The sequence below is a fragment of the Echeneis naucrates genome, chromosome 14 (assembly GCF_900963305.1).
Source record: "Echeneis naucrates chromosome 14, fEcheNa1.1, whole genome shotgun sequence".
In the NCBI taxonomy this organism is placed as follows: domain Eukaryota; kingdom Metazoa; phylum Chordata; class Actinopteri; order Carangiformes; family Echeneidae; genus Echeneis; species Echeneis naucrates.
In genome coordinates, this window is record NC_042524.1 from 10,320,962 (window position 1) to 10,439,271 (window position 118,310).

At 40.6% G+C, this 118,310-nt stretch overlaps 9 protein-coding genes and 1 non-coding gene across 16 annotated transcripts; 3 read left to right on the top strand and 7 right to left on the bottom strand.

The window, feature by feature from the left end:
- Positions 1 to 994: 994 nt before the first annotated feature.
- On the bottom strand, positions 995 to 16,231 carry mybbp1a (MYB binding protein (P160) 1a). Of its 2 annotated transcripts, none has more exons than XM_029519154.1 (27): positions 16,014 to 16,231; positions 15,240 to 15,335; positions 14,634 to 14,717; positions 14,471 to 14,545; positions 13,997 to 14,104; positions 13,697 to 13,887; positions 13,292 to 13,459; positions 12,990 to 13,107; positions 12,614 to 12,903; positions 12,370 to 12,480; positions 12,157 to 12,282; positions 11,399 to 11,605; positions 11,020 to 11,128; positions 10,791 to 10,884; positions 10,492 to 10,652; positions 9,218 to 9,334; positions 8,909 to 9,070; positions 8,493 to 8,666; positions 8,248 to 8,405; positions 7,734 to 7,868; positions 7,585 to 7,644; positions 6,635 to 6,761; positions 6,472 to 6,540; positions 5,776 to 5,889; positions 4,230 to 4,331; positions 4,008 to 4,132; positions 995 to 2,311 (listed from the first exon to the last, which is right to left on the bottom strand). In XM_029519154.1, the coding sequence occupies exons 1-27, from the start codon at positions 16,188 to 16,190 to the stop codon at positions 1,972 to 1,974; spliced, it is 3,798 nt and encodes a 1,265-aa protein (XP_029375014.1). In that variant the 5' UTR covers positions 16,191 to 16,231; the 3' UTR covers positions 995 to 1,971. The 2 variants fall into 2 exon arrangements, with proteins under 2 accessions (XP_029375014.1, XP_029375013.1); XM_029519153.1 differs by having other exon boundaries at positions 997 to 2,311; positions 6,635 to 6,766; positions 7,560 to 7,644; positions 8,909 to 9,073.
- A 773-nt stretch (positions 16,232 to 17,004) lies between these two features.
- On the bottom strand, positions 17,005 to 21,107 carry tbl2 (transducin beta like 2). 3 transcript variants are annotated; one of them, XM_029519479.1, is made up of 8 exons: positions 20,955 to 21,107; positions 20,622 to 20,852; positions 19,830 to 19,954; positions 19,353 to 19,537; positions 19,062 to 19,213; positions 18,463 to 18,589; positions 17,758 to 17,910; positions 17,005 to 17,639 (listed from the first exon to the last, which is right to left on the bottom strand). In XM_029519479.1, exons 2-8 carry the CDS (start codon positions 20,746 to 20,748, stop codon positions 17,180 to 17,182), a joined length of 1,329 nt encoding a protein of 442 aa, XP_029375339.1. In that variant the 5' UTR covers positions 20,749 to 20,852; positions 20,955 to 21,107; the 3' UTR covers positions 17,005 to 17,179. The 3 variants fall into 3 exon arrangements, with proteins under 3 accessions (XP_029375339.1, XP_029375340.1, XP_029375341.1); XM_029519480.1 differs by having other exon boundaries at positions 20,622 to 21,107; XM_029519481.1 differs by lacking the exons at positions 19,830 to 19,954; positions 20,622 to 20,852; positions 20,955 to 21,107 and having other exon boundaries at positions 19,376 to 19,533.
- A 302-nt stretch (positions 21,108 to 21,409) lies between these two features.
- Positions 21,410 to 29,431, bottom strand: LOC115054423 (ribosomal protein S6 kinase-related protein-like). The gene is made up of 13 exons (XM_029519664.1): positions 28,993 to 29,431; positions 27,539 to 27,829; positions 27,370 to 27,453; positions 26,965 to 27,033; positions 26,374 to 26,443; positions 25,464 to 25,571; positions 24,772 to 24,812; positions 24,101 to 24,128; positions 23,767 to 23,856; positions 23,517 to 23,605; positions 23,093 to 23,203; positions 22,853 to 22,966; positions 21,410 to 22,744 (listed from the first exon to the last, which is right to left on the bottom strand). Exons 1-13 carry the CDS (start codon positions 29,020 to 29,022, stop codon positions 22,508 to 22,510), a joined length of 1,362 nt encoding a protein of 453 aa, XP_029375524.1. The 5' UTR covers positions 29,023 to 29,431; the 3' UTR covers positions 21,410 to 22,507.
- Positions 29,432 to 29,592: 161 nt separating this feature from the next.
- cct8 (chaperonin containing TCP1, subunit 8 (theta)) lies at positions 29,593 to 35,961 on the bottom strand. 2 transcript variants are annotated; one of them, XM_029519660.1, is made up of 16 exons: positions 35,902 to 35,961; positions 35,321 to 35,411; positions 35,112 to 35,191; positions 34,858 to 35,007; positions 34,524 to 34,704; positions 34,335 to 34,396; positions 34,117 to 34,254; positions 33,686 to 33,864; positions 33,119 to 33,185; positions 32,939 to 33,026; positions 32,714 to 32,829; positions 32,454 to 32,525; positions 32,138 to 32,302; positions 31,538 to 31,657; positions 30,678 to 30,813; positions 29,593 to 29,883 (listed from the first exon to the last, which is right to left on the bottom strand). In XM_029519660.1, exons 1-15 carry the CDS (start codon positions 35,959 to 35,961, stop codon positions 30,706 to 30,708), a joined length of 1,677 nt encoding a protein of 558 aa, XP_029375520.1. In that variant the 3' UTR covers positions 29,593 to 29,883; positions 30,678 to 30,705. The 2 variants fall into 2 exon arrangements, with proteins under 2 accessions (XP_029375520.1, XP_029375521.1); XM_029519661.1 differs by lacking the exon at positions 30,678 to 30,813.
- An 870-nt stretch (positions 35,962 to 36,831) lies between these two features.
- pimreg (PICALM interacting mitotic regulator) lies at positions 36,832 to 41,207 on the bottom strand. 3 transcript variants are annotated; one of them, XM_029519958.1, is made up of 6 exons: positions 41,071 to 41,207; positions 39,899 to 40,228; positions 39,389 to 39,693; positions 39,164 to 39,262; positions 38,495 to 38,533; positions 37,672 to 37,781 (listed from the first exon to the last, which is right to left on the bottom strand). In XM_029519958.1, the coding sequence occupies exons 2-5, from the start codon at positions 40,205 to 40,207 to the stop codon at positions 38,503 to 38,505; spliced, it is 744 nt and encodes a 247-aa protein (XP_029375818.1). In that variant the 5' UTR covers positions 40,208 to 40,228; positions 41,071 to 41,207; the 3' UTR covers positions 37,672 to 37,781; positions 38,495 to 38,502. The 3 variants fall into 3 exon arrangements, with proteins under 3 accessions (XP_029375817.1, XP_029375816.1, XP_029375818.1); XM_029519957.1 differs by lacking the exon at positions 38,495 to 38,533 and having other exon boundaries at positions 36,832 to 37,781; positions 39,164 to 39,259; XM_029519956.1 differs by lacking the exon at positions 38,495 to 38,533 and having other exon boundaries at positions 36,832 to 37,781.
- A 2,038-nt stretch (positions 41,208 to 43,245) lies between these two features.
- Positions 43,246 to 44,719, bottom strand: tmigd1 (transmembrane and immunoglobulin domain containing 1). Its single transcript, XM_029519796.1, has 5 exons — positions 44,662 to 44,719; positions 44,234 to 44,518; positions 43,581 to 43,868; positions 43,342 to 43,445; positions 43,246 to 43,257 (listed from the first exon to the last, which is right to left on the bottom strand). The coding sequence occupies exons 1-5, from the start codon at positions 44,717 to 44,719 to the stop codon at positions 43,246 to 43,248; spliced, it is 747 nt and encodes a 248-aa protein (XP_029375656.1).
- Positions 44,720 to 49,538: 4,819 nt separating this feature from the next.
- slc47a1 (solute carrier family 47 member 1) lies at positions 49,539 to 58,405 on the top strand. The gene is made up of 17 exons (XM_029519797.1): positions 49,539 to 49,751; positions 50,111 to 50,212; positions 51,824 to 51,892; positions 51,988 to 52,136; positions 52,549 to 52,591; positions 53,022 to 53,066; positions 53,736 to 53,833; positions 54,385 to 54,482; positions 54,640 to 54,753; positions 55,069 to 55,136; positions 55,518 to 55,626; positions 55,834 to 55,909; positions 55,991 to 56,060; positions 56,193 to 56,325; positions 57,387 to 57,481; positions 57,824 to 57,928; positions 58,049 to 58,405. The coding sequence occupies exons 1-17, from the start codon at positions 49,539 to 49,541 to the stop codon at positions 58,403 to 58,405; spliced, it is 1,944 nt and encodes a 647-aa protein (XP_029375657.1).
- Positions 58,406 to 60,776: 2,371 nt separating this feature from the next.
- On the bottom strand, positions 60,777 to 69,831 carry slc47a2.1 (solute carrier family 47 member 2, tandem duplicate 1). The gene is made up of 17 exons (XM_029519798.1): positions 69,742 to 69,831; positions 68,039 to 68,228; positions 66,913 to 67,014; positions 66,221 to 66,289; positions 65,946 to 66,094; positions 65,747 to 65,789; positions 65,561 to 65,605; positions 65,311 to 65,408; positions 65,017 to 65,114; positions 62,617 to 62,798; positions 62,315 to 62,423; positions 62,015 to 62,090; positions 61,721 to 61,790; positions 61,486 to 61,618; positions 61,291 to 61,385; positions 61,102 to 61,165; positions 60,777 to 61,015 (listed from the first exon to the last, which is right to left on the bottom strand). The coding sequence occupies exons 1-17, from the start codon at positions 69,747 to 69,749 to the stop codon at positions 60,777 to 60,779; spliced, it is 1,770 nt and encodes a 589-aa protein (XP_029375658.1). The 5' UTR covers positions 69,750 to 69,831.
- A 20,916-nt stretch (positions 69,832 to 90,747) lies between these two features.
- trnah-gug (transfer RNA histidin (anticodon GUG)) lies at positions 90,748 to 90,819 on the top strand. Its single transcript has one exon. It is a non-coding gene; the product is annotated as a tRNA-His (tRNA).
- A 9,437-nt stretch (positions 90,820 to 100,256) lies between these two features.
- si:dkey-175g6.2 (neurosecretory protein VGF) lies at positions 100,257 to 103,266 on the top strand. Its single transcript, XM_029520129.1, has 2 exons — positions 100,257 to 100,292; positions 101,219 to 103,266. Exon 2 carries the CDS (start codon positions 101,248 to 101,250, stop codon positions 103,264 to 103,266), a length of 2,019 nt encoding a protein of 672 aa, XP_029375989.1. The 5' UTR covers positions 100,257 to 100,292; positions 101,219 to 101,247.
- The last annotated feature ends 15,044 nt before the right edge of the window (positions 103,267 to 118,310 follow it).

Here is a 118,310-nt window from a genome sequence, read left to right on the forward strand (position 1 = left end):
ATTTGCCTTCTCCAAGGAGATTCTTAATTTTCAGGAATAGTTATGGGTCACAAAAGACATTTGCCATCAGCCCTCCAGGTCTTTGACACAAAGTTTAAAGGCAATCAACATTCAAACTTTGCCCCTTGGGACGGTGGAGACACAACACTGTCATATAATCACCTTAAAAAGTTGCCAAGGTTAACTTGTTCACTAACTGATGCTTATTCGCACATCCAGCATTCATTTACTCATGTTTGTGGAAACCTAATGAAGGCAAGCCCTTTGTTAACTTTATATTTCAAAATATTCAATATACACATTTGTAGCATTTGTTAACATCCAAATATTATACGAGTAGTTTTCAGATGCATGTTACGGATATTATCTGGAGGAGAGAGGAATTTTAAACAGTCTATGATTAAAGACTGAAACTCTGATCTTAGGAGAAACACACCACTACACTGGAATGTCCTCTTACCTGTCATGTAGAAAATCACTGCACGTCCTCTGAACTCTCATTATTTTTGTTTTTTTCCAGCACAGACTCAACACAAACAATATAATGTTGTCTTGGATTGAAAACGGCTCCTGTAAATACTCACCTCTGAAGGTTCCTGCAGTGAAGACGCGCTTAAAGATGAGATTACTGATAGATGGCTCTGCTGCCTTGGCTGGCGCTCCCATTGATTTATGGCTGCATGGCTTCATGTCCTGTATAGTAATCCATTTGTGGGACACTGCATCATTTTTCTGACAGTTGAATTACAAGTATGCTCACCTTAGTTTACAGCAAAAAACCTTGCAACATGCAATCCTGTGCGTAAGGCATGCCATACTCCCTTTTGAATAAAAACGTTCTGCCCACTCATTCATACAAAATAGAAAGGGGAAATCTGACATATACACCCGCATTTTAAAAGGCATATTTTGGCAAGTGACAAGGTAAATTTTGGCTTATTCAGACTACAAAAATTGCCTGCAGGCAAAAAACAAGAAAACAACAAACCCACACTAAACGAAATGTGCATTAATCTGCAGCTGATAACAGTTAGACAGATATTCCCTTGGCTCTGTAGAGTTTTTTTTCCCAACTACTGATTGGGAGCTTTTCACAGAATTAAATTCACATCGTACTTGACACGTTGAACAACTTACAGATGTACTTGTATTTTTAGACAATTCACAGTGCAGCACAAAAGTCTTAGATACGGCAGATGTAATATTCTGATTGTTATTAAAAATCATTCTGCTGCAGAGAATGCCTGCAGACAGAGTTAGCCATAAAGAATCATCTTCAGTGAAAAACAGAGCGTGTAACAGATGGTCTGAGCCCCACAGGTTCCTCATCTTGACATCATAGACTCTGTCTGGACTTGCATGAAGAGACACCACTGAGAAAATAAGGAAAGTGTAAGTTTTCCAAAACTATTGGAACAACCTCCCAAGTACGTGGAAAAACTGTACAATGTACTGAGGAGAGCTGGTGTTTAAATGTCACAATAAGTATGGACACATCAAACTTAGTTAACTTTGTATTTTTTCCACTGAACTTTGTATAGTTCATGGATCAACTTTACTTTTAGGTTCCATAACCATTTCACAGTACTGTATAATCTCTGATTTCCAATTTCAATTCCATCAGATGTCAAAAAAAAAAAAAAAAATCAAATTATTTTTTTCATGTCGCTAATGTAATGTAATTCCGCATAGCAAAATGGATTGTGTTATGAAGTGGACTCGGGGTTGTGATGATCTTTTGTGAGAAGAAATTAAATTATTATTGAAGACATATTTTTTTAATCAATAGTCACACATTAGAAAAATAATGTGCCTTAATTAAACAATTCACTTCAACGATCTTGTGATGAAACACACCAACGTGCAGCCAAGTCAACTGCACACACTAGAAAAATGAACTGACGAAAACTCAACATTTTCAAGGAGAAATTAAGAAAAACCTCTGTGTCCATTAAAATAGCAGTGTCCACTTTACATTTGCCCTCCTCCCTCTTTTTTCTGTTTGGGCTTCTTCTTCTTCCTCTTCATTGGCTTGCCCTCAGACTGCGTCTTGCTCTTCTTGGGTGGGTTGGGCTGAGAAGCCGGCCCACCGTTGGCTGGTCGTTTCTGTTTTGTTTTCTTGTCATGCTTCTTTTTGACTTGTCCTTTGTCGGCTCCTGGTTTCTCTGCGGGGGCAGCTGCTGCTGGCTCTAAAACAGGCTTCATGCGCATTTTACGCTTTTTGGTGTCTGGTAGAAAACCTTTCTTCTTCTTGAAAAGTGGCTGTTGTTCAGGTTCCTTGTCAGACTTTGTCTTTTCAGCTTTGGATTTCCTGTGAACATGAAAATATTCAAGGTCAGCAAACTTTAAGGTACAAAAAAGAAGTTAAAAAAGAAAAGGAAAGAAAGATCTTGTCTTGAGGCAAAGTCCAGGATGAACTCATCAATCAGGGGCATCACCTTGTGTCAATTCATACATCAATACTGAAAAGTTATCCATTAACTAATAAAGATAGTCAGGTGTCAATTAAAAGCCTTTTAATTGTACTGAATAGTTTTAACAGAACACAATTATCTGCTGAACTGAATGGTGATTTTAAATGGAGAAAGGAAGACAAATATTTATACTACATCAAACCATCCAAACCCGAATCATGAAAGACGATGAACTTCAGTTTGCTGTGTTGAAAAGAATATAATATCTCTGAGTTTCTTCCACTCAGCGATGGAAGGGGCTGCTTGTCTTTGTTGGTGGGATGTCAGATCTTGTTCAGCTCCCACAGGTTTTAAATCTCTCCCCCGCTCTGTCACAGACTGAGGAAGCAGTTACCTTTTAGCTTTACCCAAATGATGCTACTTTGAACCCTCAGTTAAATGGCCTTATTCATCATATTTCTGTAGAAATTAGTTGCCTAACACTAAACACACAAAGAATGAAAAAAGAAATAAAGAACAACAACAATGATAAATAACACAAATACAAAAGCCACAACTGATAACAGCTTGAAATTTTTAGGCCAGCCTAATTTTGGAAATGCATAAAAAAAAACCCCTTCCTCACTTCACTTCAATGCTGCTACTAAACTGCTTTAGTAGGAAAATAATGCTGTAAAAGAAGGACCGAGCCAATTTTGTTGTCTGATGGCGCTTCAACACAGGGCTGTGCACTGGCCAATCAAATACGTGCAAGCAAATGTACCAGTTGGTTGCATGTTATTGGGCACAGCCGGGAGCATTGTGCTACTTCTACTGTTTACCTCACAAACATTTCACTGGAGGTGATCAAATGGAGCAGGGACTTCAGAGCAGGCATACACTGACTCTCCTGCAACCTGAAACACTCAATTATGCTGAACTTTAAGCCTTCATAAAATATAAACAGGTGCATAATACAGAAAATAAGCCCCTGCACAGCTGTCATGAAGGATTAAATTAGCAACAGAGACATTAAGAGAGAGATGATATTTTCAGGCTGTAAATATGTTTACTTCTGCTGTAATGTTGTACCTTTTTACATAAGTGTATTTGGATTAACTCCCTTTTAGAGCTGCTTGGAATACAGTGGCGTTTTATCATTACCTGTAGCCTGGTGCTACAAAACGAAGAAACATCTGGCGTGCTTACTTGCTCTTAAACAGCTGCTTTACTATCAGCTGTCTGCAGTAATCTAATTTCTCCAGTATCACATAAAGGAGAATCTCTGCTTCCAGGAAACTTGATTTCCCCAACTAGATTTTTCAAAGAGGATGCTGACTTCTTGGCCACGTATGCACATAACGAGATTTCTCATTGGCTTTTTATATGTGAGCATGTGCAGGACAAAAGACTGTCGGAAAAGCATTACAGCAGCTGGATGAAACCAAGATCAATATCTCTGCATCTCTGGAGATGCATCCTTGCATTCAAGCTGATTTAATTCAGTCTGACTACAGCTGTGCCCTCTCCCTGCACCACCAGTGCAAACGCAACATAAAGGACATGAGCGCAGACTGTTTCTTATTTATTGTTTTTGTGACCACTTTAACTCACATGACTCCAAAGTGTTTCATCACAGCCCAGTAGGTGTCCTCCAGCTTGCCGGTCTTCTTGAAGCTGATTACGCTGGTCAAGGCCAGCAGGATGTTTTGAAGTGGCTCCAGGTCCACAGACAGCTTCTACACAGCGGAGAGGAGAGGAACCAGGGACAGAGATTGAAAATCTAGACTGAATCCACAACAAAAGCTCCTTTTCATAGTATCTCATCCGACCAACCTGCTGGTGAACATGCTTGACCAGGAACTGGCAGAGCTCCAGCACTTTCAGCACCTTCTCTTTCACCACCTTACTCTCAGTTTGTCTGATCTGCTGAAGGCTCTGAGGGGAAAAAAAAAAAAAAAGACAGCATTGTTAGACTTTCTCCTTCTGTCCTTGTATCCTTGTTGTTCTCCACATTATCATTACTATTATAAGGCCATCTATGGAAAAAATAAATAAATAAATAAATAAAAAGAAGTCTGGCTTCAAAGGTGTTTAGTATTATTGCCCATCTAGGAACTGCTCATGTCCATTAATCTCTGTGTATTATAGAATTGTCATATTTCTATTTAGGCCTGTTTGTAATGTGTGTTAATTGAATTTCCTGTAAGCGTGTTTGTGTCCTGAGCTGGACTTAAAGGTTACGATTACACGGTCAGCGTAATTACAATGCTAAACAGCTCTTTAATGTGACAGCTGTGGTTGGCCATTTCTGATGAGGGCTGACCCAATTCTGGTGAGCAAATGTTTCCAAAAATGAACTTGATAAAGCTTTTCTAAAGACATTTTTCTACTGCTGGTGCTGATTTAACACAAACTGCAGTGTAGTTAGAAACAGCTATTAGGATGTTTTTAGTATGTATTAAAGTATGGTATTGTTATCAGTTATAATTGATCCCATAAAGATATATTTTATAATATTACAACTGATTTACTGTGTTTACACTGATGGGTTTCAGTATAACAGAAGTTATACTGAATGATTAATGCACTCACAAACACACAGTCTTACAAGTTACATAATGGATCTCATAGTGAAGTCAAGCAGCAGTAATTTTGAATTATTCTATGTGCAAAACTGTCTTCATTAAACGTTTAACAAAACTGAAGGAGAGCAGCTCAGAGATGAGGACTGACATTACACTTGACAAACATTTAGCTATGGTGCACAAAAACACAAAACAAAAACCAAACAAAAAAAAAAACACTATGGAGGAGGAAACATGTTTGGTGCCTGGGAGGAGAAAGACAAGGAGCAGAGTAAAGAAGTGGTTTGGTGAAAAATTGCAGAAGCATGTAATTATGCTTGCCTTTACCCTCAGACGTCTCAAGGACGCACAGAGGACAGGGAGTGCAGTATTGGCTTCAATTATCATCTATCACAGCTCCATGCAATCTCATTAACTTTGAGAACAATATAATTAAAATCTGCGCAACCCTAAAGGATGTTGGTGTATAGAGGCCTCCACTCGTGGTGAAAAATGTTCATGTCGTTACAGCCTCGTGCATTACATCCATCTTACACGTGGAAATATGGCTATTAATTAGTTTCATCACAAAATTCACAGACATATCGGGGAACTGGACAGGACTGGCATTGGGCCAGTGTTTCCACTACAGCTGGACTGTGAAACCCCTCGTTCAATAAAAGTGTGCCCTAAGCTGTTTAGCATTCCATCTATAAGCCGCTGTAAAATTCACGAATGCGTGAAAGAAATCCGGGCTCACGCTGGGTGTGAACCCTGTGATGAGTCCCTCGACTGTGATACAGAGCTGTGCTCACCTCTGCCAGCTGACATGTGATCTTCACACAGAGCTCTGTCCGCCGAGCGCCGTTAAGCAGCTGCTGAACCTCCCGGCTCTGCATCGCCCGCAACACCAACACACAGGCTTGGCCCTAAACACACACACACACAACACAGCAATGTTTATCAACAGGAAGTCTGACATGCCAAGGAAATAAACAGCAAAAGAAGAATTTTCTTAAAATACAGAGGCATTGGAATCGGTAGAGGAGATTCGGGGAAAAATTTTGGCAAAGTTGATTCTACCACCACCAAAAAAAAAAAAAAAAAAAAAAAGGTTGTCAAAATATGTTTTTAAAAATCAAAAGTCTGGTAATGTTCTGCAATTTTTGTTTTGTCAGTGAATTGTTGGGTCTGTAAAAACATCCCGACAAATACCTTCAAAAAGCAGGTTTATAGACGTGATTCAGTGATCCAACACGAACAAAAACAACATGGTTTTATTTGAGATGTAACTCTGGAGAACTGTGTTGTAATGTTTCATTTAATCTTGTGTGCCTTTGACATTAAAAGGTCTGTCTAAAATAATAACCATAAATCTTCATTGCTGGTGGCTTCTCTGCCAAACCTGCCGTACATTCACAGACAATCAATAAATTGTGTTTTACTTTGACCACGGTTTTCCTGAAGTTGTTTACCAGCCTGACCTTCAGTAGAAGAGTCAAAACCTTTACCTGCTGATGTTCTCTGACCCCGGATGTGATGTGCTGCACAGTTGTATCCAGCAGATTCACACACAAAACCTGAAAAATAACATACAAGCTGTATTAGCGATCTTCTATCTGCGTGTTCTGAACTAACTTTTGTTTTCTGACTGAGACGCATCTCTGTACTCACAGGGAATCTGCAAAACAAGTCTGTGAACATCTGTGCAGTCAAAGGGCTCTTCCTCCTGCTCATGAAGGAGGTCAGAGCTTCTCTGAAGATGGTGGAGACTCGATCCACATCCACATTCCCCATGAACCTCAACTGCACACAAACACCATAAAAGATCAGACAATCCATTATCAGGGATCAGACAAATGGAGGCATCAGCATAAAAGACAGCTTAATCAGAACTTCCTAAAGAAGAACAGAAGACATTTTGACTAAAGATAATGAGGAAAGCAGATGGGCAAAAAAAAGAAAAAAAAAAAAGAAATGAATAATGCTTAAATTCAATTGTACTGAGTTGGAACAGTTGGTGTAAATGTAACAAAGTGTCATAAAAATAAACTTAGTTGTAATTTAATGTTGCTTTTCCTATGGTGATGAATCAAAATGTCATCAGGGATGGATACAAAAACATTAGTTTTCCATTGACTTCCATTGAATCTGGGTGAAAAAAAAAGCAACCTGTCACACTGAGTACATTTCCCTTTGTTTTACTGAACTAAAAATATCTGAAGACAGATCCACACACCAGACTCTTTATGAGCTTTCTCTCATTTGGAGAATTTATATGAACAGAAATAAAAAGCCTCCAATTAACAATCATTTTGAGCGAAAAGTGAGAAATTTGGAAACAGGGAATTAGAAAAAGCATAAAGATGTTCAGTTTACTATTCAACACAATGATGAAAAAAGGCACATATATAATGAGCCGGAAAAAATGTAATATTCAAAACACCTTTCTGCTATCAAGTCAAAGATTAATAAACTAATCATTCCACCTCCAGTATATACACAAAAAAAAGGAAAATAAGAAATCTGTGTGAGAAAGTCTTCTGATTGTGATGGTGGGTGGAAACAAAGATGATGAATCAGTTTGGGATAAACCTACGTCACTGGCTGTCTTTTCGGCAGACTGCTCCTCTTTGGTCTCAGTGGGAGCTCCTCGCAGCACCTTCACCACATACAGAGACGCACTGCAAAGAACGTACTACATAAGAAAAACACCCACAGCACAATTTATCGACTGTTCACAACAGCTCAGTCTTGAAACAATAAGTTGTACCTGAAGTAATAGAGACAAACTGAAGAGTCGGACAGCTTCTGAGTTTTGGTCATCAGTTTGTCCAGCAGGCCATGAAGCTCCTCCTGTCTGTCCCCAACAGTCTTGCAGTAAACCTTAGACCGACACAGCTGGTTCCTGAGAAACACAATAAGCAAACAAGAAACACTCTGTCACTAAAAGTAAAAATCTGGAAATAGCGAAAATCAAACCTAAAGACTAAGATGCTCTAATTGGTTTCTAAACGTGACAACAAAATATACAGCAAATTCATTTTAGGTTTTATTTGTTTGCAAAGACAAGTGGGGACCGGACTCTGCAGGTATCACATAGGACATGGACACAGGATGTGTTCAGGTTTTCATTTTGGCAAGCGGCAGCTAAGAATAACTACAGTTGTTCCCAACCACCGCAGCGGAAAGAGAAGTTGAACTGAGGTTTATTAAATGGCCAGGTGTGTGTTATTGCTTGATGAACACGTTTTGAATCACCTCAGTCTGCAGCTGAAGTGCGTTACCTGAAAATGTCTGCAGCTCGGCGAAGGAAATCCTGCTCCTGCTGGTTGCTCTCGGAGCTCATTCCTCTGTCAATGATTCCGAGCAGCGGCTCTACCAAACCCAACACAAGAGGACTGCCAGCCTGTCGGGCCACGAAGACCTCGATGAGGTCCAACACCTACAGCAGCCCAACATACAGGCCGAGGGTCAGATATTTATTCATTTTGAGAGTGTTTGTGTGTTCCTTACAAGAGCACAGACTGACCTTGATCTTAAAGTCTCGCACCAGATTCTTCTCTTTCTGTAGTTTGGTCTTCTCGTCCTTCTTGGCCTGGGTCTTTTTCTTCTGCTCTGAGAACAGCGCTGCCAAACTCTTATCCAGCTCCATCATGGCATCATCATCCAGATCTTCATCACTGCTGCCATCCTGCTCAGTGGCCTGAACGTGCAAAAGAACACGTGGCTGTAACCAGGATGTCTAACACAATATTTGAGTGCATTTCTGCTGTAGACCAGGTTGTGGCCAGTCCACTGTTGTCTCCTCTACAAAAGCAACAAGGACATAACTAAGAGGACCAGCTCGATTGAGATTTCTTTGAGCTTACGATTCACTGTACTGCCCCCATGTGGCCAGAAATATCGGTGACTGAAGATTTTAAGACGTCACAGCTGAACACTCACCAGAGCATTCTGCTGCTGCAACACCTTCATCAGCTCCAAACGAAAATTTTGGTCCACCTCTCCTTCCATCTCCTCTGCTGCCTCCTCTTCCTCATCATCATCTTCCTCCATCGCTTCATCATTTTCATCCTTGTCAGAGTCATCCTCTTCGTCTGATGTGTCCTCCTGGCAGAGTCATGATCAAATGTGTTAGGACCTAACATCAGGTGTTACTTTTAAAACACTAAGGGAGTCTAATCTGGAAAAATCTAACTTACAATGTGACACAAAATCTGATGAAAAAAAGTTGTGACTAAGACGAGAACTGACCTCCATTTCCTCATCATCATCATCCTCTTCCTTTGATTTCTTCTTGTGGGCTGTGTTGGAGTTATCGTCAGTGACGAACAAGGCACTGTCTTCATCATTATTGTCTGAGTCCAGAACCTACAGAGGCCAAAAAACAAAACACACCATTGTTGCAGTTACTCACAGAGCAGCCATAGCAATCCACATGACTTTCAATAGGATCCCTTAAGGTCATTGTAAATAACAACCAAAATTTAGCAGTAACACTTATAGCAGTTGCTAAGAATAAAATATTTTTATTTAGTAAAACAACTGTTACTTTAAAGAAAAAAAATAAAATAAAATCAAAAAACAAGGGAGTTTCTAATGCCAGTCTAGTCAGCAGGATAACAGCCTTTTTATACAGAGGCCCTGGGCCTGACATGCACCACACTCTGCACACATGAAGCCATTACTGAGTACAACTGTTGCTCGACATGTCAGACAACTTCAGCTCTGTGTTGCTCTGCACTTGCCCCAGTTCAGATGTCAACAAAGGCACAAAAGGCTCCACTATAAATAAAGATTTTAACCATATAAATGCCAAAGCCTTGATATGTTTTTCCTCTGTGCCATAGAGCTCCACTTTTGCCCAGAATGACACCTTCCTGGAGCTCATTTTGAGTTAGTCCCACAGACACTGTCCTGCTACTGTAGATTAAACATTTGAGTAGAAAACGTGTATTAGAATCCAACAAATTCTCAGTCATCTCTGAGAACTGAAGAAACCTCTTGGATGAAAGGAAATACAACCAGGTCCAGTTGCCCGAGATTACACTTTACGCATGTACCCCTCTCTGAGTACACTTGCCGTCCCGTTCCCAGTGGCATGTTGACAATTTATGCAGATTTGTAGAGTGGTAGTCACAGAGATTGAATCTAGTTTCTGTATACACAAAGTCAACAAATCATAGCCAATTAAAATATATCAGTTATTGGTTATAACTTTTATCAGATGACTAAAACTCCATACTCATATCACACCAACTTAACCATTTCTCTGACAGAGAGACGGCCTCCTTTGTCTGAGTAAAGTCACAGGACGTGACTGACCTGTCCTGACCTGTCCTGACCTGACCTGAAAACTGAAGCCGGTGGACTTTATGGCTGGTCAAGAATCTCGCGCCTCTTTGGCCAACTGATTTAAGTTAATCGCACCTACCTGTAAAAACAGCTTTTTAAACATCATTGAGAAAATGGGAAAATTAGCTATTCTTGTCCAAATGATGATGAATGACCTTGTACAGGTTACTTACGTCTAAGATGGTATTGAGGGCTGTTGCAGTAACGTGGGGGCAGATGGATGAGAAGACGGTTTTGCAGACCTGCCTGATGTGTCGGCTTGGCTGTGACAGCAGGGACAACAAAATGTCCACCATCACCTCCACCCAGTCAGGTTCCTCCCCCAGATCTGTGGCTGGATCAGGGAAAACTCAGCTTAAAACAACACTAATGCAAATCTCTCTCCACTTAGCTGCATTGGAACAAGTTGTAAGTACAAATAACATATTGTTTAACAACTTATCTATTGTGTGAACAGCATTTGAAGCCTCACCTTCTTTCTTTTTCTTCTTCTTGGATTTCTTCTCCTCGGCCTTGTCCATACAGCTCTGCAGGTCTTTCATTAAGTCCAGCAGCTCCTCAGGTGCCTTTAGAGGAAATATAATTATGTGTATTCTGAGTCAAGAGGACTGAAAATGAAAACATAAAATTGAAGAACAAGCAAGCTGCAATGATCCAAACAGGTGAAGAGTACTCCTGCATCATCGCATTTAAATGTTCACCTTGAAAAGGTGCATGCCAACCAAAAGGAAGAGCTGCTGGAACGCGCCACTTTCTGCTGATTGGCCTTTCTTTGATTTCTTCTTCAGGTTTGCCACTGACTCCAGCATGCTGGTAGAGCAAATGTAGGAAGAAATATCAAGCAAATCCCTTCTTTGCTTGGTTGCAAACATTTAATCAATTGGCAGATTATAGACATCAAATTGAGCTACATTAATGAAGTTGCTGTGGTGAGATGAGATTAATTGAATTGTCTTCAGTGGGGAAATTTGTCTTGTCAGGAACGATGCCTAAAAGAACTGAGGTGCATCATGCTATCTTGATTCTGCCCTGCTGTGGGATCAGAGAACATGTCACTCTGAGGAGATTTTCTTGTCCTACCTGTCCCAGGCCTGTCTCTGCTCAGGGCTGAAGGGCTGGCTGCTGTGGATGCTTTTTGGCTGGTTAAGTAGAACTTGGGCATACTGGACCAGATGGTAGATCCACATGGTGCCATCCGCTGTCACACCCAGTGTCCGCTTTTGGTTGGCCACCGCGCCCTCGGCTGAGTGCTCAGCAAGGGGCAGGTGGTGCATGGACATGAGGAGTCTGGATGGTGAAGACAGAGGAATTAATAGAGGATGAACAGATTGAGCAACCTTGTAGTCCGTGGACAAAAGAGCGCTCTGCTCTGACTGTGACGTCACATTTAGCTGACTTAGCTTTTTCCAAAGATATGAAAAGTCACTGGAACACTTTCTTTGTGCTGTGAACACAAACAGCCCAAACACAGGATTTTTTAAACTAGATTAAGTTTCTGTTATTTTATCTTAAATTGAAAAGATTTCAAAATGACTGCACTGTTCAGGAAAGTGATACCACTGGACGATAGCAGGCATTTTCCCCGACCAATCAGCCTAAAACTGATGAATTGGGTGACAAATGTGACAGTTTCATCCTTGTTACAGGATGACAATCCTGCAACAACATGAAGAAGATGTTGTGCCAATGAAAAATGTTCTCTCTGTCTCCAGACTGCTATGGGAGAGTCTCAGTTTTCTTAATCAATACAATCTTTTTCTGATGGTTGCCTTCATCTCAGAGATTTATTTTCTTAAATTTTAAGAGAAAATTTTCTAAAGGAAATTATTGTGTCTCACCCAAAGAAAGAACTGACAAGCACTCCTCTGGTTCTGTCATCCAGTGGGAAAGAAAGTTTTCCCTCCGTCTCTGTGATGTTGGCTGAGGCCTTCTTGGCACTGAAGAAAGCGTGGAAAAAGACAAACCTGGAAAAGAGACAACGCAATGTCAAAGATGGCTTCAACTCCATCAAACACAAAGACCTTTGTATTACTATTGTAAGTAAGTCTCACCTGGCCAGATCCATGATGAGGTCCTCCTGCTTTTTTACATGGTGGTTGTCAACAATTGATGTGAGCCGAGCAACAATCCACTTCCTTAGGCGGAATATGGAGTTCTCCCTCCTGAGGAAGGAAAACCGGTCATTACAAGCTGCTACTATGCCTGTGACTTCCTGTTCAGGGTCTCCAGAGTAGGCAGGTAAAGAGCTGAGCCTCTGAGACAGATAAACATTTTACAGCAGACACAGGCACTCACTGCTTCTGTTCCCCTTGGTTGTCTTTCTGCTTGCGAGTGCTGAAGTCCAGCAGCTTGTCCAGCTGAGGCTGCAGGAACATGTTCTTCAGCCAGTCCACGTAGCTCTGCAGGACATCGGGCTGGAGGTGTTGCACTACTCTCCACACCGACGGCACCACGGGGTAACCCTGATTGGTCAGCGACGAGAAGCCCACCATCACTGCTAGCTGTCTGTCTGAGTCCTGACACCCTTGCAAGAAGTCCGACACGTAGACTTCCATCTCTGGAGCCAGTTTGAAGCGGTCTGGTTTCTGTGGGAAACCAGATAACTGAACTAAAAGTGTAAAAAAAAAATTGAAAAGCTACTGCTTATACTCCAGCAGACTGTCCCACTGACCTGAGCAGACACCACATGTTCACCATAGTGCATCATCACCTCTCCAGACAACACCTCCTTCAGCTGGGCTACAGACAGGTGAGGCAGGGAACTTCCCAGCAGACGGAAGCTCATGTAACTGGAAACAAAGAGGACAACACCAATGAAACATGTTAGTGTTATTAACTGGAACTAGACCTGGACAAAAAGAAAAACTATGAAAGACTGGATGGAAAATAGCAGAAATTTCAGCTCTGAATATAAAATGTCTGAACTCCTTGTCATTTCAGCCTTTGAACAGCTGTTTTTCTGTGAAGACTCACTGAGTTGGTCCAGGCGGCTCCTTCAACATGCCCTCAACGATGGCTTTTTTCCAGAAGAGCTGAAAGCTGTCTTCCTTCAGCGAGAGCTTCAGGAGGTCCAGGGCCACTGCAGGGAGGATGCGCTCCTTCTTCACTGAGCGGGCCGCAGTCTTTAACACATCTATCAACCTGCCACACAACAGCAAACATTGCATAGTTCTTAGACACAGCAGCCGTCCATTTCAGGTACTAATGAGCAGATGTAAAAAGGGAAACTAGTGGGTACTTCTTATATAATATTCACCAAAATACTATAAAGAATGAGGAAAACTCAAATTGAGGGATATAAATATAGAAAACTAATGTCTGTGCTAACGTCTATGTGACAGAACAGAAGCCAAAGGAGGCCAATCGCAGTGCTCTTACTTTGGGATGTTGTCATTGTTGATGATGGTCGACGAGCCCAGCAGCTTCTTGAGTTTCTTGGGTTTGAGAGTTTGTGGGAATCGCTGCAGTGCTACTAGCAACAGCTGCAGCTGCTCAGGAGTACTGAAGGCTGACGCCAGGTCAGTTTGCAGAGCGCCCAGCAGCACCTCTTCAAACACGTCCGCTGAGATCTGACAGCATATACAAACACATATGTAATTACACATGGCATGTAGGAAAAAAAGAGATGGATGCACGTGTGATGATTAAAGCCACATGGGTCTTGCATTATGGAATCACCTCATTGAGAATGTCCGTCATGGTTTTAGTCGGCAGGTCCTTCAGGTGTTGTCTGTGCTGGCTGAGGTTCTGGAGGACTTGCACACATCCCAACACCACCTGAGGTTCCTACAGACACACAAGAAAGAGGTAAGACACCACAACACACACCAACCATAAATGTATGAGAAGGGTGTATACTGACCATTTACTTCCCCTATTACATGATGGAATATCATCTTTTGATTGCATATCCTGGCAATCAGTATTATGTATTATTCAGACCCGTGTTTTCCTGACAGTGACAATGTCTTCTATTAAGTCTATTAAATGAATATTTACTAGGCATACCTGCCAACCACGCCAGGAAAATTAGGACACAAGGTCTCCACAAGAGAGTGTATATGGGTTCAAACACACTCACCCTCCCTTCTCCGGCAAAGACAAAGAGTTCAAACTTTTCTTTAAAAATGATGAATGAAGCTGACTACTCACTTTAGAGAGGCGGCTGGATTGATGAAGGGCGAGGACGCCAAACAAGTTTCCAAACATAGCATTTCTGACAAGTTTCTGAAAAACACAAGAAGATTTTTAGAGCCCTAATTTTTATTCCTGAGGCCATTTCTCTGCTGACAGAGGAAAAACACCAAACCCTCACCTTTTTCACTGTCTGCAAATTGTGCTTCTCTTTGATTCTGTCCAATATGCTCTGCAGAGAAATGTCCTCAAAGGCACTCAACACCTGAAACACAAAAGCATGTTAGGGTAAGACAACAGTTTTAATTATTTCCTGCTTGGTTCAAGTATCTTATAGTAGACACTGCCAAAAGTGATCACTGGTGGTTTGCTGGGCTTCCCCATGGCCAAAGCTCCAACCTAATTAGTTTCACAAACACTGGTCACCTCAGAAAACTTTTTTAAATGCCATATTTAATCTAAATTAAATCTAAATACATGTGACATACGCTGTAACATGTACTAAAAGCAACTTAGTGAAATTTGAAAATGCATGACCATGCATCACCAACTTATTAAAAACAAAAAACCCTTTTCTGGCTCCAAAAATGAGAGCACCACCATCTAACATGATTTTAAAGACATTTGACAGTTATTAGAAATCCAATAATAAAACATCAGTTTTATTTGAAAGTCCCCTCAAAACTTATTTCAGGCTTTCTTTAGTCTGGCCTACATTTAGGATCTCTCAACGTGCCATGTCATTATGGAACGAAAGGGTGAGCTAGTTATCGCTGTCTCCTCTCACCTGTCCCAGTGCCAGGCTGAATCCAGGTCTTGCAGCCTCTCGTGTGTGTGCCAGACCATCGACCAGCCTTTTAAAGGTGTATTCCAACTCATCCTCCTGTAACACACAGACAGAATCATGCCATGACTCACAGCAAGTTTATCATAATGTTAGAGACTGAACACATTTGGTTGAATAGAATTTTGAAGAGCCAACAGTCTTCATGGTTCACATGATTAATTCCTTCTAATAAGGTTGGATAATCGCCAATGTCCCCCAAAACCCAAAGCTGTCTCTATTTAGTGCTGGATAATAAGATCAAATAACTCTCCATATATCTATCTTACTATATATCTGACAGTTTTTATTCCCTGAAGCACAGCATCATTGTGTTTCCTCTGTTAAAACCAGTTTTCTGTCATGGACAACTAGGAAAACATTAAATATTCACTCTCATGTGCCTGATGGAACAACTGTACTTTACATTTATGACAGCTGCATTTACTTGTTACTTTACATAAAAAAAAATGATAGAGAGCATCTGAACCAGCCCGTATATCCAAGTTCCCTAAAGAAAATAATTCAATAACAAACTTACACAAGGCTGACTCACTGTGAATACTAAGAGCTCTTCTGACGAACTTCTACTGAAGGAAACGTTTCAGAGCAGTGATTGTACCTGTAGTCTATAATTTAAAGAAGTTTAGTATTTAAATCTGCATCTCCAGCTCCTGTCCCAGAGCCGGACATGTGCAGCTGGACCATGCTGAGGTTACACTCAGTCGTCCGCCTCACCTTGTTGCTGGTTTTCAGGTACTGGATCAGGTTTTCCACAGCCTTCAGCCGGACCTCCTGCTCGGGTTTGGCAATGTCCCAGAAGAAGTCCAGGAAGATCCGGTTCTGCTGCAGGACGCCAGCGGGCCGAACCGGCTCTGAGGATTTGGCCGACAGTTCCACCATCTCTACAGACATCTCCTCCGAGCTGCGCCGCTAACTGTGCGGCTAACTGTGCATGCTGCTGCGGCAGGAAAACGTGTCTCCCTGCGCACATACTGCTTCCGGTTCAACACCTCAGCCCCGCCCCCTTTCTCCAAATACAACAAAAACTTTATTGAGAAAAACAAGTAACTGTTAAGTAACCCTTATGATAGTATATTTCATTACCAAATGTTAAGAGAGCAAAACTACAATAACTTAAATTCACCAAAAAAAAATCACAAGCAGCCATTTTTTATAATTAAATAATATTTTGGAATAATCCAAAATTGAGTTGTCAAAGTTTTCTGGCTTCAGCTTCTAAACTGAATATATTCTGATTCCAATAGACTTCCATGGTAGCAAACTGAATGTCTTGGAGATGTTACATTGGCTTTACTTTGTGCAATTTAAGAGTAAAGCTACAAAGAAGCATCTTTCCTGACTGCCATGTTTTAAAGTGCTTGAAAAAAAAAAAAAAAAAAAAAAAAAATCAAACTGAATTTTTGTGAAATATCCGCTCTATTCGCATTTAAGACATGAAAAAAGTATTTCAAGAATAATTTTGATCACTACTTTTTCCCCACCCAGAAAAAGGTTAAAAGAACACAAATTCAAATTACAAAATTATATTTGAGATTTTAACTGCTGAGCACATATCATCTCCTAATTGACAAAAAAATTCCTCTAGCATGCGTGTAAATATACAAATATACACGATTATACATAAAACGTTTAAAGTGAGACTTTTGAGTGGATGGGGGCTTACACTTGCAGAAGGAACATATACCACAAAAAAGTAAGTAAGATAAACACCAGAAGTCAAAAATTTTATTTTTCCATAAAAAGATAGATTTATTAAAACCGCATGCCAATTCATTAACTCCCAACCAGATCATTTAGTGTGTGGGGGAGAGTTGAGGTTACAAAGAAAGAGCAGTCAGTCTGACATTTTCACAATTCAGGTGGGGTTTCTTAGAGATCCTTCAATTAGCAGGAGCAGCCAGCACAGTGTCCAGGGCACTCTGAGCTTCCTTTATCTGCTGCTGTAATCTCTGCTTCATGGCTTCATTCTGGGCTTTCTTCAGCATGTCCTGCATGTCTTTGATCGCTGCCCTGTAGCCTGGGGCATTGTGAAACACTCGGATGGCCTTGTTGCCACTGCACACCAAGAAGCGCCCAGTATTATCAAACCTAAGGTCAGTGATTTCCTCGTTGTGGACGCCATGCATTTCTTCTTCCAGCTCACCGCTGGCAGCATTGTACATAGCTATGTTAGAGCCCTCACTGATGGCCACCACCCGGCCGTCTGGAGACATGGCCACCAGGCTACCTTCAGAAGACGCACATGGGACAGTCCTCAGGAGGTAGGGATCCTGCTGCTTTTTGTACTCTACATTCGTGTTCCACAGCTTCCATGTGCCGTCCTTGGATACTGTGGCCATTCTGATCAAACGACAGCAAAGTAAAGAAGTTTAGACTGCAATTTTAATGCTGTCAGCTTGAGCCACTTCTGTGGCTGTGTACTGAAATCAGAAAAAAAAAAAAAAAAAATCTTAGTTACCTGTGAGAGTCATTGGAAAAGGCAAATGCATGAACTCCTGCAGAGTGGCCCTTCAGGTCAAACGCTCTTGTCACCTCTTTAAACTCTCCTCCCTTCCCGAAGCAAACCTCCCACACTTTCACATCAGGAGTGAAGCCACATGATGCCACAAACCTGAGCAAAGACAAAGAGTCCACACATTCATCTCTTTGTGTTGTAGTAACATTTTACCTTGAAATACTATTTGCTACAACATACTGTCTCATAAAACTGTGCAGCAGGTGTTCAGACCATCATGTTGGGACTGATGAACCTGGGCTCAATTTCTTCCATAACACAGATTGAAAGATTTGTAAAAACTTTGCCTCCTGAGTTTACAACCTGATGTTCAATATTTTAGTAATTATGGAAGTTTTCAAACTTATGGATCAAGTTCTCAAACCAGCTTCAAATCCTTCCTGCAGTTTATCAGCCCTAACCCAAAACAATGTAAACACACTAAACTCAAATAATCCTATTTCAACAGACATTTTAACAACTAGTATGAAATTTCCCCCTCATTCCATTTTTTGAGCACTAAACAGACAACTCATTTTGACAGGAGTATTCTGATTCACAGACAAGAAAACATAAAAATGTGAAGCTCATTATCTAGGTACTGTAAATCTGAGACAGACAATCTTTCAAATGGAAGGTGTGCAGTAAAGCGGAGGGGGTGGGACTGACCTGCCACATGGAGAGATAGCAGCATAAGAATTGGTCATCTGGTTAGTGTTGATAGAGGCCAGTACCTCTCCTTTCAAGTCCCAGATGTGGATGCTGGTGTCAGTGGAGGCACTCATGATGAACTTGCCTGCAGAGAGGAAGCTGAATTAGGACTACATGTAGACTGCTGACAAAGCAGAAGACCAGAAAAATCTAATATCAGCTAAATTAATTTCCAAAGCACAAACTGATTTAAAGACATTTTCTCATTTAGCAGTAATTTTGCTCATATGAAATATCAAGATCTTGCTACTCATTGCTGAATGTTCACATACAAGAACAAAAGCTACAAGAACTGTACAGACAAAAAAAATTGGGCTTCCTCATTGCAACAGCCAGGTGATAGGAAAAAAAAAATATTATGTCGCAATGCATCCACATTCTTAATGACTCCATATTAGAAAAAAAAAAAAGTTGGTTTCTATAGTGAACACTGAATATTTGTAATATTTTATATATTTGCTGTGAGTTAATGTGTACTGTATGTTCTTTAACACACAGTCCAAAATATTGTACATTTTTGCCAATACCATATTACTAAAATGAGGTTGATCCTGTACCTGTCTCTGCAATTCCAATGTTAAGGATGGGGGCCTTGTGTTTCTGTGGGAAGTCCTCAGCAGCAGCTTTGAAGGTTGAACTGCCATCATCCTTCTTGGTCATTTTAAAGACACGGATGGAATCTCCATTGGCCAACCAGGTGATAAACGCCCTGAAGTGAAAAGATGACAGTCAGGATAGAAAATGATTACATTCTCACAAACCTGTATCTAAACGTTACCTCCAGAAGAGATCAAGTGTGTTTGAAAGACGAAGGCAGAGCTTCGGCTGTGAGTTAATGAGTTAAAGACCTGGAGTCCGGGCTGAAGCGCACCAGTGTGGCATGATCCAGTTCCACATTGGCTCTCATATACTTGTGCTCCCGATCCAGGAAGTCTTTGGTGCTCCAGATCCGAATAGTACGGTCATCAGCGCAGGATGCCAGGTACTTCCCATTACTGCTGAAATCAAGGCACGTGATATTCCCACTATGGCCCTGTGACAAATACATACACGCTCAGAGAATAGCCTGTGAGACAAAACTTAAAGTAAAACATGATTTGTTCTTTTCTAAGATCCAAATCTTGAAATTTAGTTCACAACTACACCCAGTATTTTAATATATTTTTTACATTTACTTTTGATAGATGAAAGTGGAATAAATAGAAATTAGACCTTTCTGGATTTCTGAGATATTGACAGCTATGTCTCCCGACAAATAACAGCTCCATTGGCACTGAGAGGCCATTTCAGTATGTTTTACAGTGACAGTGTTTTTTCCAGTTTACCTTCAGTGAGGATGCCAGCAGCTGATGGCTGAAATTGTTCTGTGAAGCTTTATCCCTCCGGCCACGCTGCTTCTCCTGCTTCTGTTTCTGTTTCTTGGATGCGCCCTTGACGACAGGGCCCTCGGCTGAGAGACAAACAGAGAGATTGCAAAGATTGCGTTTTCATTCATGGTACTAAAATCATTCAATAATGAGATATGCTTTTTTTTTTTTTTTTTTTTTTAGCCCAGAGGAGTGATGTTTCACAAAAAAAACTAATGGCATTTTCTGTTGCTCTGCCAAACTACTGCTCATTTGTTATTTTACTGTTAAAGAAAGATAGCACAAGATGCCCTTTAAAAACTTGAACTAACTTCCTTCAAATTATCAAATTTATACCAAATATTGTATATATACTCATTATTTTCCTCCTTTTGCCGTATTTGACGTTCCCCTTCTTGTTCCTTGATGTCTTTGTATTTATTCATTTGCAGTTTTTACTAAATATATAAATTAGAGTCAATGACTGGACATAAGTCGGTCTGTTTCGTCAGTGTGGCTTCACTTGATTGGTCGGTGACAGCCGATCAAAAGTTGCTTCAGTTTATCATTAATCCGTTTGTGTGACCGATAAAGAAATAGCACAGACATAGATACAGATACAGGTACAGCACCACCATCTGTCCACCCTTCCTGAGAATGACTGCAGCCAAAGAAACGCGCCTGACAGTCGGACAGAGATGGTGAACAAGTCGGTGACTCACCGCCTCAGGAACTAGCTACAGTTAGGCTAACTGGTCAGACGGCTATTACCGACAAGCTCCGCCGCATGCTGCGTTTCATCCTTTATCTCCTCCTTCCGTCTGCCCACCGCCAATGCGACCAGAAGAACCAGTGCGCCCAGGATCACAGTCAGGACGGCCAGAGCAGATACGTCCATATCTAGATGTTTCTGCCACGTCCGTCGCTCCGCTAGCAGTCTCTACTCCGCACTGGCGCTCACCCCTCAGTAAGGACGGTCGCGATTGGCTGTCCTTAAAGTCGCTAGAAGTTGACGTCATCAAGTAAATTGCACAATTCATTCACATATTTATGCAGGTGTATTTGCATTAAAGTGTATAGCTTTATATAATAATCATAATGTACCGCAGAAGGAGATGAAAAGAAGAGGGACAATGACTGCAGCTGCTGTTCATTCAGAACAGTTAGTAAGAATGATTCGTGCTTTCAGGTCTCCAAGTCACCAACTAGACCTGAAAATATCTGTAGTTTTGTCGTTAGTCGCTTAAAAAATTCTTCGGTGGATCGAAAACTCGCTAAACAAAGCGATAGAAACCCCCAAGCTGGAAAGTGCTAGTGACCAACCGATTTCCTGGTAATGTGCTGTCACATCCTCTAAGGTACTTTTCAAAGTAAAAGCCCAGTTCCCACCTCCACACATTCAAAACATCATTCAGTGGTCGTTCAGTGAACGCAGCAATAAAAAGTTAAGTAATAAGGATTTTCAGCATAACGTTGTCTGATATGTTCAAATCTACCATTATGCCTGCCTTCCCTTTGCCTCACACCTCACACACTGAAATGCAGACAAAATAAGCAGATCACTGTAAAGTAAGAATTTAATAATCCACCCGTGCTACATGGTAATTACAAAAATACATCGTAAGATAACATAGAACATCAAATAGCATCCAAAATATTTGTATACATTTTTTAAGGATGAATTTATAAATAAACATTTCTGTGAAGGAAAAAAAAAGCAAGCTCAGACGTGAGGCATTCTGGGTATACATCAGGGCATATTTTACAAAATCAGAATCTGAAGTGCTTGAAGGTCTGATTACTGGCTGGGGTAGTCTTGGGCAAAGAAAAAAAAAACTTACAACAACCTTGTATCTATCATCATCATCATGTATCAAAATGTTAACTGGAGACAAACAACACTGTTCATTAAAACCAGTTTCAGCTCAGATCTCTGCAGAAATCTAGGAATCTAAATCGAGGCTGAGATAGAGAAAACGGCTCCCCTGAGTTACAGACTTTAAATAATAAAGTAAACATTGAATGTGTACACATTTGGATTTGATGTTGTGATGCTTGAAAGATTTTTACATTGCAACAGAGTTTAGGCAATAAAATTAAACTTTAGGAAAGATAATGACGTAGCATGACTAAAGGATGGCTAATAATCCTCTGTTGAGTGAGTTTCTTCTGTCCACGTAAACTGTTCGAAACAAACTCAACTTGTTGAACGATTTTGGTTGAATGTGTACTTAAGTTCACAAAATGAAGGAAAAAAAGGAATGTGGTGCACTGTCTTCAACCATGCATTATGTACTAGCAGGGAAACCCTGACCAGTCACTACAGAACTGAAGTAGATGGACAATAGTGCAGCCTTTCTTGCACAGCAGCTGAACAAATACGTTTGGGTTGAAAAGGTGCTCATTGGAGAAAGGCAAACAAATAGAAACATGAAAAAAAGGTGGACACTGGTGGAGTGCTGATATTTGTAGTCAACTCAAAGTTTCACTTCTAAACTACATAACTAAGAAAATCCTGATGAGCTATTTTGGCCTTCGCTCCATAAGACATTTTACAAGGCGCACCACAACTGTGTGTAACGGTGAATAAGTGTGCATAAGTACATAAATGTAGGCCTTTACCTTTAGTGTGTTTGCATACTGTAAACTCAAATCCATCACACAAACACCTCTCTGTGTGGAACTTTCTCATACGCAGGCTGCAGTGGGAGTGCCGGGCCCGGTAGTGGTGCAGCTGTGTGACTTTCTGTGTCGGCATCTAACTGTGTGTCTGGTGTGGCTGGAGGGCTGAGCAGTGAGTCATAGTCGAAGCCTTTAAGAGGCTGCAGAGACAAAGTGAGTCCTCGTCGAGCTTTGGCAGCTCGGTCCGGTCTCTCTCTCAGTTCAAGGATTACCTGGTGGGTGATGCAAGGAAAACCTCTTAACTTTGATTGCACATTGAATGTTTCTTCGACAATCTCACTCATGTGTGAACTGACTACATCCAGACATTAGTCAGTTACCTCCAGAGGCTGACGCTGCAGCAGAATGAGGTCAAAAGTTGTTCCATGAAAGAAGGTTTGGCGTTTGAAACGGTCAAGGGTCCTCAGGCGGCGGGAGGGAGTCTTGCACAAAAGCTGAACAGACAAACAGATATAAGTTATAATGTGACATCAGAAAAGCCAAATCTAGATCCTGGCGTATGTAGTCAAATGGTAACAAGTGCAGATTTGAGTATTTTGGAGCAAACTGAATACAATTACCTCAGTTATTAGCAAGGCAAATGGGGGGCTGAAATGAAGGGGCATTTCATAGGGAAAACCCCTCACTTTCCTCAGCATGCTGCAGTGGTCTTGTTCTGGAGGCACAGGGAACTGAGAAGAGTTTGAGCGACATTAAAAAGAGTGATTTAGGGTGTTCATTTGACAGAAGGTCCACTTTAACATGGCAAAATATAACGATAACAAATTTAGATGACTGTCTATAATGATGTTGTGTTTTCTCAGAACTGATTCATACAGTGTAATATCCAGAAACATGTAAAATTACCTTTTAAACCAAGCAGCTGATGCATTTTACACAGTTAATATGTTACAGCTAAATTCAAGCTCAGCTATGTCCCTGGAAGAGTAATGCCATCATCTTAGCATGCAAGACAGACTCAGCCTACAGGCAACAACAGCTCACCTTCCCTGTGACCAATGAGAAAAGCAGAATTCCCAGTGACCACCAATCAGCTGCATGGTTATAGGGTCCGCCACTCAGCACCTCTGGTGCTGCAGAGCAGAGAGTACATTCACATTGCTGCATTTATTATATATTTGTACATTCATAAATTCACGTTTGAGAGTAATATATTAAAAATGCACGAAGTGTTATTTTATGAATGTGTCTCTGGCAGGAATTAACTACAGAGGTGGATTCATTGTCTTCTTACCCATATACTGGATAGTTCCACAAATAGTAAATGCTCGCCCTCCTCTCTCCAGGCGTCGGGACAAACCGAAGTCAGCTAGGCGGAGGTGACCTAGAACAGACCTCAACATCAATATGAACATCTGACACAAGGCTCTAAATTCAGATTCTTCTTATTGAGCCAATTATTGCTGTTGTGAAATATCTATTCCTGTCATTATCTTATTTCCTTAGTATACCATTTCAAGTGTACAATTTGATGCAGGATGGTGCCAACAGACTGTTGCCAAACATTGAAGGTTCAGTGCTTATTGCCACTAGAGGAGCTTTGCTGCTGTCATCTGGTTTTTACTCACCATTGTCTGTAAGCAGGATATTCTCCATCTACACAGACGTGCCGAAAACAGAAAATTAGACATCCATCCACATTCACCACTAAATGAACACCATTAACTCTTTAAAAAAAAAAAAATGAATCTCCTTGGCAGTTTCTTATTCTCCTTGGAACTGAATGGAATGATATTGTAACAGTGCAAATGTGAAAAGTTATAATGAATCAACTGTAGCATGTTCAACCAACTATAACTAAATGCAACTTTAACCACAACAACTGCAAATGGCTGATCAGTAAAACATGTTATGCCTTTTACTTTAATTGTAGTGATGCAGTTCAATAGCGATGGAATTGTGAAGAAATGTTTTAATCAGATTAAAACAGAAATTCCATTTATTTCTTGCTCTAACTGGATCTGAATTTATTTGAAATTTTACACATAAACGTGTTACCTGAAGCTAGAAGTGTGTATGTGAAATCTAATGTCAGTGATGTTTTGTTCTCGGTTTTGTGTCATGCTAATGTTTTTGTTTTTTATCTCATGCCCGACTTGTTTGACATGACCAAGAGAAAAACTGATAAGCAAGAACCAATGCTATCTATCTTTTTATATAGAAATACATTTATTTGCTTTATTTGTTCACTGTATCTGAATAACGGAATAAATACTTTGTTATTTTGGTTGTAAACTACCTTCACATCTCTATGGATGATTCCAAAATCATGCAGAAAGCCTGTGAAAAGACAGAAAAAAAATGCTTTGACTCAATCACTTACAAAAACTGTGGTTGCTGTGGATAATCCTCTCAGGAATAGCTATGAACATTTCATGCAGACAAGTCTGATCACTTTTTTTGTTGGAGGATAAAACTGAGGTATATAAATCAGTAGCAAGAGAAAGTATGTGAACCACATGGTTTTCTGCATTACATACAATTTGATCTTTCTCTAAATCTCAAGTGTAAATAAAAACAGTGTACTTAAGTAATTCTGATCATGTGTGACCTATTGAACACACTTATTTAACATTCACAGTGGGAAAAGTAGGAGAAACCTTTGAATTTACGCAGTTGTTGAATTTCCTTTGGCAGCGAGAACCTCAAAGAAGCACCTCCAGTAGCTGATGATTGCACTTGTATCCAGCACTTACTGTACCAGATTGTGATGGTGCTCTTTTGAAAACTGCAAGGATGCAGCCATGTTATTTTTGATGGTTTGATAATTCTGAGTCATCTTTGCTTGATGCCGACTTTTCGGTTTATAGACAGTTTATAGACAGTTTGTGTGACTCTGGACTAATGAAGATTTAAAAAGCTTCACTTATTATTTCCAGTGTACATAAGCAGATTGAAGTATTTCTCCTGTTTTCTTTGGAGAGTACTCACCAAGCGCACATCCCAACTCGGCGGCAAACACTCGTACTGTGTCCTCTGTGAAGTGACCAATCATCTGCCAGTATGTGTAGAGGTCTCCCGTGCTGCAGTAGTCGCACACTGAAGGAGTAGAGGCAGCATTAAAGCATGTCTGTGGCGTGATGTGCGGAATAGAGGGGTAGAGAAAGGATGTGGAACACACAATGATGACAAAAATAGGAAAAAGGAGTGTAGTCTGGAAGTGAGGGTGAGGTAAAACAAAAATAAAAATTAAGATAAAAATGGACTCAGAGGTACAAAAGTCTATAGATCATTGTGTCTGGAATATCCATTGTCTAACTGGACATAATAATGTTTTTGTTTGCTGTTACACATGAGTAGAAAGGGAAATGTTCAGCAATGGTTATGCTCCAAAGCTATATTTAAGACTGCAAAGATGTGATTCAGTGGTGAGCAGCATTGTCCTGTTAGATGTGACACGTGTATTCTTGTTGAGCTGCAGCGACGTTCAGCATCTGTTCCCTGGGCTAATGTGCGTTCTGTTCACAAGGGGTGGGGAGGCAAACAAAGTGGGTCACAGTTTCTGAGTCATTGAGTGATCTGGAAAAAAAGGGTAAATGCTCTGAGAAGGAAAAAGGGTCAAAGCAACTACAGGATGCACAGGCAGTGGAAGTTTGGGGTTGCAGATTTGTGGGAGTTTGCAAAAGTTTGTGTTTCAAGGCGCTTAGCAAACCAAACACAGAGAATAAAAAGACCTGTCAATGTGCTCGTTCGTATTTTGGTCACTGTGTTAGATGTTGGGTTGAGGATTTCGGGGAGATCCTGGACAAAACTAGCAGTGTTGAGGTGAAAACGAGTGGAGCGGGGGGATTTGGATAGTGGATCTGGGTTGGACTGAGTCACTGGTCTTTGTCTGACTCACTAATGTAGAGGTGGCGCTGTGTCTGCCAGCAGTCCTGGAGGTCATGGACAAATGGGTGGTGAACCTGACGCTGCAGGCAAAGGTCAAAGGTCAACCTGGAAAATCTCACTTGTGGCCATCGATTACAAAGAAATACATAATTTCTTCTTCATTGAGTACAACTTTCTGAGATCTGACACCTAAGTATTACTCAGAAATATATAATAATGAATGATCTGAATAATGACATATTTTATACTCCGTCTCAACTATTTTTATACCATCTATATTGAGTTATATAGGAGATCAGACGTTTATGTACATTTCTCCTTATACAATTGTGACTACTCTGAATAACAATAATGATAATGATAAATTACTTTTAACCACATTACAGTCTTGATTAAAAAATATCTCAAGTCTCTTATGAATGGTTGTATATTATGTCTTTTTACATTTGACACTAATACATTTTACTTATTGATGAATGAATATATTGACGAACTTGGGTGTTAATACTATTTGTGAAATGAAATCAACAAGTCAAGACTTGTGTCGGAAACATCGGAAACATAGTATTCCATGATTCCTACATCTGTTCTTGGTATTTACCTGGACTATTACTTCTTCTTTTGACTGCTCCAACACCCCAAGTCTCAGAATCTCAGATTTAGGTATAACCTGTTGACAAACAAAAACACTGACATAAAATAACACTACACAAGACTCACACAGGACTGACATAATGTGCACAAAAATATTTATAAATTCAAAATTATTACAACAAGCGGTGCATGCTAGAGGCTTTAATGACTGCATGTAAAATGGATAGTCTTGATTTAAAGTAATTTTATAACAATTAAAAAGATGTTTCTGTTTCACTTTGAGAAAATCATAGTCAGCACAATGTCATAACAAAATAATTGAAGTACTGAATTTACACATGCCATTTTCATGAATTAATACAGTTGCTATCTATTTATAGCTTTGATAACTGAAGACACACAGAAGACTCACTTTGACAGCATAAGTTTTCTGTTTGGCTTTGTCCTTCACTTTCAGAATGGGTCCAAATGAACCTTTGGCGATGTAACCTAACACCTGGTGGATTGAAAAACACAATAAATTACTTATATATCCAGCCCCATCAATCTTAACACATTATTGGTGTCTATTTGAACCCTACCTGAAAGTGTTCATGCCTAGGCACAGTTCTGTGGGGGAATTCAGGAAGGAACATGGTAATAAACCCTGGGAGGCTCCATTCTGCTCTCAGTTTGCCTGGCCCAACTCCTGCCAACCTCAGGACGTGTTCTGGGATGTCAGGGGTCTTGCCTCGGAGCATACGACGCTGGCCCAAGCGCAGGCCAGGTGGGGCCAGGCGACAGAGGCCTGCTGGGATTGACAGGCCCATGCTTGAGAGGAAGCCACGCCATCCAGAGGGCAAGTGCTCATTCTCCTGCCCTTCGTTGGGCCTCTGTATAGGGGGAATAAGAAAGCAAAACACATGACAGTTTGGTAAATACTGCTGCAGGTGTAGTAAGAAAAATGCACCTAATAAAAGTGTGGACTATTTTTTTTTTTTTAAGAATACTTTCAAGATCTTACTGGGTCAACTCTTGGATTTTCAGTCTAAGAATATGAATTTTTCCACGGTCTATTGGGTTTCTATTCTAAAATAGAAATAAAATAGCGTGAGTGTGAGAAAGTTTTAAATAAATCTATGCACAATTTATCCAGGGAAATTCTCCTAGGCATTGCTTTATGAAATTCTAAACAGTTAGACTGCAGGGGTAAGAAATAAAATTAAACTAAACACCACATTATGCTACCATAAACCTAAGTCAGCAAAACGATCAGACTCATTGACACATATGTAAAGCAGCTATTATATCTATTAGTGATACACACTGACTGGCGTATTTTCTTTTTTGAGGGTCTTGTTTAAATTAAAATTCAGAAAAGTCTGCTGTTGGCATTGTAACCTGTATTATTTTTGTGATAATATGCAAAATCTTAAATACTTTGAGCAAACCCATTCAAAAAGCATCAGTGGTGCTCAGTGACCAACAGATTGGCTGGATTTAACTGCTACTGTTCTCATTTTTGATTCAAGAATAGAAAATAAAAAAAAATGCATGGCAGTACACAAGCCCTGTTCACCCTGAGGCCTCAGGTCTGATGCTCTGTGGAGCAGGATGTGTGCAGTCAGCCATGCAGGATGCAGTTAGCAGAATGAGAGGACACATATACTCATCTATAGTCATCCAGCAGAATGAAGTTACATCAGGGAGACATGCTCTGACAGCTGACAGGACCACCGGTGTCAGGATCTACCTCATTTCAATCACCTTTGGATTATCACACATCAACACCGGAAGCGCGGCGACTTTATCTTCAAAATAACAGCGTTAAAAGTAAAATATACATATATAGCCGATATATTTCAGGGAAAAGCTGACGTTATGTTAACGACAAGGATGCATCGATGACTGCGCAGCTCATTTTCCATTTTACAGCAATAATTGAAGGAAAAAAACAAAACAAAACACAATTTTAAAACAGACGCCCCGGATTTCCATCGTCGCCATGGAAACAAGGAACCCCCCCCCCACCCCCGACGTGCGTCGGCCCGCTCACCTTCCTGCTCTTGCTGCCGTCGGCCCCCATTAGGCGGACAGGACACCGACAGCTGCACCGGGCTCCTCATCCACGGCACGGAGGTATCAAGCACCGTGTACCAACGAGCTAGCATCCGCTTTAAGCGATAGCTATGGCGACATAAAAACAGGTTAATCCCGGCGGTGGGCAGCGTCAGAGCAAATCCGCCCACATCTGCGCCGTCCAATGAGACTGCACCCCCCCGTCTGTGCACCAGAGCTGCAGACTGCAAAGAAGCTTTGTTTTTTTATTATCATTATTCCATCTTATATCAGTTTTTTTTTTTTGTTTTTTTTTAGAGAAACAAAAAAGTGCAGGCTTCAATAAAACATCAATATGCCACATGTTGTATAATGATGTAATGACACATCTTCAATAGACCTCTCAGCTCCCTGCTTCTAAAAATAAAACAATGCATGCATAATTTCTGCTGCCCAACATGTCAAGACCCGGCAGCATGGCTGTGGGACCCAGCAGCTGAATCAATGGACTTTCAGCTGGAGAAAAGTGACATGGAATTGATAATACTGAGGAATAAACAAGTAACCATTTAAAGTAAATCAATACAAGATGAGATGCGACAGCGCAAGTGCCTTTTATTTGGGACTTAGAACATAAAAAGCAAACAATGCTATCCAAACATTTTACTTTCACATATTTTGTTTACCACTGTATGAATGGTAATTTCTACAAAAGAAACCAAACTGTTGAGCTTTAAATAAAGGATAAGAAAAGGGCTTTGTATGTTCATGTAGGGGTGTTCGGGTTTATAGGAGCATCATTTGGACAGCATCACATTCAATCATCCTCGTCGAAGTCCTTCTTGCCCTGGGGAGGTTTAGGTCCCCCTGCTGGTTTTGCCATGATGATCTGCAAGGGGAAAACACAGCAGTCATTTAATCCTTGTCTGCTAAGCACTGAAATCCAAGCAGTGGGCTGTGAGCTCTGAGGCGGGCCACAACGTTATAAACTCTGACTATGAAGAAAATTTGTTAGACAGTACTTGGCATCAGAGAGATAGAAAACTAAAAATACAGTGGTAACTGTATAATTGTCGCAGTTTTAGGAGAATTGTTGACTTTTTGGGCTCTTGTTCTTAAAATAATGGCCACATCACAGTTGAATAGATGCAACCAACTGGTGCCCACAATCAGCTATGCCTTGCTGTCATCCATCCACTATTAAATTGTGCAATATTAGATATGCCATGAATGGGCATAATATGGATGTTGCAAGAGAAAAGTGTGACAAAAACTACGAACAAGCAATGAATGCTTTAAAAACAAATACAAAGGACAGGTGAAAAGGTTTTCTCCTGAAGAAATCACACACCTACCTGGTCATACATTTTAAATTTATGCGACATGCAATCTGAAAATGTCTGCAAAGAAGAGTTCGTGCAGCATGCAAGCACAGCAAACTACCCTTTCGGTGCAGGTTTAGTCTGCTGTCAGTGGCACACCTGGCGTTATCAAAAATACCAGTGAAATGGCCGAATCAGCAATACATTTCTCTGCATCAAGGTCTGTATCACACCCAGCACTAATGTATCAGTGTTAGCAGTGACAGGCAAGGGAACACACATCACTCAATGGCCCGTGAGTGATGGAGCACATCAGTGTGAGTTTTACGTTAAAAACACACACGCACATTCCAGGACCTACTGATGGTGGTTGTGTGTATGTATGCCTTCTAATGATGAGTGTCAAAATGATCAGGCTCTTCATCCCAACCGTCCTTGTCCCAATGGCCTCTCTGCTTGGGAGCCTTGGGTCCCCCTGCAGCCTTAGCCATGATGATCTGGATCGTATACATGTACACATACACTGACTTTATATCTGGAAATACTCACTCATGAACATGGATCCTGCTGAATAAAAAGTCATTCCGTTGTGTTTACGTCTATTATTTTCTTTTTTATCACTTTGATGTAAACCCTTTTTGTCCCTGCTAGGTCCCATAGGAATGATAACTCAGTTGTTAACGTGACCTGACAGTATATGGTCAGGCTGTTTTCAGGGTTTGATCCTGATCCTCTGAGTTTAACAGGTTAACTGTGCAGCATATGTTACCATGGTGATCTACCCTGGTTAAAGGTGATAATTAAACTGAATTAAACCCAAAGACAGCTATTGGACAGAATTGTTCTTTAAAAGTTACAAAAATTTATGTTGAATATAAAGAAAGGGCACCTGTTGAAACCAATGTGTTGCACCTGACACTCATCTGTACTGCAGAAGATGATAAATTAAAACCCTAATGATATTAGATTCAAAAAAGTAACAAAATGTAGTGCACCGTCATGACTGTCAGCAGGTTGAGGCAATAGTTTATATCTTTCTGTTTGTTAAGTATAAAAGTAAAAGTAATTTCCAATGTTGTCAAAACACCATTAATGACTAAGTCTGACTTTGCACTTTGTGACAAGTTTCTTTCTTTCGGTCTTAAGATATTAACACAAAGCAGCATATAGGTTTTTACTTTGTGGCTCCCTTTGTTTTGTTATGAGTATTTGTGTACACACCTGGTCAACTCTAAGTACTGTGATAGCAGCATTGGTGGCCAGTTTGATGCCCCAGTGTTTGACCATGTAAGGCTCCAGAATACCAGCTTCCATCATATCTTTGACTGCAGGGCCGTCTCCCTAAAGACAACATCACATCCACGCCATTAGTTATCATAGCCAAACACATACGAGTTTAACACATTCAAAAACAAATACAATGGTTTGCTCTGCATTCAGAAAATAGCCAGAAACATTGTACTGTGATTTTCTACAGATGGGTAATATTAACAGATAAATGTTTGACAGGGTTTTTAAAATTGTAATGTGATCAAATCTGATATGAAGACACATTTAGTAAATAATTGATGTCAGAAACAACTTGAAGAACTAACAAATATATTGTTTCAAAAAGGAAAATTATGACAAATTTGATAAGTAAAATTAATAACAGACTGTTTACATAGGAAAAATAAGTATGACAGCCACATGAACCAATGCTGGATCTGAACCAGATGACGATCAAACAATCAGAGGGACTAATAAGTGCTGAATTCTAAACATAATTTTTAAATAAACCATAATCAAGTCATACAGGTATTCTTCAGTTCACATACACACCTCAATGTCAAAGCCGAAGTTTTTCTTTCCTTCATGATGTGCAGAGTAGAGTTTAGAGATGAGCTCACTCCCCTTAACACCAGAGTTCTCAGCCAGTGCTCGTGGCAATGCCTCAAAAGCTTCAGCAAACTTTTTAATGGCGTACTGCTCCAGACCAGGGCAGGACTGCAGAGAAGGTGAGGGGGGATAACAAGTTATTCTTCTGCAATTTATCAGCCAGTAATCTAATTAAGACAAAAGGGGCAAAGAGAACAGGGCAGGAGAGGCATTGGTCTGAAGCTGCTCTGTTTTAGCCCACATATTTAAATCCACATACCTCTCCATATGATGTGATCTGTTTGGCAAGCTCAATCTCAGTGGCTCCTGCTCCAGGTACCAGACGCTTGTCCTGGGGACAGTTAATGGTAAAAATTATTTGAATTCCAACCCCTATCTTTGTCATTGTTATTCTTCTTCATTATGAGTACCACTGACTTTACTATCAACAGCTCTTGTTAACTAGAAAATGATTAGAACATTTGAAAGATGTACGGTCAGTAGCAGCCGTGGTCGATTGTGTGGGAGTGACTGACTTACCCGGACCAGAACCTTGAAGGTGTTGACACCATCATCTACAGCCCTCTCAATATCATCCAACAGGTTGTCAGTGGAGCCTCTGATCACCACCGTTGAGATGGCACTGTCTTCTTTCTCTGTTTGAAACATCCAAGATCCAACAAAATGTCAAGCTTAGAACTCGTGGCAAAAAATCCAATCAGGTTAAAACAGAAGACTAAAAAAACCTGAGCACAAGTAATTTACCATGTTTGAAGACCACCACCTGGGTGTCTCCCACTTCTGTCAGGTACACGCTGTCACAGTGACCCATCTCCTCAGGAGTTGGAGCCGTCTAAGAAAACACAAGTGAGTTATTGTAAGTGATGTAATGCTCTGCATCATTGTGGTTAAAACGTGAACTGAATAACACATAACTGGACTCACCATCCTGGGCAGTGCTACAGCTCCTACAGTTTTACATAACCTCCTGAGGTCCCACTTGGAGTTAAGCCTGTCAGGGAAAAAGGAGGATTACTTCGCTGTGATAAAACACACTATACCATTACGACTTTTATACCACTAACATAACAAACCTATGCCATCAATGTGACCTTTGTCAGTGATTATAAAATTACAGATTGATAGAAAGAACAAACAAAACCAAACAAAAAAATATGTGGACAAAGAAATGAATCACTACTCAGTTGTAAAAGATTAAACAAATATCTACTAGACAAATTAAGAAATTATATATTTTTGCTGCATTAGGCCAAAAAAAAAAAAAAACCTTACGTATTTTGAATACTGAAATTTCTCTTTCATCCAATATCAATTGATCTTTTGACATAGATCTCCTGTTCTAAACTGAAGTCTGTGACAGGGTTGAGACTAATGTTCAAGCCACTTTCCAATAACACTGCCAATAGCTCTGGCATCCCTCTGCTGCCCATTTAGTTGTATCACCTGGTAATTTATACTGCCTGGGATTACCAGACGTCTTGTAGGTCTTACCTCACGACCATGAGGTTGTACTTGTTGGCGTAGTGTAGTGCCATGTCGGCCACTTTCCCCCCAGTTACCACGACATTGGCACCAGCCTCCTTGATGGCTTTCACCTGAGCCTCCATCAAATTCTCCTCTCCCTTACTGAAGTCCATGAGCTCTTGTGCACTATTTATCAGCACTGTACCCTGTGAGACAGAGAAGAACCCTGTCAGTGGCATCAGCTTCAGCTTCACAAAAGCAAAAAAACAAACAAACAAAAAAAAACAAAACACTACTTTTTGGGGAGGTTAGGCACATGAAACTTTTGCATGTATTTTAAAATGACCAAAATGGCCAGAATACTACAGAATAGTAGAGCTATTTCATTACTGTTTGGCTTGTGTTGGTGAGACTTTTCAGGAGAACTCGAGATACTTAATTGTTTCATTATTTATTACCTTGGTCTCTGTCACCGTGCAGTCAAAGGGGCAGGAGAAGACTGCAACCTTTGCATCCTTCACAGATGTGATATCTCCCTCAGCCTCCTTCTTAAAAACCATGCCATGTAGCATGGAGGATGCCAACACACCACAACCCTGAAAACACCACAGACATTATCTTAGATGCCAACAACAAATGAAAAAAGAAATGCGTAAAATGGGATAAAGCTACTTACCAGAATCTTGCATACTCTGACGTTATCAACATTGAAATTGCCAGAGTCTGGAAAGATGGACACTGCAGCACAAAACAGCAGAGAAGATATCGTAGAAGAAATACATAGTTAATATTGTCACTGTGACTGTGAATTATCTGAGAGTTGACAGCTCCAGTCTTGTTTTGGTAGTCTGCATGGCTGACTCACCACAAGCCTGTGCGATCAGGCTGGCAAGGAAGTCTTCACTGCCATACTGTTTACTCATGACAGATGTACGGATCAGAGATGTGGCCTCTTTAACATCATGGAGGTTCTTGGCTGAGGAACAAACACATTCTGGGAGGATCTCTAGAGTTTTCCGACATGCCATCTCATAGCCATCAATCACCTGTGCGATAGATACATTTACATTTTAGCAGAATGTCATCATCTCTGAAGTCATGAAGGAGTTCTGAAATTTACAGGAAATATTTCTGACCTTGCCGTTATATCATTACAATGTCTACACAACATAAAGCATGTGGTGAACTTCATTGGCTACCTCTGACACAGACAGGCCCATTCTGAGCAGCTCTTCAGCCAGCTCCAGCAGCGCCCCAGCAAACACCAGGACGAAGTTTGTGCCATCTCCAACCTCCTGCTCTTGCATGTGGGACGCCATCACAATCATTTTGGCTGCTGGATGCTGCACCTGTTCCATAATAAAGATTCAAGAAGGAAAACATTTAAATAAACCTAACTCGTAAATGATTTCCATATGCAATATGCTGGAGAAAAAAACTTGTTTCTCCTCACCTCAAGCTCTCTGAGAATTGTTGCAGCATCATTGGTGACAAACAGCTTCTCCAAGTGGTTGATGACCATTTTGTTCATACCTAAAGGATGACGATGCAGAACAGCAATGTAACTAAGCCATAATAGTGTTTCAGTCTTTGTTTGGAGAAAGCAGGGCACAGAGAAACTTAATACAAACATTTATGTTATGACTGGAGGAGGGTGCTCACCGTTTGGCCCATAGGCAGTGCGTGTGGTCTGAGACAGCTCCTTACAGGCTCTGATGTTACGGAAGACTGCCTCTTCCAGCCCTGAATAATGCTGCACAGACAAAAAACAAAACCATCAGCATCATGTCTCAGCACAAGTCACAGAAGCAGCTATTGGTGCGGTGATAAATGAACACAGAATGGGTGTGTCAGGGAGTCCGTGTGGACAAAAGCATGTGCAAACGACACATTTAGGCTTCCACACGAAACAAGTCGAGTGGAAGCCTAAAGTGACCCAAAACAGGAAGCACCGGAGTCCTCAGACAGTTATCTAAGTGCTTTCTGTGTGTGACTGCCATCTGACACCGCTTTACTTAAACAACATATTGAAATGTTAAAAGAGCCAGGGGCCGAGGCAGAAGCCGTCCTCGGTCCGGGCTAACAGCCTCGGGTCCAGCGGCATGGCTTCTTTCTAGAAGTCTCCCCACATGAGCCGGATGAACGTGCTAACTCAGAGGCTAACGCTAGCTACTAGCATGCTAGCTCAGAATAAATCCACCGGAAGGGACGCGACGGCGGTATAACCCTGATTTGACTCTCACCTTGGCGCCATCTTTCAACATTTGGGCAAAGCCCGGAGCTTTGGGGACGTGGAGAGCCATTTTCTAACGTTTAGCAGCCCGGCGATCCTGGAGAGGGTAGCCGCGGCGTGGGTTCAGCTCTGGGTACAAAGCCGGAGAGACCGAGGCGGGGCGACTTCAGCAAGGCGTGGAGCCAGTGACGGGTACCGACAAGGGACAAGCGGAAAGACCTGCGTTTCACCTGCAGGCTGCAGTGTTGTCCAACATGACAGCAGTTATTCTTCCAAAGGTGTCCAAAGGCCTGATCGACAAAGTATGTACCGAGATCATCTTCGCTTTATTTCAGCTTCAAACGTCAACAAATCCTTTTAATTGATGACGAACTCCTAATTTAAAAGGATTAGATCGAAACCTGCACAAATACTGACCAATCTGATAGTTGGAACAATCTTCAATTATGAGGTCAATAGAAGAACCGTATTAGCAACCAAATAACAGCGAGCTGTACCTAATGTGTCCAGTGACTGAAATTGAATTTTATAGCGAAAGACAGTTTACCCTTTCAAATAACATGTTTTTCAGTTCCTGAGGTAATTCAGTTAAGGTTTCTTAATTTTTGGTAAAGGGATCATTCACTTTAAGGACACTTATCTTCAGTCTGAATTCAACAATTTGAAATAAGGTCTACTGTTTGTTTTCCTTTCCAATGAGCTGGAACACTTTTATATATTGGAGGTCAACATGTGAATTTACCACTTATCGAGATTGTCCAGGTGTGACTGGGGCATTAATGGAAATACAAGAATTATGCCAGTTTCATAATTTTAAGACAATGCAGAGATTTTAGTGAGAATGACACAAGCAACTGTGTCACAAACAGCCCAGATTAAATCTGTTGCAACAACAAAACACAGACTTTTGGGGAGGTGAAGCTTATACATTTTATTGCGGGGTTTTTCCTTCACATTTTGACACAACAGCTCACTTAAGCAGAAGATGAGGGATATGACTTTTCAGCACAATCACAGTTGTCCTCAGGTAATGAACCATTACATCTTCCAAAACATTATCCAATGATTTATGTGTACAGTATTGATGCATGAATTATCCACAGGTCATCAAAAGTGCCAACTTCGGCCACCAGGAAAGTGTTCCCATCAAATCCCAACCAAATTTCTATATATAAAAAGTCCCCTTTCACAGAAAATACACTTTAGAACATGGTTCATTCAAATAACATTTTAAAAAGGCATAACAAGTATTAGTAACATTATTTCATACATGTAAAGTGAAGGAAAATGCATTTCCTCCATCATGAAATTTAGTGTTAGTTCTGCAGATACAATTTTGGTGTCATGCAGCAAATGCTTTAAAAATTAGATTTCAGAAACTAGCAAAAGATTCCAAAGATAGTGAACACAAATAAAAATATTAGTATTTTGAAAATGTAACTAGGACATTTGGTTGTAGCAGCTATGACAAGTAATACGCAACAAAGAAATCCCTTTGGTTACTACAATGAGGATATTTTGCCCACAATTAGCTAACCTGAGAGTAAACAAGAGAATTATATAATATATACACACACATTTCTGCTAAAATCCCATAGCAAAGATAGAAAAACAAGTTGTCAGGTAACAGTCTCCCAGTATGACAATACTACATGTATAAACCTTAATAATGATAAATATGAAATGTAGATAAAAAGGTCCTGTATTTTACACAGACACGTGCATATTGATCAGAGGGGTTTACGAATAGTGCTCACAGTCGTGTGGGCCCAACCTCCAAGTCTGTTTGAGAGGTGCATGGCTCTACGTGTGAGGTTTGAGCGACTGAGTTTACCATTGGGGTCCAACTTCCTCATCACTGGTCCTCCAGAACGTCCACCTACAGTGGTTCTACAAAGAAAACACCAGTTAGCACAGAGAAATTTACAGAGACCTATGGAGGCCTGGTGCTTGCAGGTTTTCAAGATGCTTTAATACCAATGACAAATGGAAAACGGGATCCATCAACAGTTGTCCTTCGTCCTGTTAATTATATAAATTATTGTATCCTGTTGTGTCCATCTCCTCTCTTTTTCTTTGGCTGCTGTGAAAAATTTCTGATTTCTTTGTGTTTTAAATGTTGCTTTACAAATTTGCTATCAAAATTCCATAATAAAATAAAAGCAAATGCTAACACAGGAGGACAATGATTCATCGAGAAAAAAAAAAGAAATAAGATTTCTGATACGATGTAACTTTTAGTATTACCAGTTCTATATATGGTCAGGATTTTGGATTACATAATTCCTATATTTTGGGATATCCCAAGACTTGCAGACATGCTGGTGAGGAGCAATAATTATTTCACAACTTATCAGGAAATAGAGAACAAGTAGGAAGCAGGAAGAAAGAAATATGAGTTTGATAAGAGAAGAGAATCTTTTGCTTGGACATGGGTTATTCATCAGCTTTTCACTGCAACAGGACTAAAAACCATGCACTGAAATACAGAAAGCAGTCTGACTCTGCCATGCACATTCATGTCACATTAGTCACAAACAGACCCTATACTCTCACAACTTAGCTTTGTTTAGAGGCGAATTTGTTTTCATGCTCGAATTTACCTTTTTCTCTACTCCGTGATAAGGGAATAGCTGAACTGCCTGCGGTAAGAGGAAAACCAAAATTGAGCTATGTGTACAAGGAAGGCATTTGGCTGCACGTAATTCACACTCAAAGGGCCCCTGCCCATGAGCTTTTCTGCTTTTCAGCGCATCGTCCTGGATAGTTAAAAATTTTGAAAGTCATCACAGGAAGTGATGCAAACATACTCCAGGCTCTTTCAAACACATTTTTGTCATTTCATCTGGTTACAGTTCCCAGACCCACACCCTCTCATCCTCTCCTCCCCTCCCCTCACTCCCTCCTTTTCCAAATACCAGAAGCACAGACCCAGTTTCAAACTGAAGCGGGAAGAATGTGGGTGGGGGGAGGGGAAAGAGGTCTGGGGATCAACAAGCTGCTCTGTGACAGAGCAGAGGGAGGCTGTGTCACTCAGTCTCCTCTATGTAGAGTGAGTATGAAAAATGGGGGGACGACAACAACAAAAATAAACAAGTGGCTTATCGAGAAATCCACAACAATTAACACATATGGAAACAGCCAAACAGGATTTAAACTGTCTTTACCTAAAGTGTATTACTAACAACTACAAAAAAAATGTAAAGAACAGATATTTTATTTGACCACATTCATGTCATGAATGCACTGAACTCAGAATTAAATTGCTTTACCTGTCGTCTCTGCCAATTATGTCATCAAAGGCCTTGGACAAATGTTTGAACCTCCTGAGTCCACTGGAAACACACTCCAAATCTCTGTCAAACTTCCTGCTATAGTAAAGATAAACACTTAGAGCCAAGAAACAGGACAGCAACAAAAACAAAAGCAACAAAAGAATAAAAGATCTGGCTCACACCATCACCAGTATAATGTATGAACAATAAAAGACTCACAACCTCTGTTTCTGTGTGTTGGGCGAGGCAAATGGACTTCGTAATGCAGCCATGCGGACCAGCTGTCTCCTGCCTCTTTCTGCTTTCACTCCCCGAACACCAGCTTCAGGAGTCCTTCTCCCTCTAGAACCAGGAGTACGGCCTGGTGTGGCTTTTGATCTAGGGGTGCGTCTTGGCGTTACAGCTTGGCCAGGTGTACGTCTTGGGGTGGGAAAACTTGATGAGCCAGCTTTTTCCCCATCAGATGCTCTTCCTGGGGTTGCCACCAAACATTCCTCATGGGCAAACTCTCTGCTCCTTTGCAGCCTCTGGATGAAAAAGAAAGGGACACACAGAAAGAAAACGGGATAATGAGGCGAGTTGATGGCAGATTGCTGTTACTGGTGTTGGTCCATATTTATAGAAGAAAAAGAATATTGATTTCCAGGGATGGGATGTTCATGCACAAAAAAAAAAAAAAGCTCTTCAATGTGGACCTCCACAGCATGAAACCAATTATACCTATTCACCTACCTGACACACTTCACTGATGGAGTTCCGAGCCCTGCGAGTAAGTTTGCGGACCGTGTTGGGTTTTGGTTGCTCCTTCATAGTTTCCCGGGTTGGGTTCTCGGGTAGGGAGTTGGTTTGGACAGAACGTAGTGGGAGCCGCTTGCGCAAAGACATTCGCAGGGAGTTAAGTGAAGATGAAGAGCGAAGCTTCCGGAAATGGTCTGGGGCCTCTGGGGAGCTATCTGCCCCATCAGACTCATCCAGGACTGTATGTGCCCGCCATACTCCAACCACAGCTTTGCCAACTCCATCCATTACTGAAGACGCCATGCTGACTGACCTGAAATGACCCTGAAAATAGCAAACCAGCAGACTATGTGTTACAATAATAAGAAAACATATGCTGTGTTACACACAGCTTTTCGTTAAACAAAGGTGTGTGTGTGTGTGTATATATATATATGGAATAATAAATGGATCTCTCAGTTTAACAAATGGTAGCTAGAGAAGTTACAGGAATCCAATTTTTCAAATCAAGTATCCAGAAGTACTGCATTTTAAAGAAGATAGCTCATATGTGAGTAACTGCCGTTAATGGCAACTGTAAATAATTACAATATACAGTTGCATACAAAGCGTTTGTGATAATGAAATAATTACTAAGCCCCCAAAAAGCAAAGCAGAAAACAGAAAAAAGCTGTTTATCTAAGCTCATGTCACAGAGGTAAAAAGTGCAAAACATTTGAATGAAGTAAGTAATGAAACAGATCAAATGAAATAGTGTGGAAGTAGTAAGGCAGCAGTATCCGGTCATTTAGTTAGAAACAAAACAGTTGTTGATTAGTTTATCTCAATAATTGACAATAGTCTTCTTGCTGATGAAATAAAATGAAACTAAAGGAGTAAGCGATCCTGGCCACAGTAAACTGCATTAGTGAAAGTGAGAGCCTATTGTTTGGTCTGATTCCTTTCACTGCCCTGCCCTTTTTTAAAACTTGACCAAAACACTGCCAGAGGGCCGATGGTCACCGTGCAGGCCAAATATAGGATTGAGAAAAATAATAATAATAATGATGATGATGATGATGATAATAAGAGCGAAAGATTCTTCTGTCCTCATGAATAAAAAGGACCGTGATTATCGGCCATAAACAAAGAGCAGCCCGCAGAGGAAAAAAACGCAGTTAGCTTACCTGTATGAGCGCTAACGCGGGAACAAAACGGCTGATTTCAATCTGCCTTGAATAAAAGCTGCAAAACTACACAAAAACTAGTTATCCAGCCGTCTGTGGAGACGATGTGGATGTGTCTCTGTCTCTGTGACCGCTGCCTCGTTTCTTTCTCTGTTTAAATTTGGCGGTGGACCCTTGAGTGCACGCGCACCCTCAGACGTCAGCACGCCACGCACAGCGGCCTCTGACGTAATACGTTGCGTACGTTCTGTCACGTCACCACCAAGCGCTGAAATCACGGATGAAACACAGACATTAGAGTCTCTGGCTGAAGCAAGTTCAGATTTGAAAATGAGACATCGAAGGAAAACTAGTATGAATTTAGTGTCTGTGATGAGTCATGAATCAGGCAGAAACACTTTCTGTAAAATTGATATCAGTTGCTCATGAAATGGCATCAAATCCCTTCCAATGTGAGTAGTTGTATATGCATGTGTATGTGTATTTTAATACAAAAAACATCTCTTTGCAGATTAATCCCCCAGAGTAATTATACCATTTACGTCTGTTTTTTAAGCTCAGTTCAATACACAACTTTGATAAAAACAAGCGAGCACAACACAGTATTATAAGTTACAGCTTTCCAGATTTATTCCAATGCATCCACTCCAGCAATAAATCTTTTTGTGAGGTTTATAATATGCAATTTTATTGATTTGGCCCGACATAGATGTTAAAACAACATGAAAAGCATTGATTCCGCTTACGACATTTCTCTGCAAATACCATAATAAGATCAATAAACCGGAATCTGCCCTGTTATACAGCCTGTTGACTCTAAAAGAACGTGGACAACAGGCCACTGAATATTGATGATCATCTGTTCTTTGCCACACTCAGTGAATCTTGTCTTTTTTTTTTTTTTTTTTTTTTTCATTCTGCACCTCAGCACACATAAAAATGAATTTACCCGAGAAAAGAGATTATTTGTGTCCAGCAGGTGTCACTGTAGAATTGCATGGGAAATGCTTGCGTGACTCAATGCTTTGAAATGTTTGCCATGTCCATCTGTTTTGTTGAAATCAGGTACGGGTTCATAACAAACCTCTGTTACTTTGTATTTTATGGTTAGATCAATTGGACATTTTCTTTATGAATGTTGGACACACAAATGCCAAACACACAGAGATAAATTGTGAGTTGTGAAAGATCCAGAATGGAGCAGCTTCTTCTACAGTAAAAGATATGACTCAGAGAGTTATCTTGAATTTATATGATACATTTTATCACTGCTTGGCACAGATATCAAGCCTGTGAATTCTTGTCAAATATGCTGTTGTCCCTTTTCGATATTGTGCTGTTTTATGTGAACCTGTTAAGTGTTCCTTTATTGGTAAGAGCACAAAAGTTTAGACCTTGAACCTAGCCCTTGCCCTTGGACCTGTCTTTTTGTCTCATTAAGAGTAAATGTATAACATATTTTTAACAAGCCTTGATTGTACCGTTGAGTCAAAGTTCAGCACAAATGTGAAAATCTGAAACCAGGCTTTCCATTCTCAGTCAGTCCTTAAAGGACACTTATTAGACACAAGTTTACTCTGTTGAGGTACTGTTTGACAGATTTGTCTGAAACAGTCACCCAATTTTACATCAAGATGGCTAAGAGCATCAACATTGATTTCGTAAGGCTCTTATTCTTGTCAAAGAGTTGTTGGTTTTCTTTTGGTTTATTACACACGCTTATACCAACTAACTCTATATCTGTTAGTCTTCTGGTTAGAGACACAACATATATCAACAATGAGCAACATACTTGTGCTATACATTTATCATACCTTAGAAAATTGCTGCGCTCAATGTCTGTCAATCTGCAAATGTTATCGTAATGTAAACTTAAAATCCAACAGTTTAGGGAGCATCTCAAGGTCTAATTGCAAGCTTAGCAGATCCCAGTAATCAATTTTCAAATGATCAACAGCTGCTACAGTAGACAACATATAACATTTCATCATATTTTAAAGAACATGCCAGGAAGATTCTCACAATTCAAGAAATGTTCAACCTTTCTTTTAAAAATATTAAATATAGCGTAATATTATAAACTGAGCTACATAGATGCCCATCGCAGAGTCGCAGTAAAGAGAAGTGAAGTCTTCAGTCCTCAGTGGGTGACGCAGAGAAAATCTTTCTCAAAGTTTACTTGCAGCACTGTCAAAAGAGATGCGCAGTATGAGTGGGTTAAGTTTGTAATGAGTCGGTCCCTGAGCCCTATCTATGTGCTTTATATGTTACCTTTGCAATTTTTTTCCATCGTGAAACCACAGCGAGAATTGCAGTCAGGCACACCACCACTACCCCTGCTATGATGGGAAACAGTGGAAACTTCATCGTCTTTTCTACAGGAGAGGAAGAAGGTGATCAGCCCATGTTTTCTTCCATATCACTGAGAGACTCATAGCTTCAAAAGCTGATAAGTAACACATGAAGAAATACAACATTGAAATGTGGCTCCAGCGGTTGTATGAACTGACCTGTTACTGTGACTTGGAAGACCTTGCTTATTGTTCCGTGGAGAGGAAAGTGAGCTGTGCACTCATATGTGCCTTCATGCAGGCTCCTCTCAACAGTGTTGGCCGTCAGTTGGCTCGTAAAGCCATCGCTGCTCATTGTGAAGCCACTTGCTGATAGATCCACTGCGCTTCCATTTAGTGTCCACAATATAGATGAGACTTGTGGATTGGCCCAGATATCGCAACTCAGGACCAACATTGATTCGATCTCCACTTCAACCTGCTCTGCCTCAGAGAGCTGCGGGTGATCTGAGAAGGAAAGTCACAAATATTAATGCTGCAGAGGTTTTCAAACAAATATGAATGTTTTTGTTATTGTTTTATTAAATTTACAGCTTGATACACTAATTTCATGGAAAGAATAGATGAAATTGCATGTCAATCTGGTAATATCTGTAACCATGCTAATGGCAAGCTCTAAATGATGTCAGTGTCACTTTGTAGGCTTGTGTTCGTTGGTACAGAGTGAAATTTCTAATTTTATCATTCATGCCAAGCTGCCAGACAGACCAGCATTGCCATTCACTTCATCGCTCAGATGTCAGTGAATCTAAAACCTATACAATAGTTTCTGGAATTTTCTTTATTTCCAATATTTATTTGAATGGACTTACATGTGACATTCAGGGTGACTGAGGCGCTAACTGTGGCGTTTCTGCTCAGGTGGCAGGTGAAAACGGCCTCGTTATCTTCGTGGATGATGGGTGAGATACAGACACTGCTGCGCCCCTTCCTGTTTTCTTCATTTAGTCTGACCACAGCGCCGTTCCTCAGCCACACCAGCTCTTCCTCAGCCTCAGAATCGCCATCAGGCGTGCAAAGTAGAGACACAGTCTTCTCCAGCTCTGTGGTTATAACACCGTCAGTGCTGACATCTTGCTCGGACTGGATCTGGACACCTTGAGATAGTTAAAACATTTGTGGATCACTAAGTGAAGCAGTAACCGGACAAAAGTTGGACCAAAAAATATCCTGTTGTAGTAATTTAATGGAATATCAGATAAACTTTACGTGAACTAAAATGCAAATCTAACATGCTTACATAGTGTCCGGGTGGCACAGTAGAGGAGCAAAAGTAAAAGAGAAGGTCTGAACATCATCCTCGTGCTACTCTTGCTTTGGTGAAGCTTAAAGGAAGGGAAAGGTCATCAGTATGATCATACAGTGTGCATATAAAATTACCATTTCACGTCAATTCACAAAATTCTGCATTTTCAAAATAAAGATGTTGCAGTAAACGAAATTGACTTGAAGAAGTTTCCTTAGTTTTTTTTTTTTTTTAACTGCCTTATGAAGTCAATAAGGCCAAAGTATTTACAATATCTAAGAAAAATAGAAAACACAAAACGGTAATATTCCTCAATTAAAAAAAAAAAAAAGAAGTAATGTATAACAATAAATGAGCCAAAATAAATGATTTAAATTACAATACATGAGGTGCAAAAGTGCTTTCACTGAGTGTAACATTGGATTCTGAGCATAGCCTTATTACATCTAACTAGTCTTTTATCATGAAATTGCGACGTGTGAGCAGAAGAAGACCCGACATTTCATATTTTAAGAACAGAGCAGAGACAAGTTACATCCTGAATGCACTCTAATTTTGTGAATCTCTACCAAGTGAAATGTCCGTGAGATCACACTTAAGATCTGAGTGGTATGATAATATGAGATATTGAAGAGTGTGATAAGATATTAAATTAAAAATAATTGCTTACAGATATGAACAGAAGGTGTTGAAGGAACTTGGAGAAACTGGCCAATTTTATTTCACAGGAAAATTTGTACAAAATGGCAAACTATGTGAGAATAATATAAAAATATTTTTGCAGGTTGCAGTTAGCGACAGCTACCAGTCCCCAAGAAAAAATAACCCTGAACATATACATAAAGTAAGATGTACCTATCCAATTCATACAATTTCCAACAGAGGCACCTACCTGGCAATGGTTATTTCCTCCCTTTTATTGTTTTCTGCTTGTTTTCCCTCTGATGTTCCCTCTCTGTGAATATGAGAATGTGAAGGATGGGTTAGTCTTCAGTAGCTCTTTTATGAGGATTCTCATGCAGATGAAGACACTTATATCACTTCCCTGTCGTGTTTCTAAATGGCTTTATCATCATTACACTTCTCCCTTCCTGCTCTTCCCACCCTTTCCTCTCTCACATTTTTATTGATATGTGCTTGTAATGTGTAAACACAAAATATTTTTTTATTGGCTGGAGTCATTACAGTGACACTGAAAAGTCTTGGGTGTGGAAGCAAGGATTCAAATATATTCCTTCCATATGCTTTTATTGGCTAAAGCCAAATTACTTTGAATAGTGCAGTTACTCGTTAAGATAACTGATAGGAAACTCATAAAATTTGAAAAAAATTAAAGCAGATATGGAGCCATTTCTTCCTTGTAAAGAAGATCCGAACATTAAGTTGATCGATTGATCTTTGCAATTTATTTAAAAATTATTATTTTTAAAGAAATTACATTATTGAAAAGTTATGTCCCAAACATAATTGGGGAAAAAGGAGTCTCATCTCAATAAAATCAAAGTTCGTGAACATTGGTTCACAGGAATGTGTATCTTTTCTTGTATTGACAACTATTACCTAAATCAACTTTTTAAACTGTATCCAGTGCGCCCAAGGCATTTTTCTTGCCACAGACTTAAGACTCCACTAAATTTCAATGTTACTAGAGGAGTGCAAATGGTCGTCGTTGTTTGTTTTTTCTTTGTGTGCTGTGTGTGAAGCTTCACGGTGAAAAATGTCTTATCTACATCTTAGTTTTCGTGTTCATGTTAATAGGTTAGAGCCTATACTGCCACAAATCCAGAAAATTTGTGGCACTATAACCAATTTATTTTAGCTGTTACTACACTTCATTCAGGTATTCATTCAATTCGTATGAAATTTGCTAAGTAAGTTCCTATGGAATTAATGTCATCTGATTTTGTTATTTGAAGATGTTTAACAAAGAGAGAGAAAATTTCAAATGTCTACTGTTAGCCAAGTTGTGCAAACTCTGCTTTATGGTCTATTATCCTCAAAATGAATTCATGTTAAAAATTAACATAGTGTTTGGAGAAGACTTGAGACTTGCAACTTAGATCATAAATTTAAAGAAATTCTTTATGAGGTAATAAATCGTGAAAAGCAGGGCCATCTTCCCCGAAGCTTTGTGTGGAGTCGCCCCCTGATGGCCATCAACTAAAGTGCAGGTTGAAAGTCAACATCTACTTTTTAGATGGGGATGCATGCATCACACAGTTGGCGTCACACTCAGCCTCCATTGGAAAGTTTACTCCAAGGTGCTGGAAAGGAGGGTCAGACCGATTGTCAAACCTCTGATTGAAGAGGGACAATGCGGGTTCCGTCCTGGTCGTGGAACAACGGACCAGCTCTTCACCCTTGCGAGGATCCTGGAGGGAGCCTTGGAGTATGCCCATCTGGTCTACATGTGTTTTTGGACCTAGAGAAGGCATTTGTCCCCTGGGAGCTTTTGTGGGGGGTACTGCGGGAGTATGGGGTGAGGGGGTCACTATAAGACCCATCCAATCTCTGTATGCCCAAAGCAAGAGCTGTGTGTGGGTATTCGGCAGTAGGCCAGACTTGTTCCAAGTGAGGGTTGGTCTCCACCCGGGCTACGCCATGTCACCAATCCTGTTCGTGATCTTCATGGAGGAGAGGGGTTGCAGGTCAGGGGGCAGACCGAGGACCAGGTGGAGAGATTATATCTCCACTCTGGCCTGGGAACACCTCGGGATCCCCCAGTCAGAGCTGGTCGATGTGGCCGTGGAAAGGGATGTCTGAGGCTCCCTGCTGACGTTGCTAGCCCCGCGACCCGACCCCAGATAAGCGGATGAAGATGGATGGATGTACGGATCAAGTGAATGTTCATCACAACTCTTGCTGAATATAAATGATCTTGCTAAGACTGGGCATAGTGACGCCACACAAGTGCTCCTCCTGACTTTTACACATATTACAAGCATGAAATGAAGCAGTATGATGTCCATGCTAGTAGAAGCTCTCCAAGCACATTCTTGTGATTTACCAGAAGGTGTATTTAAAAAAAAACAAACAACCGTTTATTAAAGCAATAGGACAGTGAGAAGACAGGTCTGAAATCGCTGTTCTGTGAATTAAGATGTGCGGGTGTCTATGATATAACAAAACCAAAAACAAAGAAGAGATGAGACCAGTCAGATGAAAGCACTGTCAAGTCCCACATTTATATGCATATGTTGTGTATATCTGGTATGAGGTGACCCTGTGTGTGTGGATGTGTCTTTGTAAAACAAATCTGAGACATTTTCACTTCAGCAACAGTTAATATAGTTTGTGTATGATTTAAAAAATAACAAGAGCATTATGACGAAGACTTTCAGTGTATTTTAGATCTACTTCATACTTCATCTTACACAATGTACTCCACATGTTTTTTACAAATGTTTTTTACAAATATTAGAATTTGAATAGAAATTGGTAGCCAAACTGGCATACCTTCTTTTTACTGTTTCTGTTATTAATTTTATTAAATCCAAATTAGAATTAGAATTATAATGCCTGTCTAAACCGGAGCTCATGTTTAAGCCTCTTGAAATGGTAGGCCTGTATCTGCTAACCCAGCTCTCAGTCTGTGACAGCTTCTTATACTTACTTTAAAAAATAATCCCTTCTGTGCTTTTGACTGGGCATACAAAGTGCCAGTTATATTAGTCATGCCTCCTTCAAACTTCCCTCTTCTTTGGCCATGTATTTTCATTCAATAAAGTGAATTTTAATGCATTACAAGCATTAAAATTCACTTAATCTGCAAATAAAATTCAGTCCTTGACGGCTTCTTGTGCCTCTCTTTAAAAAAGCTTGAAATGGTCAATCAGATCAAAGATCGAAGGTTATTGGCAATTGCAGCGCACGTCATTGTGGAGGAAGAGTGCGCTCTTAATGTAGCTCATAGCCTATATACTAAAACTCATCTCTTTCACTGCACACACACACACTTTAAGTGTAAGCCGATTGCTAGACTTATGACTACTAAAGGTCAAAATGTGTCTGATCGTGGAGACTTTGAGACAGAAATTGGCTCACCTAAAATTTGGCCTTGTTGCTATTAAAAATGAGATGCATCAAACGTACAAAGTTGCCGATTCTGTCTTCTTTGACACACCAAAGCTGAGCACGTGGAAGAGTAGGTGCAGCACGGCTGGATAAATCTGCCGAGCTTTGTCAGGAGAGAAAATAGATGAGTCCAGGTTATTTAGCACGTGTGACTGTGTGTTTGTTTATGTGTCAAGCACATAAGGAGGGTGACCCCAGGGATAAAGTCAGTGTTCAAAGTACACCCTGAGGCAGACACAATCAGCAGCTCATACATATGCAACACACAAACACAAAGATATACCAGTAAATCCTGCAAGTAATCAATGCATGCAGTATTTATGCCATAATTACAACTCCTTGTGTCCACTGCTGCAAACAAACATTCCTCATCAGATTACCACTGAGCTGGGCAAGACCACACACCCGTGCATGCATGCATGCACACACGCACACACTAATATTTGTTAAATATGTTAACACAATATGTTAAATATTTTTCACTTTGTTATCGTATAAACCATATTAACTCCTTTCCTTCGAACAATCAGTAGTCCTGATCTGACCCTTGTCACAACAAAGTAAATGCCTGTGTTGTTGTGTGGTGATGTTTCCTTCCAAGCCACACAATTTGATCAATTACTCTGAAGAAGTGCATGCTTCTAAACCCAGATAGACCTGATCTCCCCGTTTACCCTTGCACTCTCCTCTCCCCCCCTCCTTCCCTTCTTCCCCTCCTCCGTCCCTCCCTCCCTCTGTCCCTCTTTCCATAGCTTTTCTCCCTTTTCGCTGCCATCTCTCTTCTTTTACTGTTTTGAATGGAGAAGCAGGGTTTCCCGGGACCTGCACAACCCATGCAGGATGCAGAACCCGTTGCTGGGGTTTCTGTTGCCAAGGTGGCAGGCGCTCAAGGAGACGAGGCCGTGACAGCAGTCAGCTCCAAACTGTTTAGGTGTGCGTGCGTGAGACGCTGGCTACCACTGGCCTACAGAGAGGAACTCTACCATGTCTTGCGTCTCACGGGCCCACTGGTGAGTAGGGGAAAGTTGAAGTGTTTGTGGGTTGGGGAGGGTGAGCATGCTACTTATAAAAGGCTATAATTGTAACACATTTAGTGCAATTACTTTTTTCTGAGTTTTTGTTGAAAATGCACGATATAATCTAAGAGTGAAATTCATTTAAAATGTATATATTACATGCAAAAGGGGAAATAAGATGGTGTCTCAACTTTATGCCAGTGCAAACCAGGCTGTGCTAAGTGATTTCACAATACTGTTCTCTAACATTCGCTAATTTTCTGAGTAAGAGCTTTGTGAACCCAGTTTATGGAAAATTATTTGCTGCATCAGCTTCACCTGATCAATGACGGGCTGTTCGTTTGTTTCTACAGCTGCTGTCTCGGATTCTGAACTTCCTCCTTCCATTTGTTATCACCATATTCTGTGGTCACATTGGCAATGCAGAGCTGGCTGGATTTGCGCTGGCTTCGGCGGTATATCTGCTCCTTTGTGACATACTGTCTAATTCTAATTTTAAAATAGAAACAAATAATTATGAATGCACTATTGTTGACATAGCTGCTTTCACCACGACTACACCTCCTTTTTCTGCTCACAGTAAGAAAATAAGTATTTGTGTGTCTTTGTGAATACTAGGAGGGCAGTGGAATGGATATTTACCATAAGCTGTACTGACCCAGTTGTTTCTGGCAGTATTGGGGCAGGTCTTTAGCTGGTGCCTTTTGCTCATTAATCACCAAACTGGTGAATGGATCCAGTAATCCTGTGAAATCCAAATCATATAGAGAACAGACATGGATGTAAATGTAATGATACAATAGTAAAGTAGTCAAAATATTAGTCTGAAAAAATAAACAGATATATACATATGTGTGTGTGGGAGTTAAGCAAAGTGGCTGTTAAAGATGGCTAAAATGCAGAGGTTAATTACCATAGCACAAAGGTTACCCAATGAAACTTGCTATTAGGATTGAAACATCCCTCAAATTTGCTGATCGTGAGTCTTAAACTAAATCTTATTTGCATGACATGAGACTGGCTTATCGGAAGGGAGTGCACTGAAGTCGGACTTGAATTTATGAAAATAGTAGCAAATAGTAAATTGAGAAAAGAGTCTACAGAGAACGGGAATTTGATTGGTCCTGTTACTGTGTGGAAGGTGTAGAAGGCTTGCAATGCACACTGACCTGTGTAAGTGTACCACAGTGTTTGGATCCGTACTATCACAACCATTGCCACAACATTTGTTTATCTGGTTTCTGATAGACCTTCCCAAATGCTCGAAGATTTTAGTGAGTGAGTCCACATTGCAGCCCATACTGAAATGGTAGATTGGTCTAATCTTTCAAATGATTGTAAACACTTAATTTGGTCAGATGCTGGACAAGTAATCCAAAACTGAAATCTTTTTAGATAGTCATGACGGCACGTAATGTACAAAACCAAGGATTTTATACCCTGAGGCCATACAGACGATAAACGGTCTTTAATCAATCTCTAAAATCTGTCGTGGTAAATCAGTCACTAGGCTGCACCACGTGCTGTAAGCTCTCCAGCTGTCCCGCTTGCACTGCAGGGGCTGAGGTCCAGGAAATGCCTCATATCTTGGCTATAAGGGATTGAACAGTTCTCTATCTAGAGTTTGGACAACAGAAACAGCTTCCTGCTGAGCAACCTGGAAAATGTGTGACGATGATGAAACACTCACTCTGGAGTAAATAAGTCAAAACGCCCCGCATCTAGTAAATTATCAGCTGTAAGATTTGAGCTGAATCGTGAAAGTACCAAATATGGGTTGAGCCAATAACAACCAAGAGTAGGTCTATGAAGATTCTCATTCATCCAGGTCATTGTTCTCTGTCTCAAAACGTTGAGACTGAGAACCAAGAGTAGGTACAGCAACAGTAGACACACAGTAGACACTTGTGTACTTGTGTAATGGTACCTGCTAATCTGTAGGAAAGCTGAACATTAATAAATTTCATTAAAATGTCTTTCACTTAAAGTTGTGAATGTAAGTGCAAGAGATTCACATTTTTTTTACAGAGCTTGTTCTCTGATGGTGTTCTTCTTCCATCCCTCAGACCATAAATGTGACCACAACAGCTACAGGCTTTGGCCTAGCTATAGCCTGTGACACACTCATATCTCAAGTGAGTAAACCATGTAACCTGCGCCGTATTGTTATTTTGTGCATGAACCAGTGTGATTAGATTCAATTCTCATTTTTACGGTTTGTGTTTTGCAGACGTTTGGTGGTAAGAACATGAAACGTGTGGGAGTTATTCTCCAGAGGAGTTCCCTGATCCTGCTGCTGTTTTGTCTGCCCTGTTGGGGTCTTCTTATCAACTCCCAAAACTTACTACTCCTCCTGTACCAAGAAGATGAGGTGGCGAGGTACAACCGCAGTTCATGAAACATAAACCTTGTCTTTGAGTTTAATTGAATTCAAAGTGACTGGACCTACATCTTTATCTTTATTGCCATGTCTGTGTTTCTTATCAATGGTTTTACTGACATCTATATTATCAGTGTACTACGGTATACCATGCTATTATGTACATAGGTATTTAAAGTTCAGCTTTGTAGCCTCTGTAGGTACATGTGAGTGTGCCCACAAACTGCATTCATGTGTTTCCCTACAGTGTATTTTGTGTATATTATGCAGCCATTTCAAGGAACTAAGGCTACAGAGCATGAAGTCAATGTTTTAATACAGACTGTCAAAAAATAGACACATCTGAGCATTAAGTGAATTATTTCCACTGTGATTGCTGTTCTAAAATAATATCACTGTGTTTTCCTTCAGAATTGCCCAACTCTATGTGATGGCATTCCTACCAGCTGTTCCAGTAAGTGTTCCAAGGATTCAACATTAACCTGACTTAAAGACTTTTTGGACGTTGCAAAAAGTATAGAAAATGAGTCCTCTTGTATTCAATCAATTTTTCATGAGCTTTCTGGTTCATTAAATAAAAGCATTTTAATAAAAACAAGTAACTGCTATTTTACAGTCGAAGGCATAAAAGTGGCAGTGGTGTTTTAAAACAAACAATCAACTTCTGGAATTTGGACATTTCCCATTAACCAAAATTGTGTAAATGAATGAATAAAATGCTTATTCCAGTTTATCCATACATACAGCAGTACTGACTTAACAGCTAAACCAAACAACATCATTATTATTACAAATGAAGCTTATGTTGGAGAGGCCTGGCTGGTGTTGAGATGGGTTGCCAGTTTTACTGTGTAAACTCTCCCGTGTGTCTCTCCCTGTTACAGGCCATGTTCCTGCACCAGCTGCAGGTTGCCTACCTTCAAAATCAAGTAAGTTCAAAGGAGGAAAAAGGTGTGGCTCCCCCTAAACTTTAGCAGGTGCCTGGTCCAAAAGCTGGAGGGCAATATGTTTATCCCAAAACAAGATAAAAAGCTCATTCTTTATAATATATGTATTTTTTTGTATACTACAAGACATACGTCTTGTTTGTATCCTCATGACTGTTGATCATCCTCCTTTTTTCTTTTTGGCTTAAGTGAAATTTCTCTCCCACTGAATATATATCCATGAAATTTAATCCTGTCATTCATGACCCCTCAAGCATAATAACTTTGGTGATCTGTTAAGACGCTGACATCAGGCCAAACTTTGAATTTGTCGGATATCATGGTTTGTTCTCACTAATAGCAAATGCATTTCATTCCAGAGATTTCCATCAGCCCAAATTGTTCCTGTGTTTAGTGCTGATACACAAAACTAAAATGGCGAACATTAGACTGTCATATGATGTTAGCATGCTAATGCTAGCATTTAACACTGCTGATTAGGACTACAACACGCTGTTAGCATGATTGTGGGCTGTTCTTTTCATTTTAAGAAAATGAACATGATTTTTGGAATTAATGAAGGATTGCTTTTTCAAAGTTGTTTGGCTGAAACTGGAGTGACTCAGTTTTTTTGAGGAGATGAATTGACTGGCTGTGTTTTTGCTTTGGCAGGGGATTATTCTGCCTCAGATGTACACGGCAGCAGCAGCAAATATTTTTAACTTGGGGTATAACTACGTCTTAATCTTCAGCCTCAATTTGGGTGTCAAGTGAGTGTGTCATGTTGCTCTTTACATTTTTAAACAACTTCAAATCCCTTGACAGGATTTCTACCTTCAAATGCCAAACTGACTGATAAAATTTGCACATTATGCCTCTAAAACATTTGATGCATAGATACTCTCTGGGGGTCGATGGACAGCCAGGAGTTAATCAAGTTGATCTATCTGAGAAGAATGATTAGTTTTTGTTTGGTTTTTTCAATCAAAAAAAAAAAAAAAAAAGTCAGCCGTCCTCCGATGTTTATTATCGCTGCGCTGTATTTAGAGAGGGAGGCCTGATAGGTTAAAGAAAGAAGGGAGAGATCTGGCAGGAGGGGATCCCAGTCCAGCTGGACAAACAGACAACGGACTGAACCAATCAGGCCTCTGTGGTCCTGTCAGGTCTGTTTTCTCGGGCCACAATCTTACACACCAAGTATGCCCAAACCACAATAACTGCCTTGATGCAGACTGCAGACCACTACATACTTTGTCTCACAGCTAGAGTAGCCCTCTACCAGACATCTCTCCGCTGAATGTTCCCTGAAATGTGTTTACAGGGGCTCAGCAATCGCTAACAGCCTCTCTCAGATCACCATCTGCCTGCTGTTGTTCGGCTACATCCGATGGAAGAAGTTGCACCTGCAGACATGGGGAGGTGAGTCGTACACATATGTGAATGTCCTAACCCTACATGACCACTAGGAAACACTTCTACTTCTACTCCTTCTATCCAGTCCAAAATGCAAATGAAGTATGTGGGGAGTGATTTGTCGTCCTCTACGGGCCGTAGTAAGCATGAAACTTTTCTGCAGGCTGGTCCACTGAGTGTTTGCAGGACTGGGGATCATATATGAAACTGGCTATTCCCAGTGCATTCATGGTCTGCTTTGAATGGTGGATCTGGGAGATTGGGGGTTTCCTTGCAGGTAAGTAATAGACTTTTGTTTTTTTGTTTGGAGAAACCCTAACCCTAACGCACTGGTTTAAAAAGGAACTGATTTTAAAAAAAGAACTACAACTTTGCATTATAGAAATAGACCTTGCCTTTTAGCCTCAATCAAATTTAGCCACAATTTCTGGTGACTGGTGCTATAAATTTATACCTATTTGTCCAAAGAGAATTTTCTACATGCATGTGGACTCAGTATCTATCAGTAAGCAATCAAATTAAAAATGAAGAGTAATCTAATTTTAGAAACCTTTAACCTCAGTTTCTTTAACTCTGACCTTAATTCCATCAGGTATACTTGGTGAGGTGGATCTTGCTGCCCAGCATGTGCTGGTGGAAATATCAGCCATAACATATATGGTGCGTATGGTATATTTCTCCACTTGAAGATTTATTTAAATCATGATGAAAGAATTTTTGGGTACTTTGGCAAACACAATAATTCACCTCAGATAAAGTAAATTAAAAAAAAAAAACTAATTCTTCTATGCTTTGATATGTATGGATATAACATATGAAGCACCTTGCAAGCGTGAGAGGTGCTTTTAGTCTTAGTTTTGAATTTTGGAGGGCCCAGATGGACTGTGACAGAGCAAAAAAAAAAAAAAAAAAACCCAAAAAGGTATGAGTCAGATAAAGAAGAGTGTATTAATCTTCCTAAAACTCTCTGAAAGAAAAATACTGTATGTTTCCTGAAATGACTGATGGCTAACACTAAGGAGTAATATGGGGTCCTTGCAGTTCCCTCTTGGTGTCCATGCAGCTGCCTGTGTTCGTGTTGGGAATGCTCTTGGGGCTGGGGATACTGCCAGGGCCATAGTCACCGGCAAAGTGGCCCTGGTTCTATCAGGTATGAGGACACATATACATACACATAAATTATGATTATTTAAGTTTCTGATGGATTAATGTGCCACTTTGAATTAATGTGTGGCTTGTGTAGGCATCAAAAGAAAATACAAAATAGAAAATATTCTCGCGTTATTTTCAGGTATGTTTAGTATTTGTGTGAATCTGGAAGGCAAGGCTTCGCCCTTATCTAATGTCTTTGCTACAGGATTGCTGGCTCTGCTCCAGGGTATCGGCATTGCTGGCTGTAAGTCCGTCATCGGCTACATATTCACCTCTGATCAGTGAGTTTCACACCGACAAAACATTCATTCCTGTGCTGTGTGAAGACAACTTTGGTTCTGACTATCTTCTGCTGTCTGTAGCGACATTGTGGAGATGGTCTCAAAGAACCTCACAGTCTACGTATTTCTACAATTCTTTGATGCATTTCTGGTATGTTACTGCAGAGCAACGCACGTGATCTAGTCTGATTTTAGGTTGAGCTCTTGTGAAGTACACACAGAGCCTTCTTGTTTTGTTGAATATATCTATTTTTTTCTTTAATTAAGCTCTGTTCCTTTTCAGTGCATCTGCTCAGGGATTCTTATAGGATGTGGGATGCAAAAAATTGCCGCTTTGTCTAACCTGGTGAGTTACTACTGCATTGGCCTGCCAGTGGGAATAGCTCTCATGTTTGCTGCCCACCTCAGGATATTAGGTAATACTGTTCATCTCGCTTCATCACTGAATGTTTCTGCAAATAATCCAAACTTTAAAATGAAAAAAATATATTCCAGGGATTTTACAGGATTTAAATTTTACACCTCAAACATTTTACAACACCAGCTGTTTGAAATGCAACTCATCTGAATGTATGAATATATCCAATAAAACGACCATGACTAACTACATCAGCCATATCAATCAAGTAACGCTCAAACACTAACTTATGTTAATTTGAAGACCATAGTGGGTCCCTGATCGTGATGGGGCCCAGTGTGCTTCAACAGTGTTTTGTTCATGAATTCACCAGCTGTCAGCACTTAGTGAGTTGTGTGTCCGTTTGCCCGCATGACACCACTGACTCTAACTAAGTCATACATATTTCTTGCATTGTCTAATGTGCAGCAGCAGCGGCAAAGGTAAAGTGTCGACATTTAAACCCTTGGCCATTAGTTAAGTCCACAAACCCACTGAGTTCTGCTGCACAAGCCATTCTTTAATTTCCCTCCCTGCAGCCTGTCATTTACCCCCTGCTGGGGTGGCACTCTTTGCTGCCCACTTGGAGTGTGCCTATATTGATAAATGGGCACGCTCGCTGGCACACACACGTTTGCCTAGAGTGCATCAGTGCTCCGACCTTGTGAGGTGTCTATTTTTGTGCTCGTTCCACAAGGAACTTTGTGACAAGCTGATTAATTGTGTATCTGCAAATAGCTTTGATGTGACACTTTTTAAGGTGGATTGGTGGATTTACTCAGTGTCTGAAAGAAATGGTTGAATTACCAAGTAGTTCAGAGTTTAATGATAGTGTATGCGTGGCTCTGATTTAATATCCAGGCTTGCAATGTGAGACCAGAGTGGGTTGGTCTGAAATATCTCAACAACTCTATGTATTCATAGCATCATCCTGCACAGTCAAGTCAAGATTTCAGTTCTCCAAATTCTAGTCGGGTAATCAGTGATATCAACCTCAGGATGATGATGTCTTAGTATGTGTGAAAGGAATAGACTGTAGATCATTCTTTCAGGTTCATGTATTTTTGTCTTTCTTCCTAGGCTTGTGGCTGGGTCTGTTGATATGTGTTTTCTTTGAGATGGTTTTCTTTCTTGTTCTAATCTTCAAACTCAATTGGAAGAAAGTCACACTCAAGGTAGGAAGGACCTTTTTCTTTTCCTAGAAAATCATGGTACCTAAACCTATCTGAAAAAGCACTGAGGACAAGAATTTAAATGATCAAACTGAGGCAGATTTTCTGCTTTAACATTTTCTGTAGCAATTACATACCACCTAAATTTTGACAGAATTGAAAGTTTTTGTTGTGCTTCAGTTTTGTAGCATCATTCATGTCAAGTCGATTTTTGTTGTCATTTTCCACAGTAATACAGCCTACTAAAGGCTTTGGCCAAAAAGGGAGAGGTTTGAGGTAAATAATTCATTTTGTGAGTAAATAACAATGTGTGTTTTCATAAATATCTGAATGATGTGTTTTCAGGCTCAAATGCGAGCTGGGAGGAAAGTGGTCGTGGCACCAACACATTCTGCTAGTACAGTGCTGAGTGAAGCGATGGTGTCTGATGTCTCCAACTGCCCCAAGACAGTGAGTGCATTTGCACGTGCTGTGTAGTTAACACTGTTCTCATTTCTTCATTTGTATTAATTCTGTGCTACACCTGTGCTATACCGGAGCTACACTCACACTGACTTTTGTGCCCTGAAGGCCCAGTTGGACAGTGAGGAGGTTCCTAAAGCTGATGGCTACTGTCCAGTCAACATCCAGTACCAGGAGCTGAAAGCAGACCGTGACGCCGGGGCCAACGACATTGCTGGATGGACTGAGGAAGATGCTGAGCAGAGCAAAAATACTGCTAACGCCAAACCTCAGGCGCTGCTCTCTGGTACGCAGCTGATTCTGCGTCGGGGGAGCGTCTTCTTGATTTCAGCCCTTATTCTGGCCATAGGTGTTGCTTTCCACATTGCTTTCCCTGCACCTGAGCCCTCTGTTCAGAGCAGGGCCAACTTCACCCTGAACTGGGCCAACGCCTCCACTCCTACACCCTTACATCCTCTGACCTAACCTCAAAACCTCCTCCCTGTCCTGACCTCTGAATGTAGACCCCTAGTGGTTCAACACAGTTGCCATAAATGGACAATTTAGTCTGGAAGAGAAAAGTGTTGTATTCCTTCTCACAAAGCTCTGTTGTTATTTTGTAAAACTAAATCCTGATAGAGGCAACTGCCTCTGGCTTGCATGGAGAAAAAGATTTGTCAGTGCTGCACAGCCAAGCAAAGCCACAGAAAGCAGAGGCAATATCCGAAGAGAGGATGAACAGGCAGGATGAACAAAGGTCTTATTACAAAGATAATGTTTTAACCTGCTCAGCCTTTACACATTGCAAATCCCTCAGTGAGAGACCATGTAGGCATGAAGGAGCAGATGTTTTTCCACTGATAGCTTTTGATTTTTGAACATTTTCTTGTCTTCATTTACATATTGTACTGTGACATATCTCCGTTCTTACTGACCTTCAATCATTTTCACCTTATGTTTTAACTTAGCATATTTTAAATAAGCATGAAATGAACTGTAAATATGTGAGGTAAAATTAACATGTATACATGTAAATATGTAATGCATAGGCCAAAAGTAAGCTAGTTTTTTTTTTTGGTGAATTAATGAATTAAAATACATTTAAAAGTGTGTGACAATAAAACTAAGCACAGTGCTGGTCAAATATCATGGACTCTAAAAGGCAAGAACAATTTTTCAAACTATCACAGATATCACAGAACTCTTTATGGTGAGAGAACAACTGAAGTGCCTGCTGTTTTATTTAACATATGAAGCCGATAAAGTTCATGTGATGCAGTGATAATGTTACATATTCTTTGACCGCTTATTTGTTAGATGTAGACACTCAACAGAAACTGCCTTTGGTTTTTTTAAGGAAAGGTAGGCCACTCTTAAAGTTAGTTTAGTTCATAAGTAAAATAGAAGGTTTAGTTACTAAGAGTTTTAGTACTTGTTCATATATGATATCCTAGTTTCTAGTTGAACAACAGTGACAGCGAATCTTTCCCCGTCACTTGTTAATGATGCCACAGCGTGTTACTGATTGCAATCTCTGGAGGTGACAGGCTAAAGATTACAGTCTCTGTGAGGTGCCCTTCTGATGAGCAAGCCCAAAGCTCCAACAACGATAAAACCATGTATGAATCAGGCCTGATTTGCATGTTGAATAACCATCGATTAATATAAAAGTTTTTCATTTGACTTGAAAACATCAGTCCGTTGCAGTCCAGTGCTGGTGTCAGTGCAGTGGCTGGCCAGAGATTTAAACGGACTTATAGTTAGAAGGTGAAGTCTCTGCTGTAAGTAAGCACCCGCTAAACAAACAAAACAAAGCAAAACCCCAAAACCTCAAAATATTCAACAAGACTGAGGCCTAAATGAAAATATGACTGGTCTAAATGACTGTTTTAAAGCTCTGTGGAGAAACGCTATCTGTATGTAGAAAATCATGTGGGGTTAATGGTGTGAAGCTAAATGTGAAGTCTGGGCTAACTCTTCATCTGTCTCCTCAGTCTCCTCCTGAGTACACAGGTGGCTGATTTGCAGTTTGACGTGTTCTCATCCAGCCAGCATGTTGCAGTGTGAGCATACAGCCCGTTCATGAACGTCATATATGGTGACACAGATCAAAGGAGAGAAAAATAAACCAAAAAAAAGAGCAGCTTTTCTGTCTCTCTAGATGAAAGCACACATCCACGATGTGCTGTAGTCTAAATATAGCAGTCAATCATCCTATTTCTAATCGTGGAACCTATTCAGATGGATATATACTGCAGGATGAAAACATTTATTTTTAGTGCCTTGGCTGGGGCCCCTTCTTACGCAGCATGTTTCCATATAAAGGAGACATGCCTGTACTGTATTTCTCTGTTCACTGGCTGTCTCATCTAAGCTCTGTTTCTTCTTAGATTTTCCAAAACATGACGAATGTAAAATGAATGGGCTTGAACTGTTAAATAGATGAGAGCAAAAAGAAAAGTGCCACGCAGTTGACATGAAATTCTGAAGCTGCTATTAGAAAATCTAACTTCAAAAAGAATCCCTTCAGTGTGGAGTAATTAATGGAAATAATGGAAGGATCAAAACTAACTTTTTTAAAAAAACTTTTTGGATTTTAAAAACTGAGCAATGGCGCCACACATTAAATGCAGTTACAAAATATTTTTACTTGTGTTACATGTATTAACTCTGCAGCTACTATTCATTTCTAGTAAAATAATTCTGTAAATGTGGGAATAAGGAATGAATCATTAACATTTTCAGTTGGTTGATGGTGAGCTGTTAATCCTGTAACCTGACTGTGACTGACTGTGCACCCTCTGCTAAACATGAAGATGCAAAGCTCTCTGGAAGGAAGACTCACAGAGCTTTGTGGTCACTCCTCTGATTGGAGCAGTCTGATGAGCAGCTCACTCATGAGGACTCCAGCAGATAGGATGGTGAGCATGAAAAGCACAGTGAGGCCACGTCGAATCACCAGCTGCCTGACTGACAGAGCCCGGACTGGGCAATGCTGCTGGCCAGCACTGAGCATTTCCAGGTTTCCATCTGCTGGTCTCAAAGAGCTGGATCGACAGGTCTTTGTGTTGGTCTGGATGTCATGGGAATCCAGGCCTGTGCGACAGATTTTAAACATGGTTAAAGGGTGGCTGCTAATTATTTCCCAGAGAGACATCTAGCTGAAAGCAGTTGATGTTTACCCTTATTTTCTATCCCAAAGATGATGTTCCTCTCTGTTGTGTTTACTCCTGCTCTGACCAGCGCCTGTTCACATATTTAAAACCACTCAGTTTGTTTCCAGTTGGCGAAAAAATGTATATCTAGTACATATAGTTTATAGTAACATTGTAATCAGAAATATCACAGATTCCATTTAATTTCTTACTCACTTCCTCAGTGGCTTTCTTCCAGTTTAGTTTGCATAGGAAAACTATAAAGAATGTGGACTGTATTAAGACACAGATTAAAAACCCCGACCACAGCCCTGCAACAGAGATAGAATGATGACAGTTCTTTCATTTAAGTGGAAATACAACAAGTCTCCCTCTTATTTTAGAAATATTTTATATTTGATATGTCCTCACCTACGATGCCCATTTTGACAGGGAACATCAGTGACACTCCAATGGGGAACCCAATAACGTAGAAACCCACCAGGTTGCATGCAGCACCAATCTTTTGCTTCCCTGCTCCTCTGACAATGCCTCCTGTCACACCCTGTGGAGGTAATACAAAAAAACAAAACAAAACAAAACTCTGCTAAATTACGTATTTTGCTCGACAAAGGGCAAAAGTGAGTGGTACAGTAAAGGTTCTCACTGCAATGGCCTCAGCAACATGGATGAAACCATAGATCTTCATGACATCAGCTACCCTTTGAATAATGTCTCTGAAAGCAAAATGCAAACATACATATGTAATTGACAGGCTTTGCTTGAGTGAAATATCTGCATCTATCAGGTCAGAGTTAATAAACACCAAGTCCAGGCTTACTTTGCCAGTTAATGCATGATGAATTACACATTAACATTACCCCAGGTTGTTAGTTACTGTTTTAAAGCCAAGAATACACAAACATATTAATTTTATACAGGTGTGATAAACTGCACATACTTCTCTGTGGTGAATATGTAGCCAATCACACTGTTGGACACAGTAAGACAGACTCCAATGAAACACGAGACCATAGCTGCGTTGGAAAAGACACAGTATGTTATTCAGAAATTATGCAAAACATCTGCCAGGATGCTTTCAATTCAAGTGACAGCGAGTGCTTTGACTTTTGGGCCTTTCTGGATTTACCAAGATTCATAAATCACAGCAAATTAAAACAGATAATGAACTATCATCGGCTAAACAATTCAACATACTGCCTCCTGTTTTGGTAAACTTTGCTGCATTTCTTACTCATACATGCACAGATGAGGGAAACCTTGCAGGACAGTTTGGCCTGCTCTGTTTTCCCACCACCGAGAGCATTTCCAACCCGTACACTGGCAGCGACAGCGAAACCCATCGGAAACTGTGGTACAAGTAACAGTAAATTAAACCAGTCACAGCATGGCTAAACATGGTTAATCACCAATATCTTTGAATAAGGTCCTGACAGCTAAAACCAAGAAAATGGTACTGTGACATACCATACATCATGTTTAAGCAACAACAGGGCTGAAAATTGCAAGCATGAAGAGAAAAATCTGTGATGTGAGAGTTACCATGTAAGCGATGGCAGCCAGTTCATAAACTATAGACTGAGCTCCTAACTCAACCTCACTAACAATGCCAGCGAGGAACCCTGCGATCTCATACAGCCACCACTCCAGACAGTGCATCAGCATGCTGGGGAGGGCCACGCGGAGGAACGGGCCCCAATCCTGCAGACAGTCTGTTGACCAACCTGGGGGGATTATACGAATGCAGATTAAGCAAAATGTATCTTCACCCATTAAAACACGCTCTACCGCCATTGCAGTGACAGAGGACCGAAAATATTTTCTTCAGTGTCAAATTTAAATGACAGCAAACCACAAAATACTTTATTTTGCAGATCATTACTTCATAGTGGAAGGTTGGCATGTCGCCTAAGATCCTCAGCAACTTCTACAGCTGCATTGTTGAGAGCATATTGAGCGGCTGCATCAACGTGTGGCACCGCAGCACTACTGCCCAGACGCCTGCAGAGAGTAGTAAATACTGCTGAAAGCATCACCACGACTCCACTGCCTTCTCTGCAGAGCATCTACCACCGCAGGGTCTACAGGAGAGCTGCCTCCATCGTCATCCCCGGCACGGACTGTTCCCACTTCTGCCCTCGGCCCGTAGGCACAGAAGTGTGAAATGCAGGACCAGCAGACTGAAGAACTTCTTCTTTCCCACAGCCATCAGACTCCTAAACAAAAGTTACTAATTGCATCGACTACCTCATGTACATGTAACAGTCAGGCAACTGTTACACTACATTTCGCACAGTTATTTTTATTGTATTATATTTCTATTGCTGCTTGAGATTGTCTGGTTTTTATTCTATTTTTTTAAAGAGAGCTATTTAATTTGGCAGTAATTACAAATGAATGGAGATCACAGCCATTCTGTACGTCAACCTTGATTCCTGATCTAAGCTATTAACTAATATAAGACCCATGAAGGCAAGAACTGCATTGAATTGGACAGATTATACAGCATTACCATTATTTAGTCTGTAAATGAGGTGGGCAGAATAAGAGAAACACCCATCTGTTTATAGCAGCACCAACTGCATCCCCCAAAGTGACCTTTAAGCTGTCAATACCTCTCTGCAACTGTTTGAAGAAAAGCTGAACAATGTAGCTGCCATTCTGAATGAACACCTTTCTAAAATTAAAGTTTGTTTCAAAGAGCACTATTATTTAAATGGTCTGTTATTTGAAAAAAAAAATGCTTTGCCTATGCTAACTAAAATAACTGTCAAAACTTTGTTTCAATTTTCCTGGTAATTAGCATCAAATCTTTCAAGACATTATTCTGAGGTAATGATACAATCTCCACAGCAGAGAAAGGAATTTAATGTTTTAGAAATACTTTAGAAATGGTTTTACCCTCCATGTGCCAGTTAAAAATCTGAACCCTAAAGGCAATTTTAAACCATACTGGAGGCAACAAAACAGTCACAAAATAGATGGGGTTCATAAAAACAGACCAGGGGTACACAGGTTTAGAGTCAACTTAACTTATGGCCACCAACCCCCCCACCACCTCACCACTCCCAGACAAGCTAAGGATGCAGATAAAAGAGATTGATGAGGTATTACAATGTAGCACCAAAACGTTTGTGTTTATCTGAACAAAGCAAAGACAATCTTACTGCAATCAGCACTACGGGGCATGCTGATGTCTAGGATGGATCGAGTCTTTATTCCAAACGTCCTTTCAGCATGTGTCTCCTCCTGCATAATGGCTAAGGGCCCATTGTTTGTCATACTGCCCTGACTCCCATTTTAACCTATATCAGAGTGAACCACTTACAGCAAACAGCTGCTTTATTGCCCTCTCTTTGTTATGTCACTCACAGGCAATTTCAGACATAAACTGAACTTAGCTTTATTAAATATCAGGTCTCTGGCTGGCCAAGTCATCAATGTCCGTGAGAAATATTAGTGACTGTCTACAGGCCCCAAAACTATAGCACCGTCTTTTCTTATAATTTTACTGTGTTGTCAGAGTGATAGATTTTAATCCTCATGGTGGTGATCCACACGATGGCACCGCTAAAGATTTGTACAACATATCATAAACCTAATTATTTCCAAGGGCCTATATTTTTCGAAAGTTGTGGTGATGCTACACTTTCTGATCATTGCAGCGTCTTCTTTAAAATGTCCACTTCAGCTGAGACCAGCAGAATAAACCCCAGGAGACAGCATTTTGTTTCTGTGCTTCTCACCTGTGACACAAACTTCGTACAGTCGTGGCATCTGCTCATTTCAATCAAGCAGTTTGCTGCAGCTTAAAGATAAATAACACATATAACATCTTTGTACTCTTTCATTTGCTTGTTTAACTTTTTATCAGCACAACACTTCGTTTAAAATGGCTCCAATGCAGTTTAACCCCGCAGCAGTTTGACCCTCTGAACTTACCATCCCACGTAGCTTTGTGCAGGCCCCTGGCACAGATATACATAAACAAGAAAATGGCCAAGGAATATTGGGAGATGGTGTTGGCAGCTGCAGATCCACTTCAGTGGTGTCGGAAGATTTACATGATCAACCAAAGAAGAGAAACAAAGCCTATAGTCAGTCATTTAAAGTGAAATCCTCCTGTTGATTCTTATATAATATATAATCAAAATTATATCTTTACATAACTTTAAATGCATTTTCTTTTAAAAACTATTGTATTAAATTAAAAATAATTAATGACCATATACTCACGCAACCCCCAGGTCCAGGAGGTTGAGGCAGATGTAGTTGATTAATGCGTTTAGAAGATTCCCCATGGCTCCAGATATCACCTGTGGCCACATGATGCCCTGTGACGCAAAAGAAATTGTTAAAGAAACATAGCTGTGCACCTGCTGTTTGTTCTTTCACACAGTTCATGTTCCTCTCCAACGTGACCTCATTACAAACTCTCAGTCATTATTTGATTTCACACCAGTGGTCTTTCAGTCAATAAATGCACCTGATTCTGGAGATACCGCCCCTGGAGCTGGTACATGAAGGCAGCCTGCAGAAGCCAATGAATGGGGTTAATTAAATCAATAATACAACACAACAACCATTCAATACAGCGTATAGGGATTCAGACTCCCCCCCAACCCCCCAACAAAAACATTCTTTGTAAAACTGTGAAGGAAGTTGAACTCACTGGCAGAGCCGGCATAAAGATCTTCACATACAGCTGGGAAAGTCTTTGTGGCAGACAGAAAAAAGAAAAAAACATACTATGAATCATTGCAAAAAGTCATAATGAACAATTTGATTTATTCAAGTGTAATTGTAGCATCTGTCCCTTCTATCGCTTTGGTGTGGATCTAACCAATAATTGTGAAGTGGAAAGGGTTCACCTGGCCACCTCTGAACTCTGCCTGACAGCCAGCAAAATGGGCTGAGTGTTGATGAGGACAGCCCAGCAGGGGAAACAGGCTAAGAGCAGAATCAAAACCCCCTTTTGGAGTATCATCCCAACACGCTTTAGGTTACCACTCCCATAAGTCTGCAAGAAAGGGGGCAGAAAAAATGTGCAAGGAAACTGACACTGAAAAACAAATGAGAAGCAGCGTACAGTCAATACAGCGCTGACTGGTCAGGACTGACCAGGTTAAATAAATAAAACCAATACCTGAGATATGAGAGTATCACATGCTGATGCCAAACCACAGCCAATGGAAATACCCATGACATTTATTACCTACATTGAAATGAAATACAATTAAGCAAGAAGGCTGAATGAAAATAAAACAGAAACAGACTTTGCACAGATACAGTGGTTATAAAAACTATTCACCCCTCCTCGGCTGTTTTCCCTTTTTATTGCTTTTAAAAACTGTCATCAGTAAATAATTTGGCTTGCTTGACAAGAAGAAACAATCTTTAATGTCACAGTGAAAACAGATTTCTATAATGTAATGTCAATTAGTTAAAAATAAGTAATGCAAAACAAGTGATTTCATAAATATTCACCCCCTGAATAGTAACTGGCCTAATTCAACAGCGGTCCAGCCAATTGGTCCTAGTACTCTCATAGTTAGTGCAATGGGGATGACCTGAGATCAGTGAATGTGTCTCAAGTGATTAAAGTATAAACACACATGGTGGATTGTTATTGCCCAGCTCCAATTACACCACGAGGACAAAAGAACAGCCCAAGCAAGTCAGATAGATGAGCATTTAAAAGTACAATATAATGTCTATACTTTTTATAGGCACTGTACGCAAATTAAAAAATAGGGATAAAAGAAAGAGAATGAGCAATGATTTTTAAGAGCTAAATGCCGATAAAAGTAGGAACAAAAGTCTAGCGAGATCACTCACTGCTATTGCTAATGCCACCCCTGCCAGCTCTGTTTTCCCAAGGTGACCACAGAACACCATGCTGACGAAGCCGATCAGAAAGCTCATCAGCTGTGAAATGAACTGCAAAAAAAAAGAAAAAAAGAGGAAAACAGCATGCTCCCTGCTTTTTAATGACATAAATGAACTTTACCAAACACGAATGAAACTTTGCACTCCTCATGCATTACAGGCAGCAGCTGATTCAGCTGTTGTTCATTAGGAAAAAAAAACCAAAAACACACTATTGTTTCAAAAAAGATGAGGTGAAAAGAAAAGAAAAAAAAAAAAAACCCAAAACTTCATATTGGTTCTGGCAGCTGACATGTGCTATGCTTGGTTTTGCTGCAGCTCTTTTGTATTTCTAAATGTCTTTACTACTTCTCTTTTCTTCTATAGAAAATAGTTCTGGTGATTGCTGGTGTAGGTTTGACAGCAGTTGGCATCAAAAGGTTTGCACAAAGGGAAACTAAATGTCCTCATCTATCAAGCTCCTGGATGAATAGAAGTCTGAAAAGTGGCCACGGGTTGGGCTCAACAAATTGTTAAACTAAATTTCTCCTCATGCAGGTTCATTGAGAACTGAAACTAGTATTTGAAAAATATTTTCACGTCACTATTTGCTATAATACTTCAAATTAAATCTAGGACTTTGAAATAATGAGATTTAGGGGTTACTTTTAGGAATTAGTTTTGTTGATATTTTATATTGTATTGATTCATTTCTATATTGTGGAAATCTTCTAAGATCGTCAAATGTTAAACTATTAAGACCAAGTTTTGCCTGGACTGAGACCGGACATTATTACATTATTATTGCTACATGTCCTGATTTTACCTAAAGCAATTAATCATTATAAATTATTATAGTTATTCATCTGTTAATTTCTGGCATAATAACAGAATGTACATTGGCACATTGAAAAGAATTATTGATATAAGACACTACCCATGGTAAAGGGAAAGTAGTAACTTGCTGGTTTTAAAAACATGTTTCTTATATTCCTAGTAGTCTACATTTGATATGATTCACAGTCTTTTAGACTAATTATTGCTGAAACCTTAAAAGCTCCAGCTTGTCAACTTGTGCATCTAAACACAATCTTACCACGGGTCCGGCCAGTTTCAAAAACTGAACTGTTTCATTCTTGTAGTCCACAGGTATCCAAAGCTTGATTCGTTTCAGGGAGGATCCGCAGCATGAGTCAACACTGTGAGCAGCTGGAGAAGATGATTCGTCTGTTTTGGACACTCCGTTTGCTCCCTTGCACATGCTTTTTGCAGCTAAATCTCCCATTCTGAAATGACATTTGGTAGAAAACAGAAAACCTGAATGATGTTCATACAGTACAATACCCTTCAAACACAGAGACGAAGACTGGCGGTAATCAATAACCAATTACCTCGACAATAATCTATAACCAAGGCAGAGTCTGCCTACTTTGCTCTGTCTGTGAGAGTGGGCAGTGGTACACTGGGGCTCTGCAGCATGTCCGATCTCTCCACCCCTGACACACCAAAAAGCTGCGTGCTGTAAATGGTGCCAAAATAAAGCTGGTTGCTTTTCTCTCAGCTGCCCTGCAGAGTCAAAGATCTTCACTCAAAGAGAATACACATATGTATGATTAAAATGACTGTATGAGCAACAATGTTAGAAGCAGACCTTAATACAGAATTGATCAGAGGTGGAAGTTGTGACAGTTTATTATGGTAGATAATAAATTAGGAAAAGCTTCTTTGTGGTGTGGAAGTGCAGTCTCCATAACTCTTTGGAATCTGCTTCAAAGTGCAATTTTGCTTCTGGTCAATAAAGCACCGAATGGCTCGGTCACTGAATATATACCTGACAGCCTCCCATTTTACCAAGAAGGCAGTTTCCCCTTCTCCCAGAAGCCTTTTTCAAATCAGAAAACTTCATTCCAAATCAAGTCAAATGTCTATGCTCCTGAAATAATTTTTGGTTTTCATCAACACTGTTCTGCATTAAGAACAAACTTCTGTTTACTCTTTTGTTTAGCTTTCAATTCAGAGTATGTGTGATTTTAAATGCCTCCCAAAATAAAACTATAAGTAACTATATTTAGGTAACACATCACCATCTGACCTATTGTTAAAATGAAGATGTTGATCAGAGCGGCTCGAAGAACAGAAACGACACAGGAGACGAAAGATATGTAAGACTTTTGAGGGAAAATTTCCTGGATCTTTAATGTGTGATAGTTATAAAACATGTTAACTGAGCGAGACAGCCTTTCTTGCTGTGTACATTAATATTAATGTTCATAATGGAAGATGTGAAAATGGTTAAAGCTATACTACTTTTTGATATGTTTTAGTTCAAATATACTTCAGTATTTCATGTGAAGAGATGTTGTTCTGGTACGCAGGCTCATTGACCAGTCAGGCCCTACTCTCCAAAATTTTTTGTGCGTGCTTCATCCTTCTCAACAATCACAGAAGTCGGGGGGCTGGAGCTCATGGCTGTCAATCAGTGCCTGAACACGCTTCTGATATACTGCTGCTCTCAACCTCAATCTTTAAGCCAGCATTGGCTGCTGGAAAATGTCACCACAGCTGACTCACAGGCTGGCTAATTGTTGCATTACATCTGGCTTTGATTTGATTTAAATGAGCAGTAAAAGCCAAAGCTGATATCTGAATTTCCCCATCACCAGCACAAACCAGACACTGAGTGCTAGACTGATTTCATGACGGTGGGGATACAGGATGACATTTCTCACACTGCCCCTTGCTGAGGTAAATCACTGAGCCTGTCACTTTAAAGCCACACACATGCTTGTATCCTGTTACCTCTTCATGTAGGATGTTTCATTATTCCTGCCATGGAAACACCTCTCCGTGAGGCAGTCCTCTCCCTGGTTGTGGCTGTGAGAGCCTTCCATCGAGTGGCGCTGTTTTGCTCTTGCTGAGACTGAAATGCACAAAATTTCTTACACATCAGGCTGCCTCAGTTAGATTGGATTTCTAATGGTTTCATCAACTGATATAAATGCTGGTCTGTCCTTAAGTCAATCCAAGTCATTAAACACTGCAAAACGGCCGGCTAACGCCAAATGTACTGCCAAAAAGACACTTAACTGATGAAGTTTCTTCTGTTTTCATTGTCGTTAGCCAAACGGAGAAGAGAATAACAAAAAAGCCCAAAGTGAAACTAACTGGGGCCAATGAGAGAGGAAGGGGGTGACACCTCGTGTAGGCTTTCATTCATTTCCCTGGTTCAGTGATGCAGCAAGGCCCACCAGGTCCACCCACCCACCAAATTGTATTCCTCCGATCCCCCCCCATCGCAACCACACGCACAGAATCACACACACGTAAATATGTTCCACCAACCAGCGGGTCTGCCGTCCACCGTGACGTCACACTGCAGTTCTTCTCGGGCTCCACTGGATGACAGTGGCAAGTCACCGCTTACACATGACGAGCCGTCATTCTCAATGGCGACTGCTCAGAGTGTGTGTACGTGAGTGCATTTGTATATGTGTTGTGCTTGTGTGCATGTGCGTTTGGGTGGGGTTTGTGCTGGATGGGCAGCGATGGGGTATTGAGGAGGTGGAGAGGGTTTATTGGAGGGGGGTGGATGGGTTGATGGAGGTGTAGGAGGCAGGTGGGCTGGGTTGGGGGGGTGGGTGGCAGTAAAATCGCAAATGAGAGGAAATTGTTTTGAGTCACAGCAGATTTGTTGGACTGAGATAAGGGCTGATGACGGTGGTGGTGGTGTGATTAGGACTGGGGGGGTGGAGGGGTGGTAGGGGTTTGGATAGAGTAGAAGGTAGTGAAGGTAGGGGGTTGGGTGGAGGGTAGGGGATGCTGGTGGTGGTGGTGGTGGTGGTGGGTGGGTAGGGTGTGCATACGAGAAGGTTTTGGGAGTGGTGGGTGTATTTGTGTTCACAGTGTAACTGTGTGTGTGTGTGTGTGTGTGTGTTTGTGTGCGTATTGGGGTGTGTGTAGGTTGAGAAATTTGTCCTGACTACAAGAGATGGGAATTGAGAGAAAGATGAGGAGATGGGTGGTTTAGATAATGGTGGCCAGAGAGAGAGAGAGATGAGGGCAGAGCGTGTCACACAGAAAGATAGTGTGCAATGAAACAAGAAAGACTGGATTAGACAAAAGAAGAACATTAGACGGAAAAAAAAGGAACTGATGAGAGGATGGATGGAGGGAGATGTGTTGAAAAGGTGCCAGAGAGATTTCTGACGTGTTCCTTTCCCTCCTTTGTTGGTTGCGTTGTGGGTTGCTTTGGTGGCGAACGCTTTAGGGGGTTTTTAGGGAACAATGACGCAGAGGGACCCGTCGCGTCTGCTCCAGCTGATAATGATGATGCCTGAAAATGATAACAGTAATAAGCAGCTTCGTGTGGAACCCTAAAACTGTTGGCATGTGACGTGTACGTCAGATTATCACACATGACACACTGCACTGGACACAGACATGGCTATCTCACGTTGGCAGTGTGTGTGTGTGAGGGCGGTCAGGGCGAGACACAAAGAGAGACAGAGGTGTAAAAAAGGGGGGGAGCAGAAAAGAAAACAGATTAAATGCTCAGTCTGTCACCTGCATGCACTTCATACATCTGCATGTGTGCTGAAAGTGAAAAACAAAATTAATGCATTTTTAACCGCCGCAGTTATATGGAGGTAATTTTGTGCATTTATCACAGCAAAGGAAAAAATAAAAAAAAATCAAAGGCAGCCACTCAGAGTCTATTTTGAAATGTGCTTAAACCTGAATGGGATGGTAGTGGTGGTGGGGGGGGGGTAGGGAAGGGGGAGAGCAGGGGGTTAGTGCTTGTCGGTTTGTCCAACATACTTATTACCACATCTATAAAAATTCAAGGTCTTCATCTGAATTCTCAACTTATTAAAAAGAACAAATAATTGAAGCTGGGACTTATTTCATCATCATCAAATAAAGAAAAAAGAAGAAGAAGAAGAAGAAGAAGAAGAAGAAGAAAAAAAGACGATGTAGATGAAAAGGATTTCAGCCATGACTAAAGCAGAAGAGAATTTGCTGTCTGCTCTTTTGATGATGTTTGAGCTTTTTGAAAGTCTTTGGTGAGTCATATAGAAATTTGTTGAAATAGTCACGCCGATGCTGCACTCACATTGTGTACTAGGTGCTATGAATACGTTTTGATTTTAACTTCATCGTTCTCATGAGGGAGGTTGGCAGAGCCCAAAAAGGAGAGCTACATGTCTTCAGCTAAAGAATGGCTGTCATAACATGTAAGTGTTGAATCTCTGAGGTAGGCAGGTCAGACGCCTTAGAGAACTCCTTGTCTGACCTGCAGAAACAGGCCACATGGGAACGCAGTATAATTCCACTGTTGGTTTTAAAGTGCTGTCCTAATGCATTAGAAGAGACTTCTGAAATGCCACCAACCCTGATTTGTCTTCTGTGACTCACCCAGTCTCTAAAACAATGCGGCACCGTGCTGCTTGGTCCCTCATGACACACTGTCCTTTCCATCCCACCCTTGATGAGGCTGCGGGTTTGTCCGCAGGGGTAAACACAAACAGACTGCATCAAAGGGTGTCTCAGGGATCACTCACACCTGTGAAGACAAGATCAGGAAAAAAATTTGAAATTTCAGAACAGGTGTCTGTTGACATCTTGTATGACTCAGTCAAAAGCTTCCCATAAAACTCAAGTGGTGCTATGACTGTGTGTTTTTCTCGGGTGGATCATCGAGCTGCATCATGTGGCAAATTCATGCTCGGCAGTGATTCTGATTCTGTTGACTCAGAGTGAAGGGGCTCATTGTTCTGGCAGCTGGTTGACCTTGAAGAGAAGGAAACCTGTTTCTTTCACTTTCCGTTTCACCCTGCGGAGCCTTTTTTTTTTTTAATTTGTCATCTGAGGAGGTGAAGCAGGAGATGTGCAAACTGACATGAGAGTCACAGGAGGAGAGCGGGAGCTGGCTGAACCTACAGCACATCACCCTTAATACACACCTGCAGCTTGTGACACTCTGAAGGTCTCCCAGGCTCTAAAAATCAACCCTTGCATTCGATGGCAAGTAACTGAAAACGAATATGCTGCATCGTGATTTGAGAATTGGCTGAAAACAAAGGAATTATTGAAGCTGTGGACATGCTTTGTACAAACAGTACAAAGGTCTTAATTACTGTACATAACAGAGCAACACTACATTTTACATGATGACTACACTTGTACACTTCCGTTGTACAAAGCTGGAGGGGAAAGCCCATTACTGGAGCTAAAATTTAAGCTGTAACTATACAATGCATGGGAAATTCAATTGAAGTCAACTTAATACTTAAAATATTGTTTACGGGCACGTTGGTGACTCATCTGTTAGAGCGTGTACTACGACGGCTTTGTCCTAACTACTGGGTGGTTTGAATCCAACCTGAGGCCGTGGCTGTATTTCCGCTCCTAAATCACTCGCTGACTATCAGATTAAAGGGAAAAAAAGTTGCATTAATAGTATGTGCTCACCTCCAAATGGTGTGCTGTTTCAACTTCTTGATTTACCTTGAACTACAGACTCAGAACTCAGGTAAACTTTGAATTTGGTCTAATTTCACACATTTTCCGGTGCAGTTCATTAGAGACTTAGTTTTCTGAGCTGCGGTATAAGATGACTCACAGTCAAATGCACCAAGTGTGGTGTATTCTCTAAGTCTTGCTGTGCATTAAAGCCACTCAAATATGGAACAATGGTGCTGCAAAAGTGTTGCAACTGAACCAGAAACATTTTAGAATTGGAATTATTTGGTATGAAAACAAAAGATTAAATATTCAGTCAGAGCTCCCATTGCTGCCCTGTGATTCATATAATGTGGCTTTTCTCTTAATCAAATATTAAAATTATAAATATCAAATGTCACCTCATACACTAAACAGATTTAAAAATTGAGCAAATACAACAAAAACCATTATAATTGGCAGCAAGATAAGTTATAGTACATGTTGGTTGGATAGCTGAGGAGGGTTTGTAGGAGTTTGTGACTCGACAGTCAAATGACATCCCTGTTTTCTCGACCAATTTGTAGAAGGTTACTCATCGGAGAGCTGTGGATGAACATCAAGTACATTTCATTCAAGATGGTGAGTTTTCAGCCTGCCTGCTGTTTTCAGACATGTGTCCTCAAAAAGTGTTCTTTCTCCACCACCTATTTCTGATGCATATTTGTAGATAACATAAAATTTCAAATCTCTGGTACACGCTGAAATGTAATCAGATCTATTATAAAACAATAATTAGCTTTTAAACCTCTTTAGCTGTCACATGTTGACATTTTAGGGGAGCTGATGTTTATTACTTCTTTTTTCCTTTCAGTGATTTGTCCATCCTTAGAATCTACTGATTTAGTTTTGGACCGGGGTGACCAGGGGTGAGAGTAATGAATATTTTCAGCATTTACGAAATGTGTTGGGACTGGTGTTGGATTTGGACAATGTCAGATGTTTGTCCATGTATTAGCTGCACATTGTGTTTGAACAGTTTGGCCAAATATGTCATTTGACGCTAGTTAAAGGTCACAAGAGAAACCGGTTCACTCCTCAATTTGTTGCTTTCTCAACAATAATAACTTTCCTCCTCATATTAATATTCAAAATGTCTCCCATTGACATTGTTGCCATGGCAACACCACCCAAAAAAAAAAAAAGAACAAGAGGAAGTGAAAGAGGCTTATAGCTACTATGTGTTCTTTCGCACCTGAATGTTTCCGGCCTCCTGAAAGTTACATAAAGCACTTAAATAAAATTTTCCTAAATGGATGCACGTGTCCATGAATACAGGAGTGCTTCAGAATAATTTTGTATGAACGTGTGCACAGGCATACAGGAGGACAGTGTAAAAGGACGAGCGTGAAGACACACCAGTGAGGTGAGACAGTGTGTGGACATAGCCGACAAGGAGCACACCCCCCCTGCTGTTAGGACAACCGAAGGCAGCACAACCTGCTTCTACTAATATAAATGGACTAAATTAATCTCATTCTTGTTCAGGGACATGAAAGTGGATGGAGGAAATTGGGGAGGGAAGGGGGGGGGGGTAATGGGGTGGAGTGTGTGTGGTGGTGGGGGGTGGGCTGCTGTTTGTTAGTGATGAGGCTTGAAAAGAGATGAAGCTGGGAGGGAGGGGGAGGGTAAGAGGGGAGGACTGGAAAGTACGAGTTAATGCAGGGAGAATGAGAATAAGGAAAAAAAAAAGCTCAGGGATGGTGAACACATGCAGATAATAAAATCTGTTACTACTGACGGTTTTTATCTGATGCTGCTGTTGGGACTTTGTCTGATTTCCTGTTTGGCTGCAGCTCAAAAGCTTTGCCTCTGTTTTACAGTAACCTTGTGTTATCTGGCAGCCATTAAAATCAGTTCAAAAGGCAGCTTTTGAAATAAAGTCTTTTGCCACAGAAGGGAAGAGAAGTCAGAAGCAGGATAAGACTATTTTGATTAAGAACGCAATGCACATAATATAAAATTAAAGCTAACGTTTGATTACGCTGTGCAGGGTGAGAAAGCTTATATTTTCCTCTCTGTTTATTCTTATAACCAAATTTTTTTTCCTATTAACTTTTAGAATTACTTTAGCAAAAGAGCATAACAAGTAATGATTTAGTGATTATACAAATCTTAACAGCAATTTCATACAAATTTTTATCCTGCAAGACCATGAGAATTCATTTATTTAGTCTTTTTGTATTGGATGCTTTAACAGGTTTTGATGGTAATGTGATTTACATGAAATGTAATTTAGTTTTCTTTTTTGACCCTTTTTGTTTCACTCTTTCACTTTTTTTCTTTAATGCTGTCCAATAAAACAAACATACCTTGAATATTTGGGTTTTGGTAAATTTTTTTTCATGTAAATTTATTCATTATTTGGAGAGCTGCAGCTGATAATGAATAAACTGCTCCTATAGTCTGATATGTAACTGAACATTTTAGGTTGTATTTTTTTTTTTAATTTGAAGAAAAAAAAAAAAACATTTGATGAGGTTGTGTGCTGTGAGAAGGACTGGATTAGGATTTTTTTTTCATCAAACTGATAAAGATAAACCAATGATTAAAAAAATAAAATAAAATAAAAAATATTCTGTGTCCGGTCCTGTCTGACGGATCAAAATAAATGTCATGTAAAAAAAAAAAAAAACAAAGACATAAAAATAAATAAATAATCAATGGCTTAGTCATGTTGAGCAAATTTGAGACAGCCTTTTCCACCCTGGCCTGACAGAGGGAAAGCAGATGGCTAACAGAGGGAAATATGTATACAGGATACAGATAGTTGATTTAGTCCACAGACTGCATTTTAAATAATTACAAGCGCAGCAACGTCATGCTGGCAGTAAAAACTAATTTCTCTCTTTCATTAACATTTGGTTCCACAGTTTATGTTAATTGTCAGGCTGATATCTTGATTTTTTTCCAGAAAGGCTGGAAAAGGTCGAATCATTTTGCAGTATGCAATATTTTAAATTACATCTCTTTACTTTGCACTTGCGTCATTCAGCAGAAGATGATGTTTCAGATCAGACAATGCGCACTTTCAGCAAATTCAGTTTATGAGACAATATGGCTTTGTAACTACACAGCTGTGGGCCGTGATTGGAAAGCCTGCCTTTTGGGTTAGTGTGTGTTTGTGTATGTGTATGTGAATGTGTGCATGAGTGTGAGTGTGTGAGTGTGTGTTGCCTACAGGTGACTCATCGCACTGCAGATGACCACAATGTTTTTCTGCTGCTTGGGTGTTCATGGCTCTCTTTGTACTTTTCCCTTTCCGATGATTCTCATTTTTCACTCTCTTATTTCTCTTTCTTTTGCCAGCCCTCTCCATCACTGCTTTCTGTCCCCAGATTACATAATTCCTCGTCTCCTACAGTTCTGTCTGTAAGACAAAGAAATGAGAAAAGAGACAAAGAAACACAACATGGACATTGTGGGAGCATGTCATGTCATTTTTCTGTTTTGTGCATACTGTCTGTATGTTACAGCTGAGAGGGCTGACCATCAGCAGCACACTCTCCATCCAGCCCAGGTATAATGAGCCATAATGTCATGTTTCGATCTGATTGGCAGATGGAGATGGGACAAGGGGCGGGTGAGAGAGAGAGAGAGAGAGAGAGAGAGAGTGAGGGGGAATGATTTTGATGATGATGATGAGGGGCCACGAGGCAAAACAAAGGCAGTATTAAAAAAAAGACGCCACATGATTTTCGCCCCCCCCCCCCACCTCTCTCTCCCAGCATCAAACACACATCAGTCATATAACCATTTATCACATCCCTCTCTCCCTCTCAATTACACTCACCCCTTCATTTCATATCCTCTGGTTTTCTGGCCTAGTGTCACTGAGGTTTATTATTTAGGTTTATCTCCACAAATGAAAACTTAATTTGGACAACATCAATCCCTTTAGAAGCAGTGGCCACCAATGAAATGAGAAACATCACACTGAATCTTAAAGGGAACTTTTATTTTGTTAACGTGGCCACATTGTTTTCACATTTCACTTTTTAGGTAAGGAAGGATTACATGGAATTAGTACCCTCTTATCACTATGCCCCTTATTTTGCATTATCTGAGGGCCTTATTCCAGGAAGAAACTGATAAAATCCACTTTGTACATAAAAATGTGCATTTAAAAAGGGCCATACTTGTAGATAAACATAAAATGATGAATTTTCTACAGCAAATAATTATTTTTACTTTAACTGCTACCATATTTAAAAAATGCTTAACAAAGATACTAGATTGCAGATTGAGCTAATCTTGGACATGCAGGCATATGCATACAGACGTGTACACACTCTCTCTCTCTCTCTCTCTCTCTCACACACACACACACACACACACACACACACACACAGTATTTACATTGTAATTACCCCAGAGCCTCTCTTAAATTCCCTGTGGGGCCTCAGGCTGAAGACGGTCTCAGAAGAGTCCCAGTTGTCCCATTGAGGAGATCATTAGCCTGGTTAGAGTAATCCAAAACAATCTGTGTGCGCACACATGCATACATGTGTACGACGGTGTGTGTGTCACTTGTGTGTTCATGCGTTAACCGGCTGTTAAATGGACTCCATGCCCTTTAGTGTCCGTGGATATTAGGTTTATTGGTGTGATCTGAAAAGTTATTTAGTGACAGCTGGGATTTCCCTCCCCAGGGATGGAGCCTCTGATGACTCATGATAGCAGACATGAAAGAGGGGGAAATAGGCGTTAAATTGAAAGACTTTGAAAACTGCTGGAGAAAAACCCCACCTCTGAATTAATTTATAACATTAAGCTTACACAAAGCAGTTCGCTAAAATTATTTGTTATGAACTTTGTCGTTTCTAGTTTATTTTATTGAGCTCGTCCTATTAACTTCTAATCAAAAAATTAGATTCATTTATTTTGAAACTTTACACTGAATTACACAGTAATTAGAAAAATAAATTGCGCATCTTATTTGACAATAAACAAGAACCAACCTGAAGCAACCACATTAGTTCAGAAATGAATTCAATTTGGTTTTGCTTCAGTCTTTGTCTAAAACATAGACCTGCATGCATGATTGCTCTTGAGTGTATATTTGTGACGTATGTTTTTTTAAAGAAAAGCAGAAGCTGTGTCTCCATCAGCATCTTTGTTAGAGGATCACTTCAGCAGACTGGAGTGTCACAGGCAGCGTGGCTGGCTTGTGTGTTTTGAAGGTTTAGAGGAGTTGTGTCAAGGGTCATAGAGCAGCTGTGCATTTGGCTGCTTTGGCTCAGGGCAGCAAACATCTGCATGCAGTGATGCATTGTCTGATGTGCCCATAGACTCTTTGAACTAATGTGACCTGGCCAACCGGCAGACCCAATCCATTTCTTTATCTCTCTCTCTGATTTTCCTGTCTCCTCCCTCTGCCATTTTCTTCCCAATGCTGTTGTTCGGAAAAATTATCCCCACTTTGCAGTCTCTGCTGGAAGAGACTGGAGTAAAGGGGCACACAGAAGGGTGGAGGGAGAGGCCATCTGATTGCTCCTATTGTTTAAGAGTGAGGCTTGCAGCCTCTTTGGGGATAATTGGCACACAAGGAGGGTAATGTGTTTGGATGGGAAAGGGAAGTCAAAGAAAGAGAAATTAAAAGAAAGGTGGCAAGAGGGCTCATAGAAAGGAGCTAGATTTAAACATTTGAAATGAAACATGAAACATGTTCTGAAATCATGCTTGTGAGTAAATTCAACTTGCGTATTTCATTTATTTCATGTACACAGTGTTCTGGGTATGTGCTTTATATGTCAGTTCAAAGAGCAGAGTGCTACCGTTTCCTAAAATAAAACACTATATAGAATCTATTTGTGGCCTCATCAGAATGTAGCACAGATGCATAAAAGCATGAAAATGATAGTTGATAGCCAGAGTTGCATCAAATACAACAAGCGAAAACCATTTGAGCTGTGTTTCATTTTGAGGTCGGTGTAGATGTCGGATTTGAACATGTATAATATGTGATATATAAAATATACAATAATATTGGTATATGTTACAATATACCAACAGCCTAAATGAAATTAAACCAGTAAATGCAGATGAGAATATTTTCTTCACAGGCCCAACTGCACTTTTGCAAAAAGTTGATTATTACTTGAAATACAGTGTATATGGACTATTTATGTCCATATATAGTGTGAATAAAAACCTCTACTATTTAGGCAATGTAATTTTGAATAAAACTAATATTAAAATTATTATACTGGATGTCTGTGCAGCTTAAATTTTGTTTTATTTACATTTAGCTTGTGATCACGAAGTAGATAAAAGACATTTGTGGATTTTTCCTACTGAGGAAAACAGATGTAGTTAACACTAAACAATACAGATTTCACCCTTTCTTTTTTTTTTCTGTTTTCAAGAGCAAGCTCTGCCATCATTATCTGACATTCATGATGTTCACAGTCTCTCTTTGTTATTGTCTTTTCTATCTGCATGTGTCCTTTGTTTCCCCTGAAACACTTTGAGAAGGTACTTGGCAGGAAGCAGGACTTAAAGAGCTCTCTCTCAATAAACATTACTTGTCTGGAGCAGAAGTTATTTTTAACACTGCAGAGAGCCAACAAGTTAAATGTAAAGGATGTCAAACTACCAAGATAGTCTGACAATCATTTCCAAGCCAGTCCAAGTCCCACAAAATCATCCAGGTGAGGTATTTTTAAAATCACAAGCCTTGCATGTGGTAATCAAAGTCACAGCACCATGAATGATGAGCCAATATGACAGCTGATGCAGAAATCCTGCTCTGACCTTTAACCAGCAGGATGACTTGTACATCAAGTGGTGCTGACCGTATTGTGACAACTATCAAGCGTGCAATACTATCTGAGACAAGAGTTTGCTTCACTGCGTCATCAAAGCAGGTCCTCCACGTCCCCCTGTATGACTGTGTGTCTATTTCATATTCCAGTCACAAGTCTGGGTGGTGCAACTGCTGAAATGGTAGCAGTTTGGTATTTTGTAAAATTTTTTTGGAGGGTGATGGTGTTGGTGGGGGGTGTGATAGATTAAGTTTCGTGCCTCCACGCCTGCCTCAGATGGTATCGCTGCTCAAAAACACGTTGCATGCTAAATATGTTCACGACCGCAATCATATTTGCTTGATAATTGCTGTGATGGAAAGAAAGGAAGATTTAAAGAAATAAATAAAGTCAAATTTACCCTCAGTTTTCAAGCATACTGAAGATGCTGCCAATGTTTTTAAGAGCCCACAGCATGCACCTCTGTCTGTGCAAGTCTGCATACTTGTGTGCGCGCGTTGCAAATTAGTGTACTTGTAAGACTATTATTTGTGATATTATTTTGCGTGAGTGTGTGTGTAGGTGCCTGTGTGTACAGTGTGTCTAAATTGGAAGGCTGTAATTAAATGCGTAGACCTCTCCACTATCTCCTCCTCCAGCCAGCGCCAGTGACGCACAAACCGCAGCACAGCCATGAGTCATCAGGCCCCCAGGATCACCACCCCTCCTTCTATCTCTCTATCCCTGCCTCCATCCACCTCTACACGGCTCTCTATAACCCTCTCTGCCTCCCTCTCTACACATTCCTATGTCCCACTCTTTCTAAATTACCCACCATCCCTCGCCCCCTCTGGCACGCGCGTGATGCGAGCAGCCACTTTTTCCCTATACACTCCTTGAGATTCGTGCTCAATTTCCACCTCAATCCGACACGCTCCCATTCTTCTCGCCACATCTGGCCATCGCTCTCTGCTACCAACCCCCCTCCGCCACCAACCCACCCTCTTCTTTCGATCCCGTCTTTACCCTTTTTATCTCCCGTGTTAACCTCTCCCCGCCCACATGCCAACCGGAGGGTTATTAAGTTTGCCACAGCTGCAGGGAGAAGGGGAACAGAAGTTGACATCAGGAGGGAGAAAGAGGGAGAACGGTATGAAAAGCAGAGGAAGAGCAGTATTGACAGCGTTTGCAGTGTGAGGAGAACGCTTTGAAACAAAAGAGAGAGCGAGAGAGAGAGTGACAGAGTGCAAGAGAGAGGGAGAGAGAGGGAGAGAGAGGGAGAGCATGATTTGAAGCATTTGTCACCTAGTGTCCTGAATTATTATCTGACTCATGCCAATCTCTTATCTTCTCAGCTAAACACACACACACAAATGGATATTCTATAGGAAAAAACAGGAAAAAATCAGTACAAGGACCGTTTTTAAGTATCAAAAAGCGTAAAAGAAGAAGAGTCTTGGGGGCACTGAAGAGCAAGGATGAGAAACACTCAAAGGACAGAGAGGAGAGAATCTCTCTTGACTGTCTGACGAAGTCGCGAAGAGGAAAAAGGGGATGTTTCATTTCCATCTCTAAGTGTTTATGATATGAGTGGGTAGGGAGAGCATATTAAATGTATGACTCATAAATGTGTGCGCCTCTGTGCCCCACCAACGCCCTGCAGAGAGGGTTGCATCCACTGCTGCAGAAGGGATAGGGAGAGAGAGAAAAAAAAAAAAAAAAGGCAATTTCGTGCTTTATTTGGTGTGGTTATCCAATTAGTTACACAAAACATGTGGCTAAGCGGATGTATGCCAATATGCTTCTGTTCCTGATAGATGTTTTATCCTCAGGAGAGCCTTCAAGAATATGTAGCAAAGCTGTCTGATGAAATATTACATTCTAGGTGCAATAGTTTTTGTACGCGGCTTTAGTTGTTTCAGTTTGACAGAGGGGATCATGCACTATTATCCTCTGAGCTGACAGTGATAATTCAAGGTATTCTGCTCACAGATGCTGCAAGCTTTGTGTTCATTAACAAAGCCACGTGGCTTGATTGTACAAGGGTTTCCCATAGTGTATTATTTATTATCTTGTTCCAACATGTGCACATTAACTGCGTGTACATCCTGGACATTACTGATAAAGCCGCCTTCCTTTTCGCCATTTGAATGAACCCAAAAAAATAATATGAATAATAGAGTAGGCTTCATCTGTAATAAAATATATAAAAAATAACCAGCGCTCATTTACATGATAAGGTGGTTTAAGGCAGCAGGGGTTTGGTACATTTGGTACATTCTGCAGCTTTGAAATCAACGTGGAAGATTTCAATGTCGAGTTTGAACTTAGTGATGAAAAACAGGGACACTGGTTGCATACATATGCCTGGTATAAACACAGCCCTTACTTCGACACTGTTAATCCAAAATACAGGCCTTGCAGTGGGTGAATGACTCAACGTTGTAGCCCTAGATACTACTCCACTGGAGTACCCCACATTTATTTCAAACATTTGAAACATTTATGACTTCAGTTTTATCGCCTAAAGCAGACTTTGAAGAATAGACACTTTTAATAGCTCACAAGAGTCGAGCTCCCAAAAATAATAATAATAAAATAATCAGGCCTCACAAAAACTGTCAGATGGCGATAATATCAGTGAGTGTGGGATTTAAATGATTGCCTCGAGCATACATAACCTAATTTCTGGCTATATCTCTCTGCCTAAGCTTGTCGGAGTAGCAGTAACAGTGATGTACTTCGAATACATGTGTCTAACTATTTGCAGAGATGAAAGCAGATTTGAATTCCATAATAAGCAGATACATCAGAGGAATGTAGCATTTCATTCAGTCTGCAAACTATTATCCTTGTGTTGCAGCTTTGTAAGAAATCCCTATGGATCTGACTCACTTCAGCTTCAGCGATCTAGATTGCTGTGAAACTTGACAGCAAGAAACAAACTAAAAAACCGTTTGCTTATGCTATTGAATAATGTAAACACGGGTATTGTATGACAGCTTGTTACAGTTTCCTTTATGTCATGAATGCGGCAAAAGGAGTTTTGACAACCTGGTGATTAGGCGATATTACTCCCTTCAAAGATATAATATCTCCAGTTCGATATCAGCTAGTGTGCTACATTTGTCAGTCTCTTGATGTTGATGTCTTGATGTGTTATTCCTATGTTTCATTAGAATGTCAAACAAAGCACTAACCCCCCCACCCCCCCCATTGGAGATGATGAAGCCGAGAAAACAAGCTGTGTGGCACGTGTGAGTACTGCTTCCTGAATTCTAAACTAAAACAATTACATTTCACCTATCCGGTTCACCCGGTGCTCCCGCCCACTCTTACTTCATGCCAGATGACATTACAGTAGATTACATGGACTTCCACCATGTCATTTAGCACATGTCACTGCACATATTGCTGAGCATCCTTGGATACAATAATGACAGCTTCTTGTTTAAGTACAATCAAAATGAAAACCGTAGACAGCAGGTCCTGATTCTGTTCAATGATTTTAACATATCTAATTCTGGGATTATGGATACAGATTCTTGAACTGTTTTGAAATATGGGCTGACCTAATGAAGGAAATTTAGCCTGTGTGACCTGGCTGCAGTGTGCCGGTGCTTAACACTGACGTGTGTTTGTATGGGGCTTCACCTGTCATAATAATGTTTCCCATAAGTCCTTTCATGCCACATCATGGATGCAGATGGGTGCAGTGATCTGTGCCCTTTGTGGTCCTTGACTCTTCCCGCCTCCTCATTTAGCCGGTAGCTGTTGTTCATGATGACCACTGATGTTCCTTTTGGGCTTTTCAATTCCCTGCTGACCTTCATAACAACAAAGAGCAATATGAATATGAAGCAATATGAAATATGTCTTGAAGTATGCTTGCTGATTCACTTGCCAATCAAAACATATTGTTGTAGATATCACAGTGTTGTATCTGTGCCATCTGTATCCATCTGCATGATTCACCCAAAGCTATTGCCATTTTGCCACATTGGATTTATGAAATCTTTTCAGATTTTATTCATAGTCTGAGGGTGGTGTTGTTTCCATAGAAAAAAAAAAATCCCATTTTTTTTTTTTATTTCACATTTGATATTGTGCAAACTCTAAAGCCTTTTCAAACCAAGAAACAATTTACAGAACTGCAGAGAAGCCCAGATAGGAAGTGAGCGCACTGAGCTACAGAACTTGCAGGCAATTTTCTTTCTTTTTCTTTTAGATGAACTATGAATGTCACTGATTTATAGCTCATTTTTATTTCTGTAATTTAAACTTTAATATCATAAAAACTGAATAACAAGAGTAATATAATTTGTTGTGTCTTTTTCAATAAAGTTATTTTTATATACAACATAATATACTTCTAATATAATATAGTATATAGTAAGTATAAGTATATATAATATACTTATAATATACTTCAGGACCCTGGCATTGTGTACACTGTTGCTGTCATACCATCATGGCTTATTGGGCCACTCGAATACAGCAGTAGGTTTATGACACCTAATGTGACATGTCAAAATGTCATCACATCACAGACATTGGACCTATCAACTGATCAGCTATCATTAAACGAACACACTAGCATACATCTTCAGTATATATTACTACTAAACCCAAAAGTGAGGCCCCGTGGTTCCAGAAGTCTACATATCATATTATGAATGATGATTGCCGACCGATTATATTTCACCCGCAGGAGACACTTCAACGCCACCTCTGCTCCTTTGGTATTAGAGCAGAAGTCCCCGGCCCTGCATGTTTCAAATGTTTCACCTGATTCAAAGAAGTGGCTTGTTGTTACACCTGTGCTGATCATTTGAATCAGGCGTTTTGGAGCAGGGAAACATCTAAAGCATGGAGCGTAAAGCTGAGTGTTGGTGACTCCTTTATTAGAAGAAAAAAATAAATCAGGGAGGTGATGATGTATAAACAACAGCAGCTTGTGTGAATGTTTATATCATCAGAAACACTATTTCAGTAGTATTTCAAAAACGAATATTTTGCTGCTGTGTTTGATCCAATCTACGGCAGCCGATAAAAATGGCTTACCAGTGTTGACCAAGGACGTTTGATGTCTCTCCAAAAGGGCTTCCCTGCTTTTCAGTTGTCGTTCACGAGATGAGAAAAAAACAGACACTTACAGTAATACCTGCAGTTTTATCCATAAAAGTGAAAGCGGCCGTGGTTTTTCTGATATCCTTATACACATCTTTCCTGCTTTATACTCAGCTTACAGAGATCTCTTGCATTTATTTGAGAGTAGTTTTCAACAGGAACCCTGGCCTAAGATAAGTCCTGACTACATGGCTCTGAGCCTCCTGGGCCCGGCCTGCAGTCTCTCTCAGTAGTTTTCCACTCACCTGGTTTTTCTAAACTGCCTTTGAGAGAGAAAATGGCGACAACTCCGTCTTTCACAGCAATGGCGGCGTACGGAGAAAGTTCCCGGAAGTTAGCATAAGCTAGCCGCCGCTCAATGTGTTTTAACGGAGCAGACTGTCGGAGCTAAACGCGCTTCAAGGTAAAATGTTGAAATAATCGTCTTTCCGTAACAGTTGTGCAACGACATCAAATTGAGGAATTAAGTATGTTGACGGATGATCACTGTCTTGATTAGTAGATTTAGAGAATATAAACCGATAAAGGTTTAAGCTAGCACAGTGGATAATGATAGCAACAGATGCCACAGGCGGATACATGCAAATTATGTTCTTAAATATTACTTAATTATAACTAATATGTAGGGAGAGCGATTGTAGTTCAACTTTTATTTGATTTTAATGTACTATTGAGGCTGCGTAATGATGGGCAAAGCATTGATTCTGGACTGTGGGTCATAATGTGTCTTATTACCACCCCATTGCACACACTTATTACTATACAGGCCAAAAATAACAGTTCATTTTACATAACAACTAGAAAGTCAGCTATTTTGTCAAATAGTGCAGTTGATACATTTATACAATACTATATTAGGGCTGTGTATTCGAATACAGGAGCATCCCCATGCAGCAAAGCATACCATGGTGAAGACAATTCAAGGACAGCAGAGAAAACAGAGACATGCTGATCTATTACAGCTCTGTGCTGTTGTAAACAACTTCATAACATAAACATAAAACTGAAAATATTTATATTTTGTTGCTGTCAACGACTGTACAGGTTTAGCGAAGGTAAGAGGCTTAAAAGCAATTCACACAAGTAGATATTGATGAGTAAGAGTAGTTAACAAAATGATAGAAATACATTTAGTTGCTATGAATGGAAATCAAAAATGTATTTATTGGAGATGGATTTCCTGTAAGTTATCGTTATGTTGTGAGTCCAGACTTATTGTGTAGTCAGCTGGAAAATCATTGTTCGTCACCTGTTAGTCTGTCTCAGTCAAATCTGGAAGATAAAAGTAAAATTAAGAGAAAACATTACAGTTTACATTGTTGTAGACGGCCATACATACGTTTAGTAAACTTAACATAGTTCAAATCAATTAACACAACTATTAAAAAAAGCCCTTTGCATGATGTCTGGTAAACCCGACTGCCTTCTGCCCTGGACCACAAGTATCTCTTCAGCCTGTACTGGTTCCTGTCTGCCTGTCCAAGGGGGTCCACCGCATGTTCTGAGCGTGTTGGTCTGCTCACTGTTGTTGGGGCTCCTGTCTCCCTCATCCCTGACACTGCTATGTACACTGAACGGATTCTCTCCTGCTGTGTGTGTGTGCGTTGCTTTTTCTGCTCCCAATGACAATAAAGGTCATTGTCAATTAAACCTGTGGCTGTGTGTACTGTGTTGGGTCCTTCCAACTTGTTGGTTTATGCATATTTTAAAAAAAAACAAAACAAAAACAAACGTGGAGAGAAGATAATCAGCAGTTTAGCATATGGCACCAAAGCTCTGAAAAAATGAAGACAAAAACAGATAATTCTAGTTTTTCTAAATTTAGATTTCCTGAACGGCTCTGTGTATCTGAAGCTGTGAGATTATTAGCTTGCTTAAAGAACAATTTCAAATCTAAATAGTAATGAAAAGCGTCTCACTATGAATTGGAAGACTCTCGGTTCGTTTCGCTTTCATCTCAACCAAACTGCAGTCTATGTCCACTACAAAAGTGTTTCAATCTGTGCAATATTTCCAAATGCAATGATTGAGTTGCCTCTCAACACAGAAGAAAAGCCTTTCGAACCCTTTAACCTGACCTTCAGGTTTTGCAACAGTTTTATGTAAATTTTTATGATATTGAGTTTATACAAAATATTTGTGGAGAAAAGGTTTCACGGTTACAGATAGGTGATACTTGAAATTGACTTTCCTATTATCCCACAGTGAACTAAGCCCTTGGGAAGAAACCTTTTGTAGCCGTCCTACCTGCAATGAAACTATGTAACAACCATAACAAGTTCCTGGCCCAACTTGCTGTGATTGTGTTGTGGTTAATACTCTGCATTGTGGTAACAGCATCCCAGGTTCAACTCTGGGTCACAGCAAGTGATAGTGGTGTAGTTTTGGTTCTGGTTTGTGGAGAAATCATTTAACAGTGACAAATAGGTTAGACTTGAAATTGACTGCCTTTTATCACACATTGACGTAAGGCCTTGGGAATAGACTCCAGAAACTTTTGGCATCCCAACTATAACAGCTGAAATATGTAACAAGCAAAACATTTGGTGCAACCGAAGATCCGTGACTGTATAGTGGTTAGTACTCGGCCACAGCAACCCTGGTTTGAATCTGGGTCACAGCAAGAAACAGCAGCACTGTTCTTTCTGTGTTTTGCTTCCTGTTGCTCATGACAGAATGCAATTTCATGACATGTATTGGCAATTACAGAATGGCCACAGCTTTTCCTCAAAGACATCACAGGGCTAGTGGTACAAGTGAAAATGTGTCTGACTACAGATCAGAAGATTCTAGTTTTGACTCCTGACTATCTCAGTTTAATCTCCAACTTGTCAGAGCCAAAAGCTCTGGATTTGAACCAAACTGCAGTCTATGTCCACTGTAAAAGTGCTTTGCTCCACACAATATTTCGAAGTGAAATGATTTATGTGCCTCTCAACATACGAGAAAAGACTGCTGATTCCTTAAAAACTTGAGTGACCTCTAGCATCCCAAGCAGCTGAACTATATGATAAGGCTGACAAACAGCCATGATTGTATAGTAGTTAGTACTCTGCAATGTGGCTGCAGTAACCCTCGTTTGAATCCAGGTCATGGTAAGAGGAGGTCTGCTTTTGGTTTGGTTCTTTTTGCTCATGAAAGAATACAATTTCATGACATATAATGGCAATTACAAGATGAGCTCAGCGTCTCACAGCCTGCCTGAAGCAGGGCTAGTGGTGCAATGGCTAATGCAGCTGACTCCGGATCTGAAGTGTCTAGTTTTGACTCCAAACTAGCTTGCTTTAATCTATAGCTCGTTACAGCCAGAGGACCTGAATTTGAGTCAAACTGTGTTCAATATCTGCCACAAAAGTCCTTATTGTCACACAACATATCTAAATGCATTGGCTGAATTGCAAAAAGCTTTCTGAATCCTTCATGCAAAACTGTCGTCCAGCCTTCTGAGGTGTTTTATGTACTTTCTGATGATGTTGACTTTAAAGTACTGGTTTGTGGAGAAATCATTTAACAGTGACAAATAGGTTAGACTTGAAATTGACTGCCTTTTATCACACATTGACGTAAGCCCTCGGGAGTAAATTCCAGAAACCTTTGGCGTCCCAACTATAAGAGCTGAAATATGTAACAAGCAAAACATTTTGAAACACCGAACAGCTGTAATCGTATAGTGTTAGGGTTAGCCCTAACCCTAACCCTAACCCACTCTGCGCTGTGGCCTCAGCAGCGCCTCTGGGTCATGGCAAAAAGAAGCAGAAGTGAGCTGTTTTTGTTTTTTGTTTTTTTTGGTTCCTGTTGCTCATTAAAGAATGCAATTTCATGATATACAGTGACAATTATAGGATACAATCGGCTTTCCCTAAAAGCAGTATCACAGGGCTAGTGGCACAACGGATAACCCCTCAGACTAGGGATCGGAAGTTTCTAGGTTTGACTCCTGGCTAGCTTGGTTTAATCTTTAACTTGTCATTGCCAGAAGCCCTAACTTTGAACCAAACTGAGAGTCTATGTCCACTGTAAAAGTCATTTTCACTATCTAGATGCAATGTCTAAACTGCCGTAGGCAAAGAGCCTTCTGAGTCCAACATTATATCTGTCCTCCAGCTGTTGCAACAGTTTTACGCACTTTGTAACCGTATTGATTTTATTGAAAGCATTTGTTTGTGGAGAAAATGTCCAACAGTGGGAGACAGGTTAGCCTTGGCATTGACTGTCTTCATCACGCATTGAGCTAAGCCCTTGGGAGTGAACTTGAGGAACCTTTTGCAGCCATACCACATGCAATCAAACTGTGTAACTCCCAGAGCAGGTTGTTCAATCGAACAGAGGTGATGGTATAGTGGTTAGTACTCTGCGCTATGGCCACAGCAACCCAGGTTTGAATCGGGGTCACGGTAAGATGCTGTCTGTTCCTTCTTTGGTCTTCCATTTTACACTAAACCGGCACATTTCCAACACAATGTATGAATAAAACTTATGATGACACTGCTCTGTAGACCAAAGTGCGTAGGTACAGTTACGTCAATGGTGACTAAGAATGGGAGCCAGTGAGTAATTGCTTTTATGTTGATTGTTACAACAGTCAGCTAAAAAACACAAAAAGGAAAATTAAACAAAACTATGTTAGGAAACAATTTACTAAAAACTAGGATCCCACTCAGCAACAGTGACGGAAATATTCTCCTCATTATTAGTGAGTTGGTCTTGCTGATATTGTGGTGCATAAGTTTTGGAAGTCACTAGATATTAGCATAACCACCAATAAAAACCAAAATCAAAATTTGAAAGTTCTGGCTGTGCTTTGAAGGGCAAGTGGACAGTAAACAACCGCAGCAATCCCGGTTTGGATCTGGGTCATGGCAAGAAACAACAGTGGTCTAGACTGGGTTCTCACTGTGTTTCTTGCTGTGTTTGACTGTAGCTGATGGCAAAATTCAATTTTATGACATATAAAGGCATTCACAGGGTTCCCTCAGCTTTTTATGGTTTACCTGCCTGTAGGGTTAGTGGTGCAATGGATAACGTGTGTGAGTACAGATCAGAAGATTCTAGATTTGACTCATTGCTAGCACAGTATAACCTTTAACTTGCCATCTGAACCAAACTGCGGTCTATGTCCACTTTGAAAGTCTTTCGTTCCACACAATATTTCAAAATGCAATGATTGCATTGCCTGTCAACATAGGAGAAAAGACTGCTGAAACCTGGCTTCCAGCCAGCTTTATGTACATTCTGATGATATTAGTTCTATAGAAAATATTTATTTGTGGAGAAAATGTTCAACTGTGATGAACACGTCAGCCTTGAAATTGACTGCCTTTTATCACACATTGACGTAAGCCTTTTGGAATAGACTCGAGTGACCTTTGGCAGACCATGTAATGCAGTTAAAATTTATGATAAGCAGAACAATTTTCAAAACCAAAGAGCTGTGATCGTATAGTGGTCAGTACTCTGCGTTGTGGTCGCAGCAACCCTGGTTCGAATCCGGGTCACGGCAAGATGTTGGAATGCTTTAGTATTGCTCTGGTTCCTGTTGCTCATGACAGAATGCAATTTAAAGACCTATATTGGCAAGTACGCGATGCCCACAGCTTTTCCTCCATAACCTATCACAGGGCTAGTGGCACAATGGATAACACTAACTAAAAACATGAGTGACCTCTAGCATCCCAAGCAGCTGAACTATATGGCTGACAAACCTGAATTTGAGTCAAACTGTGTTCAATATCTGCCACAAAAGTCCTTATTGTCACACAACATATCTAAATGCATTGGCTGAATTGCAAAAAGCTTTCTGAATCCTTCATGCAAAACTGTCCTCCAGCCTTCTGAGGTGTTTTATGTACTTTCTGATGATGTTGACTTTAAAGTACTGGTTTGTGGAGAAATCATTTAACAGCGACAAATAGGTTAGACTTGAAATTGACTGCCTTTTAGCCCTCGGGAGTAAATTCCAGAAACTTTTGGCGTCCCAACTATAAGAGCTGAAATATGTAACAAGCAAAACATTTTGAAACACCCAACAGCTGTAATCGTATAGTGTTAGGGTTAGCCCTAACCCTAACCCTAACCCACTCTGCGCTGTGGCCTCAGCTGTCCTGTTTCGACTCTGGGTCATGGCAAAAAGCAGTAGTGAAATATTTTAGATTACAATGCAATTTCATGATAGACAGTGGCAATTATAGGATACGCTGAGCTTTCCCTGAGCTCAACAAGTCCAGGCTAGTAGCACAATGGATAAAGCACCTAGCTATGGATTAGAAGTTTCTGGGTTTGACTCCTGGCTAGCTTGGGTTAATCGTTAGCTTGTCATGGCTAGAGTTGAAATATATGACACTGTAAGGACAACAAACAAAATGCTCACCGCTGCGGGATAGGTAAAACGTGAGGTTTCGCTGTGAAGAATCTTAAGCACTTTGATAAACTGTCCACACAAATAATGTTGTCATTATCACGTCCAATTTAGTACAAGTTTCCAACTGCTAGTGCTGCATCACTGCCTCGCAGAATCACAGCTCATCATTTGATGAATCGTTTGTTGACGGGCTCCATGAAAAGTCTCAAGGTCTTCGCCCAACACAATGAAGCTTGATATCTTATTTTAAATCTTGAGCCAAAATTAATCAGGTAGAGATAATGATTAACAAGCAACAGACTGATTACATTCCTGCTTAGTCATAACCCTGCATTAATCATGATAATTTCCTTCACCCTGACACCTCAAGTGAACATGCCCTATTTTGCTGCGATATCATCAGGTTGCGATTGCAATTGTATTAACTGGAGGCCGGCTTCCTTGCTCATATCAAAACGCAATCCATTTCTTTTATATCTTGGCCCCCTGATATTCTTATAATACCACAGCAAACCTGTTGTTGCTCTTTCTGTCAGTGTCAATAAATCTGCACAATACACTTATCAAGGCATCTACCAATGGAAACAGCTGTCCACTGGCTGAATAATAAAATAGGGTGTGTTGTTCTTCACTGTGACACACACAGCACAGGTCATGTTTGTCCCTTCAAAATAAGCATTGTATATATTTAATATATAATTAAAACGTTGGTTTAATAATAATGTAACATTGCATATTAAAGTTTAGAATATGAAACTTGGAGAAGAATATAAAAACATTGTCCCATTTTGTTTGCATGAGCCATAATTATGATGGAGCTACATATCCTATAGCGCCCTTATCAGCTAATCAGCTGATAACCAATATCAGTTTTCATATTTAATGAGGAGTTCGGAGGGCTTTTCTTTCCATCTGTTCGTCTTTCTCAGGGTATCGCCAGTCTGCCTGTGCTTTTTTTGCATTAGGTCTACAGTACAGTACATAAAAACTGAAAGTGGAACACAGACAACCAAACTTTGGGTTGGCAGAAAAATCCTTCAGTGGGAAAACAGTTAGTGTTGGAGCTAATTTCTGTTTCATACTTGGTTTGAGACATGGCAACACAAACAACAAACTGAGACCAGTGTTATTTCTCCAGCTCAGAGGACAAATCCTTTTAATGAAAAATACCAACAGCAACTTTTCGTGTCTCAATCCAAGCAAGTCAAACATCATTAAATCCTGTAAATGAGCCGTATTCCTCAGTTTGTTCTCACCACACCATTTCTTCAGCGAAAACACAAGTAACAACTGAGGTTGTCGCATTGTAATCTGATGTGGTCTTCGTCGTTAATACAGTGAAGTGTTTCTTATTATAACGTGATAAGGTTGAATGTTGTAATAATAACAGCTGTTTTAGTAATAACATACTTCTCTAGTTCATCACAACCATTCACTTCCATATTCATTATGCCTATGTAATCTTTGACACACATTTAGTTAACATTTTCGAAAAGCTTTGAAAACTAAACCAATGAAAATGGAAGAGAAAAAATAAATTATATTCTCAGTGATGGAGGCAAGGATCAATGAATGACCACCAACACACTAAGCCATGCATTTTGCGTAGCTCACTGACGACAACAGAACATAGAGGCTGTTGTTGCAGCAGGAGTAGATGAGCACAATCGTGCCGTAATGAACGTGACCACACCTCAACAATGCACAGTGGGTGCACGCATGGGTTTCGAAATTTGGCATTTTGTGGTGAAGTGTGGCTTCCCTGCCAATACATGCACAGTCTAGTGCCATCGTTGTTCACTTGCGGATGCAAGTGCTTATTCTAATAAACTCTCTTGCTCAGTGCTACTGTAGTACGTCTGAGGCAACTGGCTGCTGGCAGAATGTCTTGTCATGAGGCTTTGAATGTGCAGCATTGCCTCACTGTGTGCGTGTATTGTAAGGGGTTGGGTCCCATTCATTTTCAGTAGTGTGCTTGCTGATGCATGTGCCAGATTTCTACAGGGGTGAGGCGGAGAGATTGATGGTGAGCGCTGATGTCGCACGCTCTGATATGAGTCGCCTCATCAACCTCAAATTCATCGCCTGCTTCTTGCCGCCATCCGTCACCGATGCCACCAGTTTCTCAAAGGTTGCAATGCACATTTTACAGCTAATATTCGGGGGAGGGGGGGTAAATAATTTCTGAGTAGCAGACAATCACCACTATGCGCACACATTATTCTCACAGCATCCACTTCCCAAGAGGTTCATCGCCCCCAACCATAACTCTTCCTACAGGCCTAATTTATGCAGTAGACTTTTGGCTGTTCAAAGCTTATTCTTTTACATCATTTATATTGGCCCATAGATCCAAATATTACTTTTAAGACCATATTCATCAAGTCTGAGATGTTAACCTTTCACAGATTACTTATGAGGGGATGATGTTCATTCACAGAACGGTACAATGCGAACAGAGAGACATATTTGTGATGCTGGTACAGGATTTAGTGGGGCCAAGAGTTGGAGGCAGCACAAAACTCAAAACACCTTTCTCTGTCATTTCAGCAACTTTTTCTTTTCCCACATAGTCAAATTTTCCAACATGCTATAGCACAGGTTTAAAGAGACCAAACATATTTAATGCTGCCTGCTGCATCCTTTTGGAAATGTAACGTAGTTAATAATACTGAAGAGCTAATACATCCATAATCAAGACGTTGACATATCTCTGGTGTCAAAGCTCATTGTAGTTATTACAGCCGCTGCCCACATCACATACTCTGTTTTCCCACTTTAATATTCTGTGAGGTTCACAATAACGCCTTGATTAATTACACTGAAGATGAGCATTTTAGCATAGAAGTTTTATGTTCTTAATTTTATAACATGGTGTCGCAACAGCTAGAATTTGCTAATGAGTCAGTCAGTGAGACAGAGTTGATTTAACGCGCACTGTCCATTTAAAAATTCTGCCTCAGTTGCAGCACAATCATCCATCAGTGAGAGAGATGTGTAGGTTTTAAGGGCTACTAATTAGATACCAATTGTAAGAAGTCATATTTCTGTCAGTCTGTTCTAACACATCACTTTCCAGATGTAAACACAGCTGCTGAACCATTCAAAAAACGATATAACAGCACAACATAACATCAACAACCAAGTCTCAACAAGTAGAACAGATGTTGTCGTGTTAAACGGCGCTGCAGTTTCTGACGTGAACATACTTTTGAGTCACCGAGTAAGCGAGAGGGTAAAAATTGTTGGGCTTTGATCTTGAAAATAAACTCCTGCAACTTTATTAGGTACATCTGTTCTTTTAAGAACAAACAGACAGGTTTGAGAATAAATGCAGGGGTGCGCGTGAGGGATTGTTCAGTAAGAATTTGTTTCAAACAACACGAAAACATGGATCCATCCTATGTTGTATCAACAATTCAGGCTGCTGCTTGCGGTGTGATAGCCTGGGGGACATTTTGTTGCCGTACTTTGGATCTGATCATCCTTTAAACACCAAAGAGCTGCTTGAGTATAGTTGCTGGCTGTGTCCATCCCTTTGTGTCAGCAGCTACTTCCAGGATGATGATTCACTGTATCACAGAGCAGAAATCAATGATCCCATCACGTTTATATGGACCAAAATTTCTGATCCCTGTTTCCAGCACCTCTTTGCATCTACGCTACAAAGAATTAAGGCCAGTGTACCCAATAAAGTGGTCAGTGAATGCATTCCTATCTATATATCTAAGCCAAAAACAATCTTTTCTTTGTTCCTGTATCTGAACACAATTTTGCTTGATTGCCGGATGGTTGGTTGGGAGAAGAATCCTATTATTTAGTGTAATCATAGACAGAATGTAGTTCAGAAATTGCCTTGGGCATCAAACTTGAAAAGGATATATGCAGGACAAAGAAAGCCCAGCTGAAACTGTAGATTATTGTGTGGGTGCAAGGGTCCTGCACACATCATCAATTCCCTCCAAAGCATTGTGTTGTAGGAACCTTATGGTGCAATTACTTGTCCTTCCCTCCCTTGACAAAGAGGCGTGGGCGGAAAAGCTAATGCTAATAATGAGCTCTATTTTATCACTTTCAGGTAGAAACGCCGAGCTGTGTGAGGGAGCTGCATTAGCACACTTGCTGGAAGATTCCCCTTACCCTGTATTACCATTATCGCAGCCAAAATGCCAGTGAAAATCAGGGAATTCATCGTTCACTATCTTCCCTTGTTTGAAGGATGTCGATTTGACAGCCCTGCCTGACAAACCTGCAGTCCAATAGCAACAGTGAGTAAGAGAAAGTTAATTAAATGGAACAAAAGGCCATCCGCAGTCACTGCTTCTTGTCTTAGCAGTTTGCACAGGGAACCATCGGTGGCAACATGCCCCAGCCTCTCTCAGAGGTTCATTTGTCTCTAATGTATATTACAGCAAGAGGGGGGGGATGTGGATTTCTCTCTATTCGTGTGTCTGTGCGTGAGAGAGAGACAGAGTGCATAACTGAGGGAGAAATGGAACTATTACAGTGAGGGGTGTATGTGTGTGTCTTCTCCATTAAATGCAAACAGTGTTAATCTATGTGAGTGGCCAGGCAGGCGGCACAGAGTGAGTCAGTGCGGGGGTGCGGACATGGAGTGAGGGTAAGGGGCCAACTAATGCTGAGTGGCAGATGATAATGCCAGACCGTTATATCAGCATCTCCCCTCCGGCTCCATGCTTACCTCTTTGAGCCTTCTGCTGCCATCGAGCATTTCAACACAGATACATACACGTACTCACACACACACACACAATAACATGAGTGCCCTGCAAACAATCTGCATTCTGCAGTAGACAATCCCTCGCACACTAAATCTAATCAAACAGAGGTTATGTGGTGCCTCGAGCCATCGTAACAAATTACAACTTCATTTGATGTGTGCATATGTCGTCTGCTAACACAAAACACACGTTTGTACACAGAGACCTGAAATACAAACCTTGCCTCACCACTGGCATAAAGCACCGTTTTATTTTTCAGGTAGAGTGAGCATGCAGGAACACTGGCATGCATCGCTGCTGCAGGGGAAATATTTTATTTTTGTACATTTATCTTTATGTCTTTGATTAGCTTAAAAATCTCCTAAAAATGAGACATCAAAGACTTCAATGAAATGTATGCTTGGCTGTTCATTATGCGATCATCTGATCATGTAAGAAAATATCACGAATCAAACATTCACATTAGTATAGAGTGTTATTTTGAATCAGCCACACAACAATGACTCAATACAGTTGGCCTCAAGTAACTGATATCTGCAGCTAATATCCAATAATAATATCCTGTGTGTGGTTACTCACTTAGTACAACACACAGTACAATTGTTGACACATTACAACGCACACAAAGAAAAAATACACACACACACACACACACACACACACACACAAACAAACACACCTGTCTATAAAAGCCTTGATGCAGTGAGAAACTGTATGGACATTATGACACAAATCGGAGAATCCCTCTGTCACCCAGAGTTGTTTACTGAAGAGAAACCTTTGATATGCTGACGTTTGTAGCAGGACTAATGAGAGTAAAAACTTCAGGTAGACTTCTACACCTTCCTTATAGCTGCAGCACACATATTAACCAAAGGCTTTTGTGAAAAGGAAACGTTTTTAAATGTTTTGGAGTATAGTAAAGTATAGGTGCACATGTGGGTGAGGATACACACGCTTTAGTGTCACTTATGCACAATATATTAGAGCCAAACATTTGGACATATGATTTTACCTAACCCCATGGAAACATCATTTAAAACTTGATTAATTGCACGAACCAAGAATCAACGTCTAAATAATTATGACATCTCACAATCAGATTCCTGATTTAATACCCAGTTTTCCTTCCTCAGTTCATTACATTGTAAACTGCCCTGATTAGTCATTTGGCACTTGCTTGATGTTTTTTAATTTTGGTGTGCCCTCTCTGTAATTCATGCCACTTAAACAAGAAAAAATATAATTTAGAAAAAAAACAAAGGAACAAAAAATAAGGCTAGCTTTCAAATGTGAAATAAACAAAGACCATTATGTTTGATGACCACAACAAAGGGTCTTTTTTTATGAGGATAAATAGCACAATGCTCTTCTTTGAATATTTATTCCAGCTAATCGGTTGCAATATAAATGAAGGTATAAAGTTAAAAATCATTTGTTAAAGCTCCATGAAGGAATAACACATTAAATCTCTGTGACGTGAAAGTAAGTGCTGATTGAGGACCAATGCGAAGAACACAATGTACCAATGATAGATGAGGAAGAACAAGAAATGATATGAGATACTGGGTGTAAAATTGTGCACTCCCTGGAAACTGAGCAGCAAAGTGCGGCCTGTGGAGCCACAAGAATTTAACTTGACAATAATTTGACTTGGATAATTTGACAAGGTGGGAAAAAGAAAAGGTCTCTGAAATGACAGAGAAAAGTGTTTTCAATTCTGTGCTGCCTCCAACTCTCAGCCCCACCAAATCCTGTACCAGCATCACAAATATGTCTCTCTGTTCGCATTGTACCGTTCTGTGAATGAACACAAGGAACAGGGCCACCTCAGTCAGTGACCAGGCTGCAAGAGAACCCGGGCTCGGGAGTGCATGACTGCAGATGCGAGTCATTGATCCTTTGGAGCACATCACCAAATGACCCTAATTGACAGTCTGTGAAGGGGGTCACTATATTTTTCCTGCTCCTAAATCTGAAGCAAGCAGGGGAAGGAAGGAGCAGGGAGGGGGTGGGGGGGGGTAACCTTTAATGTGCTAGGAGGAAAATGGCTGCACACCAACTCTATCGCTACAATTTTCTCTTTCATTGAGGAAAAGTACTATTTCATTCATGCCATTTCCGTTCATTCATCAGCTGGGGCCAGCCTAGACTCACAGTGCCATCTCCACACCAACATTCTTATCAATGGAAGTGACGTCAGCACTGCCTGCAGCTGGGGGGTGGTGTTGCTGAGGTGGGGGGGGGGGGGGTCACGTGGTCCACTGAGGGTATATACAATAAAGTTGCGCTGATCGTGGTGCTGAAAACATTCACTCAATTGTACATTAGCACCGTTGCTGCTGCCATACAAACACACACACGCACACACACACGCACACACACACACACACACACAGACACACGACTAAATAAAGAACCGCGCCAGTTTTGTTTGCCTTTTTTCTTCATGTTGGTCACAGGCTGAAGAGACGAAGTGGGGGGAAACAAACACAAGAAATTCTTTCAGGTGATCCACTATTCATGAAATAATCTTGGCTTTACCCGCGTTGTGAGTTTCACCTCTTCCCCACCCCCCAAAGTGGGACCCAAGGTAAGTGGCACGAAATCTCATTAATTCATTAACCACAGTAATCTTACAGATGGAGTCGTGCTCTTAGTTTTTTTTTTTCTATCTTGTTGTTGTTCATTTATTAAATTGTGATTTCACTTGAGCAAAATTTGAAGAGAGGGGTTTCTTTTAGTTGTAGAATTTCCTTCAAAAATCCCAACTTTATCAGTAAAATTGACCTGTTTGCTGCAGCTGGGAAACTGTTGGTTGTCTAACTGTAAAGTAGATGTGAACTAAGACTGTCTCTGAAATTAATCAAAAATTAATACAATGTGTAACTTCAGGTATTTGGGTGAAATTCGTATTTTTTTTTCTTGTGACTTTTAAATGTTGTTATTTTTAACTCAATTAAAAAGGAACGATTTGTTTCTTTTTATAAATGAAGGTGCCAGTATGAATAATAATAAGAAGAACCAATATATATATAATAACCAAAACAAAGATTTGTGTTATTTTCTTTTTATTTTTAATTGAAAACGTAATCCATTACAATGGAAAGATAATTCATTTAATAAATATTTGTGTGTGCAGCTGCAGCTCAGAAGCTCCTGTAAAATTTTGGTCGAGATTTTTCAGACAGCAATGTACAGCAACAACAATAAAAAAATTAAAATAAAAAAATGTTGGGCTTTTAAAGCTACAGGAAAATTTTAATGAATCGTTTTTCAGGTATTAATTTCGAATTAAATCCGAGTCTTAGCTGTAAACAGAGTCCAGCTACCTTATACAGACGATTTCTTTCGTTTCCCACCTGGCAGGTCCATTTTATGAAAATGGAAATAGTTAAATTTTTGCGCTGCACGCTGCGCTGTGCTGCCCAAATTTTGCGCTTGTCTGCATTCCACCACTTCCACCGAGCAGAAACAGCACAGCACAAGGACAAAGCCGGCTCTCTCACTCGCTGCTCCCCCCTTTGTCACTTTTGCAAAACGGCTTTATTTCGCCAAAATGTCTAATCGAGCCCATTTCCAATTTGGATGGACCGTTCAGGGACCGCAGGGTTAAACAGCTTCGACCGCAGCCACCGGCTTTACGCATGACTTCCCCGCGCTCTCCGTCTTCAGTCCAGTGTCCTGCTGACATCTTTGATTCACGGAATACTAAACGAAAAAATCAATAAATAAAATAATAAAATTTAAAAAATCGACGCTAAAACAGAGAGAGACCTCGGACCGATTTCTGGTTTGCGCATTATTCTTCAAGAAGAGACGCTTAAAAATGGCAGGTGCGCGCGTTTTGTTCGGGTTGACTTGGACGACGAGGTGAGACTTTTATTTTGAATATAGCAGCAATTAGGGCTAAAAAGCAACATTTTCGCTTGGCTAAGTTGCAGTTTTGTGCTTTAAATCTGATATTAAAACAGACAAAAAAAAAGGGTTAAAAATCAAAAAAGCAAAAGTGTGCTTTATTCTCAGTCGATGGAGTCGCCCGTCGGAAAGATAATGAGCAGCCTGAACGACCAGGTTACTGTACGATTGCAGACAGAAAAAGAACTCGGCTTTCATGGGGGTGCGATATCTCTGTGCAAATGATTATATTTTTCTTGAACTATACAGACAGTCAGGCTGGTTTGCACGGTCAGCTTCATCCCTGTGTTTCCAGATGCGCCCAGCGATGTAAAGAAAAAAAAAAGAAAAAGCCCAAAAAAACAAAACTTATACCATATTATGAACTAGAATGTGACTTTCCGGTAAAAAAAAACCCAGAACTGGATTAAATATTATACCAGAGGAGGAAGAGATGAGTGCCACTTTCTTTGTTGCGTCTGCAATGGCTCATGAGACTGCATTTGGGTGCGTGCTTTGTCCTCAGATGTGTGCTCATTTTAACTGCTCACAGTGAGAACTGCTTTTGTGTGTGAGTGTGTTTGTGTGTGTGGTGGTGGGAGGGGGGGGGGGGCTTCAAGGTGAAAAAATTACATTCAGAGTCTGGTCATCAAAATTTCTTGATGGCAGAGGTTGTTTGCTCTAATCCAAAAAATTCATTTCTTACCAGGCACCTTTTAAGAGATTTTTAAAAAATATATGTAAAAAAAAAATCTGTAAAATTTTTGAACCAGATGGACTCATTTTGTCATTGAATTTACACGTGATCATTAATCCCGAGGAAAAATGTCAATGAATGAAATGTGAATGATTTCTCATGTCTCTTGCCCCTCTCTCTCTGCCTTCGCCCCTTCCTTCTTCAGGTGCTTAACCCCCCTCCTGCCAGTTCTGTATGGTCATGACCTGTCATCACGTCCCGACCACAGCCCACCTGATCCTATTGGTCCTGCTCATTGTCACTCCACAGTTGGCTGGCACCGCCCCCGTGTGGGGTGAGGGAGGGGAGGGAGGGGTGGAGGGGCACACCCGGACAGACCATAAAGAGGACAGCCTCGCCCCCTTTCTCTCACCCCCACCCCGGAGTGACTCCAGCCCTGATAACATGTCCTTAGACCTGGGCAGGGGTCTGGGCCAAGACAACCAATCAGATAAAGGGACGGACCCCGCGCAGGTGCTCGCTGTGCTTTTGGAGGCCCTGGACCACCCGGGCGAGAGTGGAGTCCAGGAGAGCAGGAACAGAGACTGGGGAGAGAATCAGATTCAGCAGCTGCCCTCCATCGAAAGGTTGGAGGATGGCGAGATAAGGAGAACAGGCCAGACGGAGGGAGACAGGGGGGAGGAGGAGGAGAAGGAGGGGCGGTGGGCTGATAAGGCTTTTGAACAGCTAATTGTGGGCCATTTGACAGCTGCTCAGGATGATGATTTAAAGGAAGGAGAAGTAGGGGATAAAAGCACAAGGTCAGGGGAGAATCCAGGCTGGTCTGCAGCCCCTGATAGCGCAGAGGTAAGGGACGAAGAAGAAGAGGAGGGGGAGCAGTATGGAAAGGATTTAGAAAGTTCCTTAGACAATGCCAGATTGAGTTCCAACTCACAGGGAGATGACCTATCTCTGCAGCGCAAAATAAGAGGCTACTTTCAAAACATTGATTTGGGTCTTCAAGATAATGAGATCCTGCCTCCACTGAAGGGCTACAAGGCGTATAACACTCAGCTAGCACGAGCAGGAAAGAAGTTGCACTGGCAGGAGAACCAGTCGCGCAACCGACCCATCAAGGGGGGCAACTTCATGGATGACTTTGAGGATGAAGCTGAGGAGCTGGAGGAGGAGGTGGAGGAAGAAGAGGAGAGCCTCTCCCACATGGAAGAGGAGGCGAGAGCGCGCGCAGAGAAACAGGAGGTGCTTCGGCAGCAGGAGGAGGCGGAGCGTGCCAGAGAGGAGGAGCAGAGGCTGGCAGACATCGCCTCTGACATGCTGCTGCAGTACATGGGGAGAAAGCAACAGTCCTACATGAAACCACGGCAGAAAAGCAGCATGGGAGCTGCTGGCAACACTGCCGAGGACAAGCGGTCCGAGGAGATCCTCCCCGACGAAGACGATCTGGACCAGCAAATGATCGACAGGCTCATTGAGATCAGCAGCAAGCTGCACCTCCCTGCTGATGACGTGATCGAGATTATTAGTGATGTGGAGGAGAAGAAGAAGAAAAGGAAAGAACTGCAACAGCAGCCAATCAACAACAATCCCGTCACCCCACGCTTCAGGCCTCTGGTCCCTCCTCCTCTTGCTGCTCCCCCTATCTACCACTACACAGCCTCAAAAAACCCCAAGAAAGCCCCTTATAAGTACAACAAGTCCAACAAGAAATGGCACAAGGACAGAGTCAAGTCATACAAGCAGGAATATTGGTACAAGCCTCAGAAGCAGCTTGATTACTGGTACAAACCCCAGAAACAGTTTTTAGCCTTTCCCTCCTATCCATACTACCAGAAGCCATATCGAGCATACTACCCTGTTTATTTCCCATATCCCAAACCACAACACTATGGTAAGCTCTCCCCCTCCAGAGACCAGCCGTTTGGCCCCCAGGAGCTTGACCTCCAGGCCCCAAGGCGCAGGCATAGGGCTGGGGGCAAGAATCGCGGACAAGGCTGGAGGCAGCAGCCAACACCGCGACTGCCTCTCACCCCTTATATCTCTAACTATATCCTTCCTCACCCACGGACCTACCAACCCCTACCTCCCCCAAAACCAATAACCACACCCAGGAGAGGCAGGCGACCCCCGTACTATTACCCACAAATCACACCAGGAGATGACTATGAGGAAGATGGGCTTGTACCACAGCTGGACAGCGAGGAGGAATTGGAGAACTTTATTGAGAGGATCTACATGAAGCGCAGAATGTATTGAGAGACTTTTCGGACATTTTTTAGATCAGAGAGACTGACAGAGGGTGGATAGATATACAGTAACTGGAGAAATGTTAAAAGAGAGATGGAAAAAGACTCAGAGAGACTCAGAGGATATATGTGTTTTGAGCCTGATGGAAATTTAAAGGTTGAGAAGTTAAAAAAGTTAGATTTATGTTGTTTTTATCACTCTATTTTTGTTAATTTTCTTGGTCAGGGAGAGAACGGAGGGGTCCCAGTTGAAGCTCCCGGTAACCATGTTCAGCCTCTTGCTCAGTTTACATTTTGAAACAGAACATACCATGGTGTATGTCTGCTCCATTCAGGTCAATCTCTGATGCTCGCGCATTATACAGAGATATATAGGACACACACACACACACACACACACACACACACACACAAACACAGTATAGTTACATTTTAACACGTTCACAAGCAGATGTGCCCATTGTAAGAGAACCATGTTTACAACATCACTGTATCTTTGCTTTATGTTCTGTACGACACATTACAAAACTAGTCAACAACTTCCTATCTACACACATATATATTTAAAAAAACAACAACTCAACACTGTTATTGTCAAATGTTGACTATATATATATATATATATATATATATATATCTATATATATAATTATTATTTTTTTTTTTTTTTGTATTTGATGTGTGTAGACCACCGGTCAGAACATTTGAGAAAAACACAGTTTTTAAAATTTCTATTGAAATTTCAGCAGCTAAATTGGAATGACTTTAAACGCTACAATGGAAATCGACGAAGCTTGAAAGGTAATCTAAACAAACACAAACACGTATGTGAGTCATGGACGGTGTGTGTGTACAGTGTTGGAACAAACTGTGTTACGACGCCCTCTGACCCATTATTATTCTTATTAGAGCAGCAGTCTCAAACAGGAAGTAAAGGTCTACCATACATTGCCACAGTTAATTTGTTCTATGCTTCACTTTCAGAAATATTGAGCCAATGTGTTTACAATACATACATTTCGGTAGCAACTGGAAAAACTGAACTGTTCTAAAACCTTTTGACCGGTGGTATAATTGCCTTTGTTATTCTTGATTGGATCCACTTTAAACAGCTGCAATTTGCAAAGGTGCCAAATACACACATTTCAGTTTTTCAAACTCAAGATTCAGATGTTTGCCTTACAAGCACCATGGTTCTATAAGGGAATTATCATAATGCATAATATTATCATCACTGCCGGTCCCAATGCAGAAACCCTGTGGACTCCAAAAGCACAAACTTAAACACTAAACTTCCAACCTGGTGGACTAAGGGTTTTCAATCATTTAGGGATCCACAAGTTATTGTGTCAACATTATTATAGCAGATCAAACAACAGCTGCCACAACACAACACTCCTTCACCTTGTCGGAGTCCTTCATAAATCATTATCAAATTTTTTTTCCCCCACTTCCTCTCATTGTTCATATCCGGTTCATATCTTTAGTCACAAATTTTCAAGTCACAAAACGCCGTCACACATTGTTCTTTTGCAACGCTCTTGTATCATATCCATGCTCTCATTTCCCTTTCTTCCCCCCCCCCCCAAAAAAAAAAAGTACTTGAAATCACACTATCTTTTCTGCAGCCTGTTTAAACAGATCACCACCAAGAGGCTACAAACATTTTTATTCATTTTTCTGAAGAAATTCATTGAAGAGTTTCAGGCCGGGGAGTCAGGGAATGTGCTTCAACCGTTAAATGCACGTCTTTCTACTTGCATCTTAAAAAATGAATAAAAAAAAAGAACAAAAAAAAGAGAAAAAATAAAACAGTCTGGGGAATCCAATATGGTTGTTTTCTCTGAATAAACTGTGAACATAAAAAAAATAAATCTCAAAGGAAGAGGGCCGCTGTGTCCACAGTGTGGCCATCTGTCTTGTAAAAGGAGAGTGTTGTTGTTGATGTCACCTTTAGCATTGTAAGATGTACAGTGTGAAATAAATATGCCCGTGCAATGTGTAAATAACAGCATGATGATTACTAGTTTTGCTATATGATAAAAAAAATAAAAGCAATTATTTTATTAAAGTTCAGTTTTTTAATGGCTTTTTGGAGTGCTATGGTGTACTTGTATAGCAAGAACAATAAGCAAGAACACTTGATTCTTGTGTAGTAAAAAGAAATCAAAATAGATAAAAGAGGACTTATAACCATCACGGTTATATGATATTGGGATAAATTAGGGTTAGGGTTAGTTAACAGTTAGTTAAGATGAACACGCAAATATAGAAAAAATAAAACTGAAAAGAGCAGGAACGACTGAAGAAAGGAAAAAATCTGAAGGAGGGAGGGAAATGGTAACTGCAGTGATTGATGAGTCACATGATTGGTGGATGAGTCATCCATCTGTGCACTTTACTGCGCAGGACCACACACTCACACACACACACACACACACAGACACAGACACACATATGCACACACACTCAAATGCCCACACATACAGTCACACACTTTGCGCTGTATAGTAATTTAGTTTGCTGGCATTCAAGATAAAGATTGAGTCAAGCTCGCTCCTGCCTTGAGCCAGCCAATCGGCCGGTGGAAAGCTGTTCGGTAGACAGATTTTTGCCATATCTTGTTTCCACACCTCCTCACACTCACTTCACACGAGCAGCATGCCCTTCTGCTATAATTTCCTTGAAGTGCTTCTGGCTGCTGCTTGTTTGGCATCAGAAGAACATGTATATATGCTGTCACTGCTACAAATACTGACAGTGATTAGCAGACAGCCAATATGCACTAATCACACATTAGCTTGCCAGCTTGTTCGGTTGATTACAATGGTGTCATCATGACATCGTTTTGGCTTGTTAAGTGAGGAGTATCGGGGCATTTGACAGTTGGATAAGTCACCTGTAATTTTTATATGCAAAGTGTCTCCTGATATAAGAAAGACACATCTTATGGACGTAATGTCGTGCAGGGAGTTATAAGAGCCAGCCTCGATTCTGGAGAACCCTTTTTTTTTTTTTTTATATATAATTTAATCCATATCTGTGTTGATTTTATGTATCTTAAAAAAGCAGAACTCTGCCAGTTTTACACATCAGAATCTGTTCAGATTTTTTAGTGAACACTGGAGAGGTTTGAAAAAAGGTTTGCTGTTTTCTTTAACAGCGCCCCGTGATTATCATCCCTTGTACATTTGATGGCCCTCCAGACTTGGCAATAAATTGCCACCGCCAGCAGATGTCAAGAATGAGCAGCAGATAGGGACCTGCCTGGGAGTGCTCCCCTAACGTCTAATTTTTGTAAGGCTGGTCACAGAACTTGTCGGTGGATTCCCTGTTCTTTTCCCCTGGCCTTCATCAGCCATCCATTCATGTGGACTTTTTAAAAGCCTTTAAAAGCAACATGGAAGTTAGAGATGACAGAAGATACTACTTGTTTTGTGTCTGAATGAGTGAATGAAACCTTACTGGGGGGATTTTGTCTTGCACACAATGTGCAGCTTCAGGTCAGGATCCACAATAGTTTAGCTTTTATTCAGCACATCTCAAGAATGTAACATCTAATGGAGAAAGGTCTTCCTCTCTAACTCCTCCAGTTTAAGTTACTGCGTCACATGGTGATACGTCACGCTTGTGCAACATTAAAAGCCCTTTATCGTCTCAGCAGACAGAGAAACTTTTTTTTGTTTTTTTTACAGGGCTTTGATCAGTGAGCTTTGGGTAGATGTATTGTTTCTTTTCATGCTCTGATATGGTAGTTTCTTTAGCAGTTACCGATGACTGGCAGCTGATTATTTAGAAGAATGGTGGAGAGGCTCAGTGAAGCCAAAGCGTTTTCCTACTGTTTCCAAGCAGCTGGAAAAACAGAGCGATTCCACAGTGTCCGTAAAAGAGCTGTAGCCCTGACCTGACCACGTACTGTTAGTTCTGAACACTGTGTCCCCACACAAACCAAAAATGAGCGTTCATTCCAAGTGTAATATATTAATCGATCCAAAATTTGTCATCTAAGTTTTAGTTGATTTAATCTTCATTTAAAATGATTGTACTCTAATTGAATTGTCAATTAAATTCATTTAGTGTTCTTTGGATATTGTACATCATATACCTAATACTTCAGGCCATAAAGAATTTCTCATTTCGTTATCTTTTTTGTGTTCATGAAATTAATGTAAATGATGTTAAATTAACATTTTAAGTGAATGACATTATAGCTATATAGCAATATAAATATATATCTATTTACAGAGGAATCATTTTATGCACATTATATATATCATTATGTATAATAAACTATTGAACTGAAACAATATTTTTCAATTGAAATTCAAAAGCACAGCCAAGTCACCTGTCAAGCCATCCCTGTGGATATTAGCGAAGTGTGATTTAAATTAAGGAACATGATGACACGTCCTCCGGGGCTGAACCTCAGCTCAGATCTCATGTGCCTTTAGGACAATTTCTGTCATTTGGCAAAACACCAATGGGAAATGTTCTGTTTGAGCTTTCCTGGCTGAACACATTAGGACTTTATTGTCTCTACATTATAACAAAAGTTGAATATATCAATTTAAAATGAAACATTAAACTTTGATGTAACGGCCCGAGGACTGAGACTTTGGTGAGCATCACTAGAAGTCAGCTCTCATTCTATATTCTAGCAAATATCACAAAACTGCTCCTTCGAATTGCTCTTTGTTCCTCCCAATGAACAAGTTAGCAATTTATTGGTGATTATGGCCCACATTAGGGCTTCTAAAAACTGCTTTAAACATCACAAAGCCTTGGTACAATGCATAATGTCTGCCACATTAGTCTGCCGTGTAGATTTAGTAGGTTTGAAACCTGAAAATGTTGCTAAGCTAAGCTAACCACTGTTGTAATTGTAGTCCAAACAAAAGAATTGTTCCTTATGAAAACGACAGTCCCCTTTCACACCTTGTTGCCAAGCGGTGGAGAAGAAGAGCATTGTTGAAATGCTGCAATTTACATTCCCACATTCGTTTCTGTAGCATATTACACAATTGAGATTTCAAAATTTTCTAGGACAATGATACGATTGTGTGTGAAGCTTTAGATCACATTACGTACTCATTGTAATCATTTATGTTTTGTCTGGTGGGTGTGCTATAATTAAAATGCAATTTGAATTTTTCTAAAGCCTCAACTCTCACAGGCACAAAATCTGGTTAACATCCAGCTCCCCACACAAAAATGTCTGACAGCAGAACAATTCATCAGTAAAGGCCACAAGAAAGCCATACATTGATGGAAGCAAAAACACAAAAAATAACACAGTATGAATGTTAATTTAATGTCGCTTTAAGACCTTCAAAGTCTGCTTAAATAATGATGATGAATTTCTACAGCAGTAGTAACCTTTAACTTTAAATGCCAGCAACATATTATTATATTCACATATTCTGATGAATTGTAGTTGATGGATTTTTGCTTTTTCTTATTTCCATTTTTTCCGTGACTTCTGTCACATACTTATGCTACAATTATGCTATTTTGTACTTTCTCATTAAATATATTTAAATTCAACAAAGATTTCTTTCTTCAAAAGCAGTATACATTGTACATGCTGCACATCCCAGTGTTTATTTCTCTTTTCTTTGTGTTATTATTGACACAATATTTGAATGTGTTGGTCTGAAATAATATGTTTTTTGTTTGACGGTTGTTGTTTGATTTTGAAACCTCTTTTATAACTGAAAAATACTGACCGTTGATGCTATCCTAAAACAAAACCGGTTTATAACCTAAAGAGCACCAAGCAAGCCTAGGATGCTTTTTCTGAAATGGTCAACTTATATTTGACGAACAAGTATCGAACTGAAAATCTCTATAGTGTTTTGTTGGACAAATGTGACGTAAATGTGACAACTAGCCAGAAAGAATAGGTATCATTTAGCAGAGGTACAGGATTAGTAAGTATTATAAAAAGGTTTAAAATTCAATGAAATCTGGGTGCGCCTCTGAAGACATCTGAAGCATGTAGCAAATGAATTGTTTTTCCAGCAGAATGTGAGGACTCTCCTTGGTCACCAGCTACGATCCTTAGATCGTATCATTATAAAAGCACTTGAAGAAGTCAAGGTGTTTGAACTCTCCTATATATTGCGGCGCACGACCCGAGCAGCTTTTTAAATTACATTTGAAGCTGACCAATCCTACGCTGTCGTCCATGTGTGTTAATTTTGTCGTCTGTTAAACTACCATGGTTGACCATATTCTTTGCCACATAATAAGCCTCATCTGTCGTGCTTTTACCAGCCATTAGGACAATACAGGCAGAGCTGCAAAGGCCTCTCTCACTTGAAACCGCATCCTTTGTTTATGATCACTGCAACCCTTGTCTTTTTGCTCCTTCCTTTCATCTCCTCTTCCCCCTTCCATCCCCTTCCCTCCTCTTTATCCCACTCCCTATCCTCATTCCCATCTTCTCCTTTTTGTTCCCCTCCAATTACCCCCCCCCCCCCCCACCCCACCCCACCTAAATCTCCCTTACACACAATCTTCCTCTCCTCTCCTTCTTTATCCTCACACCATTTCTTGTTTTGTATGCAAGCCCCAAGGGAAATGGGTGAAAAGCACTCTCTCTGCGCCACTGTCACAAAAGACTGGTGAGTCATCGCCACTTATGTTCCTGTCTCCCTCCTCCCACAAAAAAACACAGGAAAAACACTCCAATTACTCCCTACCTGCCGTGCACTTACAGGATGACACGTACAGACACACACACACACACACACACACATCCATGAGTGGACTGGTACACAATGCACACACACAAACACACACACACACACACACACACACACTCATAAAGAAATCATTTAGTCACATGCAATAACAAAAACATGCATTCCACAGCTCTTCAAGCCGACCCAGAAATTAAACTGAAAGTCAGATACGGTGGTTAATAATTGTAATAATAATAATATGGTTAATAATTGTGGTTGAAAATTGCGTTGATTCATGCTGCCTCTCATGTCTGATGGCATTATGCAGAGTTTGTAAAGATACATTCATGCCAGTGAGGAACCTAATGCTGAGGAACAGAGAGAGAAATAGTGACAAAAATGGACAACAAAAAAATGGACAGGAGTGGGGTGAAGAGAGAAGGACAGAAATGTCTTGGTTTAGTGATGTGGCTTTGGTGATGTCGGATCGGCTGCAGGTTATGAAGCACATAAAAATGCTCTTCCTCCATCTGCTGGGAGAATGAATCACCTACACTGCAGTCAGGTGGTTGTGTTCACAAGATGGCATTTCGGAATGAGCACGAAGTACAGAAGAACACGGGAAGCATCTAGTCTACATAAATCAGATCTTTACTTAAATGGATTAAAAGGAATCCCTGTATATATGTGTTTTGTGTGTCAAATTCAGATAAAAGGAGTTAAGTCAAAGGAACATTACATTATGGGAGGCATTATGAATATCTGAAAACTGTCTATGAAAGCATTTCAATAAATGAGCTAAGCCACTGTCCACCTCTAGTTTTGATTTATCCAGCTCTATCGTTTGCAAAAGTAAATTCAATTTTTTAAAGGACTTTAATAATGAATCATTCTGAGCCACACTAATTGAGACACTGATTTGTGCCAGTTATATAAGTTAAAGGTTATATAAGAAATTATACTGATTACAATCAAAGAAAAAGGAGTATTCACTGTGAGGTGACGTTAGGTTGCTCATTGATCCAGTGTGGTGATCGGAATTAAAGATTGCTGTGTGTTCAATATTCCTGCCAAATGAGTTTTTATACAGACACACTGATGTGAATCATCTACAGCCTACAGTGAAGAGTCTTGAAATAACCGCGAGGGGCCATGCATGTTGTCATCCCACAACAACAGCTGACCAGATGCTACATTTTAAAACTAAACTATCTTGGTTAAATTGTGTAAATTATTTACATATTCTCATAAATTAATGTAAATTATTTAGTGGGCCTATACAACAGACATTTATCAGTTATGGAGCTTATTTGGTGAACTGTAAAAAAAAAAAAAAAAGTCACTAATGTGGGAAAAAAGGGACAAAGGCAGGAAGTACAATCTGATGTGACATACAAAGGAGGTGATTTCAGAATAATACAGGAAATATATCAAAAGTCCAAACTGTGAATGCTAACATGAACACTGCTATGTCATTTTTTGCACAGTGGGATATATTCTTATAAGAACTCAGATGATTACAAATAAATAAAACGGAATAATATCTAAATCAAGAAATGCAGATGCAATTAACAATAAAACCCCCCAAAAAATCAATCTTTCTGATTAGCTCTCAGTATCTGAACAGTTATGTTCCAAACCTTATTGTTATTAAACACCTACAGACTGACCACTGCTGAGCTATTCATATCTTCATATTATCTCGTCATTTTACGATGAACTTTTACTAAGTAATGCTGGCAGAGTAATCTGGCGTGTTTTGGCATTAGATTGTTGGGAACCAGAGCAGCCAATGATATTGAAAATCTTTCACTGCAACGTGAAACTGGATAATTGACAGCCGGATATATTGGTTCATGTAACAGTGAGTTTTGTTCTTATTAGAACCTTGAGGACGAAATCACCAGCTATTGGTGATGAATTTTTGAATTTTATCTAAGTGGCTGGGGTTCCCGATGCTTATTCAACACTTAGTTGAAGGACTCAGTTTAGAGTCATAGTATTATTAGTACTATTATTATTACTGTATTATTCGTGGGAAATGCGCTTCTTAGAGTTTCAGAAGGCATCACTAGACAGTACTGTTACTCTTGAAACAAATTAATACGAAATTGCTCCTTTTTTTGTTTTCATTCTTCCTTGACATCAGATTATTAGAAGCAGGGGCTGATGGAAAGCCATTCTGACTTCAGAATTTACTACTTTTATATTCAGCATTAGACTTGTTTATGTGTCTGTGTCCACCACAGAGGCATCCGAGCCCTCACCTGATTACTCTTTACAGAAACCTGCTTGTGAGCTATTCAGAGACATCAAATATTGAAAGGATGGAGTTTCCGTTTCACACACGGCGAGGGAGGGGAGAGAACAAAGGCGGACAGAGACGAGGACACACAGAGGCCAGAGAAAGAGAGGGGACAGTCAAAGAACAGTGGGATTAAGAGGAAATAATACATCAGGCACCCTGGGAGGGAGACATATGAGCAGGAATGGAGGGAGAGATGGAGGAATGGGGGGAAGGCACCGAAAGGTAAGACAAGGAGCACCTGAATGTTTGTAGCTGATCAGGTGCTGGTCTTGAGTGTAACAGTAGAGGCTGTGGCGGTGTAATAAACTGGGGATTGACTGGCTGATAACCCTCTGGTCAGGCAGTTAGGAGGTCATGACTAATTCTGCCACCTCTCTCAAACCTCAGTGGGACATCTGCTACCCAGGGTGACACACCAGCTCCAAACTGCAGTGAGGAGAATGGCAACACCCCAACCCTCCAGCAGCCAGAGGGGGACCACCTGGCTGACACTACAGCCTGTGAGGAGGTGGTAGAGCCCAGCCAGGTCAGATTTGACAATTTGTAATAGATGTATCTGAACTAGAAGAGAACGGTCACCTGGGGGGAAAGTAGCTGTGATATTTTCTTCTAAGATTTGTAGCTTTCTGACTGGTGGTGGCTGGGGAACATCTATGTATCAGTAACACAGAGACCTCACCGCAGGAGACTCTCATAGCCACTCACACACACGATGATGCTGACTGCCTCTCATCGTCCCCACTGCCAAGACAGGAGGAGGTGACCCCCACTTCAGCTTCATCTCATCCTTCCAACACAAAGAGTATGCCACACACTAACACAAACAGCTGATTTGTGGGCTGTAGCTGTCATTTTTGTCCATAAATCAGCACATGATAATGGGAGGCTAATGACACTAAATGCTGGTGTGTCTTCACAGGTCGCCCATCCGAACCCTGCTGGTATTGCCTGAAGTCTCTTGATTCAGAGTATCGGCCTGAAACTGCTAAACAGGTTTCAACGTCACTTGCTAAGTGCATTATATCCTCTAAGTCAGCAATAATCAGAGACTCTTAGATGAAGAAAGTGTGTAAACAGATTTTGTCCATTTCACAAACACAATAGGGTGAGCTCCTTATATACAGTATCAAGACTTGATTTCATGATGGTGACTAAGAGTTTAGAGTTGCTATATTGCATTGATTTATCCCTTTTAATCAGATTTTTGCTGAATGTGAGCACTCCGGTAAAATCCCAAAAACAAGTATCTCTTTGCTGTTAAACGTTCAAATTCACATCTAAAACTGGCCAGTGAAAGATGCTTTGCAAATCTATTTCAGAGCCAGTGTGTGCTTTATGGTAACACAAGTCTCCCTTGTGGTTGTGTTGCAGGAAGATTCAAATCCTTCGTCACCACTGCCCTCTAGTGCCCAGAAAATAAGCTACCAGACAGACCCCAGACCTCACTTTGGTGTGGCCTGGTCCTCACACTCCCCATGTCACCCTCTGTGGGGCAGCGAGGGGCCCTGCTGGGAGCAAAGAAACCAGGAGGGGCCCAGTCAGATGCGCACATGCCCTCACTGCCATCTGGGCTTGTCCCCTGACACACTGCGGTGGCATGAGGTTATAAACACACGGAAAGAATTAGAAACACAAGCTCACCCTCCGCCAAACACACCAAGGCTTTGTCACAGTGTTTACTACAAAGCCTCTGATTGTTTTCTTTCTCTCTGTACAGGGAAAGTGTCGGCTGTTTGAAGAAACAAGAAACTCCAACAAATAAATTTAATAATTTACTTAAAATGATCTTGAGTCTATGATAATGTTCTCAGGAAAAACCTATATTTTCAAAGTGGTGTGTAGTGTGTGTGTGTCAACTGTCTGTTTCCACCGAGGTGCAACTATGTTCATTCTTTATTTCATTTTGGGTTCATAATTCATTCCTATTCAGTTTTTTTATGCAAATAAACTGCATGTCTTCAAGAACACGTTATATTCTGCTGTCACATTCCATTTATAAATTTATAATATAATAAGATCAAAAATGCATTTTGGTTAGTTGTAACTGAAATGCATGAATGTGGTTTATTTCAGAAACAGTCAAAGTTGTAAACCTCAAATGTATTTTTCTTTTTCATATCATATTTTGCAGTCATCACAAAGAAAGAAAGTAAGACAATAATGTCAATATATTTTTTATATTATAGATATATTATCTATTAGTTGTGTATTTTTTGCTGTTTTGTCTCTTATGAGTCGGATGAAATACTTTGAATGGAGCAGAATAGAGAACCCAGCTGAGTTCTGAGTCTTTGTGATGTCACAGTGGAGCCTAAATGTTCTGTGGAAGTTTCTTCTACAGGATCCAGTTCAGTTTTTGGGTGGCTTGTAGCTTCAGGTACAGTAATCTCTCTCATCTCTTTCTTACTGAATAATGTTTGTTTGTTCAGATCTTTGCAGCTTTTCCCAAAATTGAATGTGTCACTCTATTTTAGAGAAGTTTTATGCGCTCATATGTTTATATGTAAGCTATAAACACTGCACTGACCGACGCAAAGATAATACAAAAGCAGCAATCACTGTAAATCCCTTTTGAAATCTAACACTGAAACATATTCTTCTTAGGGCGCAACTTGGATTATCCAGGTAAAAATGGAAGAAGAGTTTGCCCCCAATCACAAAAAAGGGAGCACTCAGGAGAGAAACTTTGGCTTAGAAGATAAAGACACTGAATATATGGATGAAGACAACTCAGACCTCAGTGATGAAGAATGCTGGTACTGTGGGAACTCAGAGAGGGGGAAAGATTGGGGGTTGCTTCCTGACGTCTGCTTGCGGCACATATTTTGGTGTCTTCCTGACTGCGACCGCATTAATGCAGACATGGTTTGCCGTCACTGGCACAGTGTCATGCGATCTCCTTCCCTGTGGCGCTGCCGGTTCTTCCACTTCAGTGGTCGGCTGTCCAAGTTCAGGCAGTCTGAATACTGCTGTGCTGTGACATATGCCCGCTATCTGGGAGTCTACCTGGAGAGGCTGGAGGTGTGTGTGTCTCCTCCACGCCGGTCTTTGACAGGCCAGAGACTGCAGCAAACCATCAGTGGTCTGTTCTCGGAGCTTACCAGGTAAAAGCGTGTGTTGGGGTTACAAGCCCATGTAACCACGCTTCAGCCATTACAATGTAAACGAAAACAAACTCTAAATTCAACATTGTGTCTGTAGAGTGAGGGCCCCACTTCGGTCCCTTTCCCTTGTAAGGTTGGATTTAGACCGGCCAGCCTGGACATTAGTGCTAAGGAACTCTTTGGTAAACTCAGTGATTGACTTCCTCTGCAAAGGATCCTCAAAGCTCACATCTGTCTGTCTGAATGGGATGAGAATCAACATTCAGCAGGTGAGTACCATGAACCCCGAAATAAGGCAGAGAAAATCAGCTGTGGATTAGAGGTGCTCCGTGTAAATTAATGCACATTTGGCACTAAATCATCAAGCTGAGAAGTGAAGTGTCACTGACCAAACCAGTTTTTAGCGGTTTGATCACCTAAAAAGGATCAAACTATAAAGCTGGTGACTACAGATATAACATACTGATGGATTCTTTGGCTCTAATGTTGGATCCGTTCACCTTTAGGGCCTGGAGCTGCTTTCTGCCCTGTCACAAGCTCAGAGACACTCCTACATCTGCTCTTTAGACTTGGTGGGATTCTTCTCCAGTGGTCTTGTCTACTCCAATTCCACCATCCCTTCTCTCCTGTGCCACTTTCACGGCCTCACCAACCTGAGCCTGAGTTACTCCTGCCTGTCAGATGAACTGCTGATGGCTCTCTGTCCGAGGCTCAGAAGACAACAGCAAAATTCCAGCGTAGAAGGGAGCCCCTTGCAAAACTTTTCACTGTACTGCCAGTTGAATGAATCCCATCAGCAGGTATGCAGGAAATACACAGATTAATATTATTTGTTTGATTGCCAAACGGAATATAGCGGCCTCTGTTCGTGTTTCCCCGACAAAAAAAGAGAGAAAGCGTTTCAGCTGAAGGTCATTGCTTCATTCATCTTCTACCACTTATCCGTGTCTGGGTTGCAAAGGCTGCTCGAGCCAATCCCAGCTCACATTGGACAAGGGTGGGGTCACCTTGGACAGGTCACAAGTCTGTGGCAGGGCCAACATATAGAGACACACAGAGACCAACAACCACTGAGACTCACACTCAGACCTACGGACTATTTAGATTCACCAATTAACCCAAACATACATGTCTTTGGATGGTGGGAGGAAATCAGCGCTAACCACTACGCTGCCATGCAGCCAGTTTAAGGACAAATAACTATCATAGTCTGAAGGGTCTGATTATTCTGCTCTGTCTCTGTTTCACAAGACCAGTTGAATGCCTCCTGGCAAGGCAGTAATGTAGGTGCTTTGGGATTAGTGTGAGGGTGTTGGATGAAATAGCAAAAAGTGAAGAACGAAAACAAAATAGCACTCATGATATCTAAACCCCGTCAGGGTTCCTTTGCTCACCCCTGCCTTGACTCCGTGTTCTCTCTCAAGGTGTTGTGTGGTGAATCCTGGGCAGCTTTGGCATCGAGTTGCCCAGACCTGAAAGTAAAGCTAACAGTGGACCAAGTCATCAACACTGACCGGCTTGCAAGGATATTGCAGCGGCAGATTCCTCTGATAGAATACTGCATGACGGCGTTTTACTCCCCTGATGAAGACTGGAGTGCCAAGACCGTCCTCTGTCACCTGCTGCCCCAATACCGACGCAGCCTGCAGGTCAGGGCCCCCATGAGTGCAGAGTGTTGGGAGATGTTGTTAAACTCAAAGATGCTATGTGAAATCTATAATTTCGGACCACCCTGGTGGGATGTGTGAATTCAAATCATCTTGTTGTGAATTTGTTGTATGTGGTGATTTTTTTTTTCTAGTTTTTGTTTCAGTTAGTTGGACAGGGCCAGTGGAGTGGCAATTGTCTTGAACTACAGACAGATTGTTCAAAGATTTTAACTTAACATTTTGAAAAATGCTTTTCCTCTTCAAGCACTGACACAATGTGAAAACTGTAAGAAGATACAAATACATATCTTCGTCGCATTTTTACGTCTGCATGATTTATGCAACAGATTAACAACAGCAGTGATTTTTCACTGTTCATTGTTCACTTATCATATATTTAGAGTACAGTCAATTGAAATCAAACCAATCTGAATGTGTTGTAATGTTCACCTTGTCTGTCTGTAGTATCTGGCCTTGGACCTGAGCAACTGCAATGAATCGCTGGATGAGGAGCTGCTGGGTCTGGCTAAAGTCTGTGAACGCCTGGAGCAATTGAGAATCTGGGCTTTCTTGGAAATCGGAACTGTGAAGGAACTGCTGAACATCAGACTGAGACAAAGGAGCTTACTCAACAAGATCAGAGTGAGAAAAACAAACATTACTGGCTAAATCCACATACACACACACATACTCGTAACCTTTGTGCACACATGGTAAGGCTCTTGTTGATCATCTGACAGGTGAGAATCTACTCCATGGATGACAACACTGAGGAACAGGAAGATCAGCTGCAGAAAATGTTGTCTTCTTATCCGCCTCTGCCTCCTGAACTGGACTTCTTGGCTTTAGTCTACCCCTTTATCTCATGACCGAACAGCTGCTTGGTGCTTGTAGACAAAAATCCCACCAAACAATAAAAAGGAACAGCGCATGAAATTCACAGTTTTTTTTCCAAACAAGCAAACGTATTATAAACCTAACAACAACTGGTCATTTCTGTTTGGCATTTGGACTGATTGACTCTCTCTGCGTCTGTTTTCTCACCGGGGTGGGGGCTGTGGATGTGTGTGTGATGACACTGACCCAGTTTCACTGTAAAGGATGACTAGGGGAGGCAGTTGTGTGTGTGTGTGTGTGTGTGTGTTTGTGTGTGAGCATGTACTCTCGCATGGTGTGCACTATTTAAAGGAACAGGGATGAGGACAGGGGGCAAAAATAGTACATCAAATTCTTCATTGCATGACTCCTGACACACAAACAAAGAAACAAAGTCCATTGTGCGCTAGTAATCATTTTTTCCTTTTTAA

Excerpts from the sequence above, each read along its gene's own strand:
- LOC115054423 (XM_029519664.1), bottom strand. The coding sequence starts at position 29,022 with ATGGGGGCCGACGGCAGCAAGAGCAGGAAG. Across the intron at positions 27,830-28,992 it reads ACGGCAGCAAGAGCAGGAAG|AGGCCCAACGAAGGGCAGGA; the intron begins GTGAGCGGGCCG and ends CCCCCTATACAG. Across the intron at positions 22,745-22,852 it reads TGCAGCGTCAGCCTCTGGAG|GTAATCCTTGAACTGAGAGA; the intron begins GTAACTGACTAA and ends ATCACCCACCAG.
- mybbp1a (XM_029519153.1), bottom strand. The coding sequence starts at position 16,190 with ATGTCTGTAGAGATGGTGGAACTGTCGGCCAAATCCTCAGAGCCGGTT. Across the intron at positions 13,460-13,696 it reads AACAATGACAACATCCCAAA|GTTGATAGATGTGTTAAAGA; the intron begins GTAAGAGCACTG and ends GTTGTGTGGCAG. Across the intron at positions 2,312-4,007 it reads ATGAAACACTTTGGAGTCAT|GAAATCCAAAGCTGAAAAGA; the intron begins GTGAGTTAAAGT and ends TCATGTTCACAG.
- tbl2 (XM_029519479.1), bottom strand. The coding sequence starts at position 20,748 with ATGGACGTATCTGCTCTGGCCGTCCTGACTGTGATCCTGGGCGCACTG. Across the intron at positions 19,538-19,829 it reads TGCTGGCATCCTCACTGAAG|GGCCATAGTGGGAATATCAC; the intron begins GTAAACTGGAAA and ends TATTTGTCACAG. Across the intron at positions 18,590-19,061 it reads CATTGGAATTGCAGAGACAG|GCAAGTTCATCATGAGTGCC; the intron begins GTACAGGATCAA and ends TCCTCTCTGCAG.
- tmigd1 (XM_029519796.1), bottom strand. The coding sequence starts at position 44,719 with ATGATGTTCAGACCTTCTCTTTTACTTTTGCTCCTCTACTGTGCCACC. Across the intron at positions 44,519-44,661 it reads CTGTGCCACCCGGACACTAT|GTGTCCAGATCCAGTCCGAG; the intron begins GTAAGCATGTTA and ends AACTATCTCAAG. Across the intron at positions 43,869-44,233 it reads AGTCACCCTGAATGTCACAT|ATCACCCGCAGCTCTCTGAG; the intron begins GTAAGTCCATTC and ends TTTCCTTCTCAG.
- slc47a1 (XM_029519797.1), top strand. The coding sequence starts at position 49,539 with ATGGAGAAGCAGGGTTTCCCGGGACCTGCACAACCCATGCAGGATGCA. Across the intron at positions 52,592-53,021 it reads CATTCCTACCAGCTGTTCCA|GCCATGTTCCTGCACCAGCT; the intron begins GTAAGTGTTCCA and ends TCCCTGTTACAG. Across the intron at positions 53,067-53,735 it reads TTGCCTACCTTCAAAATCAA|GGGATTATTCTGCCTCAGAT; the intron begins GTAAGTTCAAAG and ends TTGCTTTGGCAG.
- slc47a2.1 (XM_029519798.1), bottom strand. Across the intron at positions 65,790-65,945 it reads CAGAGTTCAGAGGTGGCCAG|ACTTTCCCAGCTGTATGTGA; the intron begins GTGAACCCTTTC and ends TCTGCCACAAAG. Across the intron at positions 65,409-65,560 it reads GGCGGTATCTCCAGAATCAG|GGCATCATGTGGCCACAGGT; the intron begins GTGCATTTATTG and ends TTTGCGTCACAG.
- si:dkey-175g6.2 (XM_029520129.1), top strand. The coding sequence starts at position 101,248 with ATGGTCATGACCTGTCATCACGTCCCGACCACAGCCCACCTGATCCTA.
- cct8 (XM_029519660.1), bottom strand. The coding sequence starts at position 35,961 with ATGGCTCTCCACGTCCCCAAAGCTCCGGGCTTTGCCCAAATGTTGAAA. Across the intron at positions 35,412-35,901 it reads TGTTGAAAGATGGCGCCAAG|CATTATTCAGGGCTGGAAGA; the intron begins GTGAGAGTCAAA and ends TTGTCTGTGCAG. Across the intron at positions 32,303-32,453 it reads AGATCACATCATATGGAGAG|TCCTGCCCTGGTCTGGAGCA; the intron begins GTATGTGGATTT and ends CCTTCTCTGCAG.
- pimreg (XM_029519956.1), bottom strand. The coding sequence starts at position 40,207 with ATGGCGTCTTCAGTAATGGATGGAGTTGGCAAAGCTGTGGTTGGAGTA. Across the intron at positions 39,263-39,388 it reads CCCAACACACAGAAACAGAG|CAGGAAGTTTGACAGAGATT; the intron begins GTTGTGAGTCTT and ends TCTTTACTATAG. Across the intron at positions 37,782-39,163 it reads ATAATTGGCAGAGACGACAG|AACCACTGTAGGTGGACGTT; the intron begins GTAAAGCAATTT and ends TTTTCTTTGTAG.